General features: G+C 45.9%; 5 protein-coding genes across 7 annotated transcripts; 2 read left to right on the forward strand and 3 right to left on the reverse strand.

Annotated features, from left to right (window-relative positions):
• Positions 1-13572: 13572 nt before the first annotated feature.
• Positions 13573-25510, reverse strand: AMPD2 (adenosine monophosphate deaminase 2). 3 transcript variants are annotated; one of them, XM_029228712.1, is made up of 18 exons: positions 25041-25510; positions 19936-20066; positions 19588-19718; positions 19020-19088; positions 18819-18930; positions 18389-18575; positions 18015-18156; positions 17813-17902; positions 17429-17558; positions 17068-17262; positions 16848-16979; positions 16475-16638; positions 16113-16239; positions 15859-16022; positions 15445-15565; positions 15016-15189; positions 14723-14833; positions 13573-14607 (listed from the first exon to the last, which is right to left on the reverse strand). In XM_029228712.1, the coding sequence occupies exons 1-18, from the start codon at positions 25048-25050 to the stop codon at positions 14398-14400; spliced, it is 2400 nt and encodes a 799-aa protein (XP_029084545.1). In that variant the 5' UTR covers positions 25051-25510; the 3' UTR covers positions 13573-14397. The 3 variants fall into 3 exon arrangements, with proteins under 3 accessions (XP_029084545.1, XP_029084544.1, XP_029084546.1); XM_029228711.1 differs by having other exon boundaries at positions 24037-25483; XM_029228713.1 differs by lacking the exon at positions 25041-25510 and adding an exon at positions 21270-23467.
• A 6183-nt stretch (positions 25511-31693) lies between these two features.
• On the forward strand, positions 31694-40206 carry GNAT2 (G protein subunit alpha transducin 2). The gene is made up of 8 exons (XM_029230964.1): positions 31694-32037; positions 33759-33801; positions 34104-34245; positions 34988-35145; positions 37046-37174; positions 37406-37535; positions 39235-39388; positions 39928-40206. Exons 1-8 carry the CDS (start codon positions 31920-31922, stop codon positions 40116-40118), a joined length of 1065 nt encoding a protein of 354 aa, XP_029086797.1. The 5' UTR covers positions 31694-31919; the 3' UTR covers positions 40119-40206.
• Positions 40207-48510: 8304 nt separating this feature from the next.
• GNAI3 (G protein subunit alpha i3) lies at positions 48511-86462 on the reverse strand. Its single transcript, XM_029229407.1, has 9 exons — positions 86207-86462; positions 66251-66293; positions 65994-66135; positions 61129-61286; positions 58963-59091; positions 55712-55841; positions 54991-55144; positions 49819-50032; positions 48511-49728 (listed from the first exon to the last, which is right to left on the reverse strand). The coding sequence occupies exons 1-8, from the start codon at positions 86322-86324 to the stop codon at positions 49842-49844; spliced, it is 1065 nt and encodes a 354-aa protein (XP_029085240.1). The 5' UTR covers positions 86325-86462; the 3' UTR covers positions 48511-49728; positions 49819-49841.
• A 3583-nt stretch (positions 86463-90045) lies between these two features.
• Positions 90046-95999, reverse strand: GPR61 (G protein-coupled receptor 61). Its single transcript, XM_029230244.1, has 2 exons — positions 95917-95999; positions 90046-92546 (listed from the first exon to the last, which is right to left on the reverse strand). The coding sequence occupies exon 2, from the start codon at positions 91981-91983 to the stop codon at positions 90628-90630; it is 1356 nt and encodes a 451-aa protein (XP_029086077.1). The 5' UTR covers positions 91984-92546; positions 95917-95999; the 3' UTR covers positions 90046-90627.
• A 25340-nt stretch (positions 96000-121339) lies between these two features.
• Positions 121340-126148, forward strand: AMIGO1 (adhesion molecule with Ig like domain 1). The gene has a single exon (XM_029230632.1). The coding sequence runs from the start codon at positions 121421-121423 to the stop codon at positions 122900-122902; it is 1482 nt and encodes a 493-aa protein (XP_029086465.1). The 5' UTR covers positions 121340-121420; the 3' UTR covers positions 122903-126148.
• Positions 126149-130597: the final 4449 nt, after the last annotated feature.

Raw genomic sequence — 130597 nt, forward strand, 5'->3', positions numbered from 1 at the left:
GATAGAAAGCCCAGAGATAAACCCATGCACATATGGTCCCCTTATTTTTGATAAAGGAGGCAAGAATATACAATGGAGAAAAGACAGCCTCTTCAATAAGTGGTGCTGGGAAAACTGGACAGCTACATGTAAAAGAACGAAATTAGAACACTCCCTAACACCACACAGAAAAATAAACTCAAAATGGATTAAAGACCCAAATGTAAGGCCAGACACTATAAAACTCTTAGAGGAAAACATATGCAGAACACTCTATGACATAAATAAAGGCCATTGCTTAACAAAGCAAGATCCTTTTGGACCCACCTCCTAGAGAAATGTAAATAAAAACAAAATAAACAACTGGACCTAATGAAACTTAAAAGCTTTTGCACAGCAAAGTAAACCATAAACAAGACGAAAAGACAACCCTCAGAATGGGAGAAAATATTTGCAAACGAAGCAACTGCAAAAGGATCAATCTCCAAAATATACAAGCAACGCACGCAGCTCAATATCAAAAAAACAAACAACCCAATCCAAAAATGGGCAGAAGACCTAAATAGACATTTCCCCAAAGAAGATATACAGATTGCCAACAAACACATGAGAGGATGCTCAACCTCACTAATCATTAGAGAAATGCAAATCAAAACCACAATGAGGCATCACCTCACACCAGTCAGAATGGCCATCATCAAAAAATCTAGAAACAATAAATGCTGGAGAGGGTGTGGAGTAAAGGGAACCCTCTTGCCCTGTTGGTAGGAATGTAAATTGATACAGCCACTATGGAGAACAGTATGGAGTTTCCTTAAAAATCTAAAAATAGAACTACCATACGACCCAGCAATCCCACTACTGGGCATATACCCTGAGAAAACCATAATTCAAAAAGAGTCATGTACCAAAATGTTCATTGCAGCTCTATTTACAATAGCCAGGACATGGAAGCAACCTAACTGTCCATCAACAGATGAATGGATAAAGAAGATGTGACACATATATACAATGGAATATTACTGAGCCATAAAAAGAAATGAAATTGTGTTATTTGTAGTGAGGTGGCTGGACCTAAAGTCTGTCATACAGAGTGAAGTAAGTCAGAAAGAGAAAAACAAATACTGTACGTTAACACATATATATGGAATCTTAAAAAAAAAAAAAAAGATTCTGAAGAACCTAGGGGCAGGACAGGAATAAAGACGCAGATGTAGAGAATGGACTTGAGGACACAGGGAAGGGGAAGGTCACGCTGGGATGAAGTAAGAGAGTGGCATGGACATAGATACACTGCCAAATGTAAAATAGATAGCTTGTGGGAAGCAGCCGCATAGCACAGGGAGATCAGCTCGGTGCTTTGTGACCACCTAGAGGGGTGGGATAGGGAGGGAGGGAGGGAGGGAGGGAGATGCAAGAGGGAAGAGATATGGGAACATATGTATATGTATAACTGATTCACTTTGTTATAAAGCAGAAAATAACACACCATTGTTAAGCAATTATACTCCAATAAAGATGTTAAAAAAAATAAAATTAAATTTAAAAAGTAAGTAAGGTAATTCACAGGAAGATAAAAAGATTAATGTTTGGTAAACAAATGTTTGCTGGGCCAGCCAAAAACAATGGGACCCAGAGAGGACTGATCAAAAGGGCCTTGCTAGGTTCCTCTCTGTTTAGCACACCTAATTCATACTTTACTATAGTTAGCTCCTTCCTGGGACAGGCTTCCTATCCTAAATACTTTTAGGCAGTAAGAGGGAATTTCAAAGGTTCTTCCTGAGTCTTTTGGGCCTTGCTTGTTTTCAGCTCAAAATAATCTACATGCCAGAGGGGCACATCTTGGCGTAGCCTGCCCTGAACCCCATCATCGGCAACATGAGAAGACTGGTGAACCCCGACATAACTCACACTTAGTAGACTTCATGGTTACCAGGAGGTTTGCAAGTTTAAGTGATTGGTATTCTGTAAGGCCTGAGTCCCAGCCCGATTCCCAGGGAGGACAGCTCCAGCAGCGACCCTGGTGGCCATATGTGCAGGTCCCAGGAGGGAGAGAGGCCACACCTTCCCTCTTGCCCAGGGAATGTCCAGCTTCAGCCTCTCCAGGCCTCCCACAGAACCCTGCCTGCTCCCCAGCAGTGCCACTGCTCCTGCAAGGGACACACCTTTGTCCACATGAGAGCGACAGCCCACTACGTGCCACCTTGCAGCTAGAGCTCTTGGGGGTTTTGCCCAGGGATGTAAGCCACAGCCCCCAGGGGCCAGCAGGGAGCCTGGGTCTTCCCTGTTGCAACCCTAGGAAGTGGCATTCAGAGAACAATGGCCACCTTTTATTGACGAGCTGCAGTCGAGCCACTCTGCACACACTGTTTTATTCCTTACCACCTCCCATGAAGTAAATAGTATTATTAGCCTCTTTTTACCAGTAAGGAAACCGAGGCTGGTTGTTTCTTCTCACATTCGTTTTATATTGAGGTGAAATTCACCTAACATAAAATTAAACGTTTTAAGGTGAGCAATTCAGTGGCAATAAGTACATTTACAATGTTGTGTAACCACCACGTCTACCTAGTTCCAAAGGTTTTTATCTCCCCAAAAGGAAGTCCCGTACCTCTTAAGCAACTGCTCCCCATTATTCTCCTTCCTCAGCCCCAGGAGCAACCAATCTGCTTTCTTGTCTCTATGGATTCGCCTGTTCTGGATATTTCATATAGATGGAGTCATACAGTATATGACCTATTGTATCTGCCTGCTTTCATTAGCGTAATGTTTTCAAGGTTCATCCATGTTGTTGCATGGATCAGTACTCCATTCCTTTTTATGACTGGATAATATTCCATTGCATGGATATTCCATTGCATGGCTATACTGTCGCTTATCCCTTCATCTGTTGATGGACCTCTGGGCTATTTTTACCTTTAGGTTATTGTGAATAGTGCTGCTTTGAATATATATGTTCATGTACTTATTTAAATACCAGTTTTCAATTCTTTTGGGTATATACCTAGGAGTGGAATTGCTGGGTCTGATGGCAATTCTATGATTCACTTTCTGAGTAACCACCAAACTGTTTCCCACAGTGGCTGCACCATTTTACATTCCCACCAGCAATATATGAGGGTTTCAATCTCTCCTTGTTTCCTTCCTTCCTTCCCTCCTTCCTCCTTCCTCCTTCCTTCCTCCTTCCTTCCTTCCCTCCTTCCTCCTTCCTTCCTTCCTTTTTCTTCCTTCTAATTATAGCCATCATAGTGGTTGGGAAGTTGCACTGAGACTGATTTTTTAAGTGAATTCATTTAAAATCAATTTTAAGAAAATAATAGCATGGCTCTGTGCAGATAGGGTAGGAAAGGCTGGCAAACAGTAAGCCTGAAGCTTGGAAGCAGGAAAACAGATTTATGCCGGTTTGTCACTCTCTACTGGCCCACACTGCCTCCCCTCTAGCCACCCATGCCAAACCCAACCCCGACTCTGCAAGAGGCCTCCAAATCTCCTTTATCCCCTGCATCAAGGTGAGCCCCAGGTGGAGGCAAATCTCCTCTGGTGAAGGGCCATCATTGCGCCTCCCACCTTAATACCAGGGACCTGACCACAGAGCCCGAGTCTCCTTTGCAGTCTCTACCTGGTCCTGTGCATGAGAATGCCCTGACTCGGATCGCCAGGGTTCCCAGGGCAGGTCTGTGGGTTAGCCCCACCCTTAACCATGATTTTGGCTTTTAACATCTTACTGGCATATTAAATACATATAGGAAAAGTACACAATTACAAGTGCACAGTTTGATGTATTTTCACAAAATCCACACTCTGGATAACCGGCACCCAGATAAAAATAGGACATTATTAACACCCCCAAACAGCCCTAAAAGTCTGTACTACCCCCAAGGGTTACCACTAGTCTGACTTTTTTTTTTTTTTTTTTTTGAGGTACGCGGGCCTCTCACTGCTGTGGCCTCTCCCGTTGCGGAGCACAGGCTCCGGACGCGCAGGCTCAGCGGCCATGGCTCACGGGCCCAGCCGCTCCGCGGCATGTGGGATCTTCCCGGACCGGGGCACGAACCCGTGTCCCCTGCATCGGCAGGCGGACTCTCAACCACTGCGCCACCAGGGAAGCCCTAGTCTGACTTTTAATGCCATAGAGTAGTTTGGCTTGGTTTGAGGTTTACATAAATGGAATCACATAGCACATACTGTGCTCTTGTGTCTGGCTTCTTCCAGCAGCTCTGCTCGTGTGACGTTCCTCCATGTTTGTGTATGACTGTGTTTTGTTCATTTTCCTCACTGCCTAGCATTCCTTTGTGTGAGTCTGCCATATACATTTATTTATTCCACAGCTGACCAGCACCGAACAGACTCCTTGCTGAGCTACCTGGATGGTGCTGCTATGACATTCTACCTCGGAGTGGGGTTCCCAGCCACAGGGCGTGCCTATGTTCTGCTTTGCCAGATACTACCAAACAGTTTTCTGTAGTTGCACCCATTGACACTCCCACCAATAACACGTGAGAGCTCCAGTGGCTCCACATCCTCATCAGCACTTGGTGTCATCAAGCTTTTTCCTTTTGGTCAGTTTGGCAGGTGTCTGGTAGTGGCAGTTTGAGGCCTCAGTGTAGATTTCCCTGATGGCAAATGAAGATGAACACCTCTTTGTGTGTTTATCGGTCATTTATTTATTTATTTATTTGCGGTACGCGGGCCTCTCACTGTTGTGGCCTCTCCCGTTGTGGAGCACAGGCTCCGGACGCACAGGCTCAGCAGCCATGGCTCACGGGCCCAGCCGCTCCGCGGCATGTGGGATCTTCCCGGACCGGGCACGAACCCATGTCCCCTGCATCGGCAGGCGGATTCTCAACCACTGCGCCACCAGGGAAGCCCTACTGGTCATTTAGATGTCCTCTTCTGTGAAATGCCTGACCAAGACCTCTGTTTATTTTCTAGTGTTGTCTTTTTCTTATTGCTTTGTAGGAACACTTTATTCTGGATGCAAGCCCTTTATTTTCTGCTCTCATCCTGTGGCTTTTGATAAACAGAATTTCTTTATCTTAATATAAATCTCATTTATCATTTTTTTCCTTCATGATTAGTGCTTTTGTCTCCTGTTTAAGAAATCTTGGCACTCCAGGGTCATCAAGGTGTTCCTTGATGATCTTCAAGACCTGTGAAATTGACTTCTGTATTTAGTGTGAGGCTGGAGTTGTTGGCATTGTTTCCATATGCACATCCAGTTATTGAAAAGGCCATCCTTTCCTGACGCCCAGTTTTCAGGTAAGTGATGATAGTAACTTCTCTTTGACTCAGGGTAGAGGCAGGTAGAAGGCATTCTGTTTTCTCCAGGTCTTGGATAAGGGTTGCACTTAGGACTATATATGTCATAGCCATATAAGTGGTAAGTAGTTCCAAGGAGAAAAATAATTCTGCTCAGGAGCCAGAAGGTAGTAAGGAGATCAAAGGAAGACCCTAAGGGCCAGAAGAGGTATATAGGTGTAGGTGGGGCATTCACAGGGAGTCCAGGGGGTGGCGCTTTGGCTTGACAGGTGTGAAACAGAAAGTGGGGACAAAGAGTTGATTCTAACTTGGGGTCACAGAGACAGGGCAGGGCCCAGGCTGCCATCCCCGAGGGTAGGGCTGTAACCACAGCCTACATGTGGAAATTCACTGAGAGGGGCTGGTGAGGCCTTCGCTTACAATCTGTGGGACCAGCCTCCACCCTGCTTAGCCATCATGGGCTCCTTGGCCACCTCAACCACAGAACCCAAAGGAAGAAGGCAGTGGGGCACAACAGGTAGAGACAGACGTCCTGGGCTGGCATCCTGGGTCCACCGCTTGCTATCTGTGTGACCCTGGGAATGTCACTTAACTGCTCTGTGCTTTTTTCCTCTGTAAATGGCAATAATAATAGTGCCTATTTCATACGGCCGATTTGAACATAAATTAGGTCATACATGTAAAGTTCCTAAAACAGTGTGTGGCATATGGAAAGTGCTTAATAAATGTTAGCGATTGTTATCATTATCCTTGATGGATGAATTCAGGCCCCCAAACTCCCTGCCAGAGCTATATGCTGGGCCCCCATGGGGAGCAAAGTACTGAACAAGCCTCCCATGCCAGCTGACTCAGCCTGTCTCCAAGAGGCAAGGACACCCCTCCAGGTCCCACCCCAGCGAGGCACTGCCCCTGTGGCCTTCAGGACACTGACCCCACACCAGAGGATGAGGGGGAGATGCCCCCAAGCAGCCCCAGGATGTCTTCCTCCCTCCCCCTCCTCCATGAAGGTTCTCTCCATCCTTGCCGAGCCCGATCAAAGCCCACCTCCTCCTTGGAGCCCAGAGCTTCCTCCCCACTGACCACCACAGCCCAAATGGACCTCTGCCAGCACTCTTAGCAAGAAACCTTGTCTCCTCGACTAGGACTGGGGTGCGGCTAGTACATGGCAGGGACAAATAGGCCTTCCTCAAGCTCTGAAGGTTACAGGAGAATCCACTCAGAGGAGATAAAATGAACTCCTGCAGAAATCGTCTTAAAACTAAGAGGCGGGCTTCCCTGGCGGCGCAGTGGTTGAGAGTCTGCCTGCCAATGCAGGGGACACGGGTTTGTGCCGCGGTCCGGGAGGATCCCACATGCCACGGAGCGGCTGGGCCCGTGAGCCATGGCCGCTGAGCCTGCGCGTCCGGAGCCTGTGCTCTGCAACGGGAGAGGCCACAACACTGAGAGGCCCGCGTACCGCAAAAAAAAAAACAAAAACAAAAAAAACAACAACAAACTAAGAGGCGCTCCAGATGAGCAGCAGGGGCAGCCGGGAAACCCAGTCAGGACCTGCTGAGTGTAGAAGGAGAGGGGGCCTACCCACATGTGGCCCACAGAGCTGAAAGAAGAATGTGGTAACAAGAGAAAGGGGTAGAGCGGGGTCTAGAACAGCACAGCAAAAGGATTAGAATCCTGGGACTTCCCTGGAGGTCCAGTGGTTGGGACTTCACCTTCCAATGCAGGGGGTGAGGGTTTGATCCCTGACTGGGGAGCTAAGGTCCCACATGACTTGTGGCCAAAAAACCAAAACATTAAACAGAAGCAATATTGTAACAAATTCAATAAAGACTTTAAAAATGGTCCACATCAAAAAAAAAAAATCTTTAAAAAAGAAAAAAAGGATTAGAATCCTTGTCCAGGACAAAAGGTATCCACATCAGCTGGCCCCTGGGCAGCTCTACTCCTGGGGGGACTCCTGGCTTAGCCTAAGCCACATCTCACTGGGAGGATTCGTACGTGAGCCAGTCTGCCTACTGGGCTAGTGGGGCGGGGCCCCACAGGTGCCCACTGCATGAGTCAGTGGCATGGGTGCCTGGAGAGGGTGTCCCAGCCCAGCCTCAGAGCCAGGAGCTGCGGGCAGAAGCCCGTGGGGTTCTCACAAGGATCTCAGTACCGCCACCGTGTGGACATGTTGGAAACTGCATAGGGCTACCAGTCCCGGGTTGCGGCTGGGCAAGGGGAAGCTGAAATCCAGTCTACCCTCTGCTCACCAAGGAACTCACCCTGGCATGGCTGCCTGTGATTACCTGGGGTGGGGGAGAACACCCTTTTCTCTACCCAAAAATGCCATCAGTTCTGTGAGCTGTCACGGCCACGTCTGCCCAAATGGGCCACCTTTTCCTATCCTGCCACAAAGGTGATAACGCGGGTGAACATCAGTCCTGGGTTTGCGCATGACCCAGGTGTTCAAGCAGCCCTGCAAGGCCCCAGATGCACAGGGACGGGATGTGGCAGAGAGGGCGGGAGAGAGCCATGCGCCTGATTCTTCACAGTGGGGTCTCCAGCGCCCGAGGCAGACTGTCCTGGCGACACCATGGTATGAACACGTGCACCCCAACAGCAGCACTGAGGCACTGGGGCAGTTCTGTGGCCACTGAGCCTTATTCAGCTACAGGACAGGGATGGACCAGAGGTGACTGCAGCTTCATCTGACTCATAAGCTCATGTAGGATGCTGCCAGGAACTCCCAGACCTGGCTGGGTGACATCCTCCAAGAGCAGATGCGAGAGCCAGTGGCATCAGTGACAACGTGGCTGCACACACACCCTCAGGCTGCAGGTGCCCAGGGGCCCCAGGGCCAGTCTGCTACCTACATCCAACAGGGTATCCACTGACAAGAGCCCCTGGGTGATCAGGGACCAAAAGCCAGCCTATTCTCTGCTCACCAAGCTGTGCTCCCCAGCATGAGGCCCGTCTCCTCAGAGAAGGGGCATCTTTTTCTAAATACACAAAGGCACTCTATGAGTTAGAATGGCTCTGCTCAGGGACACATGGATGCAGAGGAGAAGGAGCCACAGGGCCAACAGAGGCTGTTCAAAACCCTGGTTGCATCTCACCACTCACCAAGCCACTGCTGATTGACTTTTGAGAAAACCCTCTGCTTGGTGTTTTGATTCCCTCTCATAAGTTGGTGAGTAACTTGCCTGTTCTGCTGTGAGACTTGCATGTCTCCTGTGACCTCGGTCAGAGGGAGTCGGGTCCTGTGCACTGGTCATCTCCGGACACCGTGACAGACAGAGGATCAGGCCTGCAGGGTTGCCTCCCTCTGCAGCTTTTGAACACCATCTCCATCTCGACCTCTGCTAAGATGCTCACCCACCGAGGCCCTCAGGGAGTACAGCCAAGGGGTCTCCTCTCTGCTGCTCTCCTCCCCCCACTTCTGCCCCAGCACGTGCCTCTCGCCCAGTAAATGTCTTTGCTGCCTCTGGGATGTGAGCAAAAAGCAGCAGCAGGAATCGGACTCCATGGTCTGCTGGGGAGAAGGAGGGGTGGATGGGGAGATAGAGACAGGAAGCAAAAAGGGCATTAAGGTTTCATAAGTTTCACATGAGCACCAAGGGTTTTCTGTGTGCTGATCACTCTGCTAAGAGCTTTATATATGGTATTTAATGTCCACAACAGCCAGTGCAGGAGACCTTGGTGTCTCCATCTTATAGATAAGAGAACTGAAGCTCAGAGTTCATACAATTCGCCCAAGATCACAGCTAATAAAGTGAAAGAGCTGTACCGCGAAACAGTGATTTAACCCAGGGATCACAAAGTCAGATACCTCCATGGCAGTGTGTGGACTGGGCCAGGTGAAAGGCATCAGGGAGGGATGGGGCTTGTGGCCAACTGGAGTACACACCTGCCTCAGGGCATTCACATACTCAGTCTTTGACCAAGCTGTGCCAGCCACTGAGGCCAGTTCTGCCACCCCTTTCTCTTTTATTTGCCACCCCTTTCTTCACCACTGGTCTTAACTGCCTCCCCACAAAAGCTCTCCACTCCCACTCGCACCTGGGATGCTACAGGAGCCTCCTCCACAGCCTTTGTGCCTCCAGCCTTGCCTCTGCTGGTCCATCTGCTCACCAGAACCAGGCACTGTCCCTTCCCTGAGCACCCAATTCTACAGAGACCCACTCCCACCAGACATGCAGCACTCACAGGCCCCCCCACTCCCGCCCCAGGGACCGTCATAGAGTAGGAGGAACAAGGACTTTGCAGCTAGACAGTTCTAGCTTCAAATCCCAGCTCTTGCATTTGCCAGTGGCGTCACCTTGGATAAGTTACTTAACCTCCCTGACCCTCAATTTTCTCTCTAAGGCAGAGCATCATGATGAGAGCTAGCATGCAGAGTCCTTAGGCACATGAAATGCACTCACACTTGTAAAGTGCTCAGCCCAGTGCCGGGTGCCCGGGAGGTATTTACCCCACATGGAAAACACAGGCTGAGAATGGGTTGTCACCCCCAAACCCAGAAAGTCAGGGAGGAGGGGGGACTTGCCCAGCTAATAGGTGGAACACTCAGGTTTCAAATCCAAGTCAGTCCCTCATCTGCAAAACGGAGACAAACTCCGGGCACACGTGGTCCTGCACAGACCTAGAGAAGATGCCTGTGGCGGTAACAGGGGCCCTGCATCTGCCTAGACTCATTAGGGAGGCAGGAGGGCAAAGGGGCCAGGCTAGTCCAGAGCTGAGCTGATCCCCGCCCAGAGCAGGACTGCAGGGCAGGGCGCTTTCAGCCCTTTCCAGACCCTGCATCAGACTCTCGGAGGCCCCACCCTCATCGCCACAAACATTAAAACTGCACCCACATTCCTCGTTAAATATAACTCTGCTTGAAATGTAAAAGGATTTTTATGAATTTGCTTTTGAAATTACTAGACTCTGAGTAACTCTTTCAATTTACTTCTGGCTATGATTTCTCTTCAATCATTCCTGCATATTCTGGAACTCATGACAAAAATCCAACCTACAATTTGTTTTCAAATATAGTGACATTTGTATGGATACCAGACTTAACAAATATTAAAGTTGACATGTTACTTTCTGAAGGCATTAAACATTTAGCAATTTTGACGCTTTTTCGTATTTTTCAGCCCCCAAAGTTTTTCTTTCAAGTCTCCAGCATTTCCTGGGCCTTTAGAAGTCCGCCCTGGCCCCTGGATAGGACGGGATTGCTCGCGAAGCCACCACACTGGCTCCTCTCCATCTCCAGACATGCAGCCTGCCCCTGCAGGTCCAGCTGCCAGAGCACCCGACCCCGGATGGTCCAGGGCATCCTTATTTGGGTAATTTTATTCTCATTTTGAAAACAAAATGATTTGCCAAATGTTGGATTAAACGTGATTTAATGCTTAAATCTTTATTGGAGTTCCATATACATACATTTACGAATGAGGCAATGCTTTGATGGGGCGAACGTTCTCATGTAAGGTTTGGAAATCAGGATCACTGTCATCCTAACCAAGCCTTACCAGCCCCTTCCATCTGGGCGCACAGCCAATTGCCCCTCTGCTCCCCTCAAGTCCCCCAGGAAGGGGCACCAGGAGGTGAAGCAGGGCAGGGTGTGATGTGGCCTGGCACAGCCCGCCCAGCCACAGCATTTTTTGACTGACAAGGGACAGTCCCCCAGTGTAGACGTCACTCAGGGCCGGGCCCATTCAAAGCAGACTGGCCAAGACAAGTTGATTTGCCTGTTTTATTGCACTCTGTCTGGGGCCCTTCAGAGCAGACCAGTTTTTTGAATTCCCTCTGCCATCCACTCCACTCACTTCTCCACACAAGAGGCAGAAGCCCTGGATCCCGACCATCGAGGAAAGAGGGAGAGGAGGGAAGATGCAACCTCTTCACAAAGACTTCCACACACACCTCCCAAGCAGGCCACGAGGAGGGGCATGACATAATTCCAAGAAAGGGAAGGAGGTAGAAGGACTGCACTGGAGTGGGTGAGACAGAAGGCAGGGAAAGGACTTTAACTTCAGTTGACACACTTTGATTCATTCTATCAAGAAGCAATAAGATAGATATCTTGGACCTGGTCATTTCATTCATGGTCATCTAGATTAGGAATAATCTGTAAAGCCCTATATGCAACGATAATAATATTTAATATTTTTTGAGCACTTAGTGCTTTATATCGAGACTCAGTGAATCCAAAATCAACCCATGAGAAAAGTGCTATTATTATCCCTATGAAATTGGTGAGGACCTGGAGGCACAGAGAGGGGAAGTAACTTGCCCAAGGTCACACAGCCAGTAAGCAGTGAAGCCAAAATTCAAACCCCAGTGGTCTGGAGCCAAAGCAGACACTGGTAGCCACGACATTAGGCCATAGTTATTCTTAACAAAGAAGAGCCATTATGGTGAGGCTCATCATGGGGCAGTGTACAGTGATTAAAATTTATAAAGAATGTAAAAATATTAATGAAATGTGGAAGGACATTATAATATTTTTTAAATACAAAATTATACATGTATGATCTCAACTTAAAATGCCTTTTTAAAAAGAACTGAAAGGAATATGTAAATATATAAAATATATTTTAAACATACAAATGTATCTCAGACAGAAGTTGATCAAATATTTGTTGAAACTGGTAGATTATGAGTGGGCTTTTTTCCTCTTCCCATTTTTTCTATATTTTCCAAACTTTTTAAATGAAAATTACTCTTTTCAGTTAGGAAAAAGTACTAAGGTCTGTTTTAAAATTATTTGCTCTCAATAAATGTTTAAAAGAGAAATTTCTGAGAGACAAAATATCTAGAAGCAAGTTGTTTAAAAAAAAACAGTGGGGAGGCTGTTAAGAAACTTTTTAAATTGGTAATATTCTTACAGCTAGGCCTCAGAACACTGAGAAGAATGTACAAGGGACGAGAAAATGGAATGAAGGATTCTATTATATGACAAGTTCAATGAGAAAATACGGAGTCTTGGCTGTCCTAAGTGCTAGCCAATGAGACAGGTAATTCTTGCCTTCTAGAAAGATCTTCTAATCCTCCTTCCTTGTCTTACAGATGAAGACACGACATGTTTTTTTACTATTAAATACATTCACCTCCTTGAAAAGTAAGTTCCCTTCAGCCTGTTAAAGCATCCTCCCTTGGGCAGATGCAGGCCCAGCGTGAGGTGGGGAGCCCTGGACCCCAAGCTCCCCTGGCTCCAGCCCAGATTCCGCCACCAGCCAGTTGCATCTCCTGGGCCTGTTTCCCCAACCAGAAACCAGCCAGACTTGTACAATCTCTTGCTCAGCATCCAGCTCTAACGTTCTGCTCTACGTTGTGTAAACGGCTAGAACAAATTGGCTAGAGATGCCTTCTGAAGACAGAAGGACCCTGGGCCTTGGCCAGGAGTGCGCCTGGCCAGTAGCCCTCAGGAGGCAGTGGCATCGGGGGAGCTTCTGCCCAGAGGGCTAGGCAAGATGCAGATGCAGGAAGAGAGGCGGGGCTGGAGCAGAGCGAGCTGCCCAGGAGTGGGGAGGCAGCCAGCCTCCTGGTCCCTCTCCAGGCCCTCAGTTAGGCAGGCTCACACTGTTCTAGGGCTAATTGTGTCTGAAGCGACCAGCCGTCTTTCTCCCCACTCAGCAGCAGCAGCAGCAGCAAACAGCTTCTCCATCGCCAACCCAAGACCCTGCACGGCACAGGGCACATTCCACTCTCCTCCTTACACGGGCAACAGAGTCCAGCAACCTCTGTGCCCAAGGAGGTGCTCCAAAAATCATGAATTAAACATGGGACTGAAGCCAAGCTGGTTAGGTCTGGATTCAGAAGGCACACGCTTGCTCCAACCCTTTGCAAGAGAATCTGCCGGGAGCTTGCAGATTTCTGCGCTACGCCTCCCACCTACTGAATCAGAATTGCAGAGGGTAGGACCTGGAAACAGCGTTTTAAACAAGCTCCCCAGAAGGGCCTGATGTCCCCAGAGTTTCAGAACCACTGGCCTCAGGCTTGCTTGTAATCTCACATTCCCACATCTACTAGGGTGTCCTAAGAGGCTGGAGGTGAGGAGGAAGTAGAAGGTGGAAAGGGGATGCTACTCCCCAAACTGATGTGACAGAGATGTGCCCGAGACCTGGGGCCAAGTGTCCATTTCAGAGGGGGCAGGCTGGACAAGGGCCTAGGGGCAGCAGACAGGTCCCCGGTGGGCCTCTCCTCCCACCCGCTGCCTTTGTCAGTTTCCACATGCATAGACACACTCACTCAAGCCCAGTCACTCCCCTCAGAATTTTCTGTATCTCCATCCACAGTGTTCCTGGACCCGACCTCAGCCACCATCCACCACAGCTCTCCCTCTCCCAACAGAGACCCCATCTGCCTCATTACTTAAATAATCTTTATTTCTCATGCACTAGGAAAGATGGGATTGTATGAAACACCGCACTTCATAGCAAAGGCCTCGGTCCAGAACACAACACAGGGGACCAGGTGGGATCCAGGTCTGGTCAAAACTCTGGGGACCACAGCAGGGATACTGCCCTCAGGGCTGGTGGCAGATCCAGGACCCTCCAGCTGCAATGGCGCCAGACACAGCACAGGGCAGCTGCCCCCTCCCACAGAGGCACAGGAAGCTGACACCAGGGGAGCACATGGACCAGAGGAAGGACGGTGAAAGCTGCTGGGCCGTGACTTGGCAGAGGTGCTGGTCCAGCACCTCCGGGGCCCAAGCCCAGGCAGCCAGGGCTGTGACTCAGCCAATTCTACCTGCCGCAGATCCCTGGCAGTCCGTGCCCACAACACACGTGTACAGGCCACACCTGACTGCCCCTCAGCCGCATAAGCAAGACGGAGGCCCAAACTCAAGCCCCAGCCAAAGCTCAAATTTGCCCAAGCCAGGACGCCAAGGGCCAGACCCCCACAACCATCCCTGGCTCTTGTGGACACTCAGATGCCCGCAGAACAGCCAGCCTTCAGAGGATCCTGGGACAGGTCCACCAGCAGGGCAGACCTCAAACCTGGGCCATCAGGTGCCACCCGAGCCAAGACAAGGGTAAAGCGGCTCCTGGGCGGCACAGATGCAGGTAGAGACATGCAGGACAGAACAAAGAACAGACACACGCAGAGACCACAACAGGGCGGGAGGGGTCTGAGGACAGAACGTGGTCAAGGTGCCAAGACGCGGGGGCACTGTTTGGGCCGGGCTCACTGAGGCCCCGGGCTCATGGTGATGCCCGCCTCCTCCGGGATAGTCTCCAGCATCTCGCTCTGCACGGCCTGCGTGATGAGCGCCAGCTCCTGGCACAGGGTCTCATGGCGGTAGCCCACACGGATGTCCGGCACATTGGTGCGGCGGATGTCATTGCCCTCAGGGCCCTCCTTGGTATAGTTGGGTCCCAGCCAGTGGCTCTTCACCTGAAGGGGCAGGACAGTGCGCAGGGCTGCAGCCAGCTCTGAGGGGCCAGCTACCCTGGGACCTTCCCAAAATGCAGAGCAGGGGAGGAGAGGGGATGCCAAGGGGGTGCAGTACCTTGTGGGAGAAGCCACTCATGAGCACACTGTTGCGTGCCAGCTCGCACATGTCGCAGGAGCTGAGCTTCCACACCTGGGTGGCGATGCTGTACTCCTCCATCAGTGGCTCCTGCACAGGCCAGGTTCCCTCAGGCGGGGGGACCGGGCCTGCCACCCGCCCCTCCCATGGACTTGCCATGAGGCATGCTGCACTCCACCAGCAGAGGGCAGCACCAGCCCCGAGACCTGCCCTGTCTGGGTGGCCTTCGTGTCCCAGGACACCCGCCCACCAGGCTGCCGCCGTGTGCTGACCTTGGTGAAGTGGAACTGCAGGGGATCGTCGGTGGACAGTGAGACCATGAGGCCGCGGGACAGGTACTCAGGTAGTGGGTTCCGGTGGTAGCTGAGGAAGAGGCTGTTGTTGCTGAGTGGAGACATGGCGATGCCAATCTGGGCCAAGTAATACAGGTACTGCAGGACCGGGGCCTGGGCAGGCAACAGGGAGGGCAGGCCTGTCAGGTGGCCTCCAGACTAGGGAGGACACCTGGCTCTGGGGGTTACAGGTCACAGTGGGGGACAGGGGGCAGTCCAGGACGGGCCTGAGTTGCAGAGGGTCGGTTACAGCCAGAATCCAAGTTCGGGCCTCAGTGTGGAGGCTGGGGTCCAAGCTGGGGAGGAGGACCAGTTGCTGAAGAGGCTTGAAGGGCTGGGAGGAGGGGAGGCTGGGGTGCGGAGCCTGACCTTGCGCAGAAGCAGCCCATGCGAGATGTTCTCAGCCAGCATGAAGGCCGACACCAGATGGTGGATGGGCCCGGCCTCCCCACAGTGCGGCCTCAGCACAAACGTGTGGAAGCCCCTCTGCCTGGGGGGCATGAAGACAGCGTCGGGTCCCAAGCCTGGCTCGCCTGGGCTCCTGAGCCCCCACCCAGTGACTTTGTGGGCCTAGGACCAGGGGGCAGGGGTAGATTCTTGGTCAGCGAGGGCTGACCCACAGAGCCCCGAGGGCAGAGAACCCATCCAATCTAAGACTGGGGCCAAGAGGTGGGTCAGAGATCTGGTGGCCCCAGCCCAGGGCAGGCCCAGAGTAAGGCCTGCTGGCTGAGAGCTGGCAGGGGAGGCAGAGACACGGCACCAGCAGAGCCCAGGAGCAGGCACCTGCGCAGGTGGTTCAGCATGGCCATGTTGACGAAGGTGTAGTACAAGTAGTAGGCATACGGTGGGTTGTCCTCCTCCACCCAAGCCTCGGGGAGGGGGCTCTCCAGGTTAAAGATGTGGTTCTCAGGCTTGGACTCGTCATCCACGCTGTCAAAGCCATCCACCTGGCACAGGACACTGGGGTCAGGTCCAGAGCCGCAGCCAGGCCTGAGGCAGTGTCCCCCCCCATACCCAGCCCTGGGCCACACCCTCACATGCTCCAAGAAGAGATGCAGCTCCGGGTGGCTGGCAGGGTGGATGGTGGCCTCGAACAGTGGCAGAAAGATGTTCTCCAGCATCTCCTGGAAGTTGGCCAGCTGGCCCTTGGTACGGTACACGTCACTGCAGGCGAGACGAGTGCACACAGGTATGTGCAGGTCAGGGCAGAATCACAGAAGCATTTTTGAGCCATATTGGGTGTGCTGGGCGGGACAGACCGTGAGTGGACCAGGGAGTCCCTCCAGTTCCAAGGGCTCGGCTGGGACAGGGGAGGGTCAGCCATCCCAGGAGGGCAGGAGGAGGCCCTGGCCTCTTGACCTCTGCCCCCACGTTCCCTCCCACTCCAAGGGACACTCACAAGAGGCGGGGCACCTGCACGAGCCAGCGCACGTTGGGAGAGTGTACACGGTGTATGACGGCCCAGTGCGCCAGCTTGTCCCACTCGTCCCTTGAGCGCCCGTAAATGGAGAGCCGCAGCTCCGCATTCTGGTATTTGCTCTCCTCCAGGTCCGACATCACCTCCTGGGACGTGTGAGGCAACTGTCACCCTCAGGCTTCTCACCCGTCCCTGTCTTCGTGCCCACCAGGTGTGCTCAGTCAGACCCCTTCATGCCTCTCACCCACCTTCCCCACCCACCTATGCAAGCCCCCAGCTACCCAGTCAGGGAGGGCTGCCGCAGGCCGACGCTGCCCCTCCCTATACGTGGGCCCTGGCAGCCCCTCCTCCCTACCTTGATGATGTGAGCAAAGTACTTCCCAGAAACCCTGTTGTCGGTCTTGATGAAGATCTCTCGGAGCACAGACTCCCCAATAGGGTTATATTTGGCATTGAACTTGTCAAAGCGATGGAAGGTGTTCCTGTCCTGGGGGAGAAGGGCAGGCCCAAGTCACCCCTGACCCCTGGCCTGCACACTGGCTCAGCCCCTCAGCCCCTCTACCACTGGGACGGACCGCGTGCACGTCGAGCGTGTCCACACTCAGGTCGTAGGCAGTGAGATTCATGCTCTCGAAGACCTCCCGCAGCGTCTGCTCGCGACCCTGCTCCATGTGCACGATCTCCTCCAGGTGCCGCTTCATCGCCCGTTTGATGAAGCGCAGCAGATGCTTCTGGTTCATGCAGGACGAGGCATGGATGTGCGTGTCCACCTGGGGGGGAACGGGGACTGCTGGGTCCACGGGAGGCCAGGACAGTCCGGAGCCTGGGCGGTGGGATGGGAGAGGACTCTTCAAACTGGATGCTGGGTGGGGACCCAGGCCCTGGAGGGGGAGGCTGGGCAGAGGTGCAGGGTCAGGCTTGGGGGTGAGGACCCACCTTGCGGATGTTGTAGAAGTCTCGGTGGGGCACCTTCTTCTGGGCGGCCAGCTCCTTCATCTCATTGAGCAGCACGTGCATCTGGAACTTAGAGCTCAGGTACTGCAGCCGACGGTAACAGAATGACTTTCTGGGCAGAAGGGGAAGCAGGCAGGGGCTCAGGCCCGCAAGGAAGCACCTGGGAGGGCCTGGGTAGCAGAGCAGAGGGAGGAAGCAGGAAGGTGCAGGCCTGAGGCTGCCAAGGGGGCAGCAGATGACGGGAAAATCTAGGACTCGGTGACTGAAAGGGTGGGAGACTGGGTGACAGGTGTCTGGGGCAGGGCTGGGGCTGGAAGAATCCAGGCTGGGAGGGGAGCCAAGTGTCTGGTACGGGCACAGACTCACATGGGGCCATTGATAATCAGAGCCATCAGCACATTGACATCTGCCACAAATTCCTGCAGGTCGGGGTACGGCAGCTCCACCTCTGAGCAGCTGGCGTGTAGGGGGAGCTTGAGTGAGGAGAGCAAGCCAGGCCCTGTGGGCCCTCCCGAGCCGATGCAGCCCGCCACAGCTTCGCCCCCAGAATGCCCCACGCCCCTCTTACTGCTCATCGGGTTCCCTGCGGGTGTAGACGTGAACCACGCCCTGCACCATGCGCAGACCCAAGCCCAGGTCCCCCGGCATGGTGCTCGGCTCACAGTGCTCATACGGGTGCTGCTCCAGCGCAGGGGGGTGCACTGGGGCATCTGCAGGGGTGAGAAGGGTGGAGTCAGGGCCAGGCCTCTTCCAGGCCACCTGCTGCCTGGCCCAGAAGCCCCAGCAGGACAGCTCCTGCCCCTGCCTCCACCCCTGCATGCCAAGAGGCTGGAATGAACTCGGGTGTGGGAAAAAGCAGGCAGGCTGAGGTTCTTGGGCACCAAGCTCAGGGAGCCTGGGATACCAGGGCACTTGGAGTAGGACAGGGATGGGGGATCCCACCAGCGGACACAGGGGTGTCTGGGCCCTGCTCATAGGTCCGTGTCTCCAGAGGCTTCTCGGCCAGCTGCTGCAGGTACCGGCGGGTGGTGGGGCAGAAGCTCTGCAGCGACAGGGCCATGTACTTCTCCCGGATGAAGAGTGCCCGCACCACGCTCTTGGCTGCGTCCAGCAGGTCTGTGAATGGCACCTGGAGACGGGGAATCACTCTCCTTGATCCCAGTCCCAGACCCAGACCCGACTCACCCTCACCTCTTCCCTGGGCCTTGAGCCCAGAAACCCTCAGACCATTCTGCTCTCAGCACAGCAACTAGCTTCCAGCCAGACCCTCTGCCCCTCCAGCTTCAAGAAAGAGAAACACCCTCTCTGGCCTCTACCCCCAGCTGCCCAGACTCGGGGAGCCCACCAGGATCCAGGGGACGGGGACACTCACCCCACACTTCTCCTCCCCGGAGATGGTGACCCGCTGAAATTCCCGCTCTAGCACCACATCTCGCTCCCACAGGCCCCGGTCGCCCTGCCCGTCATGCTGCTCCTTGTAGAGCCTACAAGTGGAGGGTACGAGGGAGGGGCTGGAGACAGCAGTGGGACAGGCCCCAGCCCTGCATCCCCCGTACCCCTCTGCCCTCCTCACTGGAGGTCCGAGTCACTGTCTGTCTTCAGGAAATCTTGCTTGGCCCGAAGCAGGATGTCCGGCTCCAGCCTAGAGGTGAGAGGAGTGAGAGGTCAGGCAGCTGAGGAGGCCCTTGCTCCCAGGTGCCTGCACTGTCCTAGGTGCCGTGCATGTGGTGTCACCTGTGGTCCTCACAGGGATGTAGAACCCTATGCCGTGGGTGCTGCTCTTGCCCCACATCAGAGATGAGAAAGCACACCCAGAAGTTAAGCAACATGTTCCAGGCCACACTGGTGGGTAGAAAACGGAACCAGAACCCAGCAGCCTGACTCCAAAGCCTATGCTTCACACCAGTGCGCTGCGCCGCCTCCCCAGGGGGCCCCAGAGGGAGGACTGCTTGGAAGAGAAGAGAGATGGGGCTCTGAAAGCGTCCGGATGGAGACAGAGGGATGCTGGGCCAACTGTCCTGTGTCCCTCCCCCCAGCCCCACGCTTCCTGTGCCCCCCACCCCAGGGCCGCCTGGCTGTGCCCCCCACCCCATGGCTTGCCCCCTGAGGTGGCCTGTCTGGCTCTGAACCTGGGGGCTTACTTGACATCCTGGCTGATCTGCCGCTCCAGGCGCTGCCGCCGCTCCTCCAGCTGCTCGATGGGGCTCTCCTCCGGGAACTCGTATGGGGCGCTGCGTAGCTCACTCTCAGCCAGGGAGCGGCTGAACAGCTCCTGGTGGGAGGGAAGGAAGGGTCAGTGTGGCCTAGCCATCAGAGTCTGGGGATGGGGTGAGGGCACAGGAGCTGGGGGTACCTGGTACAGGCTAGGGGATCAGGGCACAGCCAAGCGTGAAGTAAAGGGACAGGTGAGGTGGAGAAGGGGTGAGGGGAGCAAAGACTAGGCATGGCGGCAGTGATGGGGGGACACAGGGTGCGGTGCCAGGCGATACCTCGGCGATCTCCTTGCATTTGCCATCCATAGACGTGCGCAGGTCGAGCGGGAAGTGCTTGAGGCAGGGGGCAGGGCCTGGCAGGGATCGGGCAGACTGCAGCGGAGGGGCCCCCAGCCCACCCCGAGCCTCTGTGGAGACAGTGATGCAGGGTCAAAGGGTGAAGGGCAGGGCCTGGGTGCACTGGAAGCCCTGGGCCCCTGCCTGCCCCAGGCCAGCCCCGGAGAGAGGCCAGTCACCCCTCAGAGGCTGAGGAGTGAGCCCGCATGTGGACCTCACCTGCAGTCTGGCACGGGGACCCCTCACCCATTCCAGGCTCATGGGTGGGGCCACGAGTCTGCCCCTAGAACAAGTGGATTCATTCACCCCAGGAATAAAAATCTGAATCCTGGACTAGGGGCCACCCCATCAGGCCATGAGAGAACCTCCATGTGAGTACCTGCTACAGGCAGGCACCCACGTGTCCATGTACACACGTATACACACACACACACACACACACACACTCCCCACCCCCCCTCTCTCCAGGCGCTCATTAAGGCCACACCAGCGATGCCAAGTGCACAGCTTCCAGGGCAGCCAGTCCAGGATCAGACCTGCCTCTGGACCAGCAGATCCCCCTCTCAAGGGCCAGGGTCTGCGCCTGATACCCTAGACCTACAAAGCCCAGGGAAGCCACAGCTGCCACTCAGCTCTGACCTGGGGACCAGCCTTCAAGGGAAGAGGAAGAGAGGAAGTGGAGGACCTGGTTGGCAGCAGGAACCCTACCTCCTCCCTAGAGGCCTGCCCTCTCCCCCAGGACCCCAGGGCTGCCAAGATGTGGACTGGCCCCAGCCTGCCCCTCCCACTGCTGGCTGCCCCTCCAAAGGGAGCTGCCACAAACAGTCTGCGCCACTCAGAGGCCCCAGGATCTGGGCCGGAGGCCCTGGGGAAGGGAGTATCAGAAGCCAGAGTCTCTCTCCACGGAAGGAAGAATTCCTCAGCTTCCAACAGGAGGCTGGCACTAAAGGCCTTGAAGCTGATAGTCTAGAGAGGCTGCCTGAGCTCCCAGCCCACCCCAGAGGACCCTCCCTGGGCTCCCCAGCCCCACCCTCCCAGCAGGAAGCTCTCCCAGTCAGCCGTGGGGGGTACTCCCCTCCAGCACCCTCCTTTTCCCTCTCCACTGTGGCTCAGGATGGACTAGAGGCTCTACCAGGCAGCATGCCTTGAAGTCTCTGGGCCCACTTCCCAACACCCCAGAGTCCTGTCCTAAGGCTGGACAAAAAGAAGAGGGGGTGCCTGCCCCAGATCCAGGACCTAGCCCCCCCTCGCCCTGGTGCCTGCCTGGGCCTTACCTGCAGTCAGGCAGCGCCGGCCAGCAGCCCTGTGCCCCTTGCCCGCCTGTTTGCTGAGTGGAGCTGCAGCCAGTCCCCCAGGACAGCTCAGGGGCCGGCACGGGCTGTACCAAGTGCAGCTGCATGCAGGGGAGACCCTGGGATGACGGCAAGCAGGGGACTGGGGAAGCTCAGGGGAGTAAAGAAGTCAAGGGAAGGAGTATCAGAGTTGGGAGGTAAGAGGAACCCCCAAACTGAACAGGCCCTTAACCTCTACAGTGCCAGGGCCCAGTCCAAAGTGGGGCCCCCAAGGGGGTGAAGCAGGGCAGGCTGTTATGGGCAGGGCAGGCTGGCAGGGAAGGGACAAGCCTCCTTAAAATGCAGTGCCCTAGGGGATAGTGTGTAGGGCCTGGCTAGCCAAAGAGTAGGAGGGGACGAGCAGCCCTCCTCACCTCCATACCCAACAGCCCCAGGCCAGCTTCCTCTGCCCAATGGCCTTGTTTGGCTCACCACTGCCCTCTGGGCCCCTGACTACGGGGTCTCTTGGGAGAGACAGGGCCCCTGCTGGGGAGAGGAACTGGCTGGCAGCCAGGGTAGAGGCTTGGTCCAGGAAAGGACCAGTTACGGAGCTTCCCTGTTGCCCAGGGGACTGGTTCATGGCCCCCTAGACCTCCAGCCCCTGTCCAAGCCTATCGTTGGGGACAGACTGCCCAGGAGAAGAGGTTCAGAAGTGGGACTAGAATTTGGAGGACTTGAGTCAGACTCTGTTCCCAATTACTGGCAAGTCTCTACCTTCCGGAGGCTTCAAGTCTGCCTAAAATGGGGTGATAAGGGGTCCTGCCCTGCCTAGCCACAGCTGCTATAAGGCGCACAGAGATACGGCTCTGCAAGATAGTTCTGGAAAGTACCATCATCTGTGATTATGAACTCCTGGGACCCTCCAAACACTCCCCACATGCAGTCCCACCCACTGGGGGCGGGGGGAGCTTCTGGGCCCAGCGTAGGCCAAGGCAATGAGCAGTGAGGGTGTGAAGAGAACAGAATTGGCAGGGTGGGAACACTGTCTCTTACTTGGAAGAGGGCAGAGCAGAAAGCGGAAGGAAGATGGGCACCAGCTCTGCCCTCAGAGTGTTAAGACAAAGCCTAAGGCCCTTGCTTCCCCCAAGAACCCTGACCCTACACAGCTCCTCCCCACTTCTAACCCCCTCCAGAGAGACTGACCACAGACCTCCAGGGCTGGTGTGTATCGGGTCGGCAGAACTGAGTCAAAGGCCCTAATCTCAACCACCTCTCCTAGCAGGGTGACCCAGGGTCTCCACAGAAATGCTGGGGTGACCAGGACAGGTTCTGGCACGCAGAGCCATCCCCCCAGCCTGCCAAGCCACCACACAGGGCTGCCAGGGTTCACTAGAGGGGACAGACAGGCAATAACCTCCACACTTCCTGAGGCCAGGTCTAGAAGACCCAGCTGCCTGCTGGTCCCTTCTCCCAGAGTCTGTGCTACAGTACCACACCCACACCCACATACACACACACACACACACACACACACACACACACACACACACGGCGTGGGGAGGGGTGGTCAAAAGCCAGAGGGGGCTACTCCCTAGCCATTCCCACCAACTCCAAGATTCTTGTCAACCTGTCTACCCACTTGACCAGAGCCCCTCACTCACTGCCAAGGCTGCCCTGGCAGGCAGAGAGGTACCCAAGGCTTTGACCCCCAAGAATCAGATGTTCCCACCATGTGACCAACCCAAGGTATACAGATCTAGCCTCAGGGGACACACCCTCTGGAGGCACAGACCTGTTCCCTGGGCACAGAGAACACAGACCCTCAGGCCAATACAGAACTCAGGCCAGCATCTTCAGTAGCATAAGAAAACCAGGAGGTAGGCACACGCAAAATCAGGCTACAAGTACAGACAGGTGCTCCGGGGGTGGGGGCACTGGCTTGACCTGGTCACCAAAGTGGGGGTGGTCTTCCCTTAGCCACAGGCCTGGGAGCAGCGGACGGCAGGTAGCTATCCCTCAGCAAGCACGGACCCAGGCAGCCGAGCCCTCAGGGCGATGGGCACAGCTGCACCACGCTGCAAGATCCAAACGGTGCAGAGATGCCTACAGGAGTGGGAGCCGAACCAAAGGGTGCAGGAGAACACGCAGGCCGGCAGCGGCCCCAGCCTGAGCCCCCGCACGGGCCCAGCCCAAGGACACCCCATACTTCTGAGGAAGCTCACAAGACAGATCAGGAATGAACAAACTGCAAACAATAGATACAGTTGAGCCCCTAGACCCCGGATGCCGGGCGGCAATAAGTATGCTTTAACATCAGACCCCCAGTAAGGGGGTTCAAGATCTAGGATCCTAGAAAGAGTAACTAACTGCAAGAGGACAGCCTGAGCCTGCCTGGTAAAGGCACAGACACCAGCAGTGTGGCCAGTCTGCAAACTAGTCAGTCCCACACATCCCCCACTCCATTCACACACACTCCACATGCAAACAGTCTTAGCACATCCACACGCTGACACGTGTGCAAATACACTCTTGCTGCACCCACACCCATACCCACTCCTCGTTACAGAGGACAGCATCCCCGACACAGAACCCTGTCACCCTCCACCCCACCTCCCTCCCCACACCACCTCCCAAGCCAGCTGTCCCTGGGAAGGGGACAAGGGTCACCACTGCAGAGAAGGTGCAGGAGAAGACCCCCTCCTGAGGGGACCAGTGGCCTGGGCGAGAGGTAGGGGCAGAGCCAGCCTGAGGCCAGGAAGCACACACTCACCTGGTACTGCAGAGGAAGCCTGTAGGCTGGCCCGCTTCTTAAAGGGATATTTGGCCTTGGATTTGCCGGGACCAGATGAATAGGATGCCATGGCTCCGGCCGCAGAGACGGCGGGGGGGGGGGGGGGGTAGTCTGAGCCGCACCAGCTGGGCCTGGCTCTGCCACATCCAACCCCTTCCTCTGCCCCGCCCCCAGCGGGAGTGACTGATGCAGGAAGCAGAGGCCCCGCAGGCGGAAGAGGCCCTGGCCATGATTTCTGATGTTGTCTAGGCAACCTCAGGAGGGGGCGCCTCCATCCCTGCCCCTTTAACCCTCCCTTCCTCTCCTCAGTCCGCCGGAGTTACACGGATGGTCGTGTCACTTGTTTCCTCACTTCCCCTGGGGGGTGGAAGTGAGGAAACAAGATGGAGAAGGGCCAGCCCCAGCACTCCACGAAGCCCTCAGGAGCCCCTTGCCCCTTGCCCCTTGCCCCTTGCCAGGGCTCTGGAGCAAAAGGGTCAAAGTCCAGGCTAACTGGTCCAGCCAGCCAGGCAGAAAACAAATAGTAATAGAGAGGGATCCAGTGCAAGCACCCCCAAGCTCAGAACACTTTCCTCTCAAGGCCAGCGGATTCCATGAAAATCCAGCCCCTCTGGATTTTTTTCCTCGTCTGACCCCCGGCCCCAGGGGTAGCCCAGCTCGGAGAGGATGGGGTAGAACTGAGAATCCCAGCCCAGTAGGGAGGAGCCTGTCTTGGGAAAATTCCACTGTCCACAGAAGCTACCCTCTAGGAAGGCAGGGAGGCCAGGAGTCAGGGGCTTCTCTGGGGTCTGGGCAAGAGACCCCAGCGGCTTCTGACTTTGCCTTCTGTCTTTCCACACTCAGGCTCTGCTCTCCAGGCGCTCCCCGGGAGGAGCTGTCCGCCTTCTGTAGGTCTGCAGGCTGTGCCCACCCTCTTGTCACCCTGGACACTGCACTTCTCTGTCCCAGAGACCCTGCCCTCCTTCACACGCGCACACACTCACCTGAGGCCATGCTGCCCGAGTCCTGAGGGGTACCGGGAAGTCTGCTCTCCAGGGTCTGCAAAGCCGGGAAGCCCGGTCGCTAGGGACGGGAGAAGGGCTGGGATCCAGACCCCGGCAAGTCGCTCCAAGGGCCCCTGCCCTGGCACTGATATGGGAGAAGTAAGACAGTCTTTCAAAATTGCTGGCTGTAGGGAGGCGGACCCCTGCCGACCTGGGCCGCTGCACTGGCCTTGTAGACCCCGGCGTCCCGACCCCCAGCCCCGCACTCCAGAGGCGGGCAGGCCACGTGCTCCCCAGAGAGCGGGACCCGGAACTCGTCTGGGCTTCTCTCCACACTTTCTGGGTATTCGGGTCGGACTCGGGTAACTGGACTGTGGTGGAGTCACGCAACAGGTGCAACCCCACTGAAACCTCGCCAGCGCCGGCGCGCTTCTCCGCAGCCCCAGGCCCCGCCAAGTCCGTGGCCCCGCCCCTGCTCGGGCCCTCCCCCGCCAAGTCGGCCCCGGCCCCGCCCCCGCCATTTTTTCCTCTTCCCGGCGCCACGTGGGCAGCCGACACTCAGCATCCGCCCCGCAGCGTCTTGGGCAAGGACTGTGCGTCAGCTTCCTCACCAGTAAAGCGAGATGGGGTAATCGCAGTACCTCACTCAAAGGGGTTATTGTGAGGATGAAACGTTAGGCATCTTTGCATGATACCTGGCACAAAGCCAGTGCCCAATAAAAGATAGCTATTATTATTGTGCCAAGGTTCTCTTTTAGCAGAAGTCCTTCCCGGCAGGCGTAGCTAGGCAGGGTGTGTCCTGCAGTTCTGACTCCCCTTCCCACATTTATTTCTGTATTTGTTGGTCAAGAGCTTAGGCTCTGTAGCCAGTGTGGTTCAATTCCAGACTCCACCTACTTCCTGACTGCCACTGGGAATGTTAACTTCTCTGTGCTTCTATTTCCTCTATAAAATGAGTGTAAGAGACCCCACTTTATATGGTAGTTGTTAGGATAAATGAACTAATATAAGTTAAGTGCATGGCTTGTAGTTACTACTCAGTTAATGTTCAGTAATATCATTGCTGTGCTTTGGCCTTGGTCCCCTGTTGACACTCTCAGAGGTTGATTCACCTTGCAGTCTATAAAGAAGGGGTGCTGGGCTATTTTGGGGACTGCAGATACCCCACACAACCAGAACCCCCACTCCCAAGTGGCAGAGAATCCTACTTAAAGGAAACATGTGGGAGAAAGGCCCTATAACGTCACTGCACATAATTAAACGTATTAGCAGCTATTAGTCTATTCCTGTGTCTCTACCTTGCGGGAGCCCTTTGCCCCCACACCCAGTTGTACTAATGCTGTTTGTTCAGCTCCTCCCAGTTCTCACCACCTCAACCAAATTCCTTCCCGAACTCTGCTTCCTCCCCTCCTCCCCAGACTGGATTGTGGACCCTGAACCCTATTCCCTACCTGCACCTGGTGTTGCCTCCATTGATCCCTGCCTACTTACTGCTCTTCATCCTGGACAAACTCAAAAAAACATGGCCTCCGTAAACATGGGGGGGTGGGGCGGGAAACTTCACCTCACAAAGAATCAATAAAACTAAAAAGAGAACAAGGAGATACCATGTTCACCCATCAAATTAGCAAAGATTAAAGGAAAAAAAAAATCCTAAAGCAGGGAAGGGGGTAGTGAGATGGGACACACACATATCCTACTGGTGGTCGTAAAAAACATTGATACAATCTTTCTGAAAGCCATTTGGCAATGTCTACTCAAGAGTCTTAAAAAGGTTCGTATTATCTGATCCAGTAATTCCACTTCCAGGAAATTGTTCTTCTAAAAAGCGCTGCAAGAAAAATATGCACAAAATTGTTCATAACTGCAATGTTTATCACATAGAAAGGTTGGAAACTTAAAGGTCCAACAATAGGAAAATGTTTAAATTATGTCATATGTATACAATGAAATACAACCATTAAAAATTGTTCTTGAAGAATCTCTTAATAAGGTGAAAATGTTTACAATGTAAAGTTAGGTGAAAAAAATGGATGCACAAATCTGTACATACAGTATGACCCTAATTATGTGACATATATGCATAGAAAACAAACACATCAAAAAGTGTAACAAATGATTATCGGTGAGTGGTGGAATTATGGCTTATATTTCTTTTCCTCTTTATACTTATTTGCATTTTAAAAACTGTCTACAATGCATATCCATGATTTTTATAATCAAGGAAATGGAAAGCAACAAAAGTCTATAAAAATCTGTAATAGCCTCCACATCCCACCTAGTTAAGACTCTCCTATGTCTTAACCCCGGACTAAATTAGTCTTGGGGCCTTTAGGAATTTTGAGGCTGTTGGGCTCTCAACATTGAATAATAAAATAAATCTCAAAATTAAAAATCAAGTCCCAGGCAACCACGTAGAAGGTCATCTATATTCTGATACAATACAAAATTTGACATAACTTTAAAGGGTGGTATCTTGCATTGGGCCAGGTCTTTTTAGGATTCCCCCTTAATCCAGACCTACCTACCTGTTTACCTACCTAACCAGCCCATAGGTGGCAATTCGGGCCCTCCACCCTACCTAGGAAAACCAGTTCACTAGTCCCTTCATGCTCCTCCCTCGTCCCATCTACAACACACCCTTCACCCTGTAACCCTCCCCTATTTCTAGACTTTCAGTATGCTGTCCCTGCTAGGAAGTCTGCCCTGATTACAGCTAAGCCGCTATCTCCCCACCTATACAACATCAGCAAGAATCTTAGTGGGGTTTCATTGTCTATGTAGAACAGTTTGGGAAATGAAGGATCGGGGACTTAATGTTGTCTTTGAGCCTCTGGGATCTTCCCTAGCTTGAAACCAGCTTCATCATTGCCTAGCCTGTATCCCAGATGGTTCCTGGAATGGCCCTCCCTGAACCTTAGGCCCCCACTGACAATGCACTCCTTAATTCTCTGAAGAACTGCTTCTCTTAGCTTCTCGCCTGATGCTCACCTGTGATGTCAGCCTCCTACCAAGGTCAAACCACTTTCAGCAGATATTAGACTTGGGAGAGAATACCTGCAGCCTCAAAAAGATCATTGGCCATGAGTTTCCTAAACCAAACATTATGCCTAGATCCTTCTAGAATCAAGCTGTTCAGCTCTTTTTCTCAGCTTCTCCCAGGAGCCAGTCCCCCACCCCAGTCACCCCGCATTGTTTATAGCACCATGCAGCTGTATCCAACCATACTTGCTTATAAGTCTTAAATGGGTTTTAGCCAAACCCTTTGTCATTCAAGGCCCTTCACTGGCTAGCCCCAATTTTCCTTTCCTGTTCTCGTCTCCCAGCCCTCCCCTCCATGCACTTTCCACACTCTTTTACTCCAGTCCAGTCATATCAAACTTCCCAGTCTTCTCTGAGCACACTTTGTATCTCATGCCTCCATGCTTTTTCTCATGCTCTTTCCTCTCCTCCAAATGTCTCCTCCTATTGTTGTTCTGCTTCTCTTTTGAAAGTCTGTTCATTTTACAATTTTTCCCTCCCTTCTTCTACTAGAGAATTTATCAACCTGACAGTGAGATGTGTAATTGTCTTTTCTACCAGGGGTAGAGGCTAGGTTTTAAACAGCTCTGAATTCTCCAGCACTAGCACAGTGCTCCTTTAACCAAATTGTTTCTCTGTGCATTTACACCAAATCTTCCTTTGGACTGGAAGGCCCTGAAGGGAGTTCCTCTTTCTTCATGCCCACCCCCCAACTCCAGCTGGGACAAGGCTTTACACACAATCCCTACCACTGGGTATAAGACAGATCCTAAGACTTCCCCTTAACTCAGGAAGCAGGATTAAATTAGTTGGAAAACAGTGATTTTTTTCTTTCATTCAAAGTATTGTAACTATTCAAACAATAAAGTCTGTTGCTAAAGAAGCTAAAAAATTTTGCGGGGTTATACGGGCTGTGGACTAGGACGCATGAGCTCTAGCTGATTCTGATACTAACTTGTTTAGTAACATGTGGATAGCCTTTCTGTGTGCTTCAATTCACTCACCTCTAAAATGGGAGGGAATAGCACCTACTCTACCAGGACACTGAACCCAAATGGGATAATAAAGGAGAAGAGCCACAGGAAAGGCACAGGAGCTTAAGACAGGAGGCAGGAGGCATCAGAATGGTCCATGCCTAGTAGCGGGCAGGTCTGTGCAATTAGAGAGCAGGTGAGGGCCAGGAGTTCCCATAGTCAGCTTAGTAGTGGGAATTGGGAGCCCAGCAAGCTAGGAAACAAGGAGAAGCAGCACAGAAGTTTGCTGAGGTGGTAGGTAAAAAAGGAACAAGCTCAAACATTTTCCCCACTTGTGAAACAAGTCAGTGCTCCTTTAACAATGCAAGTGCTGCTGTTACTGAGCTCATGCATTTGCCCGTCTTTTTTTGCCCAACATTCTTTCTCGGGCTGCTTTTGTGGGGTAGTGGAAAGAAAGATTGCCTGGCTTGTTTACTAAGCTATATGACCTTGAATAAAAGTTACTTAACCCTCAAGTCTCAGTTATCTGGTCTGTAATTTGGGGACAAGAGCACTTACCTTGAAGTCAGTGTGAGAATTAACTGAGATGAGCCACGTAAACTGTCTAGCACAGTTCCTGGCAGTTCCTTGCTCTGAACAGTGCAGGCTGCAGCGCGGCTCTGGCCTAGGTATAAGTTACCAATATTGTGGGTAGGTTAGGCAGGGCTGGTGAGGTATCATTACTGAAACTTTATAGCCAAGGTTCCAAGACAGTCACAATTTCAAAGACTCTCCTGTTTTCCCTTAAGTCAATAAGCACCTGCCAATTTTTGATTGGGAAAAGATGATCACCATGGAAGGCACCTTGGCGGCTGCCTACTTCTCCATCAGCCCTGAGAGTCTGGGCTCCAGGCCCAGGGCTTCTCAGCCAGATACCCAGATATGCAGGCGAGAGGCAGTGGGTAGGAGGAAGGTGATCAGGGATAGCTCAGGGTACCTGGTAGATGGGAGACCTAGGTTCTACCTCCCACTTTCTCAGTCTACCTGGCCACTGCTGCGCAATTCCACTCTAAAAGGAAAGAGCAAGTTAAATACTTGGAGCTCAGTGTTTCTCTGCATTGGCTGCGCATTAGAATCACCTGGAAAATTTTAAACTCTTCATGCCTGGACTGCACTCCAGACCAGTTAAATCAGTATTTTTTTCTTTTTTTAAGTTCTCTGGGTAAATTCCAATATACACCAAAAGCTGAGAACCACTAGTCTAGATCAGGGTTTTTCCAACTGTATTAGTTTAGAATACAGTTTCTCAGGCTCTAGAATTGGCACTACTACAGGAACTTATTGATTCTAAAACACACTCTTTTAAAAACACACATATATTAACCTCTTTGAAATCAGAATGATCTTCCATTCAGTGCCATCTAAAGTTTGATGAAATATAGAAACAAGCATCCCAGGTAATTCTGATGATTTGGCCAGTTTGAGGAAAAAACAGTTCTCTAGTACTCCCTAGGGCAGAGCTTTCCAATCTTTAGTATCCTTAGAGTCACCTGTGATCCTGTTAAAATGCAAGTTCCGAATCAGAAGGTCTGTGTTAAGGCCTAAGATTCTGCACTTATAAGAAGCTCCCAGGTAATCTGTGCTGGGCCTTTCACCACATTTTCAGTAGCAACATTCTAAAGTATGTCCCTCTGAGGAGCTTCCACAGCAACTCATTTAAGTAAACTGAAATAATTGGCATAGACAAGTATGACCAATGGAGAGAGTCTTTGATATGTCTGTGAGGCAGTTTGTAGGCTGCACACTCATTTCTCCCTGGGAAGGGGCAGCTGCGACGAAAGCCAGAGGAAGGGCTGCCCTGACCTTTGAGGAGCCAGAGGCTAGAGTCTAATTTCCCAAGGAAGCACTGTTATGTGAGGCAGCACAAACCCTCTACACTGAATACCAGCAAAGTTCACTTGCCAAGTCAAGTTAGGTCCCAGGTGGCTTTAGTGGGTAAGCAGCCCCGTTCTCTCTACCACATACCCTTTTTCCTTCTTTCCCTCACTCATCAAAACTTCATTGAGGATCCACTAATAAACCACAAGGTCTGAAGGATTCAAAGATGAATCAGATTTGGTACCTGACCTTCGGGGGGAGGAATGCAGTCTGGAGGAAACCCATCTGTAAAACCGACAATAATGAAGTGATTAAGTGCTAATAACAGGAGTATGTATAAAGAGATGAGCCAACATAAAGGAACAACGCTAATAGCTTCCTGGTGCAGCAGCCACTGGAGGAGCTGGAGAAAACATTTCTAATCTTTCCAAAAAGGGGTAAACCCCAAACAAAGATTCCTTGCCAGGACCGGCCTGCTATGATGGAAGAGTGTGCGTTGGTGCCTTGAAGCTGTGTAATCTGGAGTCTCAACGTGGGGAAAGCTTCCTCTGTTTGTGTCTCTAATCTCTAGCTCTAAGATGCAAGTGAATCTAAGAAGGAAGAGACTTTTAGGGGATAAGTCCCTCAAAAGGATGGGGCAACCATTATCTTATTCCAGAGAGTTCCAGCAACTGCATCCTATCCTCCTGTGTCAGAATCCAGCACATCATTTCCCTAGGTCTTTGCCCTTTGTCATATTGAGCTCTTAATTGGCTCAACCCATCACATTGCTAGATATAAAGGCTACAATCCCTAGACTAAGTAGGTCTCTGGCTGGGGTACGTAGCCTCAGGCAAGACAGGCAGGGTACAAGAATATAGAGCCCACTCCCTCACCCAGCTCCCTACAGGCTGGCTTTTTAGGAGGACTAAGAAACTGATACATGACCCCAATTTACTTTTTCCTTATCTTCCATCTCTCAGATAGGAAACCCTAGAGGAGAAGCTTAAGGGCCAGAGGAAGCCACCAAGGAGGAGACGGCAGAAAGATGGGGAGTGGAGCCAGTGCTGAGGACAAAGAACTGGCCAAGAGGTCCAAAGAGCTAGAAAAGAAGCTGCAGGAGGATGCTGACAAGGAAGCCAAGACCGTCAAGCTGCTATTGCTGGGTGAGCGAGATGGGAAGATGGGCCAGAGAAGGAGAAGGTACTGCTCCTTCCTGCTTATCCTGGATGGTAGGTGGGTTCTAGCCCACTGTGTGGGGAGGAGGGATGGAAGGTCATTTTTCCTCTCCCCATCCAGTCTCAGGATAGGGGATCAGGAGCTCTAGGGCTGAGCACAGCCACCCCAATGAGATGCAGAATGCCAAAGCTACTCTGGAACTGTTCTGCTCTTCCTTGAACCAGGAATAGTGTGTGAGGGCCAGGATGCACCCACCCATCTCCAAATTTAACCAAACCTAACACCTAACAACTCAGCAAATATCATGAACTCTGGGCTTGCAGACACTTACTGAAGCTACAAACAGAAACTCTGAGTCAAGGACTCAGAAGAGGACAGTGGACTCAGAAGTCCTACCATATAATCAGTGTCATGTAGTGCCAAGGATCGGCCTAATGGTTCTTAGCAAGTATACTGGTTCCTTCCCGTTGCTTTCAGTAAAAAAATTTGTAAAAATATTAGAAGTGGGGAGCCCTGAGTGGGGACGAATGGAGTCTGTAGAGAAGTCCTTTCCTGGCTTTCTATTCAGCAGCTGCCTTATCTAAAGCCCCTGCCAGATGGGAGGCTCAGCAGCTTGATGAGCTCCTAAGCAGATCACAGGTTTGTGCTGAAAAAAGAAAAGCACCTCAGGCGGTCAGAAATTGATCATGGCTGTAAACAGAGCCAAAACAATAGAGTTTGGGACACCTGGCTTAGGAAGAAACCCCAATGGTAGTACAGAGGTAGGCAAGCTGGAGCAGGTAGGATCTTTATAGCAGAAGACTGGCTGGCTGGGCTGGGTTTCCAAACCTGGGAACTAGAGCCCCAAACTAAGGCACCTCCTTTCCCTCGGCCGATCTGTGGCATGGCCCTAAGGACACACTAAAGAGCACATCTCTGTAAGCAGACTCCAAGGAGCCCAGGAGGCTACAGAGGGGAAAGAGACGGCAAGGCCCCTGAGAGATCTTTTAAGCCTAAGCAGCTTTCTTCTATATTCAGGGTAAGAAGCTTAGAGGGACCAAGCACAGGATAAGTGGGGGGGGGGGGGGTGGTTTAAGGCATCAGGGATAGTATAGAGTGGGGGAGAGAGCTGAAGGGTATGCGGGTCTTTGTTAGAGGGAGAGTGGGGTGTGAATGAGGATCTAAGAAAATTTTAGTCAATAATGGAAACAGTAAGATAACGAAAAAATAGTATTTCAGTGAGGTGATCCAGCTTTCTCCAATCTCACCCCAAGATCACTCTCCTGAGTAAAAATAGAGTACAAATGTGTTAAAGGAGTTCCCCTGAATCTATCAGTGGTTCTCAACGAGATCTTGTACATCTCCACCCCCACCCCAAGACACTTGGAAATGTCGGGAACATTTTTGGTCGTCACAGCTGGAAGACTGGAGTGCTATTGGCCTCTGCCAGGAGTGCTGCTAAACACCCTACAATGCACAGGACAGCCCTCCACAGAAAGAACCATCCAGCCCAAAGTGTCAATAATGCAGAGGTTGAGAAACTCTCCTCTAATTCCAGATCAAATGGCCTGAGCTCAAAGCTGGCAGAAATTGGGGCAGTAATCATCCCTATGTGTTCTCCCCTAACAAGGCTCCCAAGCGAGCAGTGGCTTAGACTTCTCACGGGCCATCTACTGGAGGGTTGGGGAGAGCCGGTGGAAATCTGAAGCATAAGCATTTCTCCCTGCAGGTGCTGGGGAGTCAGGAAAGAGCACTATCGTCAAACAGATGAAGTGAGTAGGAACAAAGCCCCAAAGGACTGAGGTAGGGTGAAGACGTCAGTAGAGCCAGTGGAAGCATGGAGGATAAAGGGCTCTTTATCTGGGTTCTTAAGGAACCCAGATGTAAAGGATATAAAGGATCTTATTCCCAATGTCCCTCATCTGCCTGCCCCGTGTCCCTCACTCTCCACTTCGGGACAGCAGTAAGAATAGAGAGATTGGGTTTTTATGACCCTTTAAATCCTCCCAGAGTCCCAATCCCTTAGGTCTGGTTACTCAGGTCCAACGAAGGGCTGGGTGTCTCCTCCTTGCAGGATCATTCATCAGGATGGCTATTCACCAGAAGAATGCCTGGAGTACAAGGCCATCATCTATGGGAATGTGCTACAGTCCATCCTGGCTATCATCCGGGCCATGCCCACGCTGGGCATTGACTTTGCTGAAGCAAGCTGTGTGGTACGTGGTTAACGCTATGTGGTTAAGGGTGGGAGGAAAGGCTAATGAGGAGAACAGGCCAGTGGCCAACGAGCTATGAGGAAACATGGGTCAGAAAAAAGTTTATGTAGCTAAAATCCCATTTGCTGAGCTTTAAATCTTTTTACTTCAGTCCTAGCAAAGCATGCAATTCCTACCTTTATAATAAATGTTGATTTAAAAAAAAAATCTGCTCTCAGCTTCCTCTGCCTTTTGGTCTTATTTTACCATTTAAATTGTTCCCCTCAGGTTCTTTGCCCTGGCTGTGGAACTTTTATAAGCCAAATTCCTAGTTCCAGTTATTGTCCTTTTCCTAGATTTGAATCATTGAAAAAACAAAGGTGAGAGGTTCCTGTCTATCATCTTGTCCATTTCATGATCAATCTGGTCTTTAAACTTCCAATCTCCCTGCAGCAGAGCACCCACATTTTGTGGCAGGACACTCACATTTGGACTAAGGATGGAAGATGGAAACACCACAGAGGAAGCCCCTGGGACCTCTGTTATCCACTAGATATCCCAGGACTGGATATATTGCCACCCTCTGCATCTCAGAAGCACCCTCAAAAATTAATCAGTGTTTATTTTAGAATCTTTGCTGGACACCATCTCCACCTTAGGCTTTGGTTGCAATGCAAAATGCTTTACTTTCAGCAGAATTCCCAAAAGCCTCCTGGAAAGCCATTACTCCCGTGTAATTCTCATCCTGGTTTCTGCCTTACAGGATGATGGGCGACAGCTCAACAACCTGGCTGACTCCATTGAGGAGGGCACTATGCCTCCCGAGCTGGTGGAGGTCATCAAGAAGTTGTGGAAGGATAGTGGGGTGCAAGCCTGCTTTGACAGAGCTGCAGAGTACCAGCTCAACGACTCGGCATCCTAGTAAGACTCTGACTGGGGAGGGGGTGGGATGAGGCGTCAGCAACCTTCTAGGAGAAATCACAGCCAGCTGAAAATTTTAGGCACTGACAGCTGGAGACCCAAGGACTGAATTCAGGCTGCATGCCTGTCTTATTAGGCTTGGGCAGTGTTTTACTATGCTTTGAATTTAATGCCTTTACATTGGGACATTTGCCACAGTTCCCACCACTCTGTATTGCTTTACACTGGTTCACTGCAGCCTACAAAGCTGAAGACTCAAAATTCAAAACAGAGGTGCTCTGTTTAACAGCCCTCAGCCCCTGCCTTCTTAAATCAAACACGTAGCCTCTCCTTTCAGCATCATGAACACTAATACAGCCCTGCAGTTCTGCCACGCATTCTCCTAGGAGGCATGATTCATCATGGCCCTCTCAGGGCTGAAATTTCTAGCTGGCAACACAGGCTGTACTTAAGCCACTAGCCTAAAATGAAAATCTCCTTCACCCACAGCATCTTATGTCAAGGTGCCAGGGCACAGGACACAAACTGCCAGGGCAAACCAAAGAAAGTTGGTCAGGGATTAGAGAGTACCAGCTATGCAAAGTTGGTCCCCAAAAGATAAGGTATGCAGAGTTTATCAATCCTACCTCAAACAGCATGATATCATAGATGGGCATGAGCTTCAGAGGCAAGCAGACCTGGGTTTAGCCCCCGTTTTATCACCTAATCTTATAATAAAGTTATCATTTACTATCCCTGGAGTGCTCACTCACTCAGGCCTAGGCAATGCTCAGTGCATTAGGTACACCTTTTCAATTAATATGCCTTTATGGTAGATAGTATTTTTTATTAGTCCTATTTATAGATGGAAAACCTGAGGTTCAGAGAAGAAAATTAACTTGCCCAAAGTCATATAGATAAATGGCAGAGGCTGGATTGAAATCCAGGTCTATTTGTCCACAAAGTTGAATGTTTTTTTACAATATACCACAATGCCTCTTGTCCCGGACAAGTTATTTAACTCTTCTGGATTTTTCCTTCATCTGTAAAATGGGATATGAAACTTGAAGGTTTATGAGGTTAAATGAGAATTTAAATGTGAAAATGTCTGGCATATACTTAATTTGCCCTCCCTCTTTCTCTCAGTCCTCTCACTTCACATCTGCCTTTTTTTTTTACTTTTTAATGGTAACTATCAAACAAATACAAAAGCAGAATAATACAATCAATCACCTGGCTTCAACTGTTACCAACCGATGGCCACTCTTGTTTCATTTTATCTCCATTCCCCACTGGAATATTTTGAAGTGAACTCCAGATATATCATTTCATCCTAAAAATTTCACTATGTTATCTCTAAAAAATAAAAGATTCTTTAAAAAAAAAAAGAATCACAACATAATCATCACATCTAAATACTTAATAATTCCTTAATGTCATCAAATATCCAAGTCAGTGTTCATTCAATTTTCCCCAGTTATCTCAAATGTTTTCCCTTCAACTTGATTCAGGATATAAACAAGGTCCATGCACTGCACTGGTTCACATCTCATATATTTCTAAAATCTCTTTTAATCTACTCCTGCTTCTTGATGGAATTTTGGCACCCATTTAAACCACCAAGTCTCATTCAAGGGTCTAGAAAACCTTGTAGTCAGGTGAAACACAAGGAAAAGTTATCTGACTTGACTTAAATGGGACAGAACCTCTGCCCCAAATGGGCTTGTCCCTCAGCCCATCCCACACTTCCTTTCGTAAGGACACAAGAGGGTTTGAAGGAAAGACTCCTATATTTAACAATATGAATTCTAGGCTGGTTCTATCACTAAGTTAGCTATATGCCTTTGGGTAAAACCCTTCACCTTTCTTGACTTTGGCTGTGGAAAATTTAATATTATCAATGCCAATCACTTTTTTCCAGCTACCTGAATCAATTAGACCGAATTACAGCCCCTGACTACCTCCCTAATGAGCAAGATGTGCTACGATCCAGAGTCAAAACCACAGGCATCATTGAGACCAAGTTTTCTGTCAAAGACTTGAACTTCAGGTGAGTACACGGTTCCCTGGGAGCATGTCAGATACCCGAAAAGGGACATAGGTATGCTTCTTGGCTTTCACAAAAGCCCAGTTTGACTTCCTCCTACTTCTCCCCCTTTCCTTTCCACTTCCCATCTTACTGCTAACTGGCCCCAAAGTTGCCACCTCTGTGGGGTAAACACCAAGTGCATGTGGGTCACACATTAGGTATACGTTTGAAAACAGGTGTTTCTTCTCTCAGGATGTTTGATGTGGGAGGGCAGAGATCAGAGAGAAAGAAGTGGATCCACTGCTTTGAGGGAGTCACCTGCATCATTTTCTGTGCAGCCCTCAGTGCCTATGATATGGTGCTGGTGGAAGATGACGAAGTGGTGAGTGACCTTTGCACCAAGCAGCTTTGATAGATAATTCCCCTGTGACCTTTCCTCTAAACTTTGTGTCACTCCATTACCCCAACTTGGGTGATTTCAGCTAACACTAATAGTCTAGCAGTCTTCTAGCAGACCAATGTCTCAAGCAAATAATTCTAAGAAAACCTCTTCTTCTGCAAGTTCTAGGTTAGCACTTTAGAGCTCCAGATTTACTGAGAGCTTGGTCTCCAATGAGACATCCAAGTATTACTTGGGACATCAAAAATCTCATAAGAGAAACTGAGTATTAAAGGGATAAGTGATCATTAACTTCGCAATGCAAAGGAGTTACTTAGTAGTCTCCCAGGCTGCCTATGGAAGTAAAGGATAGGAGGTGAAAATGATAGAGCAGAAAGAACAACGTACGATGTGTATCTTTATGCAACATGATAGAGGGGTTGCACACTAACCTCACTTGGAAGCCTAAATATATACTCAGTGTCAACAGGACTACAGAGAGACTGGCAAACCAGTTTTCTCACATGCCACTTAAATTGGCAGCTGGAGAACTACCTGAGGGTGGTTCTCTTGAGCCTGTGGAGTTTTACAAGACAGGAGCTCTGCAGGAACAGTGTCAGCCCATCCAGGTACCTTCCAAGTTTAAGACAGGGCATGTCAAAGGCCACCGATGGAAAAACTGGAAAACGCCAATTTTACACATGCATCTGCTCTGTAAACGGAAGCCCACAGTTTACTGATAGAAGACAAAGCTTCTATCCTTCTATTCCCTGCTCCAGTTCTTCTCCCTTCTCCTTAGTAGTTCAGGTTCACATTAGAGCACTCTGAATATCTTCTAGCCAAAATGTCTTAGAGGGCCATTCATTTTCCAAGATCTCTTCCATCTTTAACCTTGAAGTCTAGAAGGCCTTAAAGGGTTTTTATAGGAGTATTAGCAATGAGAAAAGGCTACTAACTAGTTTTATTAGGTGAAAAGATTGAGCCCAAGTCAGCTAATAGCACACTTCAAGACCCTAAAGGTCTACTCCCGAACAATAGGCTGGGTTGGGGCACTAGGTAACCTCTGGACTCTGCAGATTACAGCACTACTTCTCACTCATTGAAAGTGGCAATCAGAGAAGAAGATAAGGCAGAAGTGCTTGTGCTGTGGCACTGGGAAATTCTTTAGCCCTTACCACTTGGCACAAGGGCCAAATAATCCCTATTATGTTCCTGCCTGAACTGAGATCTTGGACTTTATAACAGAAGCCTATCAAAATCATCCTGGAGATGTATGTGGACATGTTAACTTGGGCCCAGTTTCAACCCTGAATCAGCAGCCCTTAAGGATATCAAAATCCTAAGCTGTGCCCTGGTTGCCAAAGATCTGCATAACATTTACTGTACACCTATACACCACCTACTATCATGGACACTATACATACATGATCTCATCTAACCTTCATAATAATCCTGATAGGGAAACTGAGACTCAGAAAAGCTCAGGACTTTCCCCAAAATCATACAGTTGTGATATAAAGAGGATTAGAAGGAAGTCAGATCTCTTTGGCTCTACTCTACCACACTAAAAAAGAGAAAAGCTGTTCCCCATCTTTCCTTTTACATTTGGAACACTGGTTTCTTCAAGGGGAGCAAGAACAGGAAGTAGACAGATATCCCATAAGCCCAACCTGATATCTCTGATGGTGTTTCCTCTTAATAGAATCGTATGCATGAGTCACTGCACCTGTTCAACAGTATATGCAACCACAAGTTCTTTGCGGCTACTTCCATTGTCCTCTTTCTCAACAAGAAGGACCTCTTTGAGGAAAAAATCAAGAAAGTCCATCTCAGCATTTGTTTTCCAGAGTATGATGGTAAGTGCCAGGGGCTGGAGGCGATTCTTTCATAGTAATGACAGGTGGCTGCCTCATTTCCTATACCAAGGAGACATAAAGGAACTTGTCTTTAAGGAGTAGTAAGTGAAACTCCTCTACTTTGCCAAGTTGATGATCCCTTATCCCTTTAATATTCAGTTCCTCTTATGAGCTTTATAATGTCCAAGTGATATTTGGATGTCTAACCCGAGAAAGTTGAGCATTCAGTTAGAGGTTTAAATTCAGATGTCTCCAGAATAGAGCAGACATTAGATTCAGGAGACCCACCGACTTGTTCAGATGGTAACTGCCAGAAACCAAGGGTGGAGACATAGAGACACCTCTCTCCTCAATTTCTTTGCTCAACTCAAGTGAGAAACACTGGAGTGCAATAAAGGAGAGGGCCCTCCCTCTAAAAATAGGCCCCCAACTGCAGCTGTCTAATACAACATTTCGAGGATCAAGTGAGTCACTTAAAAAGTGAGCAGCTAAGAAGGGTTAATTTATCCCACTTCTTCACTATTTTTCTGGAAAACCAGGGAACAACTCTTACGAGGATGCAGGGAATTATATCAAGAGTCAATTCCTTGACCTCAACATGAGAAAAGATGTCAAAGAAATCTACAGTCACATGACCTGTGCCACAGACACCCAGAATGTCAAATTTGTATTTGATGCAGTTACAGATATTATCATCAAAGAAAACCTCAAGGACTGTGGACTCTTCTAATTCTCACCATTCCTCAAGTATACGTTCTATAAACAGGTTCAGAATCTGGGTAATTTCAAGCAGAAAATTTTAGGTCAATATACCATGACAAGAATACATCCATTCTCCCTTGGAGATGGAGTAGGTATGATTGCAATTGTGTCTCATACGTTCTTTTAAAAGTGGGATAGCTAGTACAGTTTAAAGAATGCAAGGCCAGGAGTCAGAAGACCCAGGTTCCAGTACTGGTTCTGCAACTTACTACAAAAATGTAAATATTTCATTTCTCTGAGCCTTGAGTTCCTCATCTATAAAATGAAGATAACTTCTCTATACTACTTCACAGTGTTATTCTAATCACAAACATAACTGAAGGAGGGGAAGGCACATAAAAGCTGTGTGGTTAGTGACAGAAAGAAATCCTATATAAAAGCTCCCATCTATGAAATTCAACACCAGGTTTTTAGATGAATTATCCCAAACAAAAAAGCAAACCTTCCCTGCAGTCTGCAAAAAAACTAATTAAAAACAGAACCTCACTAAACCTACCACCCCTTTTTACTAACAGACCTTTATGTGCCTTAGCTCAGAGACCTGAATCACCAGATAGAAGATGTGAGTTTCTTAGTTTCTAAGGTACACATCCAGAAAGGCTTTTTTTTTTTTTTTTTTGGTCGCTCACACTGTTTGCAGGATCTTAGTTCTCCGACCAGGGATTGAACCCCGGCCCTCGGCAGTGAAAGCTCAGAGTCCTAACCAATGGACCTCCAGGGGATTCCCAAAAATGATTTTTATTAAGCACAGATTATCCCTCTGCTCCGAAACTGCCAAAAAGACTGTGTTCCCTATATCTCTGTAAGCATAGGGATACTTATCCCTGTAAGTAACTTTATCAGCTATACAAGACACGTTCTGAATAAACTTGGAGGACAGAACACAGTCCCACTTGGAGTATTAATGATTTTATTGCTGCCACTTCTCTATCACAGAATTTAGAATAAGTGAGCAATCCTAAAATCCTTGTTTCAACCACTACATGTTTCAGGAGAACAAAAAAGGCAGCTGATTTTGCTTTAGGCACCGAAAATCTTCGCAGTTGGGTCCATGAGATGCCTGGCTGAAAACAACATCTGCCCAAACAGGCCAACAATTAAATTATTCCCTGAACTCCTTTGGGGGGGAAACAAAGCTTGTATTTATCTTGACAGGAGGTGGTGAAGTCAAGTATAGATTTAGCATTTACAACTACTAGTGAGGAAAGCTCTGGGCATCCAAGATTTAGTATATAAAAGAAAGTGTCAATTAAAATGAATATCTGCTCCTTGCCAAAAATACACATTCACACTTAGGCTACTACTAGCAATATTGATACTAGAGAGCCATATGAGCTTGAAATACACTGAAGAATACATTTGCAGCTGTTAAAATTGGATTCATTTAATAGTCTTTCTGATTCCTTGAAGAGAAACCAACTTGGGAGAATTACCAGAAAAATAAGGAAAACTACTCTGCCCACTGCCGATTAAAAAACTTAAGCCGAAGAAAAAAATCTGGGTAAGACTTCTTGCATCCAAGCACTGTTCAGGGACTATACTAAAGGGCATGCTCCAAAGATTAACCTCTTTGCTTTAACTCAACATATAGGGGCTTTGAGTCTTTTTTTTTTTTTTGGTATCATAGATCCCTCTGGCAGTCCGATGAAACCTATGGACCTCTTCTCAGAGTATTTAAAAATGCATAAAATAAAACTCAGAGAATTACAAAGGAAACCAACATACTGAACCCAGTTTTATCTTTGGAGTTCTGAAGACCCAGGTTAAGAATCTTTGCTATAGCTATGATTTTATCTATTCAGGGCCCAGATGTAACTTTTCCCATTTATTCTACCTTCAAGTAGGGTAGCCCCACCTACCCCCAAATCATGCCAGATTATTTGCTTCTTTTATTCACTTTTCCTTGATCTTTGACTCTAGGCAGGAATTGGCTATGGGCCAAACTGTAAAAGCCCAACCCAGGCTCCTCGGTTATTAATGTTCATATAGAACCTGCCCTACAGTATTAGCATGAAAACAAAGCCAGTGGGACAGGTCTTCTGGTAGAACAATCTCTAGCAGAATAAAACATGGCTGTATTTTAGTTTTCTTTTGCTCTGGTAGACATCCCAACTTTTAACTGGTTTATAACAAATTCACACAAGCCACCCTATATGCACTTTGCAAAAAGGTTACCTTTGAGGCTGGATGGGGAAGTAGCAGTACTTAGAGGCAACACTTCTACAGCTGCTTTACTGAAGTTAGGATATGGTTATTCATCTTACAATATTTTCAAGCTAAAACTCTTCTGGTGAGTCTACACAGAATAAAAACAGCGGGCCTTGGTCATCCATTCTCTTGTTCCTTAGAACAAAGTCAAAACAATTTCCTGAAGCTCTTAGCCAACACTGGGATGTTCTCTGAGTAAAGGTAAGAGGACTTCAAATGTTCTGGATAAGCTTCAAAAAACAGGCATTAATCCTTACCACAGCTTTACTGTTTGTCAGGCCCAGAGATGGTTCCCAAACCTCATACTATTAGAGACAACTCCACTGGTACTTCTCCTACCCAACTGGCTTATTTTTATCTCATGGACATTTTGATTGTGTGGATGAAAAGTTCTCTTTGCATAAAACAGCTGTTAGAAAGCTTAAAACCAAAATTATGCCATATACTCACTCTGCTGTCTATATCTGTCTTCTTTTGCTTCATTTTAAATTTACACTATATTGTTGAATTTTATATCATCAGAAATTGTTTTTTCATAACAAGATAGGTCAGAAACTAATACTCAACCCTATTTTCACATACTGCAATCTTAATTCTTAAAACGATGAAGCTAGAAGAAACTTAAAATATTCCAGGTCCACTAGCAATTTACAGATAAGTAACTGAGGCCAAGGGAGGTGGAGAGTCTTCATCAAGATCACACTGCTAGGAAGTAGCAGAACTAGAACTCCAAAACAGGTCTTCTGAATCCAAAGCCAGTGGTCTTTCTATATGCACCGTAATACCAACAGCCCACCATACACTATAACATCAAAGTCAATTTTTTCATTCTCCTAAGCTCCTTCTATTCCCAAACAAATCCTTGGTCATTTTTAAATTATGCCATCTCTAAATCATATTTAACAAATTCATCTCCACACTAATTACAAATTGGTCTCAAAATGGAATGTGAAATTAGCATAAAACAGTAAAAGTATAAATAGCTTTGTTTGTTTAAGGTACAATTTTCTGTTCTTAGAGGGCAGAGACTGTAACACACTTCCCTTGCATTGCATGATTAGACATTGATGAAAGTAAGCCAAATGTAAATTAAGTTCCATTTCATATAAATCTGATGACAGTTGCTTTTTTTTTCTTATAAAAATGATTGACTCAAAAGGACAAATACAGTATGATTCCACTTATATGAAATACCTAAAGTAGTCAAATTTATAAAGACAGAAAGTAGAATGGAAATGGGGAATTATTATTTAATAGGTATGGTTTCAGTTTGGGAAGATGAGAAAAGTTCTGGAGATGAATGGTGGTGATGTATAATGATGTGAATGTACTTAGTACTACTGAACTATACACTTAAAAATAATCAAAATGGTAAATTTTATGTTATGTATATTTTAACACAATAAAAAATGGAAAAAATATAATTGGAAATGTGCTTTTATGTTTCCGTCAATTAAAGGAGGAATAAAAGCAGCACAAAAATTCAGTCTAAAAATTCAGTATAACTATAAAAGACACATTTACTTGTAACAGTTCTTACTCTGATAAAAAAAATCACGTACCCCAAATAGTCCAAATCTGGGTGGCCCCATCCCCAAGGTGAAAAATAACAGCATTCAAAAACCACTGTATACTTGGAGATGTGCCGTAGACCAAAGTGTGCTGGCCATGCTGGGTGGAGAAGGTGGTGAAGGGTGAAGAGCTCTTACCTCCCACTTCCCTCTCTACCCGGCACAGCCCCCGGAGCACAGATTCCAGCAGGACTTCAGTGTTGGGCCAGGGACTGCAAGTGTGCCAGAGCCTCTGGTGATCCTGCTAGGTAAACACGTGAAGACATCTCTGTGAGGTCAAACAGATATACTGCAGACTGCAGGAACTTTTCTTTCCTTTGGTCATGGAAAAGTAAGCACCAGTTTGAATAGAAAATAAAGAACTGGATTTAAATGCAAAACAAAGACCTTTTCACCCTGCTTCGCAAAATATAGGGTAATTTGTAGTTGAACTTCACTTCAGGTTTTCGAAATGAATATGGGAAAAGTGATGCTGAGAAAAGACAACCAGCTACAATGAATACATTTGTTGGTATTGTCTTAGGTTACCTTTTTTGCAGTGGAGTACAATCTTGAGTATCATAAAGAGTATTTACAAAACACTTTTAAATGTGTTATTTCTATTTGATCAGAACCATAGAATATCACAGCTAGAAGAAATAATTTAGTCTGTCTTTAGATGAGGGATATAAGACTGAAAGACTTCATAGCTAGCTGGAAGCAGGGAAAAGACCAGAACCCAGCACATCAAGCAACTCTCCAACTTCATAAGAGGCTGAGGACCTTCATCTTACATAAGCAAGAAAAAACAGGTAATTTCTTATGATTTATTATGTCTACTGGGATTTTCTCTTACATATAAACAAGCCTCTCGGTAAAAATGTTTGGATAACCCAAAGGAATATGGCTGGGGGGTGGGGGTGGAGGGTAAGAAGACAGGATAAACCAGGTTGTACAGAACTTAATATGCCAGCTGTCAAAGATCTCACAGCTTAGTGAACGCTAACACACTGAGATGGTGTACCCCAGAAGTATGTTTACTAATATTTGATTATTTCTACTACCATGTTGATTCCCACTAGATTTCAGGAAGGGAGAACATATACCACTGGGCATACAAAGATTTTATATTATATTTGACTCCTCAATCATTCCCCTTACCTACCCCTTCCCAAACCCTCTCAAGAAGACTTTCATTCTATAGCTAGCTTTGCTCTTTTATCTACCAACTGTAAATGAATATTCATGTTATTACACATAGTTACCTTTGTCATAGGATTTTATCTTTACTTTGGTATATCTTTCAATTTTCACTGAATAAATAAATGGACTGAAATAAACAAAAGTTTGGAAACCCCAAGTTTCTTATTTTGCCTTAATCTTCTATAAAAACGAAATACTCTGTCTAAAATGTAGGAATGTTCTTTGACCAAACAGTCCTCATACTAATTTTCTGGGTGAAAGGCACTTCAAGTCATGTAGGTGCTTTATACTTAATGGCAAATAAAAAATAACTTAGTCATTCACTAGTGATTTTGATGTTGTCTACTATTTGGGTTGATCTTTAATATAAGGTCTATTCAGTTGTCCCCAAATATTGGCCCAGGTTAGCTGCATCAGAACCACCTGAGGAATTTATTTTAAAAATACATATTCGGGCTTCCCTGGTAGCGCAGTGGTTGAGAGTCCGCCTGCCGATGCAGGGGACACGGGTTCGTGCCCCAGTCCGGGAGGATCCCGCGTGCCGTGGAGCGGCTGGGCCCGTGAGCCTGCGCATCCAGAGACTGTGCTCCGCAACGGGAGAGGCCACAGCAGTGAGAGGCCCGCGTACCGCAAAAAAAAAAAAAATACATATTCCCAGGACCTGGCTCAGACATTTTAATTGAGTAGAGTTTAGCCAGAGAATCTGTATGTTAATCTTGCACCTCAGGTATCTACTGCTGCATAATATTCCATATTATCTCTTATTCCTGAGAGACTTGAGTAAAGCCAGGTGTGGGCCTGACATAGTATCAGAAAATAACCATCCTGCCCTGATTTGTTCTGAAATATGCTTTCCTCAGCAGAAGTAACTCATAAAAGGTTATGAGAAAACTGGGGGTGGGAATGGGGATTTAAAACCTAAACAGAGGTAAAGGAACAAGGATCTTGACCATCCTGGAACTTAGTTCTCCAGTACGCCTCACTTAAATCTTTTACTTTCTAATAGTTCATAGTAAGAGCAACTTTCAGTTCCAGGCCTCTAAGCAGCCTGGTTTTCTCTTGTGTTTGGTGGCCATAAAGTTATACGGAGAGCTGTGGCTGGTCCAGGTCAGATCTCTGATTTGTACTTTGAAGTCTAAACTGGAACACAAAAATTACCTGGCAGTACTTGGAAACTGAGATAATTTTGTTCTTAAAGTCAGTGTCACATATGAAAGATTTCACAGGTAATATCAGTGAGTAGAGGGCTACTGTTTTTTGAACATCTAGAAGGGGAAAAAATCAAAGACAGGTTTTTAATTGGATAAGAGACTAACTTTCCCTTATATGTAACTGCCAATACAGCAAGGAGCTCTACAACAGGAAACTCCAGAACTATGCTAAGCAAATGGATAAATATAAAAAGTAACTAGTCAGGTCAGGCAAGCAATGCCCAAAGAAAGCCACAGCTACAAATCAGAGAACAGTGGCCAGGATATAAGAATAACAGGTGGGCAAATAAATTAGAAGAACCAGCAGTTATTCCTAAATACTCCATAATGTGCATATAATAAAACACAAATATAATACATAAGAGAATAAAAAATAAACGAGGGAAGAAAACAGCTTTTAAAAATTTGGTCCATCTATTCTTAGAATGTAGCACCTTGTGAAAAATAACAACCCATCAGTATGATACACTGAACTAGAGGTTTAGAATTCAAACTGTCCACGGTGAAAAAGACATTTCAAGATCCACTTATGAATAACTGTAAAAATTCTTGGAATTTTCATGCCAGGAGGTGAAATCTATTGCAAGGCTGAAATTATAAGGTTAGGGAAGACTGGCCATTAAGGAGCAGAATACTTCCTCTCTACATAGAGCCTAATGGATGGCAATTCTACAGCCCAGAGTTTTAATCAGGTGGGGAAGATGTGACTGTCAACAAAATAAAGGTACTGTTACAATCCTTCCTGCTAGTGTCTGTTTACTGTTCGTTATTTGTTAAAATTTAATTTTCTTAGATGTGCTGATTTCTTAAGTGGTCCAAAGACTGGGCACCTAAATTCTGAAACATGATCCATCACAAATCTCCAGTATTCTCCACCAAAAAGACACAGGCAATTTTTCACTTCTTTGATTACAAACATCAATCCTTTTTCTCCAGGCTAATAGATATGAGGTTCCATTCCCACATTCTGGCTCTGCTGTAAGAAAAGACCTTTTAATTCAAAATATTGATACAATAGTGATTTGTAAGGCTGATGATCAGAATCACCTTCTTAAAATTACAGAATGCCAGCCCACCAGCCAAGAGTCAATCTCTGAGATGGTTCCAGGTGATTTTGACTTAAGGCATATTTGAAAACCACTGACTGAAACTGTGTCCCTGTGTCCTTAAGGAATGTGCATTTTGATAAATTATTTGGCATGGGGGGGGTAGGAGGTGATCCTCATGTAAACACAGGACAAATGTAAATGGTATAGAGGCATAATTGTGGAGAACTACTGTTTTTCATTGACAGAAGGGCTAAAAACTTAACATATCAGACAGACATATTCAAATGAAAATACAAAATGCATTTCAAAGTATTAATTTTTTTGGATTATCCCTTATTTTGTGTTATCAACGCATTCCCATTAGCCCAGACTATAGAAAGACTACAGTTAAACCAACATTCTACCAGTTCTCATTTCCAGATGATCCTATATCACACAATACAATAAGGAAAAGATATATTCAAAATGAACAAGAACTATCCCTATTTACATTGTGGGCACAAATCAATCACCAATTGAAGCTGATAATTTTCTTTCTTTTAGATCCAGTTTTGCCAATCCTAAAAAAAAAAAAAACTGTTAGATAATACGGTTATACCATCTGTAGAGTTGTATTTTTCCCATGAAAGAAAAAAAAAAAAACTACCAATAAAGGCACTGAAGTGCTGTGGCTTGCTTTCTGAACCAGCTTTGATGACCACCAACCATTTTTTTTTAAAAACTAGTGAAAGGTCACATCAAAAGATGAAATAGAATCCAATCCAAAAAGATCGGACCCCAAAAGGCACTACTCAAACTACTGATCTGGAATGCTCAAAATGCATTCTCTTCATTTGCCTTCCCCTAATGGACCATTCAATATTTAATGACATTTGCTGTACATTGTACAAAAGGACCTGCAGGCTGAGGTAAATAGAGCTCTCCACACAACCAAAATGTAAATCTGGAAAATGAGTTTTGACTGCATATCACTAACACAGATATGACATAACACGCTCAGTCAGGCCAAGATTCAACAATACTATTACACCAAAAGACTAACACCTTCAGGGAACCCTTCTACCTAAACCCATTCTCAGACAAAGGCCTAAGCACACAGCAGGGGCAAAAAACAACAGAAGAAAATACTTCCAGAAAGGACTAGTTACAAACAGGAACAAACCTGGACTCTTTACTCACCATTTTAATACTGCTGCCAACTATAACAGATTAAAATCTGTACACACAACAAAGTGGAAAAAAAGTCCCCAAATCAATAGTTTCAGCAAAAGAAGGTACTGACTAAGGATTACTACAATGAACATTGCTACAATAAAAACAATGGCAAACAGGGATTTGGCACCACGTTTACAAAGTAAAGGCATGCACTGTTAATACACTTTAGATGTTTCCCAACAGAAAAAGCCAATGGAAGATGGAAAACAAGGGGCATCTTTTACAGAACTCCCCATGACTGAGACGGACAAGCAAGAATTGAAGTGGTCAATTTAGCAGATGTGTAGCAGCAAAGTCACTGGTTCTGTTTGGAATTTAGCAATTTGCATTTCTAACTGGCAGCTGCCCTGGGTGCGTCTGTATCCAAGAAGCTGACTTTATCATACTACATCAGCATTTATCTAGTAATTTGGTAATCAGCATAAACCAGGTTAACCTTCAACCATAAGCTTAAAAAAAGAGCTGGAATCTTACTACAGAATTCTTCAATGTAATTACCATTTAGAAACCATAATGGTACTTTGAACAAGAATAGTAACATAAATTTCATCCAAAAAAGCTATAATTAGAGCCCCAATAATTGTAAAGAATTAAGTAATTATGGAAATATTATATTCTGACCATACCAAGAGTTAAAAACAAAGAGTTCCTACTAAGAGGAAAATTTTCAAGATGATCTGGTCACATCATGTGCATAGTTAAGACTGTTTGTGTTTTAATAAAGATTCTTTTACAAAGAAATAAAATTTAGTGAAGTTATTCTTCCCTTGATTAAAAAAAATAAACAACAAAAAACAACTTAAAAAATGAACTACTGGTGGTTTGTCGAGAAGGAAAAAAAAAAGAGTAAGCTACATATTGAAGTTCTGGAATGCAGCACCTCAACTTGACATCTGCCCTAAACATCTGAGATTGTGAAATCCAAGTGATGTCTTCATGATCAAATCATACTTTACAGTTGTTCCAATTCCAATGTCTGACTTTAGCATCTCATGTCAATTAAGAGTTCCCTAATACAGAAGATTGTGCTAAAGAGTACTAAGATTCTGCATGCCGCTGCCATTCCCTGGTCCCGTTCATGCTTGCAGCTGCCCAATGAGACAGCAAAAGAAGTCTGGTCTCAACACTCCACACTGTAATAACTAGGAAAGAAGAACATTTGTAATTAGAAAAAGTTTACAAAGTCAAGAAACATCAGTACAGCACTATAATTAAACTGTTCAAAGTTTTACCTTCTATTTAACATCCACACTCTTCAATAAAGTCCACATTCCTTTAAGTTGTTTTTAATGATGACATCTGTAACAGCATCAAAAACAAACTGCACATTCTTGGTGTCTGTGGCACAGGTGAAGTGGGTGTAGATCTCCTTGGTATCTTTTCTTCTGTTCAGATCTTCAAACTGGCACTGAATGTAAGCAGCTGCTTCTTCATACGTATTGGAACCTGAGGCAGACACCCAATATTCTCAGTTCAAATTGAAACAGCTGCTCGGACTCAACTGAGTCAGGCCATCACAATTTACTTACGGAGAGAGGAAATATAACACAGTTGAAATAAACAGATTTCTATTTTTCTATAAACATTACATGTTTCTTGAGTGCAGAATCTCATTATAAGTAAAATAAAATTATCACAAAGATCCAGGAAAACAAAACTTTAAGTTTCTTTCCCTTTTATTTAGACTTTTTAGCTAAAAAATCTAGAAAGCATAAAAGGAAACTAGGGAAGTAGGAAGATGCATTTCTAGAAGAACATAACTGTTTAAAAGGTCAGAGAGCTTGTGCTCCTTGGAGTGGTGCTGAAACAAACAATTCAAAAGGGGAAGTCATGCTTCTTTTCAAAATCATTGCAATTTTAACAGAGCTTACTTAGCCTCAGAGCCTTAGGGAAATAGTTTAAATAACCAAAGGTAAACCAGTAGATGCAAAAGGGAAAGGGGCCTGAACTGTATAGTTTAAATGGTGAATTTTATGGTATGTGAATTATACCCTAATAAATCTGTTATTTCTTCAAAGAGGGGGACCCAAAGTTAAACCCTATTTCAACAACATTGGTAATTAACACTCTTAATCGCCTGCTTCCTACACAATCTTATCTACTTGTGACTCTTTAGAACAGCCTTAGAAACTGTCTGCAGAGCCAGGGAAACTCAACAAAGACAGCATACACAGTTATTCCTGTGAACTAGGGGCTATTTTCAGTGACGTTAAACATGACAAAAATATATCAACAAATAAGTATATAAAGACGACTAAATAACAAAGAAAAGCTTAAAGAAATGACTATTATTTAAACAGACTGTTTAAAGAACAGAAGGAAGATAGCTTGGTAGGTGCTTGAAATAGATTTACTGAGATGTGCAGAACCTCTGTAAATTAAAGGAGACAGATGTTTGAAACACGTAACACCAGATTTTTGTCTGGTAGGAACAGATATTGATACTTGGGAAATCAGGACTGTGAGAATCCTTAAGAATGAAGTCAATGGAAGATAGGCTTGGAAGTTCACCCTACCCCCCGCCACCCAAAAATGGACATGATATTGAGGACTCTTTGCTATGTGTGAAGATTCCCAGCTGAAACATTAATGTCAATCCTTTACTTGTCTTAAGTAAGATTGTTCTCCCATTCTAAAACTTGGATACTTTCCATCAACTTACCCAACTCTCACCTCCCTCCTCCCTCTGAACAGATGACGACATTTCCAAACTCCCTAAGAAAACAGAGGCCACGGGGCTTTAAACTACATCTCAACTTTTTAGCCCACCACCTCACTTAAAAAGTTATCTATATCTGCACTTATTTGTATCTTTGGTCTTAGAGATGTCTTCCTTTTGATTCAAAATTCAACTGCTCTATCTGTACTTTTTTTTTTTAAGTTGAAGTGAAATTCACATAACATGCAATAAGTTTACAATACAGTGGCATTTAGTGCAGTCACATGCTATACAATCACCACCTCTCTCTAGTTTCAAACTTTTCCACCACCCCAGAAAAACACCCCATTCCCATTAAGTAATCATTCCTCATTCCCCTTGTGCCAATTTCCTAATAACCAACAACCAAACTGCTTTCTGTCTCTATGGATTTGCCTATTTGGGATACATCATATAAAAGGAATCACACAAACATAACCTATTCTGTTTGACTTCTTCCATTTAGTATAAAGTTTATAGGGTTCATCAAAGTTGTGGCATTATCAGTACTTTGTTCCTTTTTATAGCTAAATAATACTCCATTGTACAGATATACCAATTTGTTTACCCATTCATCCTACCTAGACTTTTGCTTCCTTCTTTTCCCACCTGCTTACAAATCTTGCTCCATCAATTACATCCACTTTTTGTAACTTCTCTTTTGCTGTAGGATCTTACCTCTAAGCTCATAAACATTTAAAGATCTCTCCTTCCCCTGTAATCTAAGCTGCTCAAGAGGAGGCTACACTTGTCTTCATTTCTTCACTTCTCACTCAGTAACTCACTGGTCCTGGCTCTGCTCTCATCATTCCACTGATAATGCTCTCCATAACAGTCAATGATCTCCTGACTTCTAACTCCAGAAGCCATTTTTTCAAAATGTATTTACTTACCTGCATATGACATTGTTGACCACTCTTCACTATTTAAACTCTCCTCTTAGTTTTTGATACTTTGGCTTTCCAGATTCTTCTCTGTATCCTATACAAACCTTTCTTTTTCTCCTGCCAATAGAGGCTGGTATTCACTCCCACTCTATTCTTTTCTCTCCTCATTCTATATCATCACTCTAGGTCATCTCATCCATTTCCATGTTGTATTTACACATGATCCCAAATCAATATCTGTTACTAACCTGTAACCTCTCCCCAAGCTCCAAGGCCACATATATAACTATCTGTTAGATATCTCCATCAGGATGTTCCATAGATACTTCAAAACCAACATTCCTAAATATGAATTCAGATCACAGTACTGACACCCAATTAATACAGAGCTCTGAGAGTACCTTTGACTTGTCCCACTTCCTTACCCTAGCTACACCCTTTTCACCTTACTATATAAAGCATTTACAGTGTCTGCTCAGCTAACAAGAGGTCCCCTTTCCTAGAAATACTCAATTCTGATCTAAAGGTCATAGTGATACAGCTCTGGCACTCATGTTTGTGTCCCTAACCTCATCTGATTGAACTAAGGGTTTCTGCCTGACTTAACCCTGGCCAGAATCTCTCTCTTTTAGGAATTTGAACCTTGGGCCAAACAATCCCAGTCTAGCCTGGTCTTTTAAATGGAGGAGATATAGAAACTGTGGCAGGGCCATCTTTTATCACATAAACTGAGCAGCAGAGAAAGTTGGTAAGGAAAGAGAGAAGAATAGAGAGACACAGAGAAGAGAGAACAGAGATGGGGAAAGAAGTGCTCCCAGGGTTCTTGACAGTGCTTGCAGGGTTCCTAATTCTAATTGCATTCTTGAGAACTGTCTGCATTCTTGTCCTTGACTTCTATGATATATCCCTGTATCTTCATCAAAAGTTTCTATTTGCATCCTAAGAAAGTCCTCACTAATTCAACTCCCCTACTATCTATCTTTATTGACATCTATCACATTATCTTTCTAAATCAGTTTCTACTACATCATGTACCCCAATGAATATCCTTCAATAGCTCCCCACTGTCTCAGCATGGGATACAATGCCCTCCACAAGCATCCTTGCCCACTTCTCCAACCACTCTTCCCCACCACTTTAAGCTCCATCAATACCAAATACCTCCTAGGTTTCAGAACAAATCATGTCATTTTTAACTCCATATTTTCATATATGCTGTTTCCTCTTCCTAAAATGTTTTTATTCCCCCGTCTGCCTGATGATTTACAGTTCATCCTCTTACTATCTTACTCCAAGTGTCATTTCCTCTAGAAAAAGACTACACTGATCCCACTGAGGTAACCCCTTCTTCTGCTCTTCTATTAATGAACATTTTACACTAAAATGAAATTCTTCAAGTGTGTCTCTCTCTTTCTACAACTAATGTCAGTTTCTTGAGTGTAGTAACTACACCTTACTCTTGTATTTTGTGAATATACTTATACAAAATTTTGATTTTTATCATTCTTTATTTGCCTCAGAAAATGAAGAAGACAAGGATTAATCTCCAAAATTTACAAGCAGCTCATGCAGCTCAATAACAAAAAAACAAACAACCCAGTCCAAAAATGGGCAGAAGACCTAAACACACATTTCTCCAAAGAAGATATACAGGCTGCCAACAAACACATGAAAGAATGCTCAACATCATTAATCATTAGAGAAATGCAAATCAAAACTACAATGAGATATCATCTCACACCAGTCAGAATGGCCATCATCAAAAAATCTAGAAACAATAAATGCTGGAGAGGGTGTGGAGAAAAGGGAACACTCTTGCACTGCTGGTGGGAATGTAAATTGATACAGCCACTATGGAGAACAGTATGGAGGTTCCTTAAAAAACTACAAATAGAACTACCATATGACCAGCAATCCCACTACTGGGCATGTACCCTGAGAAAAACCATAATTCAAAAAGAGTCATGTACCAAAATGTTCATTGCAGCTCTATTTACAATAGCCCGGACATGGAAACAACCTAAGTGTCCATCATCGGATGAATGGATAAAGAAGATGCGGCACATATATACAATGGAATATTACTCAGCCATAAAAAGAAACAAAATTGAGCTATTTGTAATGAGGTGGATAGACCTAGAGTCTGTCATACAGAGTGAAGTAAGTCAGAAATATATATGCTAACACATATATATGGAATTTAAGGGAAAAAAAATGTCGTGAAGAACCTAGGGGTAAGACAGGAATAAAGACACAGACCTACTAGAGAATGGACTTGAGGATATGGGGAGGGGGAAGGGTAAGCTGTGACAAAGCGAGAAAGAGGCATGGACATATATACACTACCAAATATAAGGTAGATAGCTAGTCGGAAGCAGCCGCATAGCACAGGGAGATCAGCTCGGTGCTTTGTGACCGCCTGGAGGGGTGGGATAGGGAGGGTGGGAGGGAGGGAGACGCAAGAGGGAAGAGATATGGGAACATATATATATATATATATATATATATATAACCTATTCACTTTGTTATAAAGCAGAAACTAACACACCATTGTAAAGCAATTATACTCTAATAAAGATGTAAAAAAAAAAATGAGGAGGACAGAAATATAAAATAAACACAGTAAACCCAATTATGTCTGGAATAACACTTTAGACTTAAGGGGTCTTAATCACATGCTTAATGTTGATACCACTACCAGTGAACACTCTCCATAAGGAGATACACACAATGTTCAAAACAAAAGACAGCTGTAGGAAGGTCACTAAAGTTTTGACTCAAGATGTATACCTCTGAGAAAATCTTTCATGATCCCTTACCTGTGTATTCTGGATAACAGATAGTTAACGGACTCCTCTTTATTTTTTCCTCAAAAAGATCTTTCTTGTTGAGGAACAGAATGATCGAAGTGTCTGTAAACCATTTGTTGTTACAAATGCTGTCAAACAGTTTCATGCTTTCATGCATTCGGTTCTAAAAAAGAAACAAAGGATGATAGGTCAGTAGCAAAAAAGTAAAAGTAGATTAACTGTTAATGAACAATAGACCAAAAAGATTTTTTTTTTTTTTTTTGGGCGTGCTACAAGGCATGCAGGATCTTGGTTCCCCAACCAGGGACTGAACCTACGCCCCCTGCAGTGGAAGCACAGAGTCCTAACCACTGGACCGCCAGGGAAGTCCCAGACCAAGAAGTTTTAAAAGTGCTGATGGGCAATCATGAAAAGAAGTCAGACACTGATAACACAAAAGCTGAGTCAGTCCTCATTTTTATAATTCTTAGAGGTTGAGAGGCGGGAATAAGGACTGGCTAACAAGAGGACTTAATCCTGCCCACATACTCAATGTGCTGTTCTATCTCGTAAGTTTAAGAGGGCATGGATCAATATTTTGAAAAATCTAATCACACTGACAAGGAGAAAAATTAAGGATTTTAAGTTTTGGTTCAATGAGTAAATGGATGAACAAAGTCTTCCTAAGAGCTATTTTCCGTTTCCTGCCTGCATTAGACAGGCCTTTTATTTACCAGAAGCTCCAACATACCATTTCCTCATCCTCAGCCAGAACGAGGTCATAATCACTGAGGGCCACGCAGAAGATAATTGCTGTCACTCCCTCAAAACAGTGAATCCACTTTTTTCGTTCTGATCTTTGGCCACCTACATCAAACATCCTGAGTAAGGGGAAAGAAAGCACAATTTCTGCAAGGTCATGCACACACACATCTCCCTAAACTGAACTGGTTAGGGAACTTCCCACTATTGCATATTCAAAACCCCATTTATAATAGAAAAGACAAACAAGGAGCAGATAAAATGTAGTCAAAATAATTATCTGTGGTTAAATGTAAAAGAAAACAATATGAGAAAATAAAATTTAGGAACAATTAAAATTCTCATTTTAGATAAACAGTTGAGCCTCTTCACTATCAAAGCTTGTGTCAGATGTGCCAAAAGTCAGCAGAGTAAGCACTGAAATGGATTAAGGGAAGGAGGGAAAAAAGACAGGAAAAATGAAGAGCTGAACAATACAACTTAAGATAGTAACAATAATAACTAACATTTACCAGACACTAAACATCTTAAAGTACATTAACTAATTTAACCCTCATAACACTCCTGTCAGTACTATTATTATCCCCATTTTACAGATGAAGAAGTTGAGGCACAGATATGTTAAATAATTTGCCCAAGGGAACACTACTAACAAATGGGGACTGGAACTCTAACTCCAGCACCCAACCTGGTACCCACAACACTACTCTACCTCTCAAAAGGGTTTATCTCTCTAGCTAAAAAAAAGAACAATAAACCCCCAACTTGCATTCTACTTCCATAACTCTACTGACTCAAAACTTTGTTTTCCTTACTTTTTGTTTTTTTTTAAATTGAGGTATAATTGAGATACATTTTTCTTTAAGGAAAACATTTTAGAGATTAATTACAGAAAGAAGTAAATTATATTTTATGGTAGGACTCTAAGAATGCAACACCTAAACACAAAATTTAACCAATATTTGCCAACTCCAAGTCTTATTTAACCTAATTAAAAACAACAAAGCCTCAATGGTTCACACATTTTATGTTCCACTTCAAATCAGTTTTAGACCACTACTCCCTTCTGGGGTGCTTACTTGATATCCTGAGTCAACTGCTGAACTTCTGTCAGCAGTGTCCTCATCTACCACCTATAGTAAAAGGAGGACCTGCACGGCTTTGTTTTTTAACTGGTACTAGGGTCTGAGGAGGTATGCATACAAATGGTTAGCTACCCTTAAGATATATATTTGATGACAATGATAAAATGTTTTAGGGTTAAACTCTGCCAAGCTGGTTCAGTGTGTCAGATCTACAGTGACTAGGGATCTATTTCCAGAGAATTTTCCCCCTAGAGATTGAGAGAGATAAGACACAGTTGAGTAATTTCTCAATGTATGTTTGAAAGAGAACAGTCATCTCATCTCTTCATCACCCAACTTTTTCTTTTGGTCTTTTGATCTTCCCCAGTTCTTTTCAACCTATAGTCCTGACACCTGGAATGAGGCAATCACAAGTTGGCTCTAATACAAGGTCATATTATAGGTTTTAAGAAAGCTAACATCACATATTTCACCATGGACCTTTCAAGAGCAGAAACACACCGGTATACCATAATTTGAATTTGCTCCACCATTTCTTTCTATAAAGTCCATAAAACTGGCAGAACACTGTGAAGTTCCCAAAGTGGGCTTTTCGCACATATTAACATTTACAGTATCATTCACTAACAGATCAACATTTTATAGACATTACCTCATAACTGAGAGGCAAGTAAGCAATTACACAATGCCTTGCATATAGGAGATGCTCAATAAATGTTTGAATAAATGGATAGTGGTTTTGCCTAGAGAGAAGAGGAAAAGGAAGAAGTGATAGTACTTCATAACAAGATATCTACATGCCAACAATAAAGTGGGTGCAGCACCTTAATTATATCTGGCTATTGATCCTGACATAAAATGACCAATAGGAATCACCTAACTAAAGATCAATCTATGACATCAACAAAGAAGTTTCCCACACTAAATAAATGAAGGTCATGACATATAATTATGAATGGATTACTAATCTTATAGCACACCAAGAGACATCTCACTCCTACGGTTTCATGGGTGATAATCCATGGAGACTCTGCTATTCTTGTTAAATAAATTCATCAGTACTATGATAAGCAGCTCGTCTATTCTAAAAATATTCAGCTGAACTGCTATTTTCCTGCATCAGGTTTCAAATCTGTTTTGGTGTATTAAGATTTCAAGACCTCAACTAGTATGTAGTAATACCTAAACTCTGTGTGGGTTTTGCGAAACCTAAGAAGCAATTTTTTTCAGAGAAAAAAAAATTGAGAGAATCTGAACTGGAAGTTACATTTGCATGCAACAATGCTGAATATCACATTCTACATACAAGCATAATGAAGTAGCTAAAAAGGACATCATATACTGAAGGGGGAAAGTTTACTCCTAATCTCAAAGGTCATAAAAGCAGAAAACAAGAACCAAAAAGACAGTTCTATTATTTACAAAAGACCATTAACACAGAGACAAGCTGAAGCGTATTCTAGAATTACTAGTGCTGATGAGAAAATCCTCTGTATTAGAATACTAGAATCTTCTCTCTCTAAAACAATAATTGTTTATATTATATCATACCTCCACAAAATACCTCTATCCCTAGATCGATATTCCATTCTGTACTGTATTAAGAACTAAGTTGTGCATGATACTGTGCACAAATTGGTCAAAGGCCATGACAGTATTAGCTTCATTCCAGTAAACTGAGAGAGAAGTGCGATCCAGTAAGAAAGGATTGACACTGGTGAGAAAAGCATTTCTATTTTAATATCAAAATGTCAGAACAAAGCCATATAAACTAAACCAAAACACTAGCTTTCTATCCTTTTAGTATTGTTGTTACGCTTCACATTCAACACATGTTTTGGCGATTCCAATAAAAAAGCAGCTGAAAATAAAATTAAAAATAAAATAAATTGGTAACCATATGATTACTTTTATTGATATGTAAGTTACAATTTAATTTTGAATTTAAGTTCCTCCAAATGGAAAATATACTTGATGCTATTTGGAGAAAGAAGAAACGTTTGGGACCCCATTCAGTTTAAACAAATACTGGCTAATGAATATAAGTTTCTAAATCAAAGAATACTGCCTACAGAAATTTTACCCTGATTAAGAGATACTAACTAAAGGAAAGATATTTGTGTTTGGCATATCTAGAAAAAAGCTAATGACTTACTTGAAGTACAGGTCTTTGAAAGTGAAATGTGTTTCCACAATGCCTGTGGTCTTCACTCTTGTCCGCAAAACATCTTGCTGAGTTGGAATGTAGTTGGTTTGGGATATTCTATCCAAATCATTTAGGTAACTAAGTAAGTAAAATACATATTTATTTTTACTTAATGAAGCCAACCATGTGCACAGCAAGTCAACAGACTAAACTAGTTCCTTGCCAAAAGCAGGTTCTGAACCTGTCACTGAAGTAGCAGAACAAATCAGATCTTCAGTATCACAGAAGATAATGAGAAAAAAATGAACCTAGCATAGGACAATTAAAGTAGGTTTTATATACACTACACAAAAGTGGTTTTGGGCTTCCCTGGTGGCACAGTGGTCGAGAGTCCACCTGCCGATGCAGGGGACACGGGTTCATGCCCTGGTCTGGGAAGATCCCACGTGCCGCGGAGCAGCTGGGCCCGTGAGCCGTGGCTGCTGGGCCTGCGCGTCCAGAGCCTATACTCCGCAATGGGAGAGGCCACAGCAGTGAGAGACCCTCGTACCACAAAAAAAAAAAAAAGGTGGTTTTAATTCTACCAAAATTAAACTGTGAAAGCCAATTAAAAACAAACAAACATAAAAAAACAAACAAACATAGAAATGCTATTCTTAATAAAGATTCCTGAAATTTAATACTAAATCAACCGTGCACTGCACAGTACAAAAACCTAACCAAAACAAAAGCCCTCAGACATTTAATGGGTCATCTGTATGTTTAAACATTTGCTAGGACATTAGAAAATGCTGTTTGAATTACTAAAATTAACATGAACTACTTAGCTCAATAAGAATGAGTATTTCCTGTTTTCATTCATGAAACAGAAAAGTTTACAGGTTTGTTTTTTTTTTAAATCTAAGCCAAAAACTAATACCTACAAAGAAACGTCATCTGTTCAGTGGAATAATTTAAAAACTGCTTCAAAGCTAAATTAAATTCTTCACAATTTCAGGGCTCCCAAAGATTTTTTTTAATAGGTGATACCATAATAAGTGAATTTTTAATGATCTTCTATAAAAATAAGTACCATCATTAATGTTAAGGAATCAGTCAACCTCAGATCAACAATTATGGAAAAAAAACTCTATAAATCATGTGTCTTCAGGTGTAGTTAGAGGATTCAGAGCTTACTGAATGTATGTTAAAAGAAATTACAATCTAGCTTGATGACTACTGGGAGAATTATTTAAACTACCAACATCTGCAACTGAAAAATATTATTGAGATGGGCAAGAATCCTGAAATGTTTCTAAAGTCAAGTTTTCATTTAAAAAGTAAGCTAAGTTTTTCAAATATCATTTCATCTTTTTATAATAATTTGAGCTAGAATAATAGGAAAAGCAGGAAAATATAATATTGGAGAAAATACCTTAACGCTTAGAACTGCCTTCATTTAGTACGGAGATGGATACAAGTAAAAAGAACTTACCAAGCCCCCCAAAAGCAGGTTAAGAAAAAAACCCCACACATTCTGAATATAGGTCTTATAAATAAACACACTGTAAAAGAAGCAATATAGGACAACATGTAATAGCTTCACAGAAGTATTAATTATCAATACAAATTCTCTAAAACTATGTAACCCTAGAGAATTTCCTTAACAAATAGATGCTTCAACTTCATTCCAAGACTCAACATTCTCTTTCTACACAAAGTCTACTATTGTGATCTGGCAAAAGATTTATAAGTGGTGACTAGTACCAGAGAAATCCATAGTGCAGCCCAGCCACAGAGAGTTGTGCATGAAAGGGATATCACAATTTTAATTTCCCTTGCTAGCTGGCAATCAATGCAAAGCCCTTATGCAGAGGGAACCTACTGAGATGGAAGAGATCCAGGACTCAGATGCAATAGATTTCTCTCCTCTTTCACTTGTTTACTATAAATGACCACGGAGCTACTTTCATGATGCAAAGTCTCCCATTTACACTCCAAGAGGAAATACTTTTCTCCAAATCATATAAAATGACCAACGGCTCTATAACCCTAAACTGAAACAACCTTTATAAAGGGATACTACAGAATTCTAAGTGTCTCTTCCTTAAATATTTCCTTAAGAATGGGCACTGAACTTTCACTAGGGTCACCAAGTTATTTTCTGTTTTCATTTCACAGAGAAAAATTACTTACTATGAAGCAGAATCATTGAGCTGATATTCCCTGGATCTGCTGAAGCAAGCCTGCACCCCACCGTCTCGCCATAACCGTTTAATCACTCCTGCTAATTCTGGAGTCATGACTCCTTCTTCCGCACTGCCAGCTAAAACAAATAATTGCCGGGCATCATCCTGAAGAAAGCAGTTAAAGGAGAGAGACAGATGATTCTCCATTTCTTAAAGAATTGACAAGAGTCTCTTTAACACACACACACAGATATACATTATATGTTATATTACTTAAAAGAGGTATGAAAGAGGCCTTTCCTGGCAGTGCAGTCTGAGAGAATTTACAATGAAGTCTGTCCCCCTTCTCTCTCCACTACAGTTAGAAGTGCAGAGCAGAGTTGAAGAATGATTTCACTCCCACTACCACTTCTTCACATACCACCATCCCCTGAAAAGATCTCTTCTGACTGTCCTACAAATCCCCATCCTGGTTACTCATGATTTTTTTAAAAAATAAATAAATTTATTTATTTATTTTTGGCTGCATTGGGTTTTTATTGCTGCGCACGGGCTTTTCTCTAGTTGTGGCGAGCAGGGGCTACTCTTCGTTGTGATGTGCAGGCTTCTCACTGTGGTGGCTTCTCTTATTGTGGAGCACGGGCTCTAGGCGCACGGGCTTCAGTAGTTGTGGCTTGCGGGCTCTAGAGCGCAGGCTCAGTAGCTGTGGCGCACGGGCCCAGCTGCTCCGCGGCATGTGGGATATTCCCAGACCAGGGCTCGAACCCGTGTCCGCTGTATTGGCAGGTGGATTCTCAACCACTGCACCACCAGGGAAGCCCATGATTTTTTTTTGACAGAAAAAAAACTGATCTGTCTGTGAGACAGGCACATGTAACACATCCCCATTCTGTTAAAGGAAACCTACAGGGTTTCCCTGGTGGCGCAGTGGTTGGGAGTCCGCCTACCAATGCAGAGGACGCAGGTTCGTGCCCCGGTCCGGGAAGATCCCACATGCCGCGGAGCAGCTGGGCCCGTGAGCCATGGCCACTGGGCCTGCGCGTCCGGAGCCTGTGCTCCACTATGGGAGAGGTCACAACAGTGAGAGGCCTGCGTAAAGCAAAAAAAAAAAAAAAAAAGGAAGCCTACAATAAAAATAGAAATGAAAAGACTAGCACATAAGAGGTAAAGTCTAAACACGTCAAAGGGAGTAAAACATTAATCAAATTTAAGGAAACTGTTCTCTTTTTCCTTCTTAATCTCAGAGGAACAGGAAGAAGAAGAGACTGAAGCATTTAAGGAGTCTGGAAATCTAGTAGGGGAAATAAACCCCTAAGGGAATAATTCAGTCTCTACGCTCCCCAAAGGTATAATAATCCTCTAAATGAGAGAGAAAGGCAGAAGGAGAAGAAGAAAGTAACACAGAGATCTGATCAAAACTTCGTGAGTCACAGACATAGCTTTATAAGTGGTGACAGGTTTTTTTTTTTTGCGGTACATGGGCCTCTCACTGCTGTGGCCTCTCACGTTGCGGAGCACAGGCTCCGGACGCGCAGGCTCAGTGGCCATGGCTCACAGGCCCAGTCGCTCCGCGGCATGTGGGATCTTCCCAGACCGGGACACGAACCCGTGTCCCATGCATCGGCAGGTGGACTCTCAACCACTGCGCCACCAGGGAAGCCCTTGTTACGGTTTTTAAAACTAAGATATGTGAGAGGTAAAGAGGACAGAAAGGGCTGAGAATTGTGATTGCTTTGCTTTATTCTACCCAGCACTACTTGTCAGATAGTTTATAAAAATAAACATAGGTCTCATGGGATGATTTTCCCACCTCAAATCTAAAATTTATCTGCCTCAGGAGATTTCCAAATAACCATAAAAATGCAACTACTGAAGAAAAACATATACTGGGTAAAGAAGATTTAAAGGGGGAAGGGGAGCAATCAATTGTATTATAAATAGTCATTAGGACAATAAACTAGCACGCAAAAAGCATTTCAGACCACAGGTGAAATTGCAAACAAAAACTCCTAAGACTTGTGTATTCCCAAAACTCGTGCATCCACCTAAGCAAAAGAAACCAAAACTAACCATAGCGCACTCCAATTAATTTTGCCGAACCCAGGATCTTCAGCCTTAATAGATTTTGCTGAGTAATATTCTCTTCCTTTGAGATCCTTTCCAGTATTCTTCCTAGGAATACTTTAGACCCAATCGTCTCTAAGAAACTTCATCTAATATCTATATTCCCCTCGTCTCTTTTTAGAGATAAAAATTTTTGATAAAGGAGCAAATGAGAAAAGCTGAAAAGTTACACAAACTGGCAATGTACTCAACAGTGGGCATGTCCTTCTACACATATGGAATAGTACTTTATTTAACATTTAATGACTTTATAGTCCCTTGGTTCTGAAATTTGATCTATACACATGTAGGTATTCAAAACCTCAATAAGTATTGCTTTGTTTTTTTTAATACCATGATTCTAATTTTAGAAATTTTTAAACAGAGAGAGAGCTACTGCTACGTATTTTTGCTGTCCTGACTTTGTAAAGTTTTAGGACAAAACATTTTTCCCTTCCCACTTAACCCCTTCTACAGACCTACTCCTGCTTGCCCATAATAAACCCTCTTTTACAGGTCGATAAAGAGGCCCCTCTTTACAGTGAACTTCATACCTCCACCCTTAAGCAGATATGAAAAAGCAACCTATCCCACACCCAGCTTTATGCTTTTCTATTCACTCTCCAGACAACTGTAAAAAACTAGAGGAGGATAAAAGAGGAGCTATAAATATAAATCCTTACATATGAAAAAGAAAAAGAGAAACTTCAAAAACAAGGTTGTAGATTAGGATGAGTGAATGCTGGAGGGCTAGGCTAGGTGATTCAGGAGGCCTGAAAGGAATTAATAATGTCAACTGCATCTGGTGACATGGGAGTGTTAGGACCCAGAGATTAATGATACTGATTTGATAAAAGAGAAATGAAAGGAGGAGGGATACTATGGTGTGAATGTTTGTGTCCCCCCCAAATTCTTATGTTGAAATCCTAATGTCCAAGTGATGGTTTTAGGAAATAGGGCCTCTGGGAGATAATTAGGTCATTAGGGTGGTGCTCTCATGAGTGGGATTAGTGCCCTTATAAAAGAGACCCCAGAGAGATCCCTTCCCCTCCTGCCAAGTGAGGACACAGCAAGAAGTCTGCAACCTGGAAGAGGGCCCTAACCAAACCATGCTGGCACCCAGACCTCAGCTTCCAGCCTTCAGAAGTGTGAGGAATAGATTTCTGTTGTTTATAAGCTACCAAATCTGTGGTACTTTATTACAGCAGCCTGAACAGACTAAGGCAGAATATGACAACTACATCTGGTGACAAAGGAATGATAGGACCCAACGATTAATAACAACTAATTTGATAGTGGAAAGAAAGGAAAGGAGGAGGGATGGCCAAAAGGCAGAAAGGCGGTCAGACAGAGGGTGAGAAGTCAAAAAGGAAGAAACTAAGAAAATAAGTAAATAACTGAGATGGAGAAAAAGCCAACAAAGAGAAGGAAGAGAATAAATACAGTATTACTAACCAATTATTGGATACAGCAAATACAACAGAGAAACAGAGTTGGGTGATAGGAAGGAATGAGAAAAGGGAGGAAAAAAGTAAGAACACAAGAAAGAGCTGGTAGAAAGAGGGAGGAAAAAGGAAGAAGAAAGGCAGCTGCGAGAGGGGATAGAAGGAATAAGACAAAAATAAGAGTTTGTTTATTCTTGCCTTAGCTATCACATTTTTCCTGCTCAGAGGCTTAGAAAAACAGTCTCTGATTTTTTGTGATATGGAACCCTTTTACAAAAACGTAGAAGTCATGCCCCACACATTCCTCTTCATTTCTTCTTTTGCTCCTCTTCTCGCCAATCATTTTACAACCCTTACTCTAGCTGCCCTTCCTTTATGGCACCTCTAGTCTTCCTAATCTAATACTATCCAATTAGAACCATCCTTCTATTATTTTTCCCTCCAAGAATTTCCTCACTTATTTACTGAATATTAATTTACATCTGAGAAATTGAGAGTTGCTTAGAAGAGTTCCTAAGCTACTTCACAGACATATAGGCTTTGCTTTTCCAGGCAGTCTCTCCAAGTCACTTCCCTTTATTGCCCATAGCACCTAAGTATGACACTGAACACAGCTGATGACTCTCTTAGTTCTAGGAAAGCGTTCTATACATTCCCAGCCTTCTCCTGGAATTTAGCTGATGATGATATAAAAAATCACCCACTTTCATTTTGGCTCTCTCCCCACTGCATCAAACATCCTAATTTATAAACTAGACCTTCAGGGCCCACTAAGTATTATAATCAATCAATACAACTTTTGAATATCTGACATGTGCAAGAATTATACTAGGACATGGTATAATCCAATTCTATAGCCTATAGTACAACATAGTATAGGGATATAGTTATTCTTGAATACTGGAAATTTGCCTCTAAAATTGAGACTTAGTGTTCATGTCCTTACCAAGTTTATTCTGCGACACTGATATTTGCCTTTAATCTCTACACCTCAGAAAGCAGAGCTCCATATCATGACAACCTCTCTTAGATTATTTCAATTTACTACTATAAAAGTCAACAGTGCTGTAAAAGAAGCAAGTGAATAAAACAGTTACCACAAAAACCTATAGTATATCCACAGAATCCCATTTCCTAGACTTACCTTTGTGGTAGTAATCTAATATCTCTTAAAGTAGATTGCTAACATGTCTCAAATGAGCAGACAGTACTTTACTACAACTTAGCTTGTTGCCTAAATTTATTTCCCTAACACATGAAGCAAATTGGGCTTAACTGCATCTACTGAAAAAGAGCAAGTAAAGAGGAAATGAGATACACTTACTGCTCTGGCAGCTTCCCCAAAGTCAATCTTTAGCCGTCCCATGGCTCTTATGATTGCAATGATGGACTGTATAGTATTGCTGTAGACAACTACTTTATATTGTTTACATTCTTCCTCTGAATAGCCATCCTCATGAATGATTCTTTAAAAAGAAGAAAACCACAAATCATTACCATGGACCTAAAATGAAAAGACACTATGGACTTTTATGCATTATGAGTAAATGTAGTTTTACAAAAGACCACGTTCCAACTTACTTCATCTGTTTCACAATGGTGCTTTTACCAGATTCTCCAGCACCTGAAACAGAAGAAAACCAGACTTTGAATTCATCTGTAATCCAGCTCAAAAGTATGAAATCAACATAAGTGATAATTCTAGATTAACAGAAACCACAGGTCCTAGGGAAAACTTTGGTGAGGTTTTCTATCTATCAGGAAAAACTACAAAGCTTCTCCAGTAGAGATTTTACTTTATATAACACAGCAACCAAATATAATTCACTGAAAGTGTTCCAGGGCCATCTTGATTATCACCTGTGTAACGTAGGCACTCTAAAGGAGGTACGGCAACATAAACACCTCTAGGAACTCATCCTCTACATCCAGGGTCCCCAAGCCCTGGGCGGTGGACTGACAGCAGTCCTCAGCCTGTTAGAAACCAGGCCGCACAGAAGGAGGTGAGCGGCGAGCAAGTGAAGCTTCATCTGCCTCTCCCCACTGCTCGCATTACCACCTGAACCATCCCCCTGCCTCCCCTCTGCCTCCCGTGGAAAAACTGTCTTCCGTGAAACGGGTCTCTGGTGCCAAAAAGGTTGGGGACCGCTGCTCTACATGAAACATCATGAATGACATAGACACTGAACATAGGCAAAAATGAAATGAGTTTTTTGGCTTATTCACTTTTATTAATTCCTCTGTCGACATCCATGGACCTAAGAAGCAGCAATCCTCTCAGCCATGAGACTAAAGAGTTCACAACGGAGGAGGCATTGTCCCTATCACTTTTCCACTGTATACACCCTCAAGACCACATTTCCCTCCTCAGCCAGCTGGAATCACTTTAACAACCACAAATGTCAGATGGGCCCCCTGAACTCCTTAACATTCCACCTGCACTTCCTTAGTCAACTCATTCTCCCACCTTCCAAGATGCCTATCTGACACCACCTCCTCTCTCTCAAACCTTACAAACCCCTACCCACTCTGACTCTCAGCTAATGATCCTGCCACCCTCTTCCTGGAAAAAGTAAAGCACTCTGAAAAAATTATTTCATTTTCCCATAACCAAACCCACCAATCTATCTGCACCTCCATTAATCTCTACCTTTATCAGTGGATGAACTAACTATCTCTGCCAGTGTCTAAGACTAACGCTGGAGAGAGTTCACAATTGGAGGCTGCACACTTACCCACCTCATTTTACCTATTCAAGGTCTTGGCTGCTACAATTGTCCCATGTCACTCAAATATCATCAAGTTTTCTCTACCCACTGGGTCACTCTCTTCGTTATACAAACTTGCTATACTATCCATCTTAAAATCAACACAACCACACCCCATTTCCTACCTTTCCTTGACTCCACAAATCTTCCTCTAGCTACCACTCCATTTTCTCTCTTCCTCTTCATAGCAAAACCCCTATGAGTTGTCTATATACATGTTCTTCAATTCGTTCCCCCAATTCTCTCCTTAACCCACTCCAATCAGGTGTTCATACGCACTACTCTACCCATTTCTCAAAGTCTCCAACAACTTCCATCTTAACAAATCCAATGGTCAATTCTCAGTCCTCATCTTACTCAAACTCTCAAGCAGAACTGGTCCAAGTTGATGACTTCTCTTGAAATATTTTCTTCATTAGGCAAGCTTCTAGATGCAACATCCTACTGGTTTGACTCCTACCCCACTCCTTCTCAGTGCCCTCCCTCCTGTCTCTGAATTCTAAAGGTTGTATTGCTTCAGAGCTCCCTCATTGGACCTTTTCTCTATCTAAATTCATTCTCTAGGTCATCTCATCTAACCTCATGGTTTTAAACACCACTCATAAACTGATAAGAGTTAACAGCTAGTGAGTACTACATGCCAGACACTATTCTAAACACTTTACTTGTGTTAACTCATTTAATCCTCACAATAGCCCAGTGAGGTAGATATTATTACTATCCCCATTTTATAGACAGATGACAAATTCATTTGTCCACCACTACGTAGTCAGTAAGTGGCAAAGCTGAAATTTGAATTCACACAGGTTGGCTCCAAAGCTCTTGTACACTGCCTCTGTGCTAATGATTCCCAAATTTAGATCTCTAATCTATACCCTGGCTTCTAACCTTGGCTCCAGATGCATATATCTAAATTACTTACCTGATAAATCTTATATTTCTAGTAGACAACTCAAACTTAAAATGCCCAAACTGAGTTACTGCTTCCCCACCCTTACCCTCAAACAAACCCTGCTCCACCATGTATCTCATCTCAGTAAACGACTTCAACATTCACTCAGTTGCTCAGGCCAAAACTGGTAAGTGACATGTAGCTAACATACAGATGGAATGTGGGTGCCGGGACCAATATGTATACTGAATTAGTAGAGCTTAATTTTTAAAAATAGAAATAAATATAGCTCTAACAGTTTCTTCTTGCACCACAATGATCATGAGCATACTGGAAACCATAGACCTAGATCATTGCAAAAGCTTTCTAAATGGTCCAATGCTTTAGACCTCACCTTTCCTATGGTCAGTTTTCCACTCAGTAGCTGGAATGAATTTTGTAAAATGTAAATCAGATCGTGTCACAACCCTGTCCCAAAACTCTCCTATGGTGTCCAATTACACTCAAAATAAAATTCATGGGCAATAAGGCCCAATATGCTCTGGCCCCTGTCTACCCCTTTACCCTCAACTCCTATTATTCTCCACTTCGTTGTCTTGCACTTGTCAGACCAGCTTTCTTGTTTTTCCTCCAACATACCAAACTGGTTCTCAGTGAGCTAGATCCTGTCTCATGATCTTCACATTTACCATTCTCTCTGCCTGGAATAAGTTTTTACAAGATCTTCTTCACCCAGGTTTCTGCTTCCCTCAGAACAGTCTTCCCTGACTAATCTATCTAAACAGCCCCCACCCAATCACATTCTCTCCCCTTACTCTGTTATATTTTTAAAAGCACATATCACTTCTTCACATTAAAGATTTCATCTCCTGTCTTCTCCACAAAATATAAGCTCCAAGAACATTTATTTAACCTCGTATTCTCAGGGCCTAGAACTGTGCCTGACATAAATTGGTTACGTAAATATTGCTGAACAGATGAATGACTATTGTTCAATAAGAATGATCCTTTATTAATATTTCTCAACTCTATCAACCAAAAACGTTAGTTAAAATAAAGTTCAAATTATTTTATAATTTCAAACATCTACATTTTTAGAGAATCAAAAAGGACATTTATATATGATTTTACCTCTGTTCTTATAAACTTAAGAACAGAGATTCTATCAATTATCACTTAATTGATAATCAGGGTAGCACTAAAACAGTTAATATTCAAGTAGCACACAAAGAACTTCCTAATGACAGTGTGAGAAAGAAGTGATTTCTCCCATGCATATCTAAAAAAAAACCCTAATGATTCAATTTTGAGGAAGAGAATACGAAAGCATACCACTTACATTTAAAATAGTCTATAACACACAATTCCCAGATTATCCCATGTTAGCAGCAACTACAAAATTAACTACAAAAAGTAGAGATTAATGAAGTAATGTGCACCTTCTTTAATATATTGAAAGCAGCATTTCTACCATTGATGTTGGATTATTTTGAGTGAAATAATAAGTTTATTAATCTCAGAATCAATTTTTACCCATCTCATTAAGTTCTACCCTATGAAGGTGCTGATTTAAAAAAAAATTTTGCTCTCTCTCTCTCATGTTTTTCCAAGGCTCCCTGATAAAATGTCAGTTTGTCCTTCTCTTTATTATCACACAACATATATTCACCCAAGTTTTTATTAGGCATCCAATTCTATCTCTTAAAAGAAAGCACCTCTTACTGACCACAGAACTAAATACAGGATTTGTTTCAGTGGGTGTACCATAGCATTTCATACAAATAAAGAATGAATTGCTTTATACCAAGCCTTTGACCCATTCAGCTTCTAGATCACCATGAAAAGTGCCACCATCTTACCTTCCTTCCAGGTACGAAATCTAAGAGTCATCTGGAACCCACTCACTCTTCTCTCCTTACATCAAGCTGTAACAAAATCTTCTTCTTATGCATTTCTCAAATTAATCCTTTCTACTACTCACACATCTGAGCCTGACGTATACCCACTGGATGTTACTGCTGCAATTTTCTCAAACTTCTAGCTCAAAGCCCCTCTTCCCTCTCATCATCTCCAAATGGCACTATTAAAAAAAACATCAGGGCTTCCCTGGTTGCGCAGTGGTTGGGAGTCTGCCTGTCAATGCAGGGGACACAGGTTTGAGCCCTGGTTCGGGAAGATCCCACATGCCACGGAGCAACTGCGCCCATGTGCCACAACTACTGAGCTGTGCTCTAGAGCCCGCGAGCCACAACTACTGAGCCCATGTGCCACAACCACTGAAGCCCGCACGCCAAGAGCCTGTGCTCTGCAACAAGAGAAGCCACCGCCATGAGAAGCCCACGCATCGCAACAAAGAGTAGCCCCCGCTCGCCACAACTAGAGAAAGCCCCCGCGCAGCAAAGAAGACCCAATGCAGCCAAAAATAAATTTTTTAAAAAAACATCAGTTTACCTAATAATTCTCCAAATTCTTCCAACATTTTCTATAACCCTTTCTTATTAGGTCTGAACTCTTTATTTTTACCTCAGTCCTCTGTGCTCCACTGCTTCAGTAGTATGTTCTCTCTCTAATAACTTCTCACTCTTAGGTTTTCCCCAAACTGCTACCCTTGTCTCACCCTCCTTCCCCAATACACATGTGGTGCTTGAAACTTCCTAATTTTACGTACATCTTTTTATGTAACTTCCTTCAAAATTCATCACAAGTTTAAGGAGAGATTCATTTGCCCATCTTCAATCTTCAATAATAAGGATATAAAGAATGGAATAGACATAAAGGAATTGCAAAGACAGACTCTATGGCTTGAAGAGGAAGGAACTGAAGATGATTTTGTAAGGGAGAAGGGGTGGAACTGGGCAGGTGATAGGACATATAGGGAAGAATAGTCTGAAAGGCTCCAGAGACAGGAGGGAATGGGATCAGTTCGACTTAAAAGATTTATCCTTAAAACGATATGTATCTAAAGGATATCCAATATAAATAGGAAAAAAGGATGAGAGCTAAAGCTACAGAGATTTTTGAGAGAAAAGGAAGACAAGTAGCTAAGTTAGATGGTCTTGTTCTCAACAAAAGAAACAAGGCAATCTGCAGAGAATAAAGCAATGGAATTAATTTAGAAAATCATGTTATAAACAGTCAAACAGAACAAGAAAGAAATGTGTGTACAGGCTAGCACACAGAATCACCAATACTGTTAGACAGAAAACAATTTACCAGTTTATATTCTACTGTAGAATCACTGTATTTACCTAAATATACTCTAAATTTTATTTTTAAGGAGCTCCTTGACAGCAGGTACCATATCACAGGCCCACCTATTTCTTCCCAAAACATATACTACATTATGAATGTGAAAAACAAGAAATGGTGATGATTTCTTTGCAAGATTTTTTTAAGGCCAGTGAATTGCTAGTATAAATTATTATATATGAGTAAACACATTCAGCTCACATACACACTGATTTTAAAAATTTATCCTGAAAGATGGCTGACACTCAAAACCACAGTGTCACTTGATGCCTCCTCTTTTTTCTCTCTCATTTTGACTAAAGAAAACTTAAAGCCAGCCCAAAGAAGGTACATGAGTATATTACACTCTTTCATACTTCTGTACCATCAGGCATAATGAATTTCCTCATCTGTAAAACAGGGGTCAATAGAAGATTCTTAGAACAGTGCCTAGCACATACTAGGTATTCAGTAAATGTTAACCAGCCATTATTTGTGAATGCTGTTTTCTCTGTTCCAAGTACCACCAAGTAATGTTAAGGCCCAAAGTGTTTAATTTAATAAAAACTGCTTGGATACTGATGTTGGTCCAAAACCTGAGTAGAAATGGTATAACTACTTAGCTGCTGTCTCACAATAACAATACCGTGGATAGAACCTGGATTCACACACTTAGTCAGCAACTTATAACCTAAAAGCTACAGCAAACTACATCAAAGCATTAGTCATTTTCTCTGCCCCACCCTGAAGAACAAAAACACTTTCTTCCTTAGATCTATTTTCAGCCCTAGATACTCCTGTCTGCTACCTCTTCTCCCATACTTCTCACCCATCTGCACCTCTGCAGCTTTTCCTTTAAGTTTGCCCACAGGTCTCTGCACCACTACCTCATGTACTAGTAGTTATTCCAGTGGCACCTGAAACACCTCCTTTTCCTTTTAAATACTTGTTTCTGTAGAGATGTCATGAAACTTCTAAAAGGCCAGGATTATAACTACAGCACACCCCCTTTTCTAGAAGTCTCACAGCCCCAATATGCCACTATTTTTGGATAACCCTCTAGCCAGTGCTAGACAAACACATGCTCATGGTCTCCCTACAGGCCTGCAAAATCAGATATATGGGAACATATGACTGCAATAGGCACAGATCAGCCTCTCTCCCACAGCAGATTGAAAGCTTAGTCAGTAACTTTGATTTTTCTTTCTAACTTATTTTCACCTTTCATTTACAACTCAGGCACTTAAAAAGATTTTTTAGTTAGGGATACCATGTAGGAACAAACTCTATGGAAGAGGAAACTTTGGTCCTAGCTCTGCCATGACTAGCTTGTGACCCTGGGCAAGTCACCTAATTTAATACCAGTCTCCTTACACATAAAATGTGAAGGAGTTTGGCTTAGATGTGCTTTATGGCTGCATTCTAATATTCGATGATTATAATTATTATAACGCTAAAGGCAGACTAAATCTCTAATTCTGACACACAGAGGCTTCAAATCAAATCATGGAGCCACATCTTCCTATTAACCCAACAATCCACAATACTAGCATAGTACAGTGATCAGCATGTTCTTCAATTATGCACTACTGATCAAGAAGGGACAAAGAGCAGAAAGAATTAGAGTGTAGCAACAGTAAGGAAGTTAAGAGTTGTCTGGCAGCCAAGCTCCTATATTCATGCTCAAGGATATTCTATATACAGTCTTAAACTAGCAGAACATTCAAGTTAGATTGCTATTCTTAAAAAAAATATGTGCTCACAGGAGCACAGTTCCTGCTATTTCCAAAAATAAGATTATCTATTGTTCCCACTGATTCCTTTCTATTGAGGTATAAGTAGCTAAGATAATAAAAACTCAGATTAAGGTAAAAAATGACATTTCATCCAAAATGCTTTTCAAGGTACCACACTTAACACAAAAACCAGTTTCCAGCTTCCTAATTCAGTAAAAGAAATGGTTAGCAAAATTACAGATGGGAAAAATGTCACAGAGCAAACAAAAATTGTTATTCAGCCTTTAAAACACACACACACACACACACACACACACACACACATTCTGCATTGCCTGGTATTGCTAGACAATGAGACTTCAAATACAAATACATTTAGGAATTTATGGTCTCATGGGAGAAGTTAGATATATTTTTCTTGTGAAATTAGCAAGTTTCCTTAACCTAAAATAACAGAATAATTTTTTCACCCAGCCCACTGTCCCTCTAAGCATGCCAAGCCTCTGCATTTAAACATTTTTGAAAACGCTATTCAACTCAAACTTCAATCTTTGCTGAAGCCTCCCCATTCCCTCTGAACACAATTAATACTCCCGCTCTGTTGGCTGGCACAGATTATTCCCTTTCAGCATCAGTCCCAGAGGTTAATTTCCAAAATCAAGTCCCAAACTGTCCTTCCCAGTCACCTTACCTCATTTTATCTCTAGCCAGCTCTGGCTACTCAAAAATAAACTTTTTTTTTTGTCTCTCTTTCCAGCTCCTAATCTCATAAACTGCTAATGGGTTTTCTTGATTTTGATTAAAATGGTAACGAAACTCTTTTTGGTACAACCTGAAAACCCTTCCACATCTATGTAATTCTCCCTCAAGGTGACTCTGACCAGATTCAACCTGATCCTACAGGTTAATGTCAAACACCACAACACTAATACTTGGTCAAATTATTTTAATTATTTGGGTTGGTGCCTGTTTAGTATTCCACTAGTCCTAAGCTCAAAAGCACACTCCTCGAAAGCACAAAATAGTGCCTTCTTTTTGTGCCTCTACCCCCAATCTAGAGCACAGTCTAGGACAGAGTAGACACATTAATAACTGTGGGATGAATGGCTTGAGTTTCTATGAGATCCAGTGGTTGCCTAATTACATTTCGCAAATGCCAGTTGCAGTAGATGGAATTTTCGATATAGGCAGTTAACAGAAACAGAAGATTTCCATTACTCTGCTATCTTTAGTCAGCCCCACACCCATTCCTGGTTATGCCTTCAACTCTCATCTCACAACTATACTTGACAATAAATTTGGACTCATTCGCAAGCCTCCTGTTCTCCCTATTCCCCTCTAAACCTTACTCTCAAAACCCAGTCCCAGCTCCCTTGTGCCCACCATCCGTTTCAGTGAAATTAACTGCTATGAACCTGTCCTGCCCACTCTGTATCCTAATACCTGAAGGAGTGCAAGAAACATTGTGAGTGCTCATTAAATATTTGTTCAGTGGATGAATGAATATCTTAATAAAAGATAGCAATGAGTTGTGACTGGGACAAAGATAATGGGTCTCTTCTCTGAAAAAGATTTTTCTAGGAAGCAATCACATACCAATCACCAAAGAGGCTATGTGTTCCTCCCCAATATCAATTACTTTTTCATTAAGTATTTCCAGAGGGTGAATATGCAATAAGGGAGGGGGAGAAATTTTTTTAACTCCCTAACAACCAAAATATGTCTGGCTTACACAGTAGTGCGTCATTTATTCAGTTTCACATCTTTCATGGACATGATCCTATCATTTTACAAGCCTTATAAACCATAAAGTAGAAAGCTAATAGCCATTTTTACTTTCATAAATCACCTAAGGAAAATGTTGGTTTGATTAAACAGGAAAAAAAAAAGAGGCAGCTCACTCAGCCAAGTAGCTCTCCTCAAAATCTTTTCACTTGAGAATATGAACAAGGTAACTCGAGTGTTGCTAAGGATCATGTGTTCTCTTTGAGCAACTGGCCAATTTAGAGGGAGAAGAGGGGTTTCTTCCTCACTTTTGTGGAATATAGAAAGAATGCTTAAGGGATCAATCACTTGTGAGCAAGAAGCGGGATCATCCTCTGGCTCCCGCAATGTTCTAATTTTGGCTTCTGGTAACTTTCCCTTTACTTCTTTGAAAGCAGAGCAACAAAATGTCACTATGGTACTAATGCTAAATTATGGGATGTACCTATGACCTGACTGAAAACTATTTTTGAATAGGTACATTTCTTACTAGCTCTGCCTCAAAATTTTGTGAGACAAAAATGTAAAATATACATTTAACCCACACAAATAATTCATATGTAGTGGAGGTGTCCTACAAAGTTAACTGCAATGTTAAATCCATTCATCAAATTTTCACATTTAAAAATATTAAAATCATATCCCTATCTAGGTCTCAAACATTGACGGCAGCATACAGCACTTTTCTACATGCCTATTTAATTGAATGTACATTAATACCAACTTTAAAAATTCACCAATAACAAAATATTATAAATTCAGTTGCCTACAATTTCAACTCAGTTTCAATTCAAATTCAGTTCCACATTCCCAAGGATGCCTACAATTTCAATTTCCTTTACCATATAAATGCTCACCAATGTTGTAAGTCAAAACCCAAATGGAACTTGGAATGGCAAATGGTAGTGGAATGGCAAAAAAGGCAGGTAATAAGAGGGAGGAGAACGCAAAGTCTCTAGATGGCTTCCCCACATTATATCTATATTTATCTTTATCTATCTATAATAAAATGTGGCTTTTTAAAAATACAGCTACTAAAAATTCAAATCAATACTCTCCAAATCCACTGCAAACCTTTCCAGCCTTACCTCCTACACTCCTCCCGTGCCAACCCTTTATTCCAGGGCAAATCTATTTGCTCACTCATATTTCTGAGTCTTTGTACATACTATTCCCTCTGTCTGGATGTGCTTCTCTCCAGTCTCTGCCTTAAGAGTTCCTATTTATCCCTCGAGGTCCATCTCAAATGTCACCTCCTCTGGGAGGACTTCCCTGATATGTCTCTTCCTTCTCTTCCTCTTTCCAAAACTAGCTACTCTTTCTGTAACCACATTCCATTACCATTGTTTACTTGTATATCTCCAAAATTGAACTGCTTAAAAGTTTTGTCTACTTCTCATTTATACCTCCAGGCTAGGAAAGTACCTGTGTACATATAAGACAACCAGAGATACCTAATCATAAATAAGTCAATAAATGAGCCTCCTTCTGAACACTGAAAACCAAAAAGCTTAATAAAAAGTGGCTTTGACTAAATGCAATGCAGTGTCCTGGATTAGATCCCGGAGCAGAAAAAGAACATTAATGGAAAAACTGCTGAAATTCAAATAAAGTGTGAAATTTAGTTAACATTAATGCACCAATATTAATCTCTTAGTACTGACAAATACACCACAGCTATGTAACACATTAACACTAAGGGAAATCAGGTGAACAGTATACAGGAACTCCGTGCATTATTTTTGTGGCTTTCCTACAAATCTAAAATTATTCCAAAACAAAAAGCTTACTAAAAAACTTTTAAGTAGTCTAGAAAAAGTAGAAAGAACTACAAATACCAATGAGAACATGAATGTGGATTTTAATTGCAACCATAATAACAAAAATAAAAGAATAAGAAATATACTTCTCTTCTTAGAAGTAGAGAAAGGAAGGAAATTACTTTTAATAATCTGAAATGAACCAAAATATGTCAGGATTTATTAATATTGCAAAATGGTGAAAAGATTTACATCATTAAACTGAAGTAGTTCAATTTTTATTTTCAGAAATAAATAACTCAATATTGAAATAACCTACATAGAAAAGTTAAGACTGTGCTATCATATCCCATACATCAGAACTACATTATCTACATAAATCATTATAGTATTTATATCATTACTTCAAACAGAGCCCTGTTTTGAAGTTAATGATTCCCATGTTCTAACTGCAGGAGATAGAGGGGGAAATGTTCTATTAAAGGTATCTCATTCTAAAACAATCCTTCTATAATTTATAGTAATTTGTAAAATATAACTTCCAAGGTCCTGGGCAAAATTCATTTCCACATTAGCTCAAGAGCAGTGACTAAAGAGGAGTTTTGCTGTTTCTCAACTGATTTTAAAATATTTTAAACTTAATGATTCTAAAATCATACTGGTAAGTTCCAAGATCATATCATAATACACAACACTATCCATTAAATAAAAACATAAAAACTAGGGATATCAATACATGGCTAAAACAGAAATCCAAATACAATGTAACCTTTTTGTTAGTTCTTAGAATTCAATGGAATACTATTTTAGTTTTCAAATCCAACTTGAAAGAATAAAGGAAATTTTGAGTATCTGACCCAGTGTAAATAGGTTGCACAATCAACCACTACAGGAAGATTAATTACAATATGACAAGAATCCAGCTACCTTGCCAATTTTAAAGAGGTCTGATTTAAATGGTCCCTAAATCACCAGTGTAATAAGTGTTAATAGCAGGCCACATGAATAAAAGCAGGAGATACAAGAATAATTTAAATATACAAATAGTGCATATTTTAATCCTGGTGAGAGATGCCTGACATGCCAGCTGTAGATTTACATGAGCAGCTAGAAAAAATTTAGAATACTATCTACTTTTAAGTTAAGCGACGAAAACTTTTTGAGATGTAAAATACTAACATTATCCAAAAAACTAAGACTTTTGTATGAATGTTAAAACATTTACCCATTCGAAAATTAGACTGATGACTATAGCAGCAAAATAGTAATGGAACAATGTATACAATAACATCTCAGCTAATCCTTAACAGTCTTAAATTTTAAGTATCTTCCAAGTCTAACTTAGAAATCAAAGGAAATTCATGTCTAAAGACTATATCCGGGAATTCCCTGGCGGTCCAGTGGTTAGGACTCCGTGCTTTCACTGCCGAGGGCCTGGGTTCAATCCCTGGTTGGGGAACTAAGATCCTGCAAGCCATGCGGCGCAGCCAAAAAGAAAAAAGAAGAAGAAAAAAAAAAAAGACTATACCCTCCTGAAAATTGTTTCTAAGGTCACCTAGGCCATTATTCAGGTACAAGGCAAACAAATTTGGTCTTTTTGGTATCTTTTGTTTGCCTGGTTCTTACCAGATATGTTCATTTCTGTTACCACCTAATAGCAAAACATCGAAAATAGTATATTTCATTTACATACAGCATTGCACCAAAACTAGAACAATTAAACAGTGATCCTAACACAATGTTATTCAGTTCAAGCAGCCTGAATTACAGAAACGATATACATGATTACCAAGGAGGTAAAAGGATAGCCTGGATAGATAAAGGCCTAAAGATAACTCTAACTTGCTCAGCACTGATAAAGAATTGTACCAAAATGAAGATCATTAAAATTAGTGGAGAAATCAAATACTAGAAGAACTTCTTTATATTCTCTTGAACATTTACATAAGGGTACTTTGTGAATTTATGTCTTTCAGGTTTTTAACTTCAGTTTTTAACTATCTTCCTAAACAGGTTTATTAAGTTAAACTACTTTCAATCAAACTCAAGAACAAGAGAAATAACACAAAAATAACCCGCTTTATAACTTGCTAAAATATTCCATCTAGTTGATAATATTAACTTCACAGACAAGGGACCCCTGAGGTCAGACCTCATTGTACAGAAAAAGGAAAATGAAGCTCAGAAATTAGGACTGCTCTCCCAGTTTTCAGTCTCTGCTCTTTGCCCTACATTACATGGTATCTCCTATTTCTGAATTGAGTTACTAGTTCAAATAGATGGATTTTATTAGTGCTAGTCTACTGTATTCTGTTGACTACAAAACAAATTTTAAAACAAATTTCAGTAATCTGAACAAATTTAGTGTCCACTGCTCTAGACAATTCTTATGAGACCCACGTTTAAATTTTTTGGTCTTTACTGCTAATATTCTAGCTCTTGAATACTTAAAACATCTCTTCCTCCCCATTTCCCCCGACAAGCCCCACCCCGCAATAAAACAAAACTAAACTAAACAGGAGAAGACACAGCATGGATAACTAAAAGCTATGAGCAATCTCTTAGCCAAATGTTTTTACCTACTCCCTAACAAAAACCTCTAAGCAACGTTATTAACAAGGAGCAAAATGGTCCATTTTACCTCTTCCCTTAGCTCTGGACAATTTTCTGGTGCTCATAAAAATAATAGGGGGGAAAATTAACCGGAAAAAAGCAGGGACAATGAAACATAGACCCTGAACTGATTATATGCATTTAAGAAAATTAATTCCTGAATTAAAATAAAGGTAATTAAAATCAGGTGACATTAACTATTCTGAGTTGGATGCATTGATAATGGGAGTTTAAAATCCTGCACCTACCTCAAGTTGAATTTAATTACATCTCCCAACCATACAAAATGACAACTTAATATTGAGAATTAGCAGGCATGCTCTTGTGAATTAAAGAAAAACTAAAGCAATGATATGTTTAGTTCTTCAATATTTCCATCTCATTCCATTATTTTCAACTTATATTCAGTGAGTGTCTACTAGGTGGTAGGCACTGTCATCTATTAAACACTAACTTTCTAGCCATGCCTTTTTAATTGAGAACTTGACCCACCTAGTCCCTGAAAGGGTCAGCCTTATGAAACTCACGATACCCCACAGCCCTGCCATATTCCCACCACAGATGACTAGACTGCGGTAGGCACCTGACAAGGATGGGCCAATCTGATATTCTTTCCCAGGAACCTGGAATGCGAATCCTGGGAACCTGAGTCAGATGACATGAAGTGCCTGAACTACCAGGTTAGGCAGTGTGAGAGCCAGAGGTATGAGAGTAAGTCAAAGTTGAAGACTGGGGGAAGGGGAGTAGGGGCAAAGAAGTCCTGTGAGCAGAGAAAGCTGTTCTGAAGAGGTGACTTACCAACAAAGCAGAGCAAGTGACCAGTCTACTCTAGGAGAAATGGGGGGAGGGGACATGTATTACATTCCATGTGCATGCAACCTGGTTGTATTGCATTTCTTATCTATCCTTGTCTGATGCCTATGAAGGTGCCTACTGTGTCCTTTCAACAAAGCCTTCCTTGACTGGAAGAAGTATGAATTTCTATTCGTTTCAGGCAAAACACCTTAGCATTATCTTAGGTGCTGCAGCAGATATAAAGATAAGAAATACCTAGTTCTGGGCTTCCCTGGTGGCGCAGTGGTTGAGAGTCCGCCTGCCGATGCAGGGGACACGGGTTCGTGCTCGGTAAGGGAAGACACCACATGCCGCGGAGCGGCTGGGCCCGTGAGCCATGGCCGCTGAGCCTGCACGTCCGGAGCCTGTGCTCCGCAACGGGAGAGGCCACAACAGTGAGAGGCCCGCGTACCGCAAAAAAAAAAAAAAGAAATACCTAGTTCTCTTGGTCCTCAAGGACCATATATAGTGAGGAGCTGCTAAGTATACAAATAACCATAATATATGGTAAACAGTAAGCATAAACAGTACTATGAGGTTTAAAAAGAGGGAAAGATCATATCCAATTCAGAACATCAAAAAGGTTTCATGGAGGAAAGGGAACTAAAATAGAAATAATAGATGGACCTTGGGATATTTTTTAAATGTATTTACTAAGAAAAATAAAATGTCAGAATCCTAAGTCAGTCAACAACAAAAAAATTAATTTTACAGGCCCATGAAATACAAAAATCTGGTAACAACTGAGTCATAGCACTTGGCAACTGACTGGTTATATGGATGAGAGCAAGCCAGGAGTTAAAAAAACGAGTTCAGTTTTCAGTGATTTTGAGAATGACAATGCCGGAACAGAAAAGTTCACAACAGGTGGATTTGGGGGAGAGAAGTGAGGAGGGGAGGCAAGTTCTGTACTGGATATATTGACTTGAGGCAAGCGTCACTGGGGGAACTGGAGAAAGAGGAGCCATCTCAAGTACAGAAAACAGTTTTCTCAAAAATTCCAAAGAAAAAACTTTTAGAGAAAAGACGTAAAAGACTTTTCACAACGTCTAGGTTTTTTCTTTTTCATTCTGAATGTTCCATTTTTGCCCAGCTACTGATTTTCCTGGTCCAAAGATGAAGGACTTTAAGGAGGTTAGGCAGTACCATGGAAGAAGAACTTGATGAAAAATATGGCTCTTCTCTCCAGAAAAACACATGTAACCACAAATTTTGCTAAAAATTTTAGAAAGTTCATGGATCTTCTGAAGCCCTAAGGGGTACACACACCCCAGGTTGTTTTTTTTTAAAGGCATGATGTGGGAGAAACTGTGAAAGAAGAGACAGCGTTCAGAAAAAAAGAGGAAATATCTGTAGAGACTCATCCACTCCCTTTTCATTTCCAAGCAACTAGAGGATGAAGCAGCTCAGCACCACGGGGGAGGGATAAAGAGCACAGTGCTTGAGGTTCTACCTAACTTCTCTAAAAGAACAAACTACTTTTATCAGAGACCACTGCTCCAAAACTAAAAGACTTTTTGTAATAGTGCAAATACATTCAATAGGCTAAAATTTTTAAAGAAATACAGTTGCAGCCCTGATTAAAAAGTTACGTGTCCTGTCAAATCTACTAAGTACTAAGCACCCAACTCTATGGTCATCCCTGTACTTACTACATAATTAGCATACTCAGGCAAGATTACAATACTATAATTCCTGAAAAGGATATCACACTTTCAGACTGCAGAAGTGATGAATGCAAATAAAAGACACAAAGAATAATAAGTGCTTATAAGAAACAAACCTATTTTTGCACTGTGAATTTCTGTTTTTTATGCCAGTTTCTTTTGCCCAGGCACGAGATGCATCCCCACAAGAAATCTAATAACTGTCCAGGAATCTCAAGCCAAATAAATAGCAAACATTATAAAGAAAGGATATCATCTTATGACAATATAATAGCATATTTATCAAAGGAAGTCTGATTTTCAATAACAAGCATATTCAGCCAGTAACATGCAGATATTTAAATGTAAATAATCAAATATAAAATATAGGCTTTAAGTGAATTAGATGATTCCAATTCTCTGCTTGCAACTTAATTTTTTTTTTTTTTTTTTTGCGGTATGCAGGCCTCTCACTAATGTGGCCTCTCCTGCTTCGGAGCACAGGCTCTGGACGCGCAGGCTCAGCAGCCATGGTTCATGGGCCCAGCTGCTCCACAGCACGTGGGATCCTCCCAGACCGGGGCACGAACCCGTGTCCCCTGCATCGGCAGGCGGACTCTCAACCACTGCGCCACCAGGGAAGCCCGCAACTTAATTTTTGCCATACCACTACCAGCAAAACCCTAAAGAACAAAGCATTAACTTCATTTTGTATAACAATGTTTTCTCAAGATCTGCTAAGGGGAACTATCAAGAAATGGATAGACAGAGATAGCATAGGAGTAGATCATTCAATAACTTACAAAACTAAATGATAATGTTTAATTTCTTTTACCACAAAACAGTTATATTAAAATTCCTTGAAGATCTTTGAAAAGGGTACATTAATATTTGAAAAATAATCAAATATCTGTCTGAAACACCCTTGAAAAAAGTAGCTAAAATGATGTTTTCCAAACATCATTGTAATGATAGAAGTCACCACTTAGTGAATATTTATCTGCTAAGTATTTTACATACATTATCTCATTTGATCTTCTGAAATAAGCATCCATCCCCACTTTATATATGTGAAAATTAAGACTCATATGTTTAAGTTACATGCTCTGGGTGTCACAGCTAGTAAATGGAGGTGGGAATTGAATTCAGTTTTATGAGACTCCAAAAGCAGTACTCTTATGCATTATCCCAGTGATTCCCAACTTTGGTCACATAATGTCGCATGCTGAAAATGGTAATACTTGCAAAGCTTACTGAGGTAAGCTGGAGGGACTTGGTGAAAATAATACATATTTTCTTTATATTATAAAATTATGACATGAAAAATAAAATACAAAATATTACAGATGATATTAAATACTAATTGGTATAAAACTTCCAAATCAAATATTTTCAATTGCCAAATTCAGACTTTACTGATGGAATCATATCAAAAATGTTCAAATATCATTCCAACTGCTGTAAAATTTTGAAAAGTTAATCATAAAATGATTTAAAAATCATAAAAATGATTTAAAATTTCAAAACCATAAAACATTTGCAAACAGCACACTGTATGCCTTCCTATGCACTACACTCTGGTTAGGAAGCCCTGCATGACATAATTTTGTTTTTCTGTAGAATATTATGATTAAACACTAATTTGGTATATCAAGAGCTTCTCAATAACACATCTAAAAGAAATTTAAACCAAAGGTAACCAAAGAATTATAATACTGCATTCTCCCTTAACTAATCTGAATTTCTAAAGTACCTTTAATCTGTAACATTCATTTTGATATAATAATAACAATGGTGGCTAATATCCATTACACTAATATTTTGTGCCAGACTGTGTTCTACTTCACATTATTATCATATTTAATCCTCAGAGCAATCCTATGAAGTACCTCTGTTTTCTCCATTTTAAAGATGAGGAAACTGAGGCAGAGAGAAATTGAGTAAACAACTTTCCAAGGTTATAGTTGGTAATTGGAAATTAGAATTTGAAACTGACTTCAGAGCCCATGTTGTTAATCACTATGCTAAATTACATCCCCGCAAGGAAGGAAATACAGCAATATTTAAAGAACACCTATTATGTGCCAGGAAACCCAAAAGTAAGTAAATAGATCTCAACTTAGACCAAGTTTGATAGTTTTACAGTGATGAAGTAAAAATGACTTGCATGTACATCAAAGGAGATATTCGACAGCAAAAAGAAAATTATTTGTATACAGTGATGGGTGTAGTTTGCTTACAGAAATAGCAAGGAAAATAACTTTAATTTCATAAGTGTGTTATGTTATGGTTCAAGCAAGAACATCTCTCTCTGCCACCTATTTGAATTTGTTGATTTAACTTGCTCAAGAATATAAAAAAATCTTACTTAAAACAATGAAATTGATGAAAAGTAAAAGCAAATGTTTTTACTTACTGCTTTTGAAGTTCCCTAAGTGATCATGTGTTTAATTTTGTTTTTAATTAAATGCACTATTTATAAAGTCCTGTATCACAATAGGCTAATGTCCTGAGGGGATCTCTAATGATGAATGTAAATCAAAATAACCACAGAAGATGAAAATACACCTTTACTTTCATAACTAATCGATCAATAGAGACAGTGCTAATGCCTTGAGTATTATGGTTTATATCAAACATCTGAAAGGCCCCAAGGAGCAATGTCCAACATTAGCTGGCACATGCTGGTTAACAGTATATATTTAAGAAGAGAGCCACCTACTATGTACCAGGGACCACGCTCATTCACAAATGATACTGTTATATGGAGAGTGGCAGTCTGGAATTTCAATTTTATTTCATATGTTCTGTAAGATCGGGTATTCAAACTGAAAGCTCAAGCTCCAATGCATAACTTTCCCTCTTTATCCAAAAAGCTGTTACCAGGGCTTCTGCAATCTACAAACCATCAAACATGTTAATATGAAAAGACTAGCATGGCCACCCAGAACACCCTGGAGTACAAAATAAACCCTGGGTTATGGTGGTGCATTGTGTCCTCTGGAGCTTTACACCATAAAAATTTGGCACTTCTCCTAAAGCAACTTCTTTTTCCCCAAAATCACTTGTTTTAAAAAGTAAAGTTCTATTGCTTACAGAAACCATTACTCTTATTTAGTCTTCCCTGACAGATCCCTAGAAAATACTAAAGGTGAAGAAATGCGGCTTGATCTTTTGGTAAGCTGATGCCAGGGTACTTCATGTGATTTACTGAGCCTCTAGAAACCAGTCTCTCAAAAATTCTAAAACTAACCATGCTGAGTAAAATGCATCTGACTGTACATAAAAGCTACTTAAAACAAATGTCAGGTAAAATAAAAGTAATTCCTGAAGCCAATATTTAAAAAAAAAAAAGAACAGCTCACCAGAAATCTGTCACTGTCACACCTTTTACAGTAAATATGTCCAATATTTATCTTATCCTAAGATAACTGCAGTCCCACTGCACATCATCCCTAGCAACTATTCAGCAACTCCCACTGTGTAATCTATTATCATCACATCTTATGCCACAAACCTCAAACCAGCAAGTCCTTAAATCTCCTCAGCTCACACAACCTCCCACTTTATAAAAACAAGGAAAGGAGTTATAAAACCTTAAGAGAATAAAAATAATAGAAGAAGGTGGATAAGTACACACAGCTTCTGCACCCAAACTCTTTTCCTTTATACCTGAGAACTTGTCATTTATCTCAACCACACACCTTCCTGCTCCCGGATAACCCAGAGTTCCTCCACCTTACAGATAGTTCAAAATGCCCACTCTCTAATAAATGACAAGGTCCTATGTGACCACTCTGTCCCTGCCCCCCTTTCTATTTATATTAATTATTCAAGCCTCCTAACTCTAACCTGTCATAAAATACCACCACGCTCCAAACTCACAAGCCATTATACAAGCCCAACACACTCTCCCGTCCTCGCTACCAACTCACTCCAACCCCTCCCTTGCAAAACCTTCCCTAACATCAGCTCTTCCTTTATGAGCTTTTCCCATATTCCTAATACAGTCTCAATGTCCTACTGGACCACACTTCCAAGCTCTCTTCGCTGAACCCAATTCCAGCATGGAGGCACACCCTCTCTCCAGCCTAATTCCTACCACCCCAAAACCCCACCCCCTCATCACGACCTCCGGCCTCAGCCACCAACCCCCCCACACCCCGCCCCACGTCCGTCACGCCCTCCAGATTCTTTGGGGTCCTCTCCTCCGGCCCGGCCTGACCCCCCCGCCCAGGACTCCCAAGTGCCTGGGCCCTCGGGAACACCCCGCCAGCCCCGCCCCCAGCCCCTCACCGAGTAGCAGCAGCTTCACTTCTTTGGCCGCTTTCTCCCCGTCCTCCCGCAAGTTGCGGTCGATCATCTTGCTTCGCTCCACCGCCGCCTTGTCTTCGGCGCTCAAAGTGCAGCCCATGGCGGCGGAGGGAGAAGGGACCAGGCCCGGGCTCACTCACACACCGGAGACCGCGGCTGGGCCGGCGGAGACAGCGTCTACTGTTGGGCGGCGGCCCTCTCCGTCAGCTCCCTGAGCGCCCAGAGAAACCGGATATCCGGCGTTTTACGACACTTCCGGCAACGCCCGCGGCCGTTACTTCTCGGCCCTGTCTGGCTAGGGTAAAGGAGGAACGACCAGGAACGGGAGAACGAAGAGAGGAACGAGCAGGTCAAGCGGCCGTTCCGTGGTGTAGGGCTGCCCTGTCGAGCTCGCCGGGCGCCGCTCGACCTTAGTCCCCTTTCATCTTTTCGGCTGCCTTATTTGGATAAGTGTGGAAAAACCAGGGACTGGCTTCTCCGGCTCAAGACACCCTCCGGAGGTCACACAGGCGGCTTCAGATTGACGTGGGGGATGGGAATTCCCAAATAAAAGGCCGCAGCCCACACGGAAATCTCTGCTGGGAATTTCTCACTGGCCAGAAAACCCAGTTGGACTCTGGCTGTGGAGATCCGGGGCCTCTGCCCAAGTGTAGGACACTTTCTCGGCCGGAGTTGTCTCAGCCAGATCTATAGGATGAGAATTACAGAGTCTGGGCCCTGGCCACGCTCCACATCTGAAATTAGTAAGACCGACCATGCCTGGGACTTTATCTATCCCTTTCTGCTCTCAAAATGTACCCAGTGAACTAGAGAGTTGCCCAGCCACTACGTTGGTAAAGGGTCACTTGAAATCGCTAACGGATCTTACTTTACTTGAAAGGTAAGAGTGTAGTTTCTCCATAAAATTTCCATGCTGTCTTTCCCCAACATAAGCCAGTTTTAGCGCTCACATATCGTCCTGCGTTAAGGACTTAGGACTTCTACCAGGATTAGTCAACCAAAGTTCCACACCCTAAAACAAACCAGTGCATCCTGTGAATCTCCTATTAAAATTACCTGTTGTACCACATGAAAAGGGAAGTTCTGGTAAAATTTGCCTCTCAGCCATAGCATCACCTGAAAGTTGATAAATCACCTATAAAAGCCCCAGACTGATAGCCTCTTTACTCATAATCCTGGATAACTACGGTGAAAGTAGCCCTAAATTACCTTTACTTCCAAATAGCCCCACAAATACTCTCACCATATATTCTAGGGAGGGGAACTCTTGTAGCCCCCAAAACCCTTCCCTACGATTAAATATTATCTCCCCAATAGAACCTAAACCTTAGAATATATGATCCAAACAGAAAGGTCTATATGGTGATTGATGATCATTAGAGGAATTTCTTGAGAGCCACCTTAAACAGCCTCATCCACCATAATTTATTATTGCCAGTTCTTTAAAGTTCGAAGTCTCCTACTCTTTTCCAAGTGACCGTTAGAATAAAAGGGACTGCTTTCCCATAATCAATACTTATGGGGAAAAAGGGCAAGAGGAAAGGGAAGAAAAACCAATATTTATTGAGTACCTATTTGCCAGCTATGGCTAGGTGCTTCCATGTGTCATCTCTTTTATTCCTCACAACAACCCTGTGAGGTAGGTTAATATTATCCCCATTTTTACAGATGAGGAGATAGGCTCAGAGAAATTAAGCATCTTTCCCAAGTTCACACAGTGAGTAAGTAGATCTGACTCCAAATTCACTCCTTTCCTACCATGCTACTATAAGATGTTACCTGGGCGACCTGACAACAGAAGGTTTTCATCTAGGATTGAAAGTTACCCCAACACCACCAGGGTGCAGGAAAAAAATAACTTGAGAGCACGGTTTTCTCAACCTGTTGATTTCTTCAGTGGATTTAGAGGTCAAATTTTGTCCAGGAATGGCTTTCACAGCTAAGAATTACATATGGAACTTTACCAAGTGATCCTGGTGATTAGAAAACCCCTGGAAGGTGGTCATGACAAATTGTTGGGAAAGTTCTCAGCATAATAGAAGAGAAAATTTTATTTCCTTCATGATCCACTCTGGGAAAAATAAATGGCAAATGAACCAGCATATGTCAAATTCTGTAATAAACACCAGTGAGATCACAGTGTCAGGAAACTTCAGCCTGAATTTGCCATATTCTTGTACTTAAGATTTTCTCCTTTGATGTATGTGAAGGAAGAGTTGGAGGGCAAAGTCAAACAAAAGGCAAAATAAGTTAACAAAATGGCTGCCAGGCAGTGTTTAATGTCCCCCCTCCCCCTCCCCACCTGCACTCATCTTTCCTAGCTCCACTGGACTCACACTGCCACCTGCTGGCAATGTTTAGGGTCGGCTAGCTCATCAGTGGTGTTCGGAAGAAGTTTTCCCCCTATCTAGGAATGAGATTCCTCCCTTATGAATTTATCTTTAGAAGGAGGAGAGAGAGGAGGAGAACATGCATTTCAATCGCAAAAGACTCTCCTCGATGTATATATCATCTAAGGGATTTCCTCAATGTAATAAGCACTGGACTAGAGTAAGTCTAGTGGTAGGAAGACAGAAACCTGGAAAATTTCGTAGGTCTGAGGAGGAGAAGCTGCCCAGTTTCATGTAATAAATTGTTTTCTTCAACTAGAGTTTCATCTACAGCCCCCAGACTTCAATCTGCAGGAAGCCTCCATATAGGCATCTTGCTGCAATAGGCTGAACTCTCAGAAGTTAGAACCATGAACATATTCCTCAATATATTTCTCTTAACACATTCCATAGTGCTTTACCATATGTAAATGCTCTGTCAAAATACAAGGTACCTGATCAAATTAGACTGTGAACTCCTTGAAGGCAGTGACTCCAAATCCTCTGTGTGAGTCCCAGAGAATAGGGTATTCAACTATCATGCACTGAGTTGAACTGAAGGAGTCAATGTTGATATCAGCATAACTTTTTATAATAAAAATTATTTATTAACTGTTCAGAGGGGAAACTGTCCCACTCCCACCAAGCCATCTTCCTCTTTGATGCTCAGTCAAGCCAGGAATTTGTTCAAATACAGATCACACCACCATGTGGTCCTGCCTCAACTCTCTAATGTGACCTGATTGAATTGAGGGAAGTGGACGGACGGGTAGTCCTAGATGGGTGTCCTGTCCAGTTTGCGATTATTCCCCCTCCCTTGAATATACCACCACCAAGACCACCCAACACAGTTCCTACAGTCTCAATCAGTGAACAGCTGAGCCCAACTCCCGTGCCCCCTCTCCAACCCAGGGCTGCAGATAGGAGAGAGATTTAAGTCTGTGTCACTGAAGCTAATTTTGAGAGCGATGAATGGGAGTAGGGAGGCATTTAATGAACCATGGAAACCCCACCTTTCCCATTCCCGACCTTAGTCTCTTGTACCCGATTGTCCAGAGGGCTGGCGATGGGTCACTGCCATGAGGAGAGAGATCAGGGAGGCCAGCTCTGGAAAAAAAAGATTTACAGTATTATTGGTCTGGGTTACTACAGGCCTCTCTGTATCCAACCACCTTAGCGATTCAAATGCTAACTCCCACCTTCAGCCATCCAACCCCCAATCTTTCCACTTCTTCATCCTAAAAGACAAAGAGAAAAACCATCCTGCTTTATTCTTGCCTCTGCTAAGATCAAGCCCCAAACTTGATCTCCCATGTCCAAAAGAGAAACTGAAAAATACAACAGAACGGCTGTTCCTGGAGGGTGGGAGAGAGAGAGCTGCAGTCAGCTTTCCTCTATTCTACTCTGTGTGCCCTGATTACTATTTCCCCTTGCTTGGCCAAACTCAAGAAAGGAATATACCCAGCTGGTCCTCTCGCTTTAAGGAAACCTCAGGTTTAAAACTAGAAAAAAAAAAAAATCTATTAACTCAAAGGAAACACTTGGCTGTAATTTAGTTGTTTTTAAACCTAGCAAGGAAATGAGAAGACATGGGTCATTTTCTTACCTTGCTTGAGTGCAATTTCTTCCCTGGACAATTACACTGAAAAATGAAAGGTCCTAAAGGGTCCCCAGAATAACTCCAAGCCTGGTCTGCTGCCCTATATCTTCCAACTCCTACCCTTATAGTTTCCCTGCTTCCTGAGTCATGGAAAGTTCATTGGTTGAGAGGCATCATCTCACCTTCTTGACCCTTTATTCTCATCACCATCTCACCAGGTTCCCTCCCCCAGTTGTCAAGGCTCACAGCCATGTCCAAGGCTTTTGCCACATATCCATCCAGTTGGCTCTGTTCCTGACCCAGAAAACACTAAGCGAAAGCTGTGTGCAGAGACCCCCAGCCCCAGCTAGCTGGGAAAAGGTGATCCCACAAGGAGTTCCTTGCGGTCCTAACCGGCCCCCAGTCCCATCTCCCTCCAAGTGTCCAGCAGCCCATCAGGACTCCAGTCGTGGTGAGGGGGCAGGACGGAGGTAGCTGTCCGACACGATGATGTCGCTGGTGAGTTGTTGCTCCAGGAACTCAGAGGTCTCCTCAGCTATCTGGCCGGGGATTCGAAAGTCAACAGCAGGTGGCTCCTGCTTGGGGCTGGGTACAGGTCGGGAAACCCAGGACTCCGTGGAACAGCCAGTGCCCTGAAGAAACTGCAGGAAGTTCTCCTCAATGGAGCCCTCCCGGCTAGGCAGCCTCAGCTCCTCCTCCGGCGCCTGCTTGAAGAAGCAGACAAACTGCTTGCTCAGCTCCCCCCGGATCTGCCGATTGAGACATCCATAGAAGAAAGGGTTGGAAGTGAAGCAGAAGTAGCCAATCCAGGTCACCACATTCTCAACCTGCCCGGTCAAAATGGGCTGAGCACTCAGGGCGACGTAGAGGTGAAAAGAAAAGTAGGGCAACCAACAGAGCAGGAACTGTCCCCCTACAGCCAGGAGAACCACTGCTGCCTTCCCTCCCCCAAACGTCCGGTGCGGGGTGGTCTGGGGGGCCCCCGAGCTGGTGACCATGGTGGAGCGGCTGCTGAGAGACTCGGAGCGTTGCCGGGGGTTCTCCATCCACGTGGGCAGCGGTCCGTGCTGCATGGCAGCCACTCGGGCTACTCGGAACATGCTGCAGTAGACCACTAGGATGAGGAGCAGGGGCAACAAGAAGTAAAGGACAGCAAAGACCACCACAAAAAGCTGGCAGTAGGCACTGTGGCTCCATTGGAGTGAGCAGCCTGGGGGAACACGGGGAGCTCCCTCCTCCAGGGAGACCCTTCCCAACACCGGCACAGAAGCCATGGCCAAGGCCTTTACCCACACACCCACCAGAACAGAGGCCACCAGCCCCAGCGTCATGCGCACCTCGTAGCGCATGGGGTGGACCACGTAATAGTAGCGCTCCACGTTGATGGCCGACACCGAGAGAATGGCCAGGCTAACAAAGCATACGCTCAGGAACAAGTAGAGGCGGCAGGCAACCTCCCCAAAGAGGTCACGGTCAAAGAGGGCGGAGCTGGAGAGCATGGCCAGGGGCATGAGGGTCAGGGCAGCCAGCAGGTCCACCAGGCAGAGGTGGAAGACAAAGACAAATTTTCGAAGGGCGGGTGTCTTGGCGATAACAGCCATCACAGCAGCATTGCCAGCCACAGCGGTCAAGTCCAGCAGGAGCATGAAGAAGAGGGCCACAGATTCTGAAGCCACGTCCCGCAGCCCTACCTCTGGGACCCCACTGGCAGTAGAGGGACCTGGGGTTTGAGGGACCCTCCCCAGAGTGGAAGAGTTCCCTGATGACGGGGGGATGGGGGAGGACTCCATGGGGCCGAAAGAGGACACCCAGGGCACCTCCTGTCACAGGCCCATCCCCCATCCTAGTCCAGTGACCCTGGGATGGCGAGCCCAGGCCCAGGCTTCCCAATTTTGTGTGTGCGGGTTGGGGTGGGGAGAGAGCGCCTCCTGCTGGAGCCTCTCGGGCAGGCTCTTGTTGCCAGCCCTCAAGGCCGGGGACTGAGGGCTCGGGAGGCAGCTCCGGGTCCACCTTGGTGACTGCGAGGAAGCAGGAGCATGAGAGATGCAGGAGCCTCACCCACTCAACACTCCGTCTTCTGAGTGGTCTCCTGCTCCTTTCCTCTCTTCTCCACACCCTTCTCCCCTTTCAAGGACTGTTATCCAGGGACTCTAAATCCTCTGTCTCCCTTTCCCAGGGTCCTGCTGAGCTCTGGGATAGTGCCCAGTTTTAAGGTTGCTTATGTAAATTTCCTGATTTCTTGTCTCCTCAGAATGGCAGCAGCTGTCGAGGAGAAGGAGCACGAGATCAGGTTTCCAGTCCTAGGTCTGGGAGCTACTAACTCTTCTGAACTTCAGTTTCCTCATAAAGGCATCTGTAAAATGAAGGGAATAATACCTACTTCACAACTGTTTGGAAGATGCTGCAGGATTTATTAATAAAAATGCTAATAATAAGTAGTAACATGTCTATGGTGCTTTCCACATACCAGGCCCTGTTCTAAGCACTCTACGTATATTAACTCTTTTTTGTTTTTTTTTTTGAGGTACGCGGGCCTCTCACTGCTGTGGCCTCTCCCGTTGTGGAGCACAGGCTCCGGACACGCAGGCTCAGCGGCCATGGCTCACGGGCCTAGCCGCTCCACAGCGTGTGGGATCTTCCTGGACCAGGGCACGAACCCGTGTCCCCTGCATCGGCAGGCGGACTCTCAACCACTGCGCCACAGGGAAGCCCCTATTAACTCATTTTAATCCTTATGCAACCCTATGAGGTAGATGTTATTCTTATCCCCATTTTGCAATAGATAAAACTGGGGCTTGCAGAGATAAAGTAACTTACCAAAGGTCACACAGCTAGTAAGTAGCAAGGTCCAGGTACGCACCCAGGAGGCCTGGCTCCCGAGCCAGTACTCCAGCCCACCGTGCCATACTGTGTTTGATGGTGCCCTCCACAGTGGCTGCAACATAACAGACATTCAGTAAATAGTTGTTGAATTTGAAGCGTCTCTAAAAATGTCTCTCACCACTAGACAGAGATTACCTGAAAGGGGGAAGGACTGTGCATTAGTGTGCTTGGACATCACCATCCCCAAGACAAAGAGCTGCCACTTTGGGAGTGTTGAGAAGGACCAGTGAAAACAAAACATCCCAGGTAGAGGGAAACTGGGAGCTCAGCTCATCCGGACTCCACTGCTCCCAAAGCCAGAAAGGCGTAAGTCATATGAAAGCTGCCCTTCTCCACCCACTCATTAACTTCCCAAGGTCACTGTTCCCCCACAGGTGGGAGAGGAGCTGCTCCTAACCTCCCACTTCCCAGGGCCCCGGATCTTGGGTCATTGGAGCAGATCATCACAGGACCCCTGGCCAAAACCCTCCTATTCCTGGACTGTTACCACAGTCCCAGAACAAGGAGGGAGGAGTAGGCATCTGTGTAAGAGGTATGGAGGGGTGGAGGTGGGTGAGCATAAAGTAAAGAGAAAAACTGGAAGAAACTGGCAAGGGGCGGAGTCTTGAGTGTTCAGTGTCTCTCATTTCTCCTGCTCAGAGCTGTTTTACGTGTCTCATTATCCATGCTGAGTTTGCACAGAATTGAAATAAGTTGCTCAATGTACAGTTGACCCTTGAACAACATGAGTTTGAATTGTAGGAGTCCATTTACATGCAGATTTTTTTCAGTAGTAAATACTACAGTACTACAGGAGCCCATCAGCAGTAGGTTGAATCTGCAGATGTGGAACTGCAGATTCAGAAGAATTACAAGACGGAAGGCCAACTATAGATTATACCTGGATTTTCCACTGCTCAACGGGTCAGCGCCACTAACCCCCACATTGTTCAAGGGTCAGATATAATTTTAATTTTTTTTTGATTTCCATATGCCATTCTTGAAGTCCAGATTCCCTCAACATAGTGTACTAAGGTATCAAAATTAGAGGCAAACTGTGGACATGCCAAGTCTGATGGGCTTTCTGCAGACAAGCCAGAAGTTTCCTGGGTCAGTTTCCTAATCTGTAAAATGGGAGGTTTGAACTGGACAACCTCTAAGGTTCCCATATATGACAACATTTGATGGCTCAGTGAGTTCCCGGGCTATGGAGGGCCTGGTGGCTGCTCAGTTAAAAACCCATCATTTCTCTGACTGCAGTAAAGGGGCCCACTTGGGGCAGATGGGTCCTCTTGCCCCTCCATTGCTACAGCCTTACAATCACCTTGGTTTTTGGCGTTACCACCAACCTTGCACTAATTTAACTTCCAGCATGCCATGCATACGATAGGTGCTCAGCACAATTTTGTGACCTGAATCAAACTCAAATTGATCAGTTGAATCTCTGCCCCCTAGGACATACTCCAAGAACACTCAGTCCATCAGTTGTGTGCCAGCCAGGGGCCTGTCTTCTGGAACGAGTAACTCGGGCTCCTGGACTTGAGGCAGCCCTAACTTTGAACAACTACCTAGAGACGTGCCTCTCCCCGGGGATAAGAGACAGCACATGTCACATAGTCACTGGGTCTGCAGAGAAGGTGAAGAGAGGGCCCAGAAATGCAGACCCTTCTCATAAGACAATCTGCCAGAAAAAAATGTGGAACGAAACACCAGGGGAGGCAACATTGCCCCTTACTCTCTATGCCATGACTCCCGCATTCCTTCTACCTGGGAGTGGGGCCCAGAAGACGTGACTCTGAGGCCCTGGAAGCTAAAGGAGTCAAGGCCCACCATGTCTGCATGGACATCAAGTGTCTGCCAGCAGGGCTTACCCAGGGTCCCAGACTGCGGGAAGCAGACATGGTTTCCACGTGGAGATGGAGGGGTGCTGTGCAGCCATGATGGAGCCCTAGGCAAGAAGGCATTGGACATTTCTCCTTTTCACCCCCTCAGCCTTGCCAGTATCTCTGCACTGACCCCTAAATTCCAGTATTCCCATTTACCTCCTAACAGAAGAGCCAATATACCTGCTCCCCAGCACTTCCTCACTGATGGACCAGGGTAAAGCCTGAGAGGGCTGTGGGTAACGGTTTCACAGGGGAAGCCCAGGGAGCCTCACTCCATTCCTAGCTCATATCATCATGCCTTCTCGGACACTCTTGTCCTCCCTCTGCTCCCTTCCAGCAACCCTTCCCTCACCTCTAGGACTTCTCAGTACCTGGAAGGCTTTGCCACCCAAGGATCTGGGGTCTGGGCCTCTAGCAGGGGTATGGTCAAGTTACAAACAGCTGTGTCTCAGGATGCAAGATGTACATAAGTGCCCAGCCCAAGGCCACAGAGGTGTTGGGATTCACATACACCTGTTTCTTAGTTGCAGAGCCTCCATCCCAAGGACCCGAGACTGGCCTCCCTTCAGAGAAGAGCATGCCCCTCCTAAGCCAGGAAAGATTTTCAGGGGGCTACAGCACCTCTCCCTAGGAGAGTTGCCGACGCCCAGGACACAGAGTTGCCCGTCAGCCTGGATGCCAAAGGATTCTTTCCTAGGATGAAGGGGACCCATTTCTATGACACAGAGCAAGATAGATGAGGAACCTGTCTGCCTGCAGGATGTGGGTACTCCTGCTGGCAGCAGATCAATCCCCATCTCTAGGCTTCAGAGATGCCCACACCCCAATATTGCCTTCGGGATACCTGGGGGCCCATCCCCTGACAAAACTGCCCACTGTAAGGTAGGATGGGCTGTACCCTTCTGTACAGTACCTCAGCATTCACCACCAGGCCTGGGTCTGGCCCCCATTCCTGGCCTAGTCGGCAACTCCTACCTTTGCTGAGCAGCTCCCGGCTCCCATGTGATAGCTCCTCTCAGCTGATGCTTCTCCAAGGCTGCTGAAGCCTGAACCACTGCAGTGATCAGTGAGAGGCAGCCGGCAGAGCAGGATGCGCTGAGAGCTTCTGGGTCCTAATGGCCCCCTGCTTCCCACCCAGCCCCTTGGAGCCACTTCTGCAGCCAGGAGCCAGGCAGCAGTGCCCCCAGGCAAGGCGCCCAGGAGTGGGCCCAGCCCCTCCCCCTCCTCTCAGGCTTCTGGAGTGGTAACTCAAAAACCTGTTGGAGTCAGGTGATGGCAGGCAGGGGAGACCCTCCTGGCCAGCCTGATGACATAAAAAGAGCACTCAGAGTCAGAAAATCCAGGTTTAAGGCCTGGCTCTGGCAGTTACTAACTGTGACCTTGGGCAAGTCACTTGCCATTTCTGGTCTTAGTTTCTTATCTGTTCAAAAAGAATATAGGACAGATGATCCCTAAATGTTCCTCACAGCCCTGACATTGCATGGTTCTGTGACATCAGAACCAAGGTGCTTTTGTAGCAGGCCAGTCAGTACAGGCACAGGGCACTAGGGTCAGGTCTGGGAGGGGCCGTGGCTCGAGGGCGTGGCCCAAGGTTTGGCTCCTTTGGAAGCTGCCGCATGTATAGAGAGGACAGGTTCAGGAGTGGCTGTCGGGTTTGAAGAGGAGCTAAGGGCCTTGTCCTAACCCTGCACTTGCCCCTCAAAAAGTGCCTTCCTATTGTCTTCTTAGATTGTATGTTTATGTGGTGTGGGGCTGAGAGAGCTGGTGGAGATGGGGGAATCCAACATCCTCATAAGCCACCTTGTGGTACCAGCACTGCACTGCTCCCTGAAGGCAGAGTGGGAGGCAGGTACTCAGGAAGGCTCTGATTGGTCTGGATCTGTGGGATCTGCGGGACCGAGCAGAGCTGGGGAACATTATCGGCAGAAGGTCCAAGGCCAGGTGATGAGTCTTTGGAGGTGAAATGAAGGGGCATGGCTTCCCACCAACTATGAAGAAAACAGCTCCGGGCTTCCCTGGTGGCGCAGTGGTTGAGAGTCTGCCTGCCGATGCAGGGGACACGGGTTCGTGCCCCGGTCCAGGAGGATCCCACATGCCACGGAGCGGCTGGGCCCGTGAGCCATGGCCGCTGAGCCTGCGCGTCCGGAGCCTGTGCTCCGCAACGGGAGAGGCCACAACGGTGAGAGGCCCGCGTATCGCAAAAAAAAAAAAATCTTAAAGAAAACAGCTCCCCCAGGATTAGGACTGACACCCAAGGATAGGATCCTAACATTGTAGAGCTGTAAGACATCCTACAGGCCAAGGCACCCATATTTGTGAGGCCCAGAGAGGTCAAGAGATTGCCCAAAGCCACGCATGGCAGAGCCATGAGCCTAGACAAGGAATTCAGGCATAATATCTACTCCAGAGCCCTCTTCCCTGAGACTCACCTATACGGGAACTCCCTCTGTCTCTAAAAGGGAAGAAAGGGAATTCTGGAATTGTTTACCAGACCCAAACCAAAGAGCCATAAGAACAATGAATCACCCAGGAAACTCAGAGGGGGCAAGGTGGCTGCCCCAGGTCAACAACAAAGAGGCCACTGACCAGCCCAGACCCGACCCTGTGATCTCCAATATCCCAGCCACCCTTTCTTGAGCTCTTACAAGTGCCAGCCCCTTTACATACGAGACCTTCAATCCTCACACCAGTTCTATGAGGCAGCCATTACTCACCTTATTTTACAGATGAGGAAATGGGTACCCCGGGTGAAGTGACTTTGCCCAGGTCACATAGCTAGTAAATACCAGAGCCAATATTTGAACCCAGGTTTGTTTGAAGCCAAAGCATTTACTCCTTTCCCCCTGCCCCCATGGCTTCCCTGGAGGCCTGACATGAGACTCTGGGCTGAGGCCCTAAAGCCAATTCCATAGAAATGGCCACTACCTTCTAGGAAACAGCCTAAAACAAAATTAGATATACCTGAATACAGGGAAATCTAATTAAAATGTCAAATGAGAACCTGAAGACAGCAAAGTGATTTTTGTCAAACCTTGTGCTATCATGTCGGCAAGATCATCTTGGCATCAGTCAAACCTTCCGTGATCAGGTGAAGTCTATCCCTGATCAGCACCCACATCATTCCCGCAGAAGCCCAGCTCAGACTGACACGGCCCCCTTCCAAAGATCCACAAAGAACCATTCGGGCTCATCAGAACAGGATTATAGAAAGAGCACTGGAGGGAATTCCCAGGCAGTCCAGTGGTTAGGACTCAGCACTCTCATGGCTGGGGCCTGGGTTTGATCCCTGGTCGGGGAAATAAGATCCCACAAGCTGCGCAGCATGGCCAAAGGAAAAAAAGAAAAAAAAAAAAAAAGCACTGGATTGGTCAGGAATCCTTGGTTCTAATTGGGCTCTACTCTATTGGTTTATAGTAAGACCTTAGCCTGTGAGTTGGCCATCTGTGCCTTAATCTTTCTATCTAGAAAATGGACAAACATTCTTCACTTCCTAGCTTATCTAATAGGGATAGGAAGCCTATAATACATAGCCTGCTTCTCCGGCTTGGGGGAGCTAGTACCCTGGCTGGTCAAACAACCGGTGTGGTGGCCAGCGGGCAGTCTCCAGGTCCTGAGGCCCCTCCCAGAGAGCCTTTGGGAAAGGTGGTTGCAAAGAGGCGGTGGATCCTAGAGCATCTTCTCAGTTGCTGGAGGTCATCTTGGCTCAGAAGAGGCAGAAGGAGAGGAGAAACTGTCTGTCCTGGCTTGGAGGCAGCTGATACAAGAATAACAAGAATAACAAGAATAACAACAAAGATGATGATGATACGAGCTCTCGAGGGCCCAATCTGGGGAGGACTTTTTACGCAATATCTCATTAAATGAACTCAGGGTTTGGAGTAGCTATTGACATTACATCCTCCCACCCCACCCTGCCAATCCCTCCTTCTAGAACTTAGCACAGTGGAGGAGGTGGGAAGGCCAAGGTGGAGAAACTGGAGGTGGTCCCACAAGCCACATCAGAGGTCCACGGCCCACCATACTGCATGCATACCCAGGAGTGGGCTCCTGTTACAGGTTGGGGGCAGGGGTACCCCTCTCCTCAGGATCATGGTGGAGCCCTTGGTGCTGAGGTCTGATTTCTCCATCCCAAACTTTCTCCTTGGTGCAGCCCTGCCCTACCCTTGCCCACCTCTTGACAGGGCTATGTCCCCTCCCACTCTTTCCTGCCTCCTCAAGATGAGACCTTGAAGGGGACCAAGTTTCATTCTTTCATTCGCCCATCCATGTATTCAATAGTCTCTCGAATGGTCTTTATGTGCCCACAGCCTTCTCCCTGCAGCCCCTCGCCTGCTCAGTAGCATCCCCTGCCCTCCTCTGCTCTCTCTGCATCTGTCAAAGCCTGCTCTCAGGAAAGAGGCTGACAAATCCATTCACACTGATAGCAGCTTAATGTGTTCTCTCTCCCAGGAATATTAACAATTTAACAGGGAACAAAGGAAAGAAGCCGGATGTTGGGATTCCACCATCAAGGGTGTCCCTGAGATCCCACAACAAAGACTGGCCTCACCCCCCAGGATGCCAGCATGGCGCCCTCCCTGCACCCACCGCCATCCACATGGACACCCAACCCTCCCCACGTGGAGAGCAGGCTCACAGCTGGGACCTCCCCACCGCAGCTCAGCACCCGGCCGTCCAGAGCCCCCTGTGCCAGCTCCAGCCACGCCTGCTCCCCAGGCAGCCACCCCCCTGCCCACCATCTGTGACCAAGCTGAGGGGCTGAGGAGGGAGTCAGAGGAAAGCAGAGGTGAAAGCCTTTCCATTCCCTTTATTCCCCCACAGTCTGGCCTACACCCCCTGCCAGGAGCCAAGATCCAACAGTATATTCAGCCTGCAGCTGCCACTGGTCATGTGAGCCCATTGCTAGGTTACAGGGACCCAAAAATAAATCTTTCCCAACCAGATTAGAAACTGGGGGCCTTGGATGAACCAGGCTCAAAAGAGTGACAGGAACACCCACAGTGCATGTGCAGGCCAGGCCTGCTATGAGACGGGGGAGTCTTCCCCATGCTGCCCACACACCCCCATCCATCAGCTGGGGCTCAATGCTGGATCCCCAAAGAAAAATTCCCAGAGAGCTGCTGGGCCTTTGAAAATTGCACAATAAATAGGTCTCCAGGGAGAGTGGCCCTTCCTCACTAGCATCAGGGGCTGCTTGGGCAATAGCCCTCTGCCTGTTCTTACCATCCAACCTCCTCAGCATCAGCCTGCTCCTCCACATGCCCCACCCCACCCCCGGTGTACCTAAAAAGCGCCATTAACATTAATGGTTTGCCCTGTGGCTTGAGGGCCGATCTGTACTAGTTGCCCTTTTCCAGACTTGGGGAGGGAGGGAGATCTAGCAGTAGCCCTAGAACAAGGCACTTTCACAGGAGAAATTTCACAACAATTTTCTGAGTTAGTTTTAATAACTCCACTTATACACGTGGAAACTGAGGCTCAGAGAGGTTAAGTGACTTTCTCAGGGCCACACAGCTGGGCAGCTGGGATTTAAATCCCAGATCTCTATTTACTGAGTCTGGGGTTAGGAAAAGGAAGAGGACAGGGAAGCACAGCAAAGGAAAATGAGGGTCCCTGAAAACCCTTCCCTGGAGCCTGATAACCGGACACTTTACTTACCCTGCTGCCCTCCTCCACATCCTCTGAGTCAGGCCACAGCTGACTCAGCCCACATGCCTCCTTCTTCATGGCTTTGCACTCTGTCACCTTCTCCGGTCCAGGACCTAGATGGTGCTTAGGCCTGAGGGGGGTCATGTACAGATTCCCACTAATCATTACCCCTCTACTTCAGAACCCCCAGCTGGAGTCGGAAGAGCAGAGCTGCCAGGGCCATAGGAGGTCAGGTAACTATTTTACACATGATTAGACCCAGAGACGGGAAGTAAGTTGCCCAAGGCTACACAGCTAGAGGGTGAAGGAGAAATGACCAGAATCTAAGTCTCCAGATTTCTATCCCCCCTTTTTTTTGCTTGTCACTCAGGATAGCTGGAGGTCTGTCATACCTGGCGCCGGGGCAAACCTGAACTTTCCCCAGTACCAGGCTCCCTTCCTCAACCTACCACATCTCCAAGGCCCTCCCACCTGCCTGTTCTCTTCACTAAAGTGTTCCTCCTCCCCAGGCAAGGGTCCAAGGAGACCCAGACACCCCACTCATCTCCCTGTACAGTCCTTGCCTCCCTGTCCTGAGCACACTCCCATCATCGCCTGAAGCCTCAGAGCATCCCATTCCCACCTCCTGCAGCTCCCAGCAGCCCAAACTGCAGGCTTCATGTCACTCGATTCAAGAATGTTTACTGAGCACTTTCTATATGCAAAGCTCGGTTTAGGGGGTAAGAGAAATGGTACGAAGGTGAAACAAATATAAACATTGCCCTCTTGGTGCTTACAATCTAGAATGGAGATGAAGCAGGTTATAACCTTCAAAGGAGAGTCAAAGTGCCATGGAGATTCAAAGGAAAAAGTGAACCCACTCCCTCAGGAAATATGGGAAGGCTTCCTGAAGGAAGTAGCATGGGTCTTAAAGGAGAGGTAGGATTTAAACTGTGAGTAGCTGAAAGAGGAGAGGAGGAGAGCAGTTCAGGTGGAAGGAGCAGGTCTAGCAAAAATGTAGAGACAAGCAGGTTTATGGAGACAGGGCACGATAAGTTGTCCAGTTTGACTGAAAACTAATCAGGGAAACATAGGGCCACAGATGTGCCCATCTCTGGTCTTTTAGTGAGTCAGTTGACAAGTATTTACTGAATCCACAAGTTCCAGAGTGAGGGGATGAACTCAAGGCTGGGAATTTTCCTTATCATTCAGGCCTAGAGAGAGGAGAAAAAACACATAGGTCATCAAGGAGATAGTGCCTGTGACCATATGACAGAGTGAACTCAGGGCCGTCAGAGATGAAGTGATGTAGAGACCAAATGATACCCATGAGTCCCAGGTGGGGCTCTCCCTCATGACCTGCATGTCCATTCTGTGGGGGAGGTGAAGGATGGAGCGGTAACTTGAGTGCCTGGGAATTCTCCCTTCTAGATTCATGGTGTCATAAGAAGCTGCCCAGCCTGATCTGCAGGGACAGGGCACCCTGGACCACCCAGCTGCTCATTCCGAAGCGGGCTGCCCAGCTGCCCAGCTCATTGTCAGGTCCTGGGCTCTGACCTAAGACCAAAGAGTTGAGCTGGGTTTCCCAACCTGGGGTCCACAAAGCACTCCCAGCAGTGCCTGGTCTCTGACTCTAGGGGGCGCCCCTGCTCTACATCTCTGGGACAGTCTCCCTAAGCAACGTGTACTCAGCCCCGCCCGCCCAACTGAGCCCTAGGGTAACCTGACCCTTCCTTCTCCAGGCTGGGCACAGCTAAGCACAGGGATACGGGCCCTATGGCCTCTTTGCCAGACAGTGTTCTTTCCTCCAAAGTCCTCTCCCTGCATTCGTGACCCACAGGATCCCCCCCCACCCCATCCAACTCTCATGCCCCCACGGCCAAGGAAGGTCCAGACTCCCAGACCCAGTGCTCCTTAAGGATGGAGAGATGGACTGTGAGTGGCCCCTTGGGGTGGGGGTAGGGCCGATGGTCAGCCCTCGATCACCTACCTGAGGACTCTGTTGCAGAATGGTGTGTGAAAGCTTAGTCTTTCAGATGCCCTAGCCTGGAAGGGTAGGCCTGGAGGGTCAAAATCAGCCCTGGGGGCGGGGGACCCTGGGCTGGAGAGAAGACACCAACTGCTACATTTCAGGGCCTCTAGGCCGCCCTGACAGTCAGAAACCACAAGAGGGCAGTGTTGGCCACAGAGCTGCAAAGAGTTGATTGCGGTTTCCAGGTAGAGGCTTCTCACCTCCAAACCTCACCGGCTTTATCCCTCCTGGGGCACTTGCTGTCCTGTGGGACCCGAATTTTCACCTTTCTGACCTCTCACAATCTTGGCTTGGAGGACCAGGCAAAAGGGCCAAGGCTCCCAAGAGAAAATCCCTCCTACTCCTAGGAGTTGGGTAGGAAGAGATGAGCAGGCTGGCATCCTGGAAGGAGCACTGAACTCAGAGTCCAGAGGTTGCACCTGCATAAGTGAGCAGTGCACTTGGGGTTACTCTCCTCGCTTCTCTGAGCCCAAGCTCCAAATGAGGATTGGACTAGACGTGTATATGCTCTCTAAGGTCCTTTGCAGCTCTCGATTTTGAGTCTGAGTCACAGCTGCTGTCCTCAAGTGGCTTCTCTCTCCAGGGCCCTGGCAGCTTGAGAGATTCAGGCCCTGGGGGTAAGGGGCTGGGTGCAGGAAATAGCAGTGGGCACATCTGCTCTCCACAAACTAGGTCATTCCTATGGGAATTACAGTCAGAAAGAGATTCAGTCCTAGGACTGGGAAGGGACCCAAGAAGGGATAACCAGCATCAGCTGGGCCCCAGAAAGACCCCTCTAAAGGGCTCCATCTGAATGGTTTGTGTGTGACTGTGTGAATGGTAGGAGGGCTGGAGGCTGGCTGAACAGTGTCCCCTCCCAGACCCAGGCTACCCAAAAACCATGGGGCCAGATTGGACAGCCCCAAAGTGGAGGCTGCAGAAAGCCTAGACGCCTAACCTTGGCCTTTTCACTTCAAACCCCCCAACAGTCACCTTCTGCCCTTCTCCCCACATTGCTCTGACTCCTGCTTCCAGCCCATACCCTCATCCCCAAAAAGCAAAGCTCTAAGTTTGAATCTAGAAGAGGGTCCCTGCCTGACCTTCCCGTCTCTGGACTCCCGGCCCACCCCCTATCCCTCCAGACCAGCTCTGTTCCCTGTGCCTCTTTGTCCCCAGGCAGTGTCTCCTGACTCCTGTCATTTCACACCAGGCCCCTGGACACACTCTCCCCAAGCACCTCAGCTTCCTGATGGGGCATCTGATCGGGCACCTGGGGCCTGACCCCACTCAGCACAGGGTGTGTCCTGCTACTTGTATCCCAGCTTCTCTTTCTTCCCTGATGGCCCCATTTCTACCTTTTCTGTCTCTTTTTTGGCTTCCCTCGTTTTATCTCTCTCATCTGCTCTCCCTAGCCTGTTTTCAGAACTCTCCAAGTCTCAGAGCCTCTTTGCCCTGGGCCTCTGCTCCCCCGCCTCTCTGTTTCTTTGCCTCAGTGTACACCTTTCCTTTCCCATCTCTCTCTCCACCCTCACTTCCTCCTCTGCAGTGAGTACATTGAGAATCTGATCCATCCCTCTCTGGACTGAGGGTATAAATAGCAGAGGGAGGCTGGGCTAGGAGCCAAACTTGCTACCAGCCTCTTCCTTGCAGCCACAGGCTTAGGCAACCAGGACCAGTAGTGGGAGGGTCCTGGGCAGGGTCTCCGGGGCAGGGAGTTAGAGAGTTGGGATTGAAGGCCACTGTACAGAGTGGCAGACCCAGACAGAGAGGATGTGACAGGAATCTGGGGGTCTGGAGCTTCACGTGTAGGCCAGGTCCTCCCCACCAGCCTATCCACCCCTACTGGTTATGGAGTCCCTACTTCTGCTGCTAGAGAAGGAGCTCTGGGTCAGAAGACTCCCCAGGGCCACTCAATGGCCCTGCCCCCTCCTCCAGGGCACAGATGCATGGGCACAGGTGGCTGCCAGCAGACAGCAGCTGGGGACTGGAGTGGAAGTGGTGCCCTCAGGAAACAGGCCACACTCTCACCCCAGCCAGCTCCCTGGCCTAATTAGAGACTGGAATGGGCATTGATCGTCCCTGAGCTCATTATGTCACAGCTGGGGAACAGCTGGCCAGTTTTTTCCAAGCCATTAGCTGCACCATGAAGTGGAGACAGGGAGGGGGCATGCCAGCAGGATCAATACCCCGTCTGTCTGTGGGGGGAAGCGCCTAGTGGCTGCCTCCTTCCGTGCTCCAGGCTGTGCTTCTCTCCGGGGCTGCCTGCCTGTGAGCCGAGCTCCTTGGAATTCATACACAAAGCTCAGCTCCTTCCAGCCTGGAGGCTGGAGAGACAGACTCTGACCTGACCCTGATCTGGCCTGAGGGGACCCTCTGAGTCTTCTCTCTCAGGGGATTAGAAGGACAAGAAAGAGGTTCAGGTTACCCATGCTGGTCTCCGAGGAGACCTTAAAAGTCCAGCTCCTCCCACCCCCGCAGCAAGTTGACACCTAAAGCAGCTGTTTCTGCTGGCCTGGGGCCCACCTGTCTGTGCCCCTGGGCTTAGCCGGGTTCGGTTTCCTGCGGGGTGGGGAGATGGGAGGGGATGCTCCAAAACTTGGGGAACGGCAGGTGGTAAAAGGAGGGCGGGAAGCAGGTCAGCTGGGTGGGACCTAAGACAGGAAGAAAAGTGCCCACACGGCCTGACCCCAGGAGGCCGACTGTCAGAGGGGAGTTCAGCTTTATTTAATGAACTGGCTTTTTACTTATGGAGTTAGGAAGTGTCAAGACCTCCAGAATATCCCAAGCCACACTTCTCAGTTTACAGAAAGAGAAAGCAAACTCTACCCTGCCTTAAGCTCTCTCTGCCTGGCTGACTACTATCAGGGCTTCACTTTGGTTCTCTCTGTTCATTTCCTGTTTGCTCTGTATTAGTTCTAATGCAGCCCCGGGGACTCTCAGTCATACGTCCTCAGGCCACCAGTAGAGTTGTGGGAACCGCCAGGCTCCCCTCCATCCTGCCTCTACGCCACTCCACCCCCAGCACCACCATGGGTCCAGCTGCTAGTTTCCTGAGCAGTTCCCCTACCCCGCTGAACAGAGGCCAGGATGTGCCGTGCCCTCTGCTCCCCAAACATCCTGCCCTAGCCTCTGTTTCCAGAATCAGCAGTGAACTGAGTCTGGGAGTCAGAGGCCTGAACTCCAGACTTGAGTTCCTGCTAGGCTTGAAGAGGCCGGCAGACTGGTTTAACTAGAAGGGCACAAAGGACAGAGGGCCCCTAAAATGTACTCCTCGCGTCATGGATGAGGAAACTGTGTCTCAATGAGCAGAAGCGATTTGCTCAAGGACGCCCAGCTGGTGAGAGCAGATCTGAGACTGGGTTTGCCAACTCCCAGGTGATCAGTGTTGGTTCTACTCCACCACGGGGCCTTGGCTGTAAGTTCCAAAAGCCACTGATCAGTGTCTAGTGGATCACCCTTGACCCATCCAGCACATCCCAACAAATCCATCCCTAGCAAACCCAGAGTGCACCCTCTTTCTCAGGCCTCTCAGAACCAATCAGAATGCAGGTTGGTCACCACTGCTGCCAGAAGCAGCCCCTTCTCCCGTGAGCCTCCATCAGGTCGGGAGCAACTGCTACCAAGGGATCTGATCAAGCGCAGACCGGCTGGGCTCTGCTGTGTCTGATGTTGATCCACCTGTCTGTCTGGGTCCAAGAGGTGCTGAGGGCAGAGGGTGTCTGGTGATAACCTGGCCTTGCTGAACTTCCTCCAGCCTGACTCACAGGGATAGAGCGAACTGGAAGAAATTAAGTATTGCTCCTTCTGCTGGCATTGTGAGGAAAGAAATGTCTACATGGACTTGAAGATGACACAGCACCTGGCCCCAGCATCGAAAGGGCACACAAATGAGCTCCTGGGGCCAGCTTCCCTGGGGCCATTGTCAGGATGGCCTCATGCTCGTTGTCTCCTCCTTTGACTCCAGAACAGGGAATGACAGCCTTAAGCAGCAGGGGCTAAGATGCTGAACCCCTGTGGTTCTAGCCAGAATGTGGTGGCAAGACAGCCTGGAGAGAGAGCCCTAGCATAGGGTGCTTCAGGTGGGGATCTTGTGGCAGAAGAGCTCTGAGAAGCCAAGGGCACAGGAATCAGCCCCCCGAGGCTGGAAAGGGAGCTAGAGAGGCACCAACGCTGAACCATCTGCTGTCAGAGTGTCCATGATGAGGAGAGTCCTGGCTGGGTGTCACATGGGTGCCATTTACTAGCCTTGTAGACTGGGGCAAGGCCTGGTCTCTCTGATCATTAGACTTTCCTGATCTGTGACAAGATGCAGAGAGCAATATTTGCTTCACAGGTTGCTGCAGCTTTAAGGCTCACAGGGGGAATGTCTGTGAGAGGCTTCGGAAAATGTACAAAACAGGAATGATGATTTTCATTACCCCGCACTGCTGTCTGTCGGCACCTCTACAGTGGGTGGCATTAGGACCCTGATTCCTAAGTTGCCAGAGGGTGGATTGTATCACAACGTTGTGTACACAAGTTTTGTGGGGAATGACAGAAGCAAAGGGCGTTGCCTTCTAGAAGGGATTACCCAGGCCCCCCCAGCAGATGTCTATGAATCTATAACAGCATCCATTAGTCCCCACAGGGTCCCTCTGCTCATGGAGAAGGCGCCTAACATCGAAGCATCCAGGCTACGAGTGCACGCACAAGCATGAGCACACAAGGACCCAGGCAGACGCACCACGGAAATCCGTGGATTTGCCATCAGCTGTCCCCCTTCCCAGGTGCTGGGCCTCCTCAGTTCTCAGTCCATTAAGGGAGTAATCTCTCTGAGGATAACAAAGTTGCGATGGTAACTGGTTGAAGAACTAAGAGAAATGTCTGGACCGAAGGGACAATTTTGCATTCATTAGTTGTAGTTTTCTGGGAGAAAGATACTACTAATGATTTATATTTGGTATCATATTTTATAACTTACAAAAGACTGTCACGTTCATTACTATTTAAGCCACGTGGCACTCTTAGGAAACACATACTATTTATTATCTGAGGCTCAGAGAGGTGAAGGACCTTTCCTTGTCTTCATATTTCGTGATCTTGATATTTTTGAAGAATGTAATCCAGTTGTTTCGTAGAATGTCCCTCAATTTGGGTTTGGCTGATGGTGCCTTATGAGTGGATTCAGGTTATGCATTTTCGTCAGGAACGCTACAGAAATGATGCTGTGTTCTCGGTTCATCTCCAAAGAGACAAAAAATGTTGATTCATCCTGTTTCAAGGACGTTAACTTTTATCAGTTGGTTAGGATCATGTCAGCCAAGTTTCTCCACTGTAAATTCAATTATAAGTATTGTGTACTTGTCAGTTAATAAGCATTTGTGGGGAGATACATTGAAACCATGTAAACACTGGGTTCCTCATCAAATTTTCACCCACAGGATTTAGCACTCATTGATGATTCTTGCCTAAATCATTTATTATTATGATGGTTGCCAAATGGTAATTTTCTAATTTTATCTCTTTTCTGTATTTATCAATTGGCATTCTAACATAAGGTACTGCCTTCCCTTCTCACCACGTATTTATTCATATCTGTATTAACTCAACCATTCCTATTTTATGCAATGGGTTACTATACTGAATACTAATGCTAAAATTATTTACTTTGATGCCTAAATTGTTCCAGACTTGGCCTGTGGGTATCCCTTCCATCTGGATTATGTATCCTTTTTTTTTTTTTTTTTTTTGCGGTACGCGGGCCTCTCACTGCCGCGGCCTCTTCCACCGCGGAGCACAGGCTCCGGACGCGCAGGCCCAGCGCCCATGGCTCACGGGCCCAGCTGCTCCGCAGCACGTGGGATCCTCCTGGACCGGGGCACGAACCCGCGCCCCCCGCATCGGCAGGCGGACTCTCCACCACTGCGCCACCAGGGAAGCCCTGGATTATCTATCCTTTTTTTCCCATCATTCTTTGAGCAATTCCTTACTTTCTAGCACAACAAGATGCTCTAGGTTCATCTAGTAATTTTTAGGCTGGTCAGTCCTGGTTCTTTTTAGTGGAAAATTTAGAAACAAAGATCAGAGTGATTGGTGTGTTCACTGCTATTCAGGTATCATTGCTTATAGGACCTTTAAATAGACGGAACTAGAAATATATATGTACACACACACCACACACACACACACACACACATACACACACACACACCCTTACATCTATTTATCTATGCTTAAAACATGGGTTCAAACTAATTACCCTAATTCTGATGGCTTATTTCCTTTCCATAAATGTAACTCCTTTCACTAACCGTGAGAGATATAGCTCCCATTATCCTCAACATATTACCTATTTTCTCAAGTCCTCTACTTGCAACCAATCTCCTAATCATATGAGATACCTTCTCTGCCCCAGGCTCACCAAATATACTGGTTGCACTGGCCAAATTTTGACCCCAGTCTCACTGACCACACTAGCTATGCTGACTGAATCCTCCATCTATATCAAAGGGAAAGAGGAGAGGAAGGGCACATTCTATAATTTTTTGAAGGATTGCATTTATTTAAGTGTCTTCATCACATATTGAAATCAATTACACAGTCATTCAGACACATCCTATAACCTAAAGCTATCTGTTCCAATAACAGAGCATCTTTAATGTTTCTAATAGAGTAATAGAGCCAGTATTTATGAAGTTATTTCTAGATTAATTTGTAAAACAGATTATAACGTGTGTTCTTCATTCTGCATTTTTTAAAAAGTTACTTTCTATTTACTTATTTATTGGCTGCATTGGGTTTTCGTTGCTGCGTGCAGGCTTTCTCTAGTTGCAGTGAGCAGGAACTGTTCTTCGTTGTGGTGCGCAGGCTTCTTTTGTTGTGGAGCACGGGCTCTAGAGCGCAGGCTCAGTAGTTGTGGCGCACGGGCTTAGTTGCTCCACGGCATGTGGGATCTTCCCAGACCAGGGATCAAACCTGTGTCCCCTGCATTGGCAGGTGGACCAGGGAAGTCCCCATTCTGCATTTTTAAAGCTCTCTCATAATCTGCTTTCTTATTTCATATTCATTCTAACTTTGTAAAGATGACAAAGTAGAGATCCTTTGCCCTACTGATAAATTCAGGAAAAAAATTTCAAAGAAGGTATGTCAGACTAGTTGTTTACCAAACCATTTGCTTTTACCTCCTCGGTGCAAGCTTGACTACATTTCCCAGCCTCCCCTGCAATCAGGTGTGGTCATATGACGGAGTTCTGGCCAGTGGAATGTGGGCAGAAGTGATGAATGCCACTTCTAGACCCATAACACCTTCCACACAATTCTGCAGGCTCCAAGTCTCTTCCCCATCTGCTGACTGAATACAGAGAATCCATTAGAGGATTCCAAAGCCTGTAGCAGTTGGCTGAGCCACAAGATGGACAGTTCTAGGTCCCTGTATCACCCTGTGCAAGGCCATCAGCTGAACATCTGCATTAAACTCTTATGTGAATGTGATGTTGACTTGTATTGTGATAAGAAACTGAGACTTGGAGGTTATTAGTCACGTCAGTTAGCTCACTCTAACTAATACAGAAAGTAAATTAATTGCCCAAGTTTACCCTTTAGAAGTGATGAAGCATCATGTTGAATACGACCTTCTGATCCCTACCTGAGTGTTCTTCCCATCAGATCAGACCAAGTTAAATAACATTTTCCTCTTTAGCGCAAGCATGACACTAGACCAACATTTTATCCCTTCCCCTTTCCCAAGGGGGCTGTGGCCCACATTTGCTGTTTCATGGATGCGTCTTCAGCAGATGAAAACACCTGGCTTGCCTAACACCTGGCCTCTGACAGGAGACTTGCCCACCCTGTAGAGGTGAGTCTCTCTGGTGAAAGAGGACAGCCCTTCAATTTCCCACAAGTGGACTCTGGTTGGTGTGGCAGTGGTGACAAGGCCCGAAGTCTGGGGATGGTCCGAAAGGCTTGGGGACAAGTTGATTTCTTCCCCTGACACAGGAGGCCAGCAGCAGTTCCTGGTCACCTCTACATCCTGGCTATTCATAGGCTGACAGCTATGAATAGCTGTTCAGCATGTCAGCGCAGTCCAGGCTTTTAGAAACTTACATCTTCCTGAAGAGGACGCTCCTCACCTTCCTCCCTCCAGGCAAGACAATTTTTCAAGACCAAGAGAGTTAGAGAAATCAGATCAAGAAGGTGGGGAAAGTGGGGAACAATGCAATAATATGGGGGAAAGGAAACCTCAGGCTGGAGACGTGGACATGAGAAGCCTTGGGAGCTTTCTCAATACTCGGTCTAAATTTCCGAGTAAAGTCACAAAGTCATATTTCTAGAGTTGGGCAAAGCCCCAAGGTTTGCCTAGCCTTCCTTTCATAGAGAAATGCCTGACTGTCATTTCATAGAGAGGAAATTGAGGACCTGAGTAATTAAGGAGCATATCCAAGGTCACAGAGGTAGTCAGGGCTAGGACTAGACCCCAGAACAGTGCTCTTAGCACTTTTCTACTATGTTTGCAGGTCTGATGGGAACCACTCAGTTCAAGCAGCTGGAGAAGCAGATGTAATTAGGATACTAAGTGCTCGAGAGTGTGGTCTCTGAGGACACATCTCTCCATGACCTCGGCCAACCCCCAAGCCTCCCTGAAAGCCTTTCCCTGCTTCTATGAGAAGCCAGCTCCCATCACCCACCAGGATCTGTCACAATCTGTCTGGGGTGAGTCGCTCAATTGCAAGGTGAAGCAGGAGTGGGAACATCTCCACTTAGAACTCCAGAGTGTCTGGGAAGGGAAAGTGTCTCCAGACTGGAAAGGCATGGAAATTTCCCTGAACCCAGAAGCATGCTTGGAATAGTATCAACCTCTGCATCACCGCTCCAGCCTGGCCTTGTTAGTGAGGCAAACTGCAATCAGGAGATAATTAGCTTGCTGTTATTTATTCCCTGCATTCAGCAGCAGCCCACTGCTTGCGCAGTGGAGAGCGCTCCCGCCCCCAGAGCGGTGGGCGGGGCGGGGGGGGTCCTCAGGGACCTTTAGTTACCAGCCAGGAAACAAGCAGCAGAAGACAAAGGGCTGTGGAGATGAAAAGAGGGAGGAAGAGCCCCGACTCCAGGACTCAGGCGCTGCTGGGTGCACAGTGCACAGATCCCTGGGGAGAAGCGGCTCAGGATTACCAGGAGCCCCGGCAGCACTACGCTCCGCTCCGTTTTGTTCTTGGGGTTGGGCTCTGGTCAATAAAGGGCGGCTGGCGTTCACCTCCCTGTTCTGCCTCACTGCAGTCAAATTGCCTTTTTCCAAGACGACTTTCGAAAAAAGATGACATTTATCAAAGCCTGCTGAGTGGTGACCTTGGTGGGAGGGAGAGAGGGCGGGTGTACTGTCTATGGAAGCAGGCAAAGAAAATGAGGAAAACCTTGGAGGGAAGGAAATGCTTTCAAACCTCAAAGTTGTTGGAAATGCTTTTAAGCCATGGGGAGATGGCTCTGGGTTTGAGGCCATGCTCAACTGCACTCCCTCTTGGCCCCTTCCTCATCCTCACCAGCCCATTCTCACTGGCAATCCATGCCTTTCCAGATGCTCTATCCAAATAACAACCTCTGGTAAGGGCTCAGACCTATGACTTGATAACTCTGCAAAATATAGAACCTTAGAATCAGTAGCAGTTTCAGAATTTCTGTATAGGGCAGGCTAAGAGGTTGCTATTTGGTTGGAAGGCAGGGAGTGAGGGAGCTGGAAGATTTGCACTAAAGCTGTATTTGCATACCAAGTATGTTGGGTTTTTTTTTTACATATATCATACATCTGTAAAGAGGGCATGGATAAAGCTCTCCCAAGCCTCTTCTTGGATCCACCGCTGCATAGGATCCCAGAGTTGAAAGAGAATTTAGGGATCATCTGGTCAACCTTAGGTCCTACACAGGACTCCTCCACAAGTATGCTCCCTTCTCTTCTCTGGCCCTTTACACACAGGCTCTTATAGCACCTGTCACCATGCATTGTGACCATCTGTGTCTCAGTTTCCTTCACCAAACAGTGACACTTAAGAACAGACACAGCTTCTTATGTGTCCACCTTTGTATTTCACTTTTCTACCCCTAAACACTCACAGGAGTTCTTGCTGTATGTGACTGGGGTATGTGATAGAATGAATGAACAAACAAATGAAGGGACATCTGAGCAAGACAGTCATCCAGCACCTGCTTGAATGCTTCCCGTGATTAGGTGTTCATTACCTCAAGATGGAAAAGATCCATTACTGGACAGTTGAAATGTCAGAAGATGTTTCTGGTCATGGAATGGAAATCTGATTTTCTGACCCTTCTACCTGGTAGAACAGCTCTTCCCTTTAGAGGCCCAGAAGAACAGAGTCTTCAATCTAGGATTCCATGGATAAGCCTTATGAGATCCCTGCCCCCAAGAAATATGTACTTAGGGGCAGGGAATCCACTGTTTCACAAAGGTGTCTGTATTACCAAATTTTAGAGCCATACTTCATTTGTTTACTCCCTCTTCCTCATGAAATATATACTAGACAAATAAAGAGTCCTCAAAAATGCTTACTTTTTTAGATTTTTCCCTCCTTGCTTTTCCAAAGAAAGCAGATCCCCAAGTTGTTATGTATCTTGAGCAAAACTAGCTCTGCTACTTTAACCACAGATGATTGGATGGGGATAAATTCACATACTGAAGTTAACCATGTATGGGTTGGGCACACAGGAGGCTAAAGGAAAGAGCTTGATAGGAATTCTTATCACAAGGGTGTTCCATGTTGGATGGTAGCAATTTGACTCATTCAGAGACTCTTCTTGGGGAAATAAACGTCCTGCTGGTACCCACAGAAGGTGGGTAACTTCTGGGTTGCAAGCCTCTTTCTGCCATTTCAAACCACTTTTTCAGTTCTCCTAGCCTTGAAGGCACTGGGCTTATAGTGACTACAGCTAATAACGCAACTCCCTAGTTACAATACACTTCTGCAGGGTCCTGCAATAACCTTCTCTCCCTGAAACCTATTGGGTATGACTCTTCTCTGCAGTTCCAAAGAGTCTGACTAATACACAACGCTTCAACTTTCAGAAGTGGTTATTATGGCTTCCTCCCAAAGTAAAAGGTCCTCATTGCTAAGTTATCCCTCATATATGACTACCAAAGTAAGTATTCACATAGATTCTCATTAAATCCTCACAAAAATCCCAGAATAGTGGTTCTCAAATTTGGGGGTGGGATACAAAGAATCACCTAGCTTCACCCTAAATACAGATTCCCAAACCCCCATCTCTAGAGGTTCTAAGCAAGTCTGGGTTGGGCCTTGAAATCCATTTTTAAAACAAGTTCCTTGGAGATTCTGATGTAGGTAGTCTGAAGTGCACACAAAGAAAACATTGCCCTACAGGGTAATGTTTCCCAACTGCCTTGATGATCAAAATGCTTCTCAGACTCCTCCCGTAAAAATTCTGATTCAGTGGATCAGGGGCTCTGGAATTTGTACTTTAAATAGGGCAGTTATCATAACGTCCATTTTATCTGTGATAAAACTGAGACCCAGGGCTTCCCTGGTGGCGCAGTGGTTGAGAGTCTGCCTGCCGATGCAGGGGACACAGGTTCGTGCCCCGGTCCGGGAAGATCCCACATGCCGTGGAGCGGCTGGGCCCGTGAGCCATGGCCGCTGAGCCTGCGCGTCTGGAGCCTGTGCTCCGCAACGGGAGAGGCCACAGCAGTGAGAGGCCCGCGTACCGCAAAAAAAAACAAAAAAAAACAAAACTGAGACCCAGAATAACTTATCCACAGTCATAGAGATAACTGATGTCAGGGGTGAGACTAGAATCCAGCTCTCTCAACACTCAGTCCAATGCTCTTTCTGCTGGGTCACAAAGGCCACACCACTACATAGAGGCCTGAACATAATAGACAATTGGTAGAGATTCGTTAAATGGAATCCACACAGGTTCTAGAGGGAAGAAACTATTTCTATAAAGCGTGTTTGCATCTCACTCCACCCAGCCTTACCCCAAGGCATAAAACACAGTGGTCGGCCCTAGGGGCTCAACAGATATTTGTGAGAGAATGCATTATTGTATGATTACTGGACTGTTACCACTCCATCAACTACCTCTGGCTGTGCTCCTGACTGTAAATGAGCTGCCCAGAAATGAACCTGATACACCAGTTATAGTCTGACCCAAACTGAGGACAGCAGGAGCTCCTTTGCCCATGTTTCTACAGGAACTGCTGCCTGTTCTGGGGAGCCAGACCTTGCCCTTCCTGCTGGTCTGGGGTGTACCCTCATGAAACTCATATAAGCTGACTGACCTACTACTGGCCGCCTCACTCCTTCAGCCTCTACTGTGGCTTCCTAATCCTAGCCTCCCATTCATCAACACTTAGAACTCTGCTATGCCCATAACCTCAGCAGCTTTCCCCCAGTTCTATATGCTTTGCACTACTCCTGGAAAAGAACTCCTGGAAAATAACCCTGCATTGAAAAGAACCCTAAACAAGGATGAAGGGCACAGCCCACTCCTACCTCCCCACATTTACAGAGTGCCTACCACATGCTAGAGACTCTGTACATGAACTTATTAAATACTTACAACAATTCCATTAGGTAGATATTTTATGCCCATTTTACAGTTTAAGTAATTAATTGGCTCAGGTCACCTGGTGAGTGGCAGAGCCAGGATTTGATCCCAAGGAGCCTGGCTCCAGAGACTATGGTCTTAACCACAAAGTTACACTCCTTCTCCAGGCTGACTCAGTTCTGCCATGACCCAGCTTGTGAACTTGACTGCAGAGGTATCTTCCAACACTAGTAGTCTAAATTTCTCTCATCATAGGTAAGGTCCAGACCAGCTGACATTATGATTAGCCTGAGAATAGGCTAAGAACTGTATAAGTGGTCAAAGAGTAGAAACTTCAAACAGAAATGAATAGGGACTTCCCGGGCAGTCCAATGGTTAAGACTCTGCGCTTCCACTGCAGGGGGCATGGGTTCTATCCCCGGTCAGGGAACTAAGATCTGGCATGCTGCGCAGTCAAAAAAAGAAACATAAATGAATAGGTAAGGACTCAAAAAGTATGATTCGAGGGAAAAGATCTATTAATTCAAAGAGTTAGTCATGTTAGTCAAATGACCTTAGATAAGTGAGAAAAATCCTTAACTACAAGTTTAACCTTTAGTTTAACTATAATCCTTTACAAAATCATAAAAGTGCTGAATCCCTAAACTGGAATATTAACTCTCCAAATACAATACAAACTAGTCAAGGATTCATACGATATGAACTAGCTTAGAAGTCTCAGGTTAGCTAAATTTTAATTTTAGATATAAAGTCTTTCAAAATCAAAAGAGAGGGTTGCGTGTACAGGAAAAGAAAATATCAAAACTTTGACAAAACTTCTTAATGAAAAAACACCAAACTCATTTTGGAGGACCTCCTGGTTATTCAGACTCACAGGCAGGAGCTCCAGGGTAGTCTTATTCGTCAAATGCTTTGGAACAAAAGTTTTCCATCTCTGGATGTCCAGCCAGCTGCAGGCTGACTGAGGTGGGGGAACCCCACCGCTAAAGGCTAAAATAACATTTTGAGCCATGAATTTATTTGTCAGCAATATTTCAAAGCCACATCTATCTGATGACTCAGCGCAGGACTATTTTGAGATGTCCATATGTGGGTGTCAAAAGCCAAGAAAGTGTTCATGATTGAGCCATCAGGAATGATCACCTCTAAGGAAGCAGAATAATCCTGACCAAGAGCATGCGCTGCAGATTGAACAAGACACTGAAGGGTGTCAGTGGCACCCCTCCACCCACAGCAGTGATTCCTCTTCTGCCCCTGATTAGTATCCACATGCTTGTGGTTCCTGCAGGTCAAGTGGAGCTTCCAGAAAGTGTGCAGGGTTGAAGTGGAAAAGAGTAAGGAGCAGCAAAGAGGGAGTTGGATGTCAGTTGTCCAAAAAAGAGGACATATTGGTCTCCTGGACAGTAAATAATGGGTGAGCATACTAAAAGGCAAGTTAAAAGGTTAAAAGGATCAGTGAAATGAGTGATGGTTTATGGAGTGGAGGTGGGAGGATGGCAACAGGAATCCTCCAGATTGAGCACCTTCAGGAACAAACTAAAAATGGAAACATAGGTGAACTGCTAGGTATAGAAACAGCTCAACCCAATGGTAAGGGCTTCAATTTCAACCCTTTAAGCAATACTTAACAAAGCAGTCATCTTTATTGCTACCCCTCCCAGAAATAGCTTCATTTTGGAGCCCGCTCTTTTGGAGATACTCTAAGAACTACAAAGACTGTGCTGACAGTAGTAATACCACTGAAGTTCTCCATAAAATGCAGAATATTTTTTAAATTAAAATTTTTTAATTTAAATTTTTATTTTAAATTTGTAAATATTTTTAAATTATAAAAGATAGCACAGAGAGTGAGAGCTTGAAAACATGAGTGAATGTTCTAAACAGGCAATACCCTAGAATGTGGGAACAAGGCAGACAGTTGTACAAGGTGATCTGTACATATGTTGACATCAAGACCAGGGGATCAGGGCTTCCCTGGTGGCAAAGTGGTTAAGAATCTACCTGCCAATGCAGGGGACACAGGTTCAAGCCCTGGTCCGAGAAGATCCCACATGCTGCAGAGCAACTAAGTCCGTGCACCACAACTACTGAGCCCGCGTGCCACAACTACTGAAACCCTCGTGCCGCAACAAAAAGTAGCCCCTGACGCAGCCAAAAAAAAAAAAAAAAGATCAGGGGATCTCCTAACTCTCATGGAGAAAACCAGGTTTTTAAAAAGATAATACTTATAAATAATAAAGTACTTTCACACCTGTTACCTCATTTGATCCCCAAAATATGTGCCTAGAGCCCGTGTGCCTAGAGCCCGTGCTCCACAACAAGAGAAGCCACCGCAATGAGAAGCCTGAGCACCACAACGAAGAGTAGCCCCCATTCGCTGCAACTAGAGAAAGCCCACACACAGCAACAAAGACCCAACGCAACCAAAAATAAATAATTTTTTTTTTTTTAAAAAGGTAGCTTCCTAACAGGGTGCTTTCCTCCAGCTCTGACTGAACTGATGAGTACTAGTTATTGAAAAAGAAAAAAAAAAGTACTTCTAGTATGGAGAAAAGCAATTTATCCCGTCTCATAACCTGACATACATATCCAGCCTTTTTTGCTCAGATGCTGAGCTGACCAAACAATCTTTCAAATTGTATTTAGGAACACTGGGTTGATCCATTGCAGCAAGAGGAAATAAACACCCACTATAAATAACCTGTTGCTATTTATCCTGCCAAGGTCCTCTTTTTGTTGTAAATTAATAGATGGTTGTTCTGGTCTAGAAAGCATCTGCAGGAGAGTTATCATGAGTCAATTCTTTATACCAGGGCCATCCAGTGGAACTTTCCATGATTATGTTCAAAAGGGTAGCTGGCCAAATATGGCTACTGAGCACTGGAAACGTGGCTAGGGCAACTAAGGAAGTGATTTATAATGCTATTTAATTGTTTTTAACTTCTTTATTGGAGTATAATTGCTTTACAATGGAATGCTATTTAATTTTAATTAAGTTAAATAGCCACGTGTAGCTAGTGGCTACTGACTTGGACAGCACAGCTCTAGACCCTTGGTACTCAAAGTGTGGCCTGTGGATCAGCAGTGTCTGCATCACTTTATTAGCTTGTTAGAAACGCAGAATTTCAGGCCCCACCCTAGACCTACGGATTCAGAATCTGCATGTTAACAATATCCCCAGGTGATCTGTATGCACATTAAAATTTGAAAATGGCAAGGTTATTTCTGAATGACCTGAAAATTTAAAAAAAAAAAAAAAAAGGATTGACTGAGAACCATATCTGTGGTGACCTCTTCAATTGCAGATACGCACATCTGAGACCGGTGTCCAGCATAAGGGGGCTTCTTTCTTTGTATCTGTCTCTTATCCATCCCTTAAGCATAGCAGAAAGGGGAAAGTGAGAGAAGGGAGAGAGCCTGGAACACTGAGTCTAAGGAAAGTCAGTACAGGATATGCGGATGGGGGTGCGGTGGGAAGAGCATGAGTTTCTCAGGGATACCTGTACAAAACAAAATGATGGAATTCCCTTGATAATTATTGACTATGGATGATGGGTATATGGGCATTCATAGCATTATTTTCTCTTGTGTATGTATGACATTTTTTAAAATTGAAAAATAGATGTGATTTCAGAGATGATGTGTGTGATAGCCAGCCTCCAAGGTGGTCCCCAAAGATCATCTCCTCCTGGTGGTATTCATAACTTTGTGTAGTTTCCTCCCATACTGAATCAGGGCTGGTCCATGTGACCAAAGTGGAGGTGACAGATGTGACCTCATAAAGCTAGGTCAGGGTGACCTCTGCCTTGCTGTCTCTTGAATCTCTTGCTCTGAGGGAAGTCAACTACCGTGCTGTGAAGACACTCAGTCTTGTGGAGAGGCCTCTACAGCGAGGAGCCAAGCTCTCCAGCCAACAGCCGGCCAGTCATGGGTGAGCCATGTAACTGAGCCTCTGTGGAAGTTGATTCTCCAGCCCCAATCAAGCCTTCCATTGACTGTAGCTCCATTTGTTTGCAACTGCCAAGCCAGAACTGCCTTTCAAGCCGCTCCTGAATCTCTGACCAACAGAAACTGTGAAAGACAATAAATGTATATTCTTGTATTAAACCACTGAATTTGGGGCAATTTGTTATACTGCAATAAAGAACTGATGCAATGTGATTTCAGAATTTCCCACACCCTGAATACCCTCCCTACATTATCACTGATGCCTGAAATAAACAGGAAAGGAAAGACCTTTTCACACTGTGCATAGGGTTAACATGCTAATACCCCTTGAAGAGATAATACATTCCCTTAAATCCATGGTAAAACATGTGACAGATATAAATTCTTTCTTTTGAAAACTCTTAGCAGGCTAATATATTGAGACATTAATTTCAGTCTTGTTCTTGCTGTTGTAAGAAACTAGAAAAAACAAAAAGGTAATTTCTCCCTCAGGGTCTACCATCTCAAGAACAGCTAGTCTTGAATTATAAGGTCTAGGCTCTTCTCACATCCCCTTATTCCCATGCCCAATCCCCAAAACACACACTGGTTAACAGCTTCTTGGTGCTTCAGGGACCACCCTAAAGAAGACACGCCCCCGCCCCCTTCATTTTGAGGATTAGGTAGCAGAGAAACTATGCTGGAATTGCTCCATAAGGGGAGGGGAAAGAGCTGATACTGGTTTAGGAAGAGGGCAAGTGCCAGACTTAAGGGATGAATGATTTCCCCCAGGCTGGGAAGGATTTTGGAGTTTCCAGGAATGGAAACTTGTCCCTGGCTTGTATGCAGTCGGTGTGTGTGTGTGTGTGTGTGTGTGTGAGAAAAAGAGCGAGAGAGAGTTGCCTCACAGGGTGTCTGTGCTTGCACCAAAGATCCTCCCTTACCCCTACTCCTGCCCATCCAGCTTGTAGGCTGTGAAGCTGTACCCTTTCAGTGGTACCCCAAGAGTCGTGGAACAGTAGCATCAAGACTGAAAAATAAAGGCCCTTCTCCAAATCTTTCCCCCAAATGTTGGAACTTCACAGACCTAGAGAGAGGGGAGGGAGGAACCTCAGAACGTGACTAATGAATTTCCCGCCAACATTAAGAGCCGGGAGCTTAACCAGATTTCTCTAATTTGTAAAATTAGAAGACATGTGACGCATCTTGGCCCAGAGCCAGTTGCAGCGAATTCACTTCAGTTAGACCTACTTTTCCTGAGAGAGGTTTTGGTAGGTAGAAGGATGGGAGGGTGAAGGGGCTGGAAGAAAGTGGAAGAAGTAATTGGGGAACTAAGGGGCCAGAGCCGTCCTCCCGACAGTTTTCCTCGCCAGGTCCCAACACTTCCTGAGAAGGAATGAGCGGCGCGCGACCGCCGGTCCGCCAGTCGGGCTCCGACACAAACACACGCACGTGCGCCCCGCCCCCGCCGCGCGCACGCGCCCCCAGGCTCGGCGGCGGTGACGGGCGCGCGCGCGGTGTTCGCTGCCCCCACGCCGCTCCCGGCGCTCGGATCGCGGCGCCTCCCGCTCCCAGCACCGCTGCACGCCGGCCCAGCGGACCCGGAGACGGTGGCCGTGGTCTGGGGGCTCCGACGGCGCAGCGGTCGAGGCTGCGGCGCGGGGGGAGCGGAGCGGAGCCCGGCAAGTCCCCGGGAGGCGATGTTGCCGGGCGCGGGCCCCCGCGAAAGGCGGGCGCCGCGGCAGGCCGGCCGGTGAGGCGCCGCCAGGGGAGGCCGCGACGGAGCTCCCGGACCCGCCATGGGCTGAGACACGTCCTCGCCGAGCAGGTGCAGTGAGCAGAGGTCCCGCGGGGGGAGCCCGCCCCGACAGGCCCCGGGGCCCCTCAGCCCGGTTAGGGCTCGCCCTACCCAGCCTGTGCCCGGTCGACCTTCCTTCAGCTCCTCCCCAAAGGCCCTACTGACCCTGCCTCCAGACCCGGGCCCTGCAATCCCTGTAACCCCAACAGTCCCTGACGCCCCGGCGATCCCCATCCTCCGCTCCTGTGACCCTAGCGCAGCAGGCCCTTGTGCCCACCTCCTCCTCGGTCCCAGTATTTTGAGCTCACCGCCTGCACAGTGCTTGGGAACTACCCAGCATCTCTTCCTTTCTCTTCTAGCCCAACGGGGATGGGGCCGCGGGGTGGGGGGGTGAAGAGGGGAAGGCAGGAGAGTCGGTCCTTCCCGCCAGAGGCCCCGGTGACCACAAACCCATCCTCTTTCTCTTAAGCCTATAGTGAAAGTGACCCTTCCTTACCCCACCAGAACATGCCCGGGTGACTTCCTCCCAGATCTTCCTTGTGGCCTTCCTCGCCCTCCCCAGTGACACTATGCAACCCCAGTGTGACCTGCGAGGCCTCTGGCTCCTGCTGCTGTCCTTGTTCCTGCTCCTCTTTGAGGAGGCCAGAGCTGGCCGTCCCTTGGTCAGCTGTCCAGCCGCCTGCCTGTGTGCCAGCAACATCCTCAGCTGCTCCAAGCAGCAGCTGCCCAACGTGCCCCACTCCTTGCCCAGCTACACGGCGCTCCTGGACCTCAGCCACAACAACCTGAGCCGCCTGCGGGCCGAGTGGACCCCCACGCGCCTGACCCACCTGCACTCCCTGCTGCTGAGCCACAACCAGCTGAACTTCATCTCCTCTGAGGCCTTTTCCCCAGTACCCAACCTGCGCTACCTGGACCTCTCCTCCAACCAGCTGCGTACCCTGGACGAGTTCCTGTTCAGTGAACTGCAGGCGCTGGAGGTGCTGCTGCTCTACAATAACCACATTATGGCAGTGGACCGCTGCGCCTTCGACGACGTGGTCCAGCTGCAGAAACTCTACTTGAGCCAGAACCAGATCTCCCGCTTCCCTCTGGAACTGGTCAAGGAAGGAGCCAAGCTACCCAAACTAACGCTCCTGGACCTCTCCTCCAACAAGCTAAAGAACTTACCATTGCCCGACCTGCAGAAGCTGCCCGCCTGGATCAAGAATGGGCTGTACCTGCACAACAACCCGCTACACTGCGACTGTGAGCTCTACCAGCTCTTTTCCCACTGGCAGTACCGGCAGCTGAGCTCCGTGATGGACTTTCAGGAGGACCTGTACTGCATGAGCTCCAAGAAGCTGCACAATGTCTTCAGTTTGAGTTTCCTCAATTGCAGCGAGTACAAGGAACGTGCCTGGGAGGCCCACCTGGGTGACACCTTGACCATCAAGTGTGACACCAAGCAGCAGGGGATGACCAAGGTGTGGGTGACACCAAGCAATGAACGGGTGCTAGATGAGGTGGCCAACAGCACAGTGACGGTGTCCAAGGATGGCAGTCTTCATTTCCGGCGGGTGCAGGTCGAGGATGGGGGCGTGTATACCTGCTATGCCGTGGGGGAGGCTTTCAATGAGACACTGTCTGTGGAGTTGAAAGTATACAATTTCACCTTGCACGGACACCATGACACCCTCAACACAGCCTATACCACCCTCGTGGGCTGTATCCTCAGTGTGGTCCTGGTCCTCATATACCTGTACCTCACCCCTTGCCGCTGCTGGTGCCGGGGTGTCGAGAAGCCTTCCAGCCATCAAGGAGACAGCCTCAGCTCTTCCATGCTTAGTACCACACCCAACCACGATCCTATGGCTGGTGGGGACAAGGATGATGGTTTTGACCAGCGGGTGGCCTTCCTGGAACCTGCTGGACCCGGGCAGGGTCAGAACGGCAAGCTCAAGCCAGGCAACACCCTGCCGGTGCCTGAGGCGACAGGCAAGGGCCAGCGGAGGATGTCAGATCCAGAATCAGTCAGCTCGGTCTTCTCTGATACGCCCATTGTGGTGTGAGCAGGATGGGTTGGTGGGGAGATTCTGCCCCAGGAGAGGTAATGCACCCCTGAAGGATATGAGGGGATGGAAGAGAGGGCTAGCTGCCCAAGGGAGTGGGCTCCCCCCGAACTCAAGGGAATTGGTCACGGTTACAGCAACAGGCAAGACCCCAAGCAGGGTGTGGCTGCCATGATTTTCAAATATGGATATGCTAATTCTCAGGCAAATGCTACACCCCTATCCAGAGCCCTGACAGTTCTCAATGTGGTGGAAGAAGAGGAGTGTATCTGAGCTGGTGGGAATGAGGAAGGGGTGGGAGGAAGAGCGGATTCCTTAAACTTTTTTGAGGTCATCCATAGCTCCTTAAGAGAAAATTATTTGGAAAAAAAAAATCATTTTTTCCTATCTCTGCCCACCCACACCTGCGATGTTGTGTGTGCTGGCGGGAGCTTCCACAGCAGCCATGTTGGGGAAAAGCTATGTTATCTTTGACCAGGAAGTCACACTTCACAGCTGGGGAAATTGGAAACCTTTGGAAAAATGAGTCAGGAAAAGGCTGAGACCTTAATCAGTAACACTCCCCAAAGCCGTTGTAAGACTTCCCACTAATGCCTTCCTCTTTCTGGATGAGCCCTGGGTGCATGGGTCTTTGCAGGAGCCTGGCCTGTTGCCTGTCAGATATGGCAACAATGTGAGATGTGGTATCTGTGCCTTGTCCTGGGACCAGTGGTACAGAGGGGTACAACATGAACCGAGGGGTCCATGTCACAGCATAAGTGCCAGCACAGAACTTGGAGATGGGGGATAAACTCCAGATTGGCTAATTCCCTGGTTGGTGAAACCCTTGGTTAGCATTTGATTCCCAGCACCTGTGTGTAGCACCAGGGTGGAGGGTGCTGAAAGCAGAGCTTCTATGGATGCCTGCCACAGACGTGGGATGGGGGCCTCTTTGCACTGGGAGGAGGAGGGTAAATCAGCCTCTATTATGTAGCATCCAGCTGGACCTACCTGATTTTTTGTGTATGCCATCTCTTCATTCAGTCTCCTGGTCAAGTTCAGGTGGGATTCTGAGTGTTCCCTAATATGCTGCTCTGCAAAGGAAGGAGTCCGGGAAAGTCTGGCCCCAGCTGGGTTAGATTGGGCTCGGGGATGGAGGGGGCCGGGTATGTATCTCTTCTGTGTTGACAAAGCCGCTTTGCTCCTCTCCTAGAGATCTCAGCCCTGCTGCAAGGCCAAAGCATGGGATCTCATCATCCGAGGAGATGGAATTGAGTGGTCTCTACCACAGAACAATGGCAGTTTGGAGTGTGGCTAAGTTTTGCCCTCTCCACGAGGTTCCAGGCAGTCTTGTAACAGACAGTCAGTGGCACTAAACTTTCAAAAGGAGACCCTGTCAGCCAGAGGTCTGTGCAGTTGTGGTTGTCAGGCCCAAGGAACTTAAGAACAGGCCCAACGTTCCATTCCATCCCAGTTGCAGGATACTTTGGGTATAGAGACGACAACTCCCTTTGACTCTACTGCAGGCCCTGGGAGTTGGTTGCTCTGAGCTTTGGCAAGGGGACGAGCAGGGCCAAGGTGAAAATGTTCTCTGACGTTGGTCTTTTCAGTCTCTCCCCTCTCTCCCACCAAGTCTCCTTCCATCGGAAGTTCTCCAGATCTTCTAGTTTTCTGATCTCTCTTTAGGTTCCAAGAAGTGTCATTTACCTGCGGGTGAAAGCTGCTTGCTAGGAGGGCCTAACTCCCGCTGCCTATTAAGATTCGGGGAGGGGACTGGAACTCAACGTCTGCTTCTTGTCTGTTCCTGGGATGTCAAGACTGCTGTCCATCCTTTATTAGTAACCTAGTTTTGTCAAGAGAGGTGCAGCATTTCCCTCAAGTACTTGCATGCTCATAGGGATGCATGCTTATAGGTCTGCATGCACCCCAGCACCTTGACTTCCATCAAGACAGTGAGTCTTCAGTCCCCACTAACGTCCACTTCCAGAGTGGTTTCCACCCATGTGCACAACTTCATGCACACAATTTTCTTGCCCTGTAGGAGAGACAGTGACCATGCCAGGCTCCACAAATACAAACTTTTGTACTTTAGATTTCTGAACTGCCTGAAGCTTCACCCACATCTCCACGACACTGAATAACTTTTCAGCAAAGGCTGGAGTTAGGAGAACTACAGGTTGAAGATCTTGAGAGAAGGGGTGATGAGGAGCTAGCTGGCTCTTCAGACCCCTCAGAAACCTTCCTTGGATTAAAGATGATATATGTGAGAAATAAATGTAGAACTAGGTCAGTGATAGACCCAGAACACTGGCAGGGGACCAGGGAGCTGTAAGTTGCTCTTCCTGTGTTAACTGCCCTGGTAAGACAGGGGCAGGAGGAAAAAGTTGTCTGGTTATATTTCAGAGACTTCTGAAGATTCTGATACTGAAGCTATAGGAACCAGGACTCCCTCCTCAGACTTACCAGGGAATCGGGGAAAAATCTCACCTCCAATACTGCAGCTTCCCCTCTAGGCACCATCTGGGGCTCTGAAAATCTTTAAAAGTGAATGTCAAATGAAGTGGGTCTTCTGGGGCCTTCTAGCTGAGTTCCTGAGGACTAGGAGGGCCATTTGCTTCATAAATCCTACCCAGTTTATGGCATAATATCAATAAAAGGCCCTGAGGATCTAAGTCTCCCCACTGTATCCACTAGGTTGGCCAGTACCTACCGGTTTGAGAGACTGGTAGACGTGCCTGGCTGCCCCACCAAGAGACTGAAGTGATGAGCCTCCTCCCATGGTTTCAGTCGATAGAACCCAAAGGTAGCTTTCTACCTGGGGGATCGGGTACTCAGCGTATGTAAGCTCAGTAGAACCCCGTGTAGGAAACTGCTAGCTCTGGTTATAAGAAAAGGTCGAGCCATCACCCCAACCCCCATAAACCAGACGTGTCTCCCAGGAAGCAGGTGTCCCTGGAGACAGTACGACAGGGCTGTACAATCTGTCTGTGTGATTATTTGTGATTTTTTTTCTTTGCCTGTATTTATGAGGCTCCTAGGAAGGAGCCAGGAGCAGGTATACCCCAGCTGGGGAGAGTAAAGCCAACTGATTCCAGTTTTCCGTGTGTCCTTACTTTTGTACTTCCTTGTAGCCCTGCTGGCGGAGCAAGCAGGACTCCCCATGTCCAGGATCCTAGTCTTCCCACTTATGTACTCTCAGGCTGGCAAACCTTGGAGCCTCTGGGCTCTGAAAACTAGACAATGATCATTAAACCTGGCTTGAGTCTCTGTTCTGGCATAGTCTGTGACTGGTTTATTTATCTTTTCAGCCTGTGGCTGGGGTTCACTGGACCTCAGAAGGGTGTGGCCTGTCTAGGGGGAGAAGAGTTAAATGCTGTTATAAGGGCATGGGTTGAATCCACATCTAGGCATTAAGATGGACCAGGGGTCAGCCAACCTTTTCTGTAAACAGCCAGACAGGAAACGTGTTCAGCTTTGCAGCCCGTATAGTCTCTGTTACAACTACTCAGCTGTACCGTTGTGGCAGGAAGGCAGCCACAGACAGCACACAAATGAATGACTGTGGCTCTGTTCCAGTAAAACTTTATTTATGGACATTAAAATGCGATTTCCATATCGTTGTAACATGTATTTGAGGTTTTTTAACCATTTAAAAATGCACAAACTCTTACTAGCTCACAGACCATACAAAACCAGGCAGCAGGTTGGTTTTGGCCAGCAGACCATAGTTTGCCAACCTGGCAGATATTCTCAAAAGAAATGTCACTGACGCTTTAGCAAGAGAGAGTTTAGAAATTCCATGACTTGGGGCTAGAGCCTGTAAATAAAGAAGGCTTTCTGGATCCCTGGGGAGGAGGGTTGTCTCCCTGAAGAGTTCTCTTAAAAGTCTGGATCAAGCCTGCAAACTGTACCATGGAAAAATGCTTGGACTGGGTTAAAAGAAATGATGGGAGAGCAGCTCGGTTTCACAGTATTTTGATTATTACCGGTATATGTTCATGTCGTGAATGGTAACCATCTTAGTTTGGCTTAAAGTATATTAATTTAATAGGAAGGTTATTATTCATTGACAGTGTAATATGTCCTAGGCATTGCACAGAACACAGAAATGCGGTCCCCACTTTCTTGGTACAGAAGAAAGCTTACCAGAAATTGGACTGGATTCTACTAAACTCTGAACACGCAGTTTCTTTGGCTACTCTCTTGGTAGGGGATTGTCATGGTAGATTCCACAAGGGAAGAGGAAATGGTATAAGGAAAAGAGAAACTAAAAGAATCAGAATTTGGGGAATTCCCTGGCGGTCCAGTGGTTAGGACTCCACACTTCCGCTACAGGGGGGCACGGGTTCAATCCCTGCTTGAGGAACTAAGATCCCGCAAGTCATGCAGTGCAGTCAAAAAATAAGAATCAGAATTTGAATAATTACCTAATTTCTTACATTGATAAAATCTTGACCAAAGGACAGTCCTCCTCTGTCTGGAAAGCTATCTTTTTCTCTTCATGAGGAACAAGTAAAGTGGTGAGGGATGGAGACACCTCACAGCCAGCCACATCGGACCAGTCAACCTTGGCAGTCAATGCAATGACAGATGTTGATGCCAGAGCACCCCTAGAGTCTACATTTATATAGTATTTTTTAATCTTCCCAAAGCAGTTTTTGCTATGGCTGAGTTTAGCCAAGAGGGTGAGCTGATAAAGAGAACAGATCTGGGGAAGACTACTGAGAGTTCTCCCCTGTATTTTGGCCTGTGCCAAGCCCTGTCTCTGTGCCTGAAACGTTTTGATACTCCTTTCTCCATCATCCCAAGGAATCCGTGGCTGCATCTCTTCAACCCTCCCCTTCTCCCCGCTTCCCCAACCCCCCAGGGAGTTCCATAGGTTCTGGCCAAGATGTGCAGTTTTGTCTGCCATGTTTTGCAGCTCTTCCCCTAGCTCCTCTTAGGTGGCACTGCAGGAGAATGGATGAGGTTAATATGATGGTTACCTTTTAGAACAGAAAATGGGAGTTCAGTGGATTGCCCAGCCTCGTCTCTCTTCCATCTGATCTCTCAAACTCCTTCCCTTTCTGCAGATGTAGCTCTTGTACCCCTTATCTTGTCTCCCGGGCAACCGCTGGTGAAGCTTCACTTTTCCCACCCACACTGCAGAAAAGTCTCAGGCCCATGCAATAGTATGGTTAGCTCTTCTGGTCTGGCTACAGTGAGCCTAGGCTGGATGCTTCCTCTCCCCAGGCTTCAGAGAGGAGAGCTAAAGCAGCTGCCACGTCAAGCCCTTTCATCAGGCTTATATACTGTTGTGTGGAAAACATGAAGTGTTTTCCTGCCCTGAGGCCTTCCAGTCAGACATAGGCTTTGTTACAGTCCCACAATCACAGAGGGCATGGAGAGAACCAACCTTTAGGACATGAGGCCCTGCAGGAACTTCTAGGTGCCCTACAGCACTGACACACATAAGGTGAGAGTCACTGACCCCAAAGTTGGGGGGTGTGTATGCATGTGCACGCCCATACAAACATGCACACAGGTTGGGGAGCACTGTAGCTGGATAGAACTTTGTGCTGCTTTTCCTGCACCTCCCACTGCTCCTTCGCTTGGCCGTAGTTTGCTTTAGGCGTGGACCTAAGCAGAAAGGCCGAGCCCAGTCTTGGGCATCCTTAGAAAGCACTGTGAGATAAGTGGGAATCTGCTTTAAAGAGAGGGGTGCTGGGGGCCTCTCGTGTATACTCAATGAGACAAAGTTGAATCCTCTGGTACCAGAGACTAGCCTGAAGTAGCTGCTTAATCTGCTTTGAACAGAGGTTTAAAAAATCTGGGAGATCCTAATAGCAGGTAGATTAAAAACTGGAACTTATTCCCTGCACATTGGTAACTTAGTCAAGCCTTCTGGGTGGGTGGGTGGGTAGGGAGAAGGCGGTCTTACTGGAGGGAATGGAGGGAATCTGTCTGCTTTAAGCTTAGCCCAGTGCTGGAGACTGTCTACATCAAACCACCATCCAGGGCAGTTCTGGGGCACTATCCTCCTGCCTTTCAGCTGTGTCTTCTCTGTGCCTATGCTTTGCTGAGGCCATGACTGCAATGCCTGACTAGTGTTTCATTCCTGGATCCCAGGACAGAGAAAAATAAAATAAAATAAAACCCACCAAGATTAAAAAACAAATACTGAAGCCTCTGCGCTCCTGGGGTGCCTGCCTCTCTGTGTCCACTCCAGGCAGACTGCTGGCTGTTCTCAGACCAATGGAATGGAAAGTATCCTTCTTCTAATTTAAACATAACTGCTTTCATGGCGTGTTTATGTGTGTGTGCATGTGCGTGTGTGTTTTAATTCCAATAAAGTCCTTTGAGGAGGAAGGGGCTGTGATCCTACTCCAAGAGCCTGAAACAAGGAAGGAGAAACAAACCTATGAACAAGCCAGGGGTTGTGTCTCACAGCTCCCCACCTCCACCCTGTGCCTGGGTGAGGGCCTGAGGCAGCCTGTGGCTATGGGGGAAACCAGAGGGTTGGTGTGGCAGTGTTGTGTCCATTGCTGTTGCTCCTCTCTTCCTGGATTGTCTGCTCCGCCTTTCCCTCAGAAGAGCAGAATTAGGTAGGAGAAATTTAGATAGACTTGTGACCAGGAGCTCCAGACTAAGACCAGCTCCAGGAACTTCAGGCTGGACCTGGGGGATAACTGACTCCCAGATTTGCAGTCAGCCCTGTGACTTGAAAGCACTAGCTGGCAGCACTCAGGGCAAGCTTCACTACAGTCATGGCCTTGGTGGCATTCCTGACCTTGCATCTAGGAGGAAATGTCTGTGTTCTCCAGTGATGGCCAGCAACACAACCTCTTAGAGACTTGGGTCCTCTAAGCATCATTATCCATAAGTGTTTATTGCCTCCCTAAAAGAAGCATAAAACCCAGAGTCAGGTTGAGTGAAAGAGAGATAAGGACAAGCACGTAATACCACCTGTTTACATCTGTTTAATGCTTTGAACTTCCCAATGCCTGTTAACATAGCATTCTGTCATCTAGCGCTCACAACATCCCTGTGAGATAGGTCAAGCAGTAAGTGATTTGCCTGTGGCCACACCAGTGTTAGGAGCTGGGTAAACCCAGACTGCAGGTTTCCTAGCTCCCAGGTCGATTCACTTTTCACTTCATGTTATGTAGGCTCTTTATGCCAACCAGACGCAGGGGCAGCGGGAGCACTGAACCAGATGCCTCCCTGCTCCCTAAGCCTGCAGAGGGCCACCAGAAATGCTGAGGGAGTCAGGGGTGTCCCCTGGAGGCCAAGACAGGTCAACAGAAGGAAGGGCAGGAGTACTAGAGGTTCAAGGTCAACAGCCACCACTACCAGTGTCAGTGGAGCATGTACTACGTTCCCTACATCTTGACCTTTGTCAGGTGAAAAGGCCTTATTAGTTTACTCAGAGGATGCTCAGGGCCCACTCCCAGAGGAAGGATAAGGCTTGGCTGGGAGGTGAGACTCCTGACCCCTCCTCCCTCTGCAGCCCAAGAAGAGGGGGAAGGTGAGGGCTGGCTGACTCAGCCTGCAAGTGCTTAGAGATCTGGAGCTGAAAAGCCCCAGCACTGTGCAGGTAATGATTATTGTCAACTCCAAACGGGCCTGGGCATAGCAGCCAGCTGGCTCAGGAAGAATGCCTGGATCTCCCACGGTGAGGTTTTAAAAACAAGACCCACAGTAGCCATGCCCAGGGGTGGAAGGGTGGGGACGATG

Source organism: Monodon monoceros, unplaced genomic scaffold (genome assembly GCF_005190385.1).
Source record: "Monodon monoceros isolate NGI ecotype Baffin Bay Population unplaced genomic scaffold, NGI_Narwhal_1 Super_Scaffold_18, whole genome shotgun sequence".
NCBI classification, from domain to species: domain Eukaryota; kingdom Metazoa; phylum Chordata; class Mammalia; order Artiodactyla; family Monodontidae; genus Monodon; species Monodon monoceros.

Coding starts and splice junctions, on each gene's coding strand:
- AMPD2 (XM_029228711.1), bottom strand. CDS start 24,127: ATGGCATCCTATTCATCTGGTCCCGGCAAATCCAAGGCCAAATATCCC. Junction 19,089..19,587: donor CAGATCAGCCAGGATGTCAA/GTAAGCCCCCAG, acceptor TCTCACCTCTAG/GCTGGAGCCGGACATCCTGC. Junction 16,023..16,112: donor TGCATCTCTTCTTGGAGCAT/GTGAGGGTGTGG, acceptor GTCCTGTGCCAG/GTGGATGGCTTTGACAGCGT.
- GNAT2 (XM_029230964.1), top strand. CDS start 31,920: ATGGGGAGTGGAGCCAGTGCTGAGGACAAAGAACTGGCCAAGAGGTCC. Junction 32,038..33,758: donor CGTCAAGCTGCTATTGCTGG/GTGAGCGAGATG, acceptor TTCTCCCTGCAG/GTGCTGGGGAGTCAGGAAAG. Junction 35,146..37,045: donor CTCAACGACTCGGCATCCTA/GTAAGACTCTGA, acceptor ACTTTTTTCCAG/CTACCTGAATCAATTAGACC.
- GNAI3 (XM_029229407.1), bottom strand. CDS start 86,324: ATGGGCTGCACTTTGAGCGCCGAAGACAAGGCGGCGGTGGAGCGAAGC. Junction 55,145..55,711: donor TGGCTGAGGATGAGGAAATG/GTATGTTGGAGC, acceptor TTTCTTTTTTAG/AACCGAATGCATGAAAGCAT. Junction 50,033..54,990: donor CTGTTATCCAGAATACACAG/GTAAGGGATCAT, acceptor TGTCTGCCTCAG/GTTCCAATACGTATGAAGAA.
- GPR61 (XM_029230244.1), bottom strand. CDS start 91,983: ATGGAGTCCTCCCCCATCCCCCCGTCATCAGGGAACTCTTCCACTCTG.
- AMIGO1 (XM_029230632.1), top strand. CDS start 121,421: ATGCAACCCCAGTGTGACCTGCGAGGCCTCTGGCTCCTGCTGCTGTCC.